The following is a 104,427-nucleotide window of genomic DNA, read 5'->3' on the forward strand; positions in this document are numbered from 1 at the left end:
CCCAATAGTCAGAGTCCAATAATCCAAAGGTCATCTATGCAAAATTAGGAATATGCATTTTTCTCCAAAGAGTATCTTTGGCTTTAATCTGATTCTCAAAAGGATCCTATGATCCGAGAAAGTTTAAGAACCATTGAAACAGTAATTTATTCCTGAGCTATTTGACTGCCATCAATCCATTTGTTATAAAACTGAAGGGAAAACACACATTTGAATCACTTCTTCTAAAGCTTTAGTAAGTGATCTGTTCAAATAAGCAATTACATAAAAGAATAAAACCAAATTTTCAACCTAAAATTCTGACAGGAGAGTCAACATGATGGTTAAGGCCTATTTCATATTCAAACTTCAATCTATGAAAGAGTAGAGAGAGAAGGGTCGCCTCTTTCAAATTAAATATTATAAAAACAATTAAAAAAAGGTCCTAAATGCAGCAACTCCTAAAATGCAGTCCTAAAATGCAGCAACTCCATCTCAAACAAGCATGACACACTTCTGATCAGATGAAGTATTTATAAAAGTAGCTTGTGTTTTAAGCATGTAACACTTTGGGTGCCGACAGAAGTTTCTCCTCTTTGGGTGAAACCTGCCTAAGGCTGTAGAGATGACCAACACTCTGCAGGTGTTAGTTCTGAATAACTACTGTGGGTTTTTCATGATCTTCCCTCCAGTAGGAGACCACAATTGAGTCTAAAGTCAGATCCACCGTGTCTATGGGTAGGCAGGGTTGATTCAAACTTAATCCTTGTTTGTATTCTTTTGGATTACTGCAAAAACATCTAGGGACCAGAGTGAATGTCTGGTGAGGCATAACTGCAGAGGTGAAAGATGTCAAACATTTTCAATTTGGCAGTTTCTTCAAGGTGTGTGAAAATTCACGTACAGAAGGTCTGGCAGTGTCTTCTGTAAGTTTTCGTGTTGCCGTATTTCTGAAGGAGCTCTTGGGCCTGCTGCTGCATTTCCTGGGCCAGACAGCCAGGAAAGTGGGACCTGATGAGAAGCAGGACGAGGCAGCACTCCAGCACATCTGGGAAGGGCCAGGCCTGAAAGACGATGACATGAGGATGAATAAGGAAGCATTTGCAGAAGAGCCACAAACACCTGCACAGAAGGCACCAGTCACTCAGGTTGATCTATAGACACTTCTTGGACACAGCTGAGCCAGCTCTCTCCTAAGGCAATGTCCTGTCTTTCTCTTCAACAGTTACTCCAAGGAGAAATGACACTCAAAACTGGGATGGCTACTGGGATGTCCTTCTCAATGGCACAATCTCTTTCTACAGCCCTATGCAAATCCACCCTTAAAAATGGTGCTTCTATTAATATTTGGGCCCACAGCCAAAAAGACCTGTCCATCTGTAAGCTATCTAATACATGGCACCAATTTAAATTTTACTTCTTACCTATTAAATCTGTTTGGTTTCTCTGAAGATTGAGGTATAAAATTACTTGTGTGATCGATAATTCTACTCTCACAAAACATTCTAGCTAACCAAGGTAATTGGATTCTAAATTCTTTGTTTGTTTGTTTGTTTTTTTTGAGACAGAGTCTCGCTCTGTCGCCCAGGCTGGAGTGCAGTGGCATGATCTTGGCTCACTGCAAGCTCCGCCTCCTGAGTTCACGCTATTCTCCTGCCTCAGCCTCCCGAGTAACTGTGACTACAGGCACCTGCCACCACACCCGGCTAATTTTTTGTATTTTTAGTAGAGATGGGGTTTCACCATGTTAGCCAGGATGGTCTCGATCTCCTGACCTCATGATCCGCCAGCCTCAGCCTCCCAAAGCGCTGGGATTACAGGCGTGAGCCACCACGCCCAGCCCGGATTCTAAATTCTTAAGCACATATGAATGGGTAGAGATTTTAGAAACTGAACAGACAGGTAGCTGACCTTTATAAGAATGTGGTATAGTCGAGTGATAACACAAAAAGTGATGCTTTACCAAATGAACTGCTTTAACTCTTACCTTAATGCTCTCAGGAAATTTCGCCATTCTCTGATTTGCCTCTGTAAGCCTTTTGGTTAACTCAGGCAGAGAAAGTGGCTCATTGTTTTCTTCTTTACTAGTGAAAAAAATAAAAGGTGTAAGTTGTATGTCTTGCCCTGGGTAACATTTTTCTCCCATTGTTATTTTACTGTGGTAAAATGTATATAACATAAAGCTTACCATCTTAGCCATTTAAAAATACATAGTTCAGTGATTTTAAATAAATTCATAATGTGGTGAAAAACATCCCCACCACCCATTTCCAAAAACTCTCGTCATTTTGTAAAACTGAAATCTTATACCCATTACACATTAACTTCTCATTCTGCTTCCCTTAGCCCCTGTCAACATTATTCTACTTTCTGTCTCTATGAATGTAACTATTTTGAGCAGTTCATATAAGTGGAGTCATATCGTATATGTCTTTTTGTGACTGGCTTATTTCACTCAGCATGATGTCCTCCCTTCGTAAGGCTGAATGACATTCCATTGTATGGATACGGCACATTTTGCTTATCCATTCATCTGTCAGTGGATACTTAGGTTGCTCCCGTGTTTTGGGTATTATGAATAATGCTGCTATGAACACAGGTGTGCACATATTTCAGACCCTGCTTTCAATTCTTTTGGGTGTATACCCAGATGTAGAAGTGCTGGATCCCATGGTCATTCTATTTTACATTTCTGGAGGAAGTGCTGCTTTCCACAGTGGCTGCATCATTTTACATTCCCACCAACAGGCACAAGGGTTCCAATGTCTCTGCATCCTCCCCAACACTTGTTCTGTTTCTCTGATACTAGCCTAATGGCTATGAAGTGCTGCTTCACTGTAGTTTTGATTTGCATTTCCCCAATGATGAGATGTTGAGCATCATTTCCTGTGCTTACTGGCTTTTTAGAGAAATGTCTATTCAAGTCCTTTGCCCATCCTTGAATTGGATTATCTTTTGTTATGCCTGGGTAGCTTTTACCTTTTATTTTTAAAATTTTTTAAAAATTTAAACTTTTGCCTATGACACAGCCCTCAGGAGGCCCTGAGAGCATATGCCCCTGCCTGGGTTACTTTTATCTCATTTTATAAATAAAATTCCTTTGTCACCTGGCTTCTTAAAATTTAATTTTTTTTTTTTTTTTTTGGTAGAGACAGGGTCTGTCAGCTAGGCTGGTATGAGTGGCACGATCGTATCTCACTACAGCCTTGAACTCCTGGGCTTAAGCGATCCTCCCACCTCAGCCTCCTGAGTAGCTGGGACTATAAGTGCATGCCACCACTACTGGCTAATTTAAAAAAATTAATTTTTCTAGAGACAGGGTCTCAATATGTTGCCCAGGCTGAACTTGAGCTCCTGGCCTCAAGTGATCCTCCTGCCTCAGCCTCCTAAGTAGCTACAGGGTACATGCCACTACACCTGGTTATTTTATTTGTATTTTTTGAGATGAAGTCTCCCTCTGTTGCCCAGGCTGGAGTGCACTGGTGCGATTTTGACTCACTGCAACCTCTGCTGCCCAGGTTCAAACGATTCTCTGGCCTCAGCCCCCCAAGTAGCTGGAATTACAGGCATGTGCCACCATATCCAGCTAATTTTTGTATTTTTAGTAGAGACGGGGTTTCACCATGTTGGCCAGGCTGGTCTCAAACTCCTGACCTCAAGTGATCTGCCCACCTCGGCCTCCCAAAGTGCTGGGATTACAAGCGTGATCCACTGTGCCCGGGCTTCTTTTTTTTTTTTTTTGTAGAGACAGGGTCTCGCTTTTTTGCCCAGGCTGGTGGTGAACTCCTGGGCCAAGTAGGCTTCAGCCTCCCAAAGTGCTGGGATTATAGGCACGAACCACTGTTCCTAGCCAGCAGGGTCATTTTTCATTCCGTCTTGTACTTGCCTCAGTACTTACCACTGGCTCTGAGAACTGCAGAGGGGCTGCTCTGCTTCTACTTCTGGTTCATTCTTATCAGGACCATTTGCTGTGGATTTACAGAGTTGACTCTTCTGGTGTTGTCGGATCATTTCTGCCAAGGTCTCTTGGACTTCAGCAACAGTTCTCTGTGAGTTTTGGAGACTGGCATGCTTTTCTGAAAAGAGCTCCTTAAAAGTACTCAGCACTCGCTCACCTTCTTCTGTGAGTCTCAAGTCTAGTTCTGAAGGCCTGTTTGGCTCTGGCTGAGAAGTTTCAGGGTCCGTTTCTTCAGTGCTGGCAGTGTCTAACTGCTGGCTTGGCTCAACAGAGAGTGTTCTGTGACCAGCCCTTACCCAGATACTGGAATTTGGGCAAGGTCTGGAGAGAGACCACCAGAATTCATACAGACGCCCATAAAGAAAAAAGGCCTCCAAACTTTTGAAAGCTTGTGTGGCAGGGGATTGATGGTCCCCCAACTTGTCTCTTAGGTGGTCACAGCCTAGGAAAAGAGGAAAAAGATAATGGGTCATGCATTTCTCTAGTTGCCAGAAATGTGGCTTCCTGCCCTTATGTTCTATTTCTTATCATCCAAGAAGCAGACCCCAGGAAAAAGGACAACAGTGTGATCCACGGGGCCACATGCCTTTCCACCAAGAGCCAACTGGAGGCTAAACATTTCCTGGCTTGAGACAATGTTCTCATTACTACATCCTAGGAGTCATTCAAAGCATGATAGACTATTCCATCTGTACTACTGAAGGCTCTGGGGCCACAACGACAGATCACACTGTCTCTCTGAAAAATCACAATGATTTAGTTCAGTGACTATGCAGCCCAAGGAATGTCTTTTTGCTGTTCTTACTAACATGTAACTACATTCCTATTTCTCTCTCCCTTAAACTGTGTGGAAAGTGGACAGGAGGCTGTAAGAGGGTAGGGCCAGGTAAAGGAAACAGTATAGTTGTTCTTAAAAGCTTCGGTAAGAGAATCCAAACTTTCTACTAAAATGACACAGCTGGCCAATCTCCATCTTTTAAGAATCTAGGTACTCCCAGTGCCACACCACTAATGGTGGTGATGTTGTCCATTAAAGGGTGTGCCTCAGGCAGCGGGGAGTCACTTACCGTCAGGGAGAAAGGCTGAGTACACTTCCTGCATGATGGTGAAGCTCCCTGAGTCATAGCTCCGGACCACCGCCCGAAGGAGCGCCTGCACAGCCTCGTCCCAGGAGGCCATCTGTTGGCTCAGCACTGCCAGGGTCAAGTCATGGCAAATGTGAAGCAGGAGCTGGAGAGAGAAGCCAGAGTCTGAGTTAAACATCCTCCCATGGTAGGCGCAGAGGATGCCACCAAACTGTTCCTGTGAACCGCATTTGGAAACAAGTACACACAATTCACACTTTGAAAGTTCCTCTTGTCTCTGTCACCCATTTTTGCTTTCCACATCAGAAACTCTCATGTCTAGTTGCACAGCAGCACACACACGTCCCGGTGTTAAAGTCTGTTCACACTGAGAAAACACCTTTACATTTGCATTTAATTAAAACAAAAAGTGGGCCAGGCGCGGTGGCTCGCGCCTGTAATCCCAGCACTTTGGGAGGCCAAGGCAGGCAGATCACAAGGTCAGGAGTTCAAGACCAGCCTGGCCAACATGGTGAAACCCCGCCTCTACTAAAAACACAAAAATTAGCCAGGCATGATGGCGCGTGCCTGTAGTCCCAGCTACTCGGGAGGCTGAGACAGGAGAATTGCTTGAACCCGGAAGGTGGAGGTTGCAGTGAGCTGAGATTGCGCCACTGCACTCCAGTCTGAGCCTGAGAGTGAGACTCCCTCTCAAAACAAACAAACAACAAAAACAAAAAGTGAGTTTCTGGAACTAAAAGCTGTAATTAAAAACAAAATAAAGGCTGGGTGCAGTTGCTCACACCTATAACCCCATCACTTTGGGAGGCTGAGGCGGGCGGATCACCTGAGGTGAAAGCCCGTCTCTAAAAAAAAAAAAAAAAAAAAAAAAATTAGCCGGGCTTGGTGGTGCACGCCTGTAATCCCAGCTACTCGGGAGGCTGAGGCGGAAGAATTGCTTGAACCGGAGAGGCGGAGGTTGCAGTAAGCCACTACACCCGAGCCTGGGTGACAGAGTGAGACGCTGTCTCAAAAAAAAAAAAAACAAAATCAAAACCCACCAAAAACAAAACAAAACAAAGCTTGGAGTACAACTAAGAAAAATGTGCTCAATTTTAAGTATGTAGTTTGAGAAACATATATAGTTATATCACTACCAGCAAAATCAAGACAGAACATTTTCATCAACTGAAGATATGCCCTCTGGCTCCTCTGCAGGCGATCTCCTGGCCCCACCCCACTGGCAACCACTGAACTGGTTGTCACTTTAATTTTTTCTTTTCTAGAATTCATATAAATGGAACCACAGAGTATATGGTCTTTTGTGTCTTTAAAGCTTTTGAGATTCACCGATATTCTTCTTCTTTTTTTTTTGAGACGGAGTCTTGCTCTGTCGCCCAGGCTGGAGTGCAGTGGCACGATCTCGGCTCACTGTAAGCTTGGCCTCCTGGGTTCACACCATTCTCTTGCCTCAGCCTCCAGAGTGGCTGGGACTACAGGTGCCTGCCACCATGCCCGGCTAACACCGATATTATTTGTGTGGCAGTAATTTGTTCCTTTTTACTTTCTTTTTTTGAGACAGGGTCTCATTCTCTTACCCAGGCTGGAGTGCAGTGGTGCCATCTTGGCTCACTGCAGCCTCCGTCTCCCAGATTTGAATGATTCTCCTGCCTTAGCCACCCTACTACCTGGGATTACAGGCTTGTGCTACCACACCCGGCTAATTTTTGTATTTTTACTAGAGACAGGTTTTCGCCATGTTGCCCAGGCTGGTCTCGAACTCCTGAGCTCAAGCGATCCACCCGTGTTGGCCTCCCAAAGTGCTGGGATTACAGGTGTGAGCCACCAAGACTGGCCCTTTTTATTGTTAAACAGTATAGTATTTCACTGCATAGACACAACACAGTTTGCATATCCATTCATCAGTTGATGGACATTTGGGTTGTTTCTAGTTTTTGGCTATTGTGCACTAAGCTGCTGTAAACATTTCTGTACAAGTCTTTGTGTGGCCATCTGATTTCATTGTTTTAGTGGAATATCTAGGTAGCAGAACTGCTGAGACATGGGGCATGTGCATGTTTAACTTTATAAGAAACTGCCTGGCCAGGCGTGATGGCTCACACTTGTAATCCCAGCACTTTGGGAGGCCGAGGCAGGTGGATCACCTGAGGTCAGAAGTTCAAGACCAGCCTGGCCAACATGGTGAAACCCTGTCTCTACTAAAAATCTAAAAAACAGGCCGGCTGCAGTGGCTCATGCCTATAATCCCAGCACTTTGGGAGGCCGAAGTGGGCAAATCACGAGGTCAGGAGTTCGAGACCAGCCTGGCCAACATGGTGAAACCCCCGTCTCTACTAAAAATACAAAAAATTAGCCGGGCATGGTGGCAGGTGCCTGTAATCCCGGCTACCCGGGAGGCTGAGGCAAGAGAATTGCTTGAACCTGGGAGGCGGAGGTTGCAGTGAGCCAAGATCATGCCACTGCACTCCAGCCCGGGTGACAGAGTGAGACTCCATCTAAAAAAAAAAAAAAGTAAAAATATTAGCTGGGCGTGGTGGCACATGCCTGTAATCCCAGCTACTTGGAAGGCTGAGGCAGGAGAATTGCTTGAACCTGGGAGGCGGAGGTTGCAGTGAGCAGATATCATGCCACTGTACTCCAGCCTGAGCAACAAGAGTGAAATTCCGCCTCAAAAAGAAAGAAAAGAAAAGGAAAAAAAAAAAAAGAAAAGAAAAAAGAAACTGTCCAACTGTTTTTCAAAGTATATACCATTTGAGAAGCCTTGTTCCTCATAAATATCATAATGTTCCCTCATTTTGAAATGAGGGAAAGAACTACGCCAGGCACAGTGGCTCATGCCTGTAATCCCAGTACTTTGGGAGGCTGAGGCGGGAGGATCACTTGAGGAATTCGAGACCAGCCTGGGTAACAGTGAGACCCAGTCTCCAGAAAGGAAAAAAAAAAAAAAAAAAAAAGAAGTAAGTATATTCACAAGGCAGACATAGCAGTTAAAATAAATCAACTGATCTCTTTTTATCAACATGGATAGATTTTACAAACAATGGCCTCTGAAATAAGCAAACTGCAAAACAATACATGTGGCACTGACACAGGAGGTGCCTGTGGCGAGCTAGGGAAGGAGTGAAGGGCTGAGGAAAGGAACAAGAAGGACTTCAACTTTGCCCTACTGTTTTTATTTTATAAAGTTCTCAAATCAAAATACAAAATGAAACCAGAAAACCCTATAAAGTAAAAATGACAAAATGTGAACATCTGTTAATTCTGGTTGATGGGTAATTACATTATTCTGCTTTTCTATATTTTCTAGACTTTTTATTTTACTTTTTTAGAAAAAGAAATAGTGGCTGGGCGTGGTGGCGCACGCCTGTAATCACAGCTCTTAGGAGTCTGAGGCGGGAGAATCACTTGAACCTGGGAGGTGGCGGCTGCAGTGAGCCAAGATCATGCCACTGCACTCCAGCTTCAAACAACTAAAAAAAACAAAACAAAAAAGGGAATACTGATCTAATACTAACTTTAAAGTTAAAGGGCTTTGATTAGTCTGAAGGGATCTTTTCAGGTGGCGTGGCCATGCCTTCGCCTTTTCTGAAACACAGTCCAGCATTCTGCTTGTTTCCCTGTTACAATAGACATGGATTAAGGAAGTCTTACCACTGAGTGATTAATGTCAAATGCTGGTACAGATGGCTTACCTGTTTGGCAGGTGTGTTATTTGTAGCAGATGGGTACTTGATGTTCTGCAGCTTCTGAAAGGCTTCCTGATACTGCTCAGGGGTGTCAAGGCTGAAGATGCTCTTCCACACTGCAGTCACCCTCTCCACGAAAGGCCCTTCGGTGCCCGTGTTCCAAGTGTGGTAAGAGGAGGAGCTTTTGCCCTCTGAAAGCTGCTTTTCCTCCAGATGCCTGGACAGTAGCTCCAGAAGGCAAAACACCAATCTCTGACCCTGGAACACGAGAACAAGGAAGAGGAACTGTTATACAGGGAAAGCACTGGATGATCTCGAGAGCTCTCCCGTGTCCTTCAAAGTATTTCCCTTTGTATCTGCAGCAACCAAAGCACGTTAGTGAGCTACCTGGCCCGTATGAGTCATGCATGAAAAGGGACAAAAGGGGCGATCTGACAGACACTTCCCAGGTCCCTTTTGGGGGAAATCTATCCTTAGAGCTCAAGAAACCATTTTTATAACACAGAATCCCAACTGTAGCACTACCCACAATGATTTAAGCCACACACAGACCAGCCACTTAAGCCTTGTAGCCTAGTTTGAGGAAAGATGGGCTGGGCTCATCAGGTTCTTTCTCCCTGACCAAACTTTGGACTCAGGAATAAAAGCATAATGGGCCACAGGTGCTGGAATAGACAAGCTTTGTAGATCCAAGAGCTGGGACAGGCATTAGAAGCCACGTCCAAATAGGTTTAATAGAGGAAGTTGGCTGGGAGAGAAGAAAACAGAAGCACAGAGAAGGCCTAGAAAATCTATTTTCACTAGATTTTTAGTTGCCATGAGATTCCTTGTGTACTCCTATAACAATCTCTTCTCAGTTAAGCTTGCAAGAGTCTCTGTTGCACAAAACCAAAATAGCCCTTATCAGAATATTTAGCATATGCTTATTAGGTTTTTTTGCTTTGTTAAGGATGCTGTTTAAGAGAAAAATAAAATGCTAAACAGTCATTCTGGAAACTTTTTTTGATTGTGGATAAATTAAAATCTCTCTAGACTTGGTCATTTTATAAATAATGCCCAGTGGCATTATCTTTTAGGGTGTCCTATTTTCGCCTCCATTTTTATTCTGCTGTTCCTAGAAAGCTACCTCCCCATGTACCACGTTCCTTGGGCTCTAAATATTCAGCTAAAAACCATCCGTAGGCCCTGTACTCTGTTAGAGAATGAAGAACTTAAAAAACCTCGTTAGTATCTCACAAAGTTATCTAAAGTGAATCAAATGTTTACATGTTTCAGAAACTAGGTAAGAGTGCCAATGCTTTAATCTGTTTTGATGTGTCAAAAAGGCAGTGTTATGTTACTGATTTTTAACCAGATGGGAACAAAAAATTTTAAGAAATAAAGAGATTTCCATTTTCCCACACTTTTTTTCTTCTGAAGAGTCTCACTCTGTCACGTAGGCTGCAGTGCAGTGACACAATCTTGGTTCATTGCAACCTCTGCCTCCTGGGTTCAAGCAATTCTCCTGCCTTAGCCTCTCAAGCAGCCAAATTACAGATGTGTGCCACCATGCCTGGCTAATTTTTTTATTTTTAGTAGAGACAAGATTTCGCCATGTTGGCCAGGCTGGTCTTGAACTCCTAATCTCAAGTGATCTGCTGCATCTGGCCCAGTTTTTTTCCATAGCTTACAGTTAAGAGGGGCATTTACAGGTAGAGTTCCATGATTTCTGTTAGAGGCCAACCATTCTCTCTTCAAGGAAGACAGTGCTGATAACATCAATGAAGAAACCCTAGATTGCCAACCCAAGGCCTGGGCTGACTAAGGTGTTTTTGTGTGTGTGTGTGTTTTTTTTTTTTTTTTTTTTTTTGAGACAGAGTCCCACTATGTTGCCCAGGCTGGATCTTGGCTCGCTGCAACCTCCGCCTTCCGGGTTCAAGTGATTCTCCTGCCTCAGCCTCCCAAGTAAGCTAGGATTACAGAAGCGTGCCACCACGCTCGGCTAATTTTTGTATTTTTAGTTGAAACGGGGTTTCACCATGTTGTCCAGACTTGTCTCAAACTCCTGACCTCAAGTGATCTGCCTGCCTCGGCCTCCCAAAGTGCTGGGATTACAGGCATGAGCCACTGTGCCCAGCTCACAGGTGTTTTGTACAAACAGATAAGCAATGGGAATTACTGTGAATGACCATATTCATCTCTTACTCTGAATATGGCAACTAACAAGTCATAGTACTTCAGTGGGATAGCATGGCCAGGGCTTGCTGGGCCTGCCAAATTGGCACAGCTTGTGCAACTGGGTTATTAACTTGGATTTGACTAGAAAAGGATTTGGGACACTTCCCTCTTGTATACTAGGAGATGAAATAACAGACTGACCTGTAGACTTTCATGCAGCTGCAGGGCTTCCTGGGCTCCTACCCAGTTGTTGGCCAGAAGCAGCTCCTGGGCACATCTGAGAGCCAGGGAAGCAGACAACTCATCCTCTCCTATGATGGCAGCCAACTCTGCAGCCGTGCTAAGTGATGCCGCATCCCCCTTTTTGGCCAAAACTTTGGCTGCATCATAAGCACAAGTGGCCCCTAAATAGCTATAATATGAATAAAAATGGGAAGAAAATGTTATAAACAGATTTTTATTCCCATTCCTAGAGGATGTAATCATTTCTTTCTATCTACTTTGCTGCATGTGCCTTCCTGTGGTCCCAGGTATGTCACTGCCCCGGTTGTTCCTGTGAAGGCTGAGGCCAGCACAACTCAGCAGAGTGTATGAGAAACAATATCATATAGGTTAAGGACATAAGGAAAATGAGAGGGAATGACTCCTCTGTTGGGTTCAATCCAGCATGGGTTGAGGTTCCTTTATTTGATGTTATAAGAGACCATTAGAAAAATGCATAATTTCTTAATCTGCTGCTGAGGTTTTTCTTGAATAGTTATAGTGATTTATATAAATAAATCAGGAAGTAGTTCCTGATGAGTCTTATGAAACTAAGTTGAATATACATATCTTTTAAATAATTCCTTGCTGCTTTGCCTCCACCTCTAAACTTATTACTTGTATTCTTGTCCTCCCCTTCCTGGCAGAAGCTCTTCTATGTTGGAAGCATCCCTCCACTCCTCAGGCTTACCATTTGGCTGCTACAGCATAGTGGCCATCTCTTTCTAGGACGGTTCCCCAGCTGAGGTACAAGTCCTTCAGGACTGGGTCCTCTGGGCGCAGCCGGGCCTTGGCAATCGCAATAGCTTCCCTAAAGGCAAGAACAGACCCTTTAGCCAATCTGAAAAGGCTCCTCTGTGTATGGTCCTAGGAGGGGCTGTAAGACAGGACAAACTGTCCCTTTTGTGTTGTCTTATTGTTCCAACTTCCTTTAAAAAACTGCACTTGCATTATATAGACAAATTAGAAACATATGCTGCATTCATTTCTTCACTTAGATCAGCAGTTCTTAAATTGTGGTCTGTGGATTCCTAGGGGGTCCTCAAGAAGCTTTCAGAGGGTTCATGAGGTTAAAACTATTTTCGTAACAATGCTAAGAGTCAGTTATGAGCTTTTTTATTAAAAAAAAAAAATGTGTTGACATTTGCACTGATTGTGCCAAAGCAGTGATTGGGAAACCTGGCATCAAGAAAGAAGGCGGTGGCTCTTACAGTGGAAAAAAAGGAAGAATGCCCTTAATGAAGCAGTAAAAATTACAAATTTTACTAAATCCGTCAAGTCCAAAACACTTTAATATTCTGTGTGACAAATGGGAAGAACATTTTGTGTTCTCTGCCGCATTCCAAAGTAGAATGGTTGTCTCTAGGTAACACCTGTATGAACAAATTACAAGCTAAACTGGCTGCTTTTTCATAGAACCTTCTTTCTTCTAAAAAAAAAATGACTAACATAAATAACAGTTATTCAGTGTTGGGTATCTGGCAGATGTTTTTCTCAAAAATGAACAAAGTAGGCCTACCACTTCATTAAAAACAACCAACAGTATTTGTTACTAATGATAAAATGCGAGTTTTCTAGCAAAAATTAGAATTTTAGAAAACTTGTACCTACCACTTGTGTGCCTGAGTTTCCCATAAGTTAGAATTTTCTGATGAGACTGATGGTGATAGTAAGGAATGTGGTATTTTTGGGTATTTTATAGTAAGATATGTTAACATTTGGAAGATCTGAACAACTCAGTAAACAAATATTTTTCAAATGACATACAACTGCTGAGTTGTAGCCAACATAAAGTTGTAGCTGGGAAAAAAGTGTTTTATTAGATTAAAGTGATCTAGAGAGAGCAATATTTTGAAAGTATTTTGGGACTTCTACTTCCAGTCATGATGGAATAACTGGGACCAGACTTACCTTTCTGCCATAAAACTAAAAAACTGGACAAAATGGCTGAAACAACTGTTTTTAGATACCGGGTAATAGGCAGCATAGGATGGTCAGCCCTAAGAGAACAGAAACAAATGATGGGAGCCCTATCTTGGCACTGGCTTTCTGCCCAAAGCCATTTTCCTAAGGAAAACCAGAGCAAAACCTCAGCAGTCTCTGAGTTGAGAAGAGGAAACAATGGAAATCTGAGGGGCAGGATACTAGGAAGGAGGAAGCTGTCCAGAGAAAGACATCCACAACTCTGCCTGGAGATCCCATTGAGTCTTTGGCTAAATTAAAAACCACGTATGTAAAGGAAACTCCTTAAGTCTAAACAAAGAATGACTAGGTAACTGTAAGCTGAACAATTCCCAGAGCTTACTCAGGACTTGGAGACATCTGAGTTTTGATTTGTTGAATGCATAAGGCATTCAAGAAAGATATCAAAATGCAGGAGGTCCAAACTAATTCTAGAATATGATAAACTTGCCCTAACGAAGTTTAAAAACAAGCCATGAAAAGATCAAGCTGATACACAACTTTACTACTTACCAAAACAAAGTTTAACACTCTCTAAAGGAAGATAACAAAACCAAAGCAGGGTAGAACAAAAAGAAAATCTTGGCCAAGCATGGTGGCTCATGCCTGTAATCCCAGCACTTTGGGAGGCTGAGGCAGGAGGATCACTTGAGCCCAGGAGTTGGAAATCAGCTTGGACAACACAGCAAGACTCCGTCTCTACAAAAAACTAAAAAATTAGTTGGATGTGGTGGCATGCACCTCCTGAGTAGTCCCAGTTACTCAGGGGGCTGAAGCAGGAGGACTGTTTCTTCTATTTATGTTACTTTAACAATAGAGAAGTTTAGGTTATTTTCACATTATGTCCAAGTATTATCCCAACTCTAGGACCACACAGACCTGTAAAAATGGTTTGACTTGAGCAGCTCCACAGCTTCATACACTTTGTGGATGGAAAGTAGGTGAGAAGCAGCCTTGACATACTGATCCTGAAAGCACAGCTGTTTGGCAAAAGCTTCCACAGCCCATAGCCACACATGGTAGCCAGCTGAAAAAATAAAAGATGGTGGTTAAAAAAACAGTTGAAGAAAAAGTAAAAACAATACCCAGTACATTTGGGTTGAAAAAGCCTTGTTTTCGTCAATGCATTCAGCAGAACATTTAGATACCAATTCAGCTACCATTACGGATCATCTGCTTCATCTACACATTCTGAAACATCAATTGTTTGATTATGTAACACAAACAAAACAGTACGAAGTTGAAAAGATACAGAAAGGAATGTGTGAGCACAGTTAAATTCCTATAATCAGAACTGATGAGCCAAAGGTAACATGACTACGTGCTTTTTTTTTTCCCTTTCCTTTTATTGTTTTTTGAGACAGGGTCTCACTCTGTGGCTCAGGCTGGAGCGCAGTAGCACAATAATGGTTCACTGCAGCCTTAACCTCCCCGGGCTCAGGTGATCCTCCCACCACAGCCTCCCGAGTAGAGGGGACTACAGGTACATGCCACCATGCCCAGATAATTTTTTAATTTTTTTGTAGACATAGGCTTTTGCCATGTTGCCTAGGCTGGTCTCAAACTCCTGGGATCAAGTGACCTGCCCACCTCGGCCTCCCGAAATGCTGGTATTACATGCATGAATCAGGAATCACCACACCCAGCCTTTTTTTTTTTTTAAAGACACAAGGTCTCATGATGTTGCCCAGACTAGAATACACTGGCTATTCACAGGCACAATTAACAGAGCGCTATAGGTCTGAACGCCTAGCCTTAAGCAATCCTCCTGCCTCAGCCTCCTGAGCAGCTGGGGACTACAGACTTGTGCCATTATATCTTTTAAAATTTACTAGACATGGCCAAATTGTCCTTCAAGAAGTTCTCACCAATTATGCTTTTGCCAATTAAAGTGTCAGTGACCTGCTTTTTTTCAAAGGGGTTGGGTTGGATTTATTAGTTTGTCTATTGCTGCAAACTTATTAGTTTGTCTATTGCTGTCTATTGCTTTGTATCTATTTGTAAGTGATTTCAAGCTTAAGACTGTGCTCAGAGCCATCTTTAGTGGACGTATCCTAGAGATGATAGAGCTTTTGTTGAAAAGAACAAACAAACAAAAACCATACCCGCTGGTGCCATAGCCACAAGGTTGTCTGTCAGCTCCCCTCTTTCTGCTGCAGTCTGGAGAACACCTTTGAGATCTCCTTTCCAAAGCATAAGCTGGTGAAATAACTCAGGGTGGCCATTTTCTAAGTGACCTTTTCCTGTTTGAAAGAGAGATAATGTTTGGAAGGTGTTTCAGAAACATCTGTTACTGACTTGTAGGAAAAGAAGGCAAGATAGACGAGAAAGTGAGCTCCTAAAATATGCAGTCATTCTCTGATGAGTGTCACCTACCAGAGTGATTACAATAAGATCTGAAGCCCACTTGGTCACTGTACACTCACACACCTTCACATGTACTCAGAGTGAATGCTGTATGTTTAGGATCCTATGATGATGCAAGGGTTGTATCAATATGTAAATCAGGGAGCTCAAAACCTAGTTAGCTGACACGTAAAACTAAACATTTTAATGTCACAGGATGACAGCCATCAAAGAGGTGCACACAAAATGTTGGGCAAGTATAAAGATGGATGAGATTATGTTGACTGGATTTGCCTCACCTTCAATATCAATCATTGTGTATAGGGTAGCCCTATCTGTGAAAAGCCCCAGATGAAATCTTTCTTCAACATCAGCAGACACATCTTCATTCAGCTCTGTTAATTTAAAAAGGCAAAAAAATCAGATGAAGTCATTACATCGATTACAGTTTTCTGTCCAATAACTTCTGAATATATGTTTGGAACACCCACTTCAGACACTGAGAGAATCAGAGCTCTAACAGAGACTCCTGCAGTTACAAAGGGAGCAAAACACGAAAACACTTAAAATGTTAAAAGTGAACCCAAAATCAGAACATATTTAAGTGCAGTGAAAAACAAGCAAAACAATATTAATAAGCAAAAGAAAGTCCTTAATATTCACTGGGACTTACCACAAGGGGATTCAATATTCATCCTTTGCTTCAAAAAAAAAGTCAACTGAGTAATTTTCCAGTAAGGAAAATAATGTGAAACTAGGTTAACTATGTAAGTTACAGGAAGTCATCACAAAGCTCCAAAAAGGCTATGTATATAACAAAAGCATAAAACATCTCCATCAAGACACAAGAAACTGATAATAGTTTGATTATGTAATACAGACAAAACAGTACAAAAATTCAAAAGAAAGAAACAAATGGAAGCCCAGGATAGTGACTACCCTTGTTAGGGTAGGGGGAGACAGTAACTGGGAGGGAGGATGGTCCTCCATTCCTGGGGAGGAGAAACAGAGGACTGGGAGGAAGATTTACTTTGAAAAAAAAATTTAAAAACATTTTTTTTTTTTTAAATAGAGAGAGGGTCTCACTATGTTGCCCAGGCTGGCCTTAAAGTGAGCTCAAGTGATCCTTCTGCTTCAGCCCCTTAAGCATCTGGGACAACAGGCACGCACCACTGTGCCTGGTGAGATTTACTTTCTTTTTATACTGTTTCAATTTTATTTTATTATGTGCATCCCTTTTCCACATGTAAACTTCAAATTAAAAAAATAAAGTTATTAAAATATCAAAATAGTGGACATTAAATGAAGACTTTGAAAAACAAAAATAAAACAACCCTTCAAAACAAAACTTCCAAAGCAAAAGCTTCCATCAAATTTTCTTTTTTAAGAAAATGCCATATTATGAGCATATTTCCAATAAGAAAAAAAGATTTTTTTCTCCATAGGATACTGTTCAACGGGGAAAAGAGTTGAAGGAGTTTATTCATGCTGAGATACTTAGGCCAACATACCAATTCTGGCACACAGATGGCTGGGAGGAACTAGATTTAGAATAAAAGCAGAGTGCTACATCTCAAAGCCATGGCAGTGCTGACAGTGGGTCACAATGGGGAGTTTGGCAGCAGGGTGTAGGGGTGTAGGGATGTGGAGGGAAGGGAGAGCCGGAGAACATAAAAATACAGAAAACAATTTAGACATTTCTTTGGGCATTCATTTAATAAATAAGTAAACATTCCTTATATACCAGTCCCGGAAGACTATGGATGGGCCAAGGAAGTACATTTTTGTACCTTTGGAGTGCTTTGCAGTTGCTAGTACCAAACAGTCCTGATGAAGCTCCTCTTTGGATCTGTGGTCCAGGCTTGTACTCAGGGGAAGCAAGGAACGAGCTTTTCTCTTCTTGATTAAGGTTTCTGAAATTTAATAAAGTACATACTATCTGAAGGAGAACTGATCAGAAACATAAAACGGAATGCCTATTGTGTGAATGTAACCTACCGGCAGGACGACATCACAGGCAGAGAAAGTTCCTCCTCCTAATAAAGAGGCTTTCAAAATAAATTTGCTGGGGGCATTGTTCACAATACACACAAAAATGCTCTTGCTAACATTTATGATGTAGTATCAACAACTGCAAAACATTTCATCAAGTGCTAAAAAAAATTCAAAAGCATGACCCAAAATGGAAGTGGAAGTCTGGGCACAATGGCTCACGCCTGTAATCCCAGCACTTTGGGAGGCTGAGGCGGGTGGATCACTGGAGGCCAGCAGCTCGAGACCAGCCTGGCCAACATGGTGAATCCCCGTCTCTACTAAAAATAACAAAAGTTAGCTGGGCGTGGTGGCGGGCGCCTGTAATCCCAGCTACTCGGGAGGCTGAGGCAGGAGGATCGCTTGAGCCCGGGAAGTGGAGTTTGTAGTGAGCCGAGAGTGTGCCACTGCACTCCAGCCTGGGTGACTGGAGTGAAAATCTGTCTCAAAACAAACAAAAAACCCATATTTGGAAAACCTACAAATATTCTGAACCTATAAAAACAAACAAGAAACCACACTGTTTTTTGACAGTTGCATGTAATATATGTAATATTTTAGGCTGCTTTAACAAAATACTGTATTTTAATTACTAGATACCAACCTGGCTTCTCTTTTGGTGGCTCCTTTTTCAGTAAAATGACTTTGTTATTAATGGTGACTTTTGACTTTTCAAAGCCTGAGGAAACTGGAGTGCAGATAACTGGTTCTCTAGAAACTACATCATGGGGGAAAAAGGAAAAAAAAAGTTAAGGATAAAAATAATACAGAATTTCAGTTCTTTGTAAACATTAAGAGCCATTCCAAGCTCAGCAATATAATCAATTCATCTATTACCAAAACTTTTGAGATAAAATGCACTGGAAAAGAAGTAGGAGTAGTTTCCCCTTTCCCACCTCCCAAACTAGCTGTTTTCAGGAATCTGTAAGTCTATTACTTTGGTTTTTTTTTTTTTTTTTTTTTTTTTTTTTTTTTTTTGAGACGAAGTCTCACTCTGTCGCCCAGGCTGGAAATTCAGTGGCGCAATCTTGGCTTACTGCAACCTCTGCCTCCTAGGTCCAAGCAATTCTCCTGCCTGAGCCTCGCCAGTAGCTGGCACAAGCCACCATGCCTGGCTAATTTTTGTATTTTTAGTAGAGACAGGGTTTCGCCATGTTGGCCAGGGTGATCTCAAACTCCTGACCTCAGGTGATCCACCTGCCTCAGCCTCCCAAACTGCTGGGATTACAGGCGTGAGCCACCGCTCCTGGCTTACTTTTTTTTTTTTTCTTTTGGTTAGAGATAAGATATAACTGTTGCCCAGGCTGGAGTGCAGTGGGTGCCATCACAGTCACTGAGGCCTTAACCTCCTGGGCTCAGGTGATCCTCCCCTCCTCAGCCTCCCAGAGTGGCTAGGACTATAGGCACAAGCCATTATCTTAGTAATTTTTATATTTTTTGCAAAGATGGGGGTTCCCTATGTTGCTTAGGCTAGTCTCAAGCTCCTGGGCTGAAGCAAGTCTCTTTCCTTGGCCTCCCATAGTGCTGGGATTACAGGCATGAACCACCATGCCCGCCTTACTTTGAACTTTGACTAAGGAAAAAGCTTCCAGCCCTCCACAACTTTATACCATAAGCCAAGGAGTTCCCATACTTTGCTCAGGTGACAAAGCACTTTTTACATTTCTAGGTCATAAAGTACTAATTGCATATTTAATTACACTAACAGGAGTAACTTTAATAATAGAGAATACTAGGTGTATGCAATATGGTGTCACAATCCTGAGCACAGGAACTTTTTAAAAACAACTTGTTGATCCATGTTTTGTATAGCCATTTTGTGAAAGAAAGGCTTTAAAAAAAAAAAAAGAAAAAGAAAGAGATGGGGGGTCTTGCTGTGTTGCCCAGGCTGGCCTCAAGCGGTTCTCCTGCCTCAGCCTCCTGAGGATCTGGGACTAGAGGTATGTGTCTCTGTACCCGACTAGAAAAGCATTCTGATGAGCCAAAATAATAAATCCATTAGGCCATTTGCTCTTTATTTACCCCAACTATGTGTCTAACAGCTATCCCTTGGGATGGAGAGCATCAGGAATGCCTTGTATCCTATATTCTAGCCATTTCAATAATGTCACATCAATGGATTCTGTTTTAGAATTAAGTATGAGTTACTCCTTCTACTTACACTGTTTGCTATTTAATCGTTTATTTTACCAGGGACCAGATATTTATCACTTGGTCTGACACACCATTCTCAACAGGTCCCGAGTAAATGTACAAAATAAAAAGAGTGCTAAAATTTTTACCTAACAGTTTTTTTGTTAGTGATAGAACACTGTTTTGTGAGACATCTGAGAGCCATCACTATAGCTTAACTCACTAGAAAAACCTAATAACCATTCACACATTTTTTTTCTGTGAGAAGACAGAAAGCTGCGTACAAACTCCACGTAAGAGGGGTGAGAGCTTGCAAGTTCCCACAGTGGTGGCAGCTTCTAGGTCAGACATTTGTAAGGGACAGTAGTTTCTTTCACCAAATGTGGCTACTGATGTCAAACTGTTAAAACTTTTCCCATGTAAGTTCCTATGTACACAACTGCCCCAGCTTCGCTTCGTCCCACGGTTTTACCTTGCCCAAGTTGAATAAGAAGTTTTCTCTGTAGAACTTTACTATTTCCACCGCAAACATCCACTAGAACCCCTTTAAAACTTCAAAGATGTTCATTTTAGAGACTTGAATAAAGCTTGAAAAAAAAACAAAAAAAACTAATGCTGTTTCCAAGAGTTGGAAAAATGGGAACAGCGAAGTTTCAAACTGAGTAAGGACCTAGCTTAGTCCCAGACACGACCACGAAATCCTAGTGATACACAGGATTCTGCCACATACCCGCTGGAGCAAGGCCGCAGGGTAATTCCGGCTCCCGTGCTTGCTCCTCCCCTTCTTGGTCTGACACACCATTCTCAACAGGTCCCGAGTTCTCCTTCATGCTCTCTTCTTCATTTCCATCAATCGATTCCAGCTTTACAGGAGTTCTCAAGGTGGGCTTTTTCTTCTTTTTGGGCTTTGCCTTAGGTTGAGAGAGCCGTTTTTTCTCCAATTCAATACTTTTTTTGCCTACAAGAATCACAATAAAGGACAGACTAAAGTATACATTCTTGGTTAAAAGCACTCTAGGTGGTAAACTCCAATATCTCATTCCTCTTTAATAGCATTTTTACCCATTCCCTTTCTTCTCAATGAACTTTTAGAATTATATTATCACAATATTAACCAAACCCTTTTGAAATTTCATTAAATCATAAACATGATGCCTAATAACACCCAAATATTTTAGTGTGTGTCTTATGAACAGGACATGCTCCAACATCACCATAGTACAACCATGGAAATCAGGAAATTAACATGATTCACTACTGCCACCTACTCCATACTCTCTATTTAAGTTCTGCCAATTTTACCCCCAGATGTCCTTTTTTTTTTTTTTTGGAGATGGTTTCGCTCTTCTTGCCCCAGCGGGAGTGCAATGGCGAGATCTCAGCTCACCGCAACTTCTGCCTCCCGGGTTCAAGCGATTCTCCTGCTTCAGCCTCCTGAGTAGCTGGGATTACAGGCACGCACCACCACGCCCAGCTAATTTTTGTATTTTCAGTAGAGACGGGGTTTCACCATGTTGGTCAGGCTGGTCTCAAACTCCTGACCTCAGGAGATCTGCCTGCCTCAGCCTCCCAAAGTGCTGGGATTACAGGCATGAGCCACCATGCCCAGCCTACCCAGATGTCTTTTATAGCAAAAGGAATCAATCCAGGATCACATGGTACATTTGGTTGCCATGCCTTTCTGGTTCCCTTCAGCCTGGAACAGTTAGTTGCATGGTTTTCCTTTGACTTTCATAATTTGAAACTTCTGAAGATTACAAGACAGTTATTTTGTCCAATTTCCCTCAATTTAGGTCTGCCAGATGTTTTTCATGACTAGATTTAGGGTATGCATCTTTAGCTGGAATGCACATTAGTGCTGCTGTGTTCATCCAGGGCAATCTATGAGGTAGCAGCTAATTTTTATTCATCCCATTTGGTTTACTTTGATCACCTGATTAAGGGTGTGTCTTGCAAGTTACTCCCTAAAAGGGTATTTCCCCTGTTTAACTACTAAGTATTTGCATCTACTAGTTTTAGTATTCACTGATGTTTCTTGATTAAAAATTGTTACTATGATGACTGCCAAATGGTAAGTTTGTTTTTTCTTTTTTTCTTTTTTTTGAGACAGGTTCTTGCTCTGTTGTCTGGGCTGGAGTGCAGTGGCAGAATCTCAGTTCACGGCAGCCTTACTTGACCTTCCAGGCTCAAGCAATCCTCCTGCCTCAGCCTCTTGAATAGCTGGGACTACAGGTGTGCGACACCATGCCTGGGTAATTTCCGTATTTTTTTTTTTTTTTTTTTTTGTAGAGATGGGGTTTTGTCATGTTGGCCAGGCTGGTATCAAACACCTGGGCTCAAGTGATCAGCTTGCCTCCCAAAGTACTGGGATTACAGGTGTGAGCTACTGTGCCTGGCCCACAGGGTGAACTTCTAATTCCAGGATTTCACTCTACATTCTACCACAAGGAAGAGCTTGGCATCTAGTTGGCATCCTACCACAAGGAAGAGCTTGTGCTTCTCCCCATTTATTTATTATATCGGTCTGGACTCATGAATTCTTCCATTACTGTTACATTTACATTTTTAAGGTTTCTACATTTACATTTTAAGGTTTTTATCCTTTGCTTACTTTAAAATCATCTTTACTGAGGGGTAATATAATAAAATACACCAATTTTTAAATACTTTGGTACAAAGTACCTACCACCACAATTACTTTTGTACTAATCTAATATTTCCATCAAGCCTCTCTGTAGTAAGATATACCCCCTGCTTGATCCCTAGGCAATCACTAATTTGCTCTCACTGTGGTTTAGTTTTGCCTGTTGAAAATTTCACATACACTGGGCGCAGTGGCTCATGCCTATAATCCCAGCACTTTGGGAGGCTGAGGCGGGCAGATCATCTGAGGTCAAGAGTTCAATACCAGCCTAGCCAACATGGTGAATCCCTGTCTACTAAAAACACAAACAATTAGCTGGGTGTGAGGCACGCACCTATAGTCACAGCTACTCAAAAGGCTGAGGCAGGAGAATTGTTTGAACCTGTGGGGCAGAGGTTGTAGTGAGCCAAGAGTGCACCACTGCATTCTGGCCTGGGTGACAGAGTAAGACTCCGTTTCAAGAAAAAAAAAAGAATTTCACATAAACAGAATTAGTATGTAGTCTTTTGTGCCTGGCTGCTTCTGCTTGGCATAATGTTTTTCTAGATTCATCCATTTTGTTCTTTATCAGTTGTTACCTTCTTTTTATTGTGGAATAGAAGCCTACTGTAGGGATATACCACAATTAATTCATTTATCTGATGATGGACATTTGGATTGTTACCAGTTTTTGGTGATCACAGATAAAGCTACTATAAGCATTCTTTTACAAGTCTTTATGTGGACACATCATTTCATTTCTTTGGGTGTAAATTTCTAGTTGTTTAATATGTTCTTTCATTTAAAATTAAAAAAAAAAACTTATTTCACAGAGACAGTGTCCCCCTATGTTGTCCAGGTTAGTCCTGAACTCCTGGGCTCAAGCCATCCTCCTGCCTCGGCATCCCAAAGTGTTGGGATTATAGGAGTGAGCCAGCATGCTTGGCCGATTTTTCCTATTTGCTTTTATTTTGCAATTCTTGGTAGAAATGGGATCTCGCTCTGTTGCCAGGCTGGTCTCAAACTCCTGGCCTCAAGTGATCCTCTAGCCTTGGCTTCCCAAGGTGCTGGGAATACAGACATGAGCCACTGTGCCCAGCAGTTGCTTAATATATTTTGTCTAGCTTTCTAGTTGCTTATGGCAAGTCTGATACCAATTAATCTTTCTTAGCCAGAAATGGAATTTTCCTCCTCTTTTTTTTTTTGTTTTGAGATGGAGTCTCGCTGTGTCACCCAGGCTGGAGTACAGTGGCGCAATCTCAGATCACTGCAAGCTCCGCCTCCCGGGTTCACGCCATTCTCCTGCCTCAGCCTCCCGAGTAGCTTGGGACTACAGGCACCCGCCAACACGCCCGGGTAATTTTTTGTATTTTTAGTAGAGACAGGGTTTCACCTGTTAGTCAGGATGGTCTCGATCTCCCGACCTTGTGATCCGCCCGTCTCGGCCTCCCAAAGTGCTGGGATTACAGGTGCGAGCCATCGCACCCGGCCTCCTCTTACTTATGTTTAACAGTTGTCCCAGATTTGGTCAGTGGGAACCTCTTCAAGCTGTTTCTTTTGTCCTTTTGACATGTCTCCTGAATTCTTTGAGTACTGCCTTCCTTTCTGGCATAAGAATGTTCCAGGTTCAGTTTGTTCTCTTCCTGTCCCAGACCAGAACCAGCCATTTCTCCAAGAAGCCATGGACATTTTTAGTGGAGAATGTCATCTAGAAACCAAGATCTGGGCTGGGCACGGTGGCTCATGCCTGTAATCCTAGCACTTTGGGAGGTTGGTAGGCAGATCACTTGAGGCCAGGAGTTTGAGACCAGCCTGGCCAACATGGCTAGACCCCGTCTCTACTAAAAACACAAAAAAATTAGCCAGGCATGGTAGTGCGCACCTGTAGTCCCAGCTACTAGGGAGGTCAAGGTGCGAGAATCGCTTTAACCCAGGAGGTGGAGGCTGCAGTGAGCCAAGATCACGCCACTACATTACAGTCTGGGCAACAGAGCGAGACTCTGTCTCAAAAAAGAAACCAAGATCTGAGTACTAGGTATGCTCTTTCCTATTGTGGGTGTTGTTGTTCTCAAGCCCTTGTGGCTGCTTTCTTGCTTAGGCTCAGACCCCTGCCCTACTGACACTAATGCCCTACACGAATGTCTTCCTTGCTCAATCCTGATCAACTCAATTATTAAGAAAGGGAGAAAAAGAATTAGATAAGCTCTAGGTTCTGACTGACCTTGAGGAGGCCGGGAATGATCTTGCATGGAAGTGAGCCACTTGTGCACACAAAAGTCATCTGCCCCTGAATAGATGCAGTCTGGATCCAAAGGAGACCATGCCACACAAAGCAGTCGACCTCGATGTCCTCGGAAATTGCACAGGGGCTCTTCCCGGAGAGCATCCCACACCTAAACCCAAAAGCACATGGCCGAATAGACATTTTCTGGTTATTCTATTGTTTGGGCAGTATGTTTTCTAATTAAAAACAAAAAACAAAAAACAAAAACAATCTGCGGCCTCTTATTTCCTCAGGTGATTTAGAGTTTTCTCTTAGAAGTTCAATTTCAGAAGAGTGCTATTTCCTGTGAGAGACTTCTGTGCTTGGAGATGCATAGACATTCCTACGGGGATGATTTTGAATGAGCTTCTACTGGTGTCCTATGGATTTCACTGTCTTGAACCAATACTGTATGTTAACTTTTGGGCTTGAGATTCTGGTATCACGAAGAAAATAGCCCACATCTAGCACAGAAATTAGACTTCTAATTTCTCATAGGTGAATCTTTTGTCTCCAACTCCTTGAGTAATTGGCCAATTTCCTTTCTATTTCTTGAATTATTCTGAACTCAGTTTCACAGAAGGCAGCCCTTTGTGGCTCCCAGCTTTGTGCAGACAGCTCAATTACAACTCAACACTGAGCGAGATACATCACAGATGTTAGGTCCCCAGCTCTAGTTCTGATATCCACAAGTCCTCCCTCATAGATCTGGCTTGGCATTTCATCTTTATTTATTTAGAACTTGGAGATTTCTGACTTACCAATTTATTATTAAAAATCGTTTTGTGATTTTTAGCCAACATTTCAGTGTCTGAACAGAAGAGAGTACTTTGCATATCATATTAGTCCACCATACTGATAGTGAGTCAGAATGAAATCTGTAAAAATGTTAGAGTTAGCTAGCTCCTATCAATACTTTCCCCTTCATCTAAGTAACAAAAAAAAAAAAAAAAACCCAGTCTTAGCCTAGGCCCTATGTGGAATGAAACTAAAATGCCTCCTAGAGCCCAGAAAATCTCCTTCAGTAGATGATGATAATGGGGGAGGGGAAACCTGTTCACAACTGGGGGGAAAGAAGAAAGAATTTGTTAGAGTACACAGTGAAGGACCCACAGGAACAAGGACACAATAGTACCTGGGCTGTACCATCATAGGAAGCAGATACCAGCCTTCCATCATGATGTGGGCTCCACGCCACACTGGTAATCTTGGCTGTATGCCCTGAGAGGGTCCGGTAGGGCTCTGTAATGGTCACTGGAGACTCAGGGCTGCTCTCTAAAAGGCAAAGGAAAGACATCACTGCTGCTACTAGTAATAATAAAAAACAAAACAAAGTACATCCAGGAAGGCATTCACATGACAAGAATCAAGATTTTGCCATATATTTTCTAGGTGATTTTTTTTTTTGAGATGGAGTTTCGCTCTTGTTGCTCAGGCTGGAGTGCAATGGTGCAATGCAATGGCGCAATCTCGGCTCACTGCAACCTCCGCCTCCCGGGTTCAAGCGATTCTCCTGCCTCAGCCTCCCGAGTCTAGGTGATTTTTAGCAGGCAACATTGTTAGTTATTAAGAGTGTGGACACATCCACAGTGCTTAGCATATAGATTACCACAAGAAGTGTTAGGTCTCATTATAACTTATAGGATATTCTAGCTAAAATGTATAATTTGAATATAGTCATGAGAAAATACCAGACAAATGCAAAATGAGAAAGCATCTACAAAACGAGTGCCCTATCTTCCTCAAAAATGTCACATAAGATTTTTAAAAGTCTGGCTTGGCCAGGCATGTCGGCTCACGCCTATAATCCCAGCACTTTGGGAGGCCAAAGTGGGCAAATTGCTTGAGTTCAGGAGTTCAAGACCAGCCTGTGGAAACCCTGACTCTACAAAAAAATACAAAAATTAACCGGGTGTGTTGGTGCACACCTATAGCCCAGCTACATAGGAGGCTGAGATGGGTGGACTGCTTGAGCCTGGGAGGCAGAGGTTGTAGTGAGCTGAGATCGTGCCACTGTACTACAGCCTGGGTGACAGAGTGAGACCCTGTCTCAAAAAAAAAAAGGAAAACACAAAAAACAAAAACCAACCTAGCTGGGCATGGTGGTATGCGCCTATAGTCCCAACTACTCAGGAGACTGAGGTGGGAGGACGGCTTGAGCCCAGGAATTGGAGACTGTCGTGAGCTATAACTGCACCACTACACTCCACGCTGAACAATACAGTGAGACCCAGTTTCTAAAAAATAAATAAATACACACATAATTTTTTTTTTTTTTTGAGATGGAGTTTCACTCGTCTCCCAGGCTGGAGTGCAATGGCACGATCTCGGCTCAATGCAACCTCTGCCTCCCAGGTTTAAACCATTCTCCTGCCTCAGCCTCCTGAGTAGCTGGGATTATAGGCATGCACCACCACGCCCAGCTAATTTTTGTATTTTTAGTAGAGACAGGGTTTCACCATGTTGGCCAGGCTGGTTTCGAACTCCTGACCTCAGGCGATCCGCCCACCTCGGCCTCCCAAAGTGCTGGGATTATAGGCGTGAGCCACCATGCCCGGCCTAAATAAATAATTTTTAAAAGACTGAGAAATTATTATAGATGAAAGGAGACTAAAGAGACATGACAACAAAATGCAAATAGGTGATCCTGCATTGGAATCTGCACTGGAGAAAAAAAAATCACTATTAAGAACATCATTGGATCAACTGACACAACTAGAATATGGGTGGCCAATTACACTATTTTACTTTTTTTTTTTTAAAGATACTAGGTCTTACCCTGTGGCCAAGGGTGGAGTACAGTGACAGTCATATAGCTAACTGTAGCCTCCAACTCCTGGGCTCAAGGGATCCTCCCACCTCAGCCTGTAAGTAACTGGGCCTATAGGTACCCATCATGTCCGACTAATCAAGTGATCTTCCTGCCATGGTCTCCTCAAGTGTTGGGATTATAGGCATGAGCCACCACACGTAGCCTAAACTATTTGTTTAAATTGACAAATAAGGAAAGATTAAACTATTATATATTAAGTTAAACTAACAAACTGATAATTGGTAGGAAAAACTACATACATATACGCACACAAAATAAAGCCAGTATGACAACACATTAAAAATTGTTGAATCTATTAATAGGAAAAAGTATATGCGATTTCTTTGTACAATTCTTATAACTTTCCTCTGTGTCTGAAATATTTCAAAATAAGAAGGTAAAAATTAAAATGGATTCTGGCAGTTTTCTTCCTTTCTCTATTATTTAGTAGATATGATATAAAGTGGATGATTAATTTAGAATCCCAATAATAATCATAAGGACCAGAATCAGCTTTCTAACTTATATTCATTAGTTATACACTGTCTACTATTTATTACTAGGAAAACACATCTACATTTTAATACTTTTTCCATATTGCTTTTAACTCAGGAGTCACTACTAGAACCAAAAATATTTTTTCTTGTTACACATAGGATTCTTAGAAAACTACTGAAGTAAATTCTAAAGAAATGAAAAATGTAAGTATTTTCACTATGGCTGAGAGCACATGTTTTATAGCACTCTGAAAACAATTTAGTGTCAGATTATAATTTCTTCATATTAGGAAAAAAAGTAATCCCACTTCACTCATATTTAAAACTGGCTCTTCGGACCACCTACTATGGTTTTCCAGGTGCCGAAGGGGCCTCAATGAAATTTAAGATTTCTTATGGAATAAATTATACCCATATGAAAGTTAACTCATTAAGCATGGAATAGTACTTGCTAGAACACATACAGACACTGCAATTAGACACTCTAAGGTTGAATCTAGGCCCTATCATGTATTAGCGATGCTACTTGCTCGAATAAGTTAGCTAACCTTTCTGGGCCTCAGTTTAATCATTGGGAAAATGAGGATAACGTTACCCATCACCCTCACAGGATTGTGAGAATCAGATGCAATCAAACACGGGAATGAGGTATGTGTCCTCTGTTTGTGTGTAACACTCAAAAACTGCTGGCGGAAGTATTAAATGGCATAATGTTTTTGAAGAGCCGCTTAGCAATAAGTATAAAAAAACTACATCTTTTTACCTACCAATTCCACTTCTAGAATTTTCTATACAAAAATTATTCATTCATGTTCACGAAGATCTATGTATAAGGCAGTTTATTGTAATACTACTTAAATTATAAAAAAATAAATAATTTGAATGTCATTTAATTGTGGAATGGATACATTATGGTAAGCCCATATAATGGAATGAACAGGTAACTGTTTTTTTTTTTTCAATTTTTATTTTTTGTATAGGTGGGGTCTCCCTACATTGCCCAGGCTGGTTTCAAACTCCTGGTCTCAAGCTATCCTTCCACTATGGCCTCCCAAAGTGCTAGGATTACAGGTATGAGCCACTTTGCCTGGCTGACAGATATTTGTTAATAACAGCAAGATAGATCCTTATGTACTGACATAAAAAGATGTCCATGATAAATATTGTAAATTTAGAGAAAAAAACTGCAAGCACTATATACTATATATAGCAATTTATTTTTAGCTAGGAACAGAAGATTATTCTTTCACACAAGTACACAGAAGTGCAAACCTATTAATATATACTAACATGTATACATATGTAGGCTATGACTTTATAAAATCTAGAGAAAATATATAGCAAGCCAATAACACTGGTTATTGAATGATGAAATTTTAGGGGAAAACTTCATTTTTTTTTTCTTTCTTTTTTGAGATAGGGTGTGCTCTGTAACCAAGGCTAGGGTGCAGTGGTGCAAATATAGCTCACTGCAGCCTCAAACTCCTAGAATCAGATGATCCTCCTAGCTCAGCCTCCCAAGTAGCTGGGACTAAAGGCATGCACCTCTAACCCGGCAAATTTGTTTTTTATTTTCAATTTTTTGTAGAGACGGAGCCTCACTGTTTAACAGGCTGGTCTCAAAATCCTGGCCACAAGTAATCTTCTCGTTGTGGCCTCCTAAAGTGCCAGGATTACAGGTGTGAGCAACTGTGCCTGGCCAACTTCATCTTCTGTTACCATTTTTGTCACGTTTGAAAGAATTTTAAAATAAGATGAATCTATTACTTTTGAAACAGAAAAAGTAGTAAGAATAATACTTATTTTATTATAATGTCAAAAATAAAGTAAAAAGTAACAAAGATTAGAATGGAAAGTAGCTGAACAAATGATATCATCCCCAGTATGAAAGAAACCAAAGTTACCTATGACAGTCTTCAGGTTGTGCACGTAAATGACTGCATTGTTGGAGCCAGAGGCCATCAGATAGCTCAGTTCTGGCTGGCTGCCATGCTCATGATGCCAGCTAATGGTATTCACAAGCTTGTGATGCTGTTGGATAGTACAGATCAGTTTCAGGTTGGGAATCTGAAATATTTCTATTGATCTGGAATAAGAAACACATCAAAACAAGAAAGATGGATGATCAAATTACAAGTTACAATGCAAATAGTAGCTCCCTCATTCCATCAGTCAAGGAAAGATGAGGTGGAAAAGGATAACCCTTTCTATCACTGCAAAGGTCATTCTCTCATAAAAAATCAAGTATAAAAAGTTATTCTCCAAAAAGTATATTTAGCTTTTAAAAATTCTAGCAATATCCTAACAATTCTTTTCTTAAAAAAATTAATTTTTAGAAATTTTAACTTTCCACACTACCTCAGTGTAACAATCTCCTAGCATTCTAACAATGCTTGATAAAATTGTGTTCATCACGCATTAATGACAAATGATGATAGGGAGAAGCTAAAATAATTAACAGATCAATGGCTGAATTAGGACTGTGTTACTATGATTAACACTGGCCAGGACACAGACCTAAAAAGCATTTCTGACTAGGCTTACTTTAAAAAAATGGAGATTTAGGCAGTTCAACATAGGAGGTGACCATTTTGAGGGACAAGACAGCCAAAATACAGTGTAGCCAAATACTCTCAATGGGCTGAAAATATCTAAATAATTCTGTAGTTCTCAAAGACACAAGGCACTACTGGATCAGTGGAGGATATCAAGAATAAATCAAAATACCAAATACAACTGGGCCGCCCCAGCTAACATTACAGATGGCATTAGTCAGCTTGTGATCAAATATATGTGCAACTGCAAATTTTTTATCTTAAAGAAGCAAATACATACCCATCTTCATTGCCAAGAGCCATGATTTTGCCATCTGCTTTCCAACTTATCTCTGTGTGTACAGGCAATTTGTACTAGAAAGCAAAACAAACCAATCTTGACTATATACATATCTCACAAATCAGCAATGACAGCATGAGAAAAAAAAATCCCTAGAGTTTAAAAAGGTTTTAATTATACAACAGCTATTCTTGTAAATAATCTACATAATTAGTAAAAGGATTACTAAGAACATGCATTCTAATTCTCATTTCCTAACTGGGCCAAAAAAACAAAACAAAAAAACCCCCAAGGCCAATAAGTACTAAATGTTTATAATGCTTAACCTTGTGAAATATATACTTAATTAAACTTATCTGTGCCCATCAGCTTGGACAACGTGGGGACCATGAGGCCTTAAAGAAAGCTATATACACTCTCCTTGTTTTCTATCCCTTCAAAGCTTCTTTCCCTGAATCATTTCCCTCCCATATCTATATGCTGGTATTCCCCAAGGCTGCCTGGGCCCTCTTCTGTTGTTAATTGTCTCTTTAACCCACCTCATACATGTCCACAGCTTCTTCAACTATCTTTATTGTGAAGGGATTCAAAATTTCTATTTCCAGCTCAGACTCCTAGTATGAACCTCTGATCCACACATTCAAGTGCCAATAAATTAGAAGAGTCTTAGGAACAGGAATTTTGTCTCTTATTCATTGCTGAATGTTAATGTTTAGATAAAATTAAAGATAATGAGGGAATATAATCAACAATATAATCCAATTTATAACTAAATGTTACTTTTATACTAGCCATAAAAGTAATGAGCAATAATATAAAAATGCTCATTTGGGCTGGGCATGGTGGCTCATGCCTATAATCAGTACTTTGGGAGGCCAAGTGGGGTGGATCACTTGAGGCCAGGAGTCCGAGATCACAGCCTGGCCAACATGGTGAAACCCTGTCTCTACTAAAGACACAAAAATTAGCCAGTCTTGGCACGTGCCTGTAATCCCAGCTACTCAGGTGGCTGAGACATGAGAATCACTTGAATCCGGGAGGTGGAGGCTGCAGTGAGCTGAGATCGCACCACCGCACTCCAGCCTGGGCGACAGAACAAGGCTCTGTCTCAAAAAATAAATAAATAAGTAAATAAATAAAAATACTCATTTGAAAGGGTAAGGAGGCCAAAGCAGGTGGATCACTTGAGCTCAGAAGTTCAAAACCAGCCTGGCCAACATGGTGAAACCCCATCTCTACTTAAAAAATACAAAAATTAGCTGGGCATGGTGGCCCATGCCTGCAGTCTCAGATACTTGGGAGGCTGAGGCAGGAGAATCTCATGAACCTAGGAGGCCGGAGGTTGCAGTAAGCCAAGATCACGCCACTGCATTCCAGCCTGAGTGACAGAGTGAGACTCTGTCACACACACACACACACAAAAGGGTAAGGAAATAGGGAAATCTCAACATTTAAGGTATGACTTTAAAAAGACAGTTCTGGCACATACTGATAGCATGATAACACAAATGTAATTAAATGTGGGAATCTGGGTAAAGGATATAAGCAAATTATGTGTATTATTTTTGTAGCTTTGTGTAAATCTAGAATCATTTTACTAGAAAATTAAAAACAAAATGACAGTTTTGTCTTGAGTAAAACACCATGCAGTTGCATTTGGACACTATTATTATTGTTATTTTTACCACAGCATCACTCTGGTGAAAGTGGTTGGCCTGAAAAGGATGCTTTATACATAACACCTGAAAGTTTATAATAAATCATTGTTGCAATTGAGACAGACCCTTTTTTCAATAGTTCTTTTTTGGCTTTTTTATTTTTTCGCCTCATACTCACTGTCTGAGAAGTGCCTCTTTGTTTTATTCGAGGATAAAGACTCCTAAGATATATGTTATAGCTCACAAATTCATGCACAGCCTTATAAGAACATTTAAGAAATCTGACTTAGTATGATGATGGTAATCTCCAATAACAGCATTTATTTTGCAAGATGGGAAACACAGAGGGATCTGTGATGTAAAAAGAAAATACTTCAGGACCACAGGAACTCACTTTGATTGAATTGGTGTCCCTGATGAGTTTGTTGATGTCAAAGGCTTCTCCACTAAGCTTCCAGGGGTTATGCTGTAAGACAATCCCTTCTCCTCCACAGCTGTATAAAGCAAGGGAAGGTCTGTCTCCTTCTCCTCCTGTATGAAATAAGAAAAGAAACTTATCTGTTTTGTACTTCACCAGCTTAACTATTTGTTGCTATAGTATGACCATATCATACTACATAGTTGTTTTAAAAGAACTATATATTTGAAACATTCTAATACATTGGAATAAAATCACTGTTCTTTCCATCTGAACACAGTTGTTGGGAGCAGAAGTAAAAAAAACTATACTACTGTAATTCTAGGTTAATTTATGTGATGTAACATATTTGCTTTAAACAGTCTTCTGGTATTCATAATAATAGGGGTCCAAAAGCTGGGATCAGAAAACAAACATATATGTTCTCAAAAGCTTCTGAGAATTTGCTTTTTCTTCCAGAAATGAGTACTCTTTGGGAATTACATAGCACAGTAGGACTTTCTATGTCTTATAACAAAGAGATGTCATCAAAGCAGTGATTTCCTTAGTATCACAGCAATCTTCTTGTTAATTTTTAAGAAGCAAACAGTAATTCTGGTGGGTTTCTATAAGAGCAAGTTTTACTTTTACCACTGGTAGACCACAAATCAAATACCCAGTAAACATTTGTTGCAAAAATGAACTACAAATTCCAATGCTACTTGAGTTCTGATAAATCTACTTATCCTCTCTATGTAATGCAATTCCTATAGAAATTTACAGATGTTTCATCATAGATGGTTAAGAAAAGTTTATCAGAGACTTTTGATGAATACACTCATTTAAAAAGCTAATAGAAAAGACTCATTACTTTAGGAATAAAAAAAGAAAGACAAGGCTGAGGGGCTAGAAGAGGGAAAGGAGCAGAATGCTGAATCAAAGGCAAGAGATCATTTCAGAAACTCTTAAGTTTGCTTTTCCTGTGGGTGAAAATAGATATTATTCCATTAATATACTGAAGTATCATTCTAATTCTGATAAAATTAAAAAGAGACAGCAAGTTTTAGTGAAGAATATTAGACTGGGTATCAGGACCCAGCATGATAACTATACATACAATGAAAAATTTCAGATCAAATAGAAGAAACAATGCTTTAGTGAGTTTGGGGAAGCTTATTATGGGTAAATGGTTTCTCCCAGGAACTGTGATTTATCATCTGCCACTACTGTCTTCATGAACCCCTGGGGACATAAGTAGCCCACATAAGCAGTCAGTGCACTAGACCATTTATGACTCTTTCCATCTTTAATATTTTAGGATTAAACTGAAGGAAGAATACTCTCATATTTGTTATGGAATTGTTCAGATACTTACCAAGTGACATGGGGGGTACTGGTGGCCCCCAGGCTAAAGTATATACAGTCTTCTTATGATATGTGCTAGAAATCTGTGGAGGCCTTTAGAAGAGCGGGGAGAGAGAACAAATGGAGATTTAAACAAAAAGGCATAATGAAAAACAGACCGTCTTTTTCTAAAAGGTCCCCATTATAAACATAAATACTAATAATTGGAGAAAAATAATTCAACAATATCTTGCTCCAAATAGTTGACTGTAAAGCAGTTATCATATAATATTTACATTTAAATTATATTTAAATATCAAATAATGACATTTACTACCAAAACGATTAAGTCCCAAACATATTTTACCCCCCAAAAAATGTTACTCTTACCCATCTAGCCAGAACATATCTTATCACCACCCAAATGTATTCACTTTATGGTCATGTAAAAGATGAGAAGTCATTTTAGACTTACTCTGTGCCATTAACATCACATTTCCTAAACTGAGACAAGATTTCAGGGTAGAGAGATTTTCAGTTTGTGATTGTCTTTTAAAGAAGGCGTACTCCTAAGAGCATTTTTGAAGGTTGTTGTGGTAATGATATGTGATGTGTCAGTAAAGAATGCTTAACTTTGTAGGAAAAAACCAGGCAGCATTGTTATTTCTTTTACCATAAATTATCATACATTCTTTGTATGATTTTAGAATTCCAGAGCCTATGAATAATTAGCAGCTGACTTACTTCCATTTATCTGACAAATTTATAGTGATCAATCTAGAGAATAAATCAAAATTTCTAAAAGAAATTTATATTTTATAAACAGGCTAATTTATACTTTAGCCTATTTATTTTCTTTTTTTCTTTTTTAGAGACGGAGTCTCGCTCTGTCACCCAGGCTGGAGTGCAGTGGTGCGATCTCCACTCACTGCAAGCTCCGCCTCCTGGATTCACACCATTCTCCTGCCTCAGCCTCTGGAGTAGCTGGGACAACAGGCACCTGCCACCAAGCCCGGCTAATTTTTTGTACTTTTAGTAGAGATGGGGTTTCACAGTGTTAGCTAGGATGGTCTCGATCTCCTGACCTCGTGATCTGCCCGCGTCGGCCTCCCAAAGGGCTGGGAGCCACTGTGCCCAGCCTACTTCAGCCTATATCTAAAAGAAATAGAATAAGCAGTTCTGGCAAAATGCCTAACAATACCCACCACTCCCTGGCTATTACATGGCTTTTGTACTGTTAGTCTGAATATTCAGCTTATAATAACCAGGATATAATAATTTAATAGAATTAGCAATTTCATGGTGATATAGAACTATTTAAGTTTTATTTGATTAAAAACAGTGTACTTTAAATAAATCTTTAAAATAGTTTTTTTTTTTTTTTGAGATGGAGTCTTGCTCTGTTGCCCAGGCTGGAGCACAGTGGCACAATCTCGGCTCATCGCAACCTCCGCCTCCTGGGTTCAAGCAATTCTCCTACCTCAGCCTCCCAAGTAGCTGAGAATACAGGCGCCCACTACCACGTCCAGCTAATTTTTTGTATTTTTAGTAGAGACGGGCTTTCACCGTGTTAGCCAGGATGGTCTCAATCTCCTGACCTCAGGATCCGCCCGCCTCAGCCTCCCAAAGTGCTGGGATTACAGGCGTGAGCCACCGTGCCAGGCCTTAAAATAGTGTTCTTTTTTGAGAGTTAAAAAAGGAGAATAGTCAACTGCATGTAGGTTCTACATGAATACTTCAAGAACTGCATATACAAAGGACAGCTCTGGCCGGGCACGGTGGCTCACATCTGTAATCCCAGCACTTTGGGAGGCCGAGGGTGGATCACCTGAGGTTGGGAGTTCAAGACCAGCCTGACCAACACGGAGAAACCCTGTCTGTCTCTACTAAAGATACAAAATTAGCCAGGTGTGGTGGCACATGCCTGTAATCCCAGCTACTCAGGAGGCTGAGGCAGGAGAATTGCTTGAACCCAGAAGGTGAAGGTTTTGGTGAGCTGAGATCGCACCACTGCACTCCAGTGTGGGCAACAAGAGCGAAACTCTGTCTCCAAAAAAAAAAAAAAAAAAAAAAGGACAACTCTGCAGTAACATAAATGATTTTCACTCAGAAATGAATGATCTAAGACAGAGGCCGGCCAACCTTTTCTGTAAATATTTCAGGCTTTGTGAGCCATGTGGTCCCTGCCACAACTACTCCACTCTGCTGTGGTAGTATGAAAGCAGCCAGACAGAATGTAAACAAAGGAGTGCAGCCATGTCCCAATAAAATTTCACTTACAGACACTGAAATCTGAATTTTATTTAATCTTCATATGTCATAAAACATTCTTTTGATTTTTCTCCAGCCACTTAAAAAGGTAAAACCATTCTTAATTCATGGACCATGGTTCACCAACGCCTGGTCTAGAACAGTGTTGTTCAATAAGGCAGCCATTAGTCACAGATGCCTCTTGTGCATTTAAAATGGGGCTAGTGTGACTGAGGAACTGAATTTCTATTTCATTTTAATTACTTTAAGTATAAATAGCCACATGTGGCTACCAAACTGAACAACACAGGTCTGGATTCTAATCAAGCCTCTAGAGCAGCGGTGTACAAAAATAAACAATGTAAGCCACAAAGATGAACTGTATATGTAACCTAAAGTTTTCTAGTAGCCATATTTAAAAAAAGCAAAAGAAAAAAGTAAAATTTTAATAATGTATTTTATTTAACTCAGCACACTGAAAGTATTATTTAAAAAGTAATCAAAATAAAATAATTATTGAGATTTTTAATTTTCTTTAAATATTAAGACTCGGAACTCTGGTGTGTATTTTACACTTACAGCACATCTCAGTTTGGACTTGGCACCTTTCAAGTGATCAGGAATCACCTGTGGTTAATGACTACTGTAGTGGAGAATGTAGTTCTAGACATAACTTCTAGTTCATACGAAACATAGGGAACAGGGAAATGAGTTAGAAGCTACCACAAGGAGATAACTGACAAGTCCAAAATGTGGAAGAGTCTACCAAACAACTGATTTGTAGTCTTCAAATTGAAAAGGCAACGTTATGAAAAGGAAAGTGAGGGATTATTCTAGAGCAGGGGTGTCCAATCTTTTGGTTCCCCGGGCCACAATGGAAGAAGAATCACCCATTTCTTACTTGTTGGAGTAGGTGTCATACAATCCCACTTTTCCATCATCAGTTCCAAAAGCTAAGCAACCTTCCTTGGTTGGGTGCCAGCACAGCTACAAAAAAAAGAGTTTCCAAGTGAGAATATAATAAGTGGGGCATATAGTTAAAGGAATCCTTACAGTACCCTTTAAGCATCCAAAGGGAAAACTTTCTTGCTCTGATTTCTTCATTATTTAAAGGAGAAAAAGGGTATTAAAAACAAAATCGGCCGGGCGCAGTGGCTCACGCCTGTAATCCCAGCACTTTGGGAGGCAGAGGCGGGCGGATCACGAGGTCAGGAGATCGAGACCATCCTGGCTAACACAGTGAAACCCCGTCTCTACTAAAAATACAAAAAATTAGCTGGGCGTGGTGGCGGGCGCCTGTAGTCCCAGCTACTCGGGAGGCTGAGGCAGGAGAATGGCATGAACCCGGGAGGCAGAGCTTGCAGTGAGCCGAGATTGTGCCACTGCACTCCAGCCTGAGCGACAGAGTGAGACCCTGTCTCAAAAAACAAAACAAAACAAAACAAAACAAAAAACAAAGTCAATGTCATCTGTAATCTTTCATTCAAAAAACCGACTGCAGATGTTGTATCTCTCTTTCCAGACATTTTTGTGAATAAACTTATACACAATTGAAAAAAAAAATGAGTTCAAATACGTAAATGATATGCATTATACACTGTCGAGTCGGAATAAGAGATTCTGGAAGAATTTAGAAAATACAGTTCTATTAATATTAAATAGTTTACAAAATTTGAAAAGATAGATCATAAACTGTCCACAGTGGTTCTCTGGATTATTCAAGTGGGGGACTGGAGTGGAGGGTAGGGTAGGAAAAAAATGTTTCCTTTCTCTATTTTTGTGTTGTTTGATTTTCTTTTTAAACCATAAAAATTTATTACCTTTAGATTCAATAGCCAAAAGAAAGGTATCATTTTAGAGAAAACCAAAAAAATTACACATACTGTTTTGTAACCTGCTTTCCACGTTTTATAATTGACATTTTTCATAAATCATTTATATACCTTTCCACATCAAGGAAGAAGGAATCTACATTATCATTTTCAATAATTTGATGCCATTCCAACATGTGGTTATCTTATAACTTAATGCATTTTCTATGAATATACAGTCAGGCTATTTCTAACTTCTTACTATTAGAAAAAATGCTGAGATGAACAGAGCCTTAATAAATTTAAACTCTGGAGGACAATGGGTTTGGTTACAGGATCCTTCTGCTTTCCTAGTTTCAAACTTCATTGAAAATACTTTAAAACTTTTGATTCTCAAGAGAGCGCATTTAAATGAACAGGCACAAAAGAATTATTTGGAAAAAAAAAAGTTCAAAACAAGCTCAAAAAAAGAATCCTTACCGCTGTAACCTTGGACTTCACACCTTGCCAAAAATTTTTCACATCATAGTTGTTCTTTATGGAGAGTGTATTCCATACACGGATCATGCCATCCCCAACACCTATGGCCAAAGAGCCTATGTCCACAGAAGAGAAAGCCAGGCTGTATGCAAACCCACCAAGGGAAGGCAGGGTCCAGCAGCACTCCAGGGTGGCTACATCCCAACATTTTACCTGCAAAGATTAACGGTAAGGGCCTAAACATAAAAAAGAACAGAGAAATAGGAAAAAAACCCTGATATGTCAAATGGGATAGGCTCAAAGACTGGGTAAGGATAATGTATGTCTTCCAGTAGGAACTGAAGAAAGCACTGCTAAGAAAAAAAAAAAAATAGTAATAAATTATGTTGCTTAAAGGGATCTTAAAATATATTTATTCCCAAAGATGTCAAGTGAATTCAGGGTTACACAATTAATAAACCAGAACCCACGCCTCCTGTCTCCAAGTTCGGCGGTCTTTCTGTCCTATTATAGCACTGGTAACCCCCTCATTTGGCAAACTCTAAGGAAGAAGATGGCCTCAGCACAGTGGAAAAATCAAAGAACTGCTCTCTCAAAAGGCAAAACACCTTATCATACCCAGGGAAGGAGGAGTGGTAAATTTTTAATCATCACTTGTTTAAGAGACAGGCTTGGGAGAAAATGAAGTCTACCAAATAAGCCTAGCTTAACTGCAAAACAGTAAGGTAACAGGCTTTCAAATAAAGTCAATTCTCTTTGAAAGATTTCTATTCTGCTACATAAACTACAAACCAGGATAAACCATAGCATGAGGACCTAACACAGGGGTGTCCAATCTTTTGGCTTTCTGGGGCCACATTGGAAGCAGAATTGTCTTGGGCCACACAAAAAATACACTAACACTAGGCCAGGCGCCGTGGCTCACGCCTGTAATCCCAGCACTTTGGGAGGCTGAGGCAGGCGGATCACGAGGTCAGGAGATCGAGGCCATCCTGGCCAACACAGTGAAACTCCATCTCTACTAAAAATACAAAAAAAAAATTAGCCGGGCGTAGGTGGTACACGCCTGTAGTCCTAGCTACTTGAGAGGCTGAGGCAGGAGAATGGCATAAAACCGGGGAGGTGGAGCTTGCAGTGAGCCAAGATCACACCACTGCACTCCAGCCTGGGAGACAGAGCAAGACTCTGTCTCAGAAAAAAAAAAACACTAACACTAACAACAGCTGATGAACTTAAAACCATCCTGAGCTGTGGGTTGGACAAGCTTGACCTAATACATCCTTCCCTGGGCAAAACTACCCTTCTTTATTATGTCTGCTTTAACAAAAAACTATTTTGGTGGGTCTTCACATTCTCCTTACATGTGAGCTATTGATATATTCAGTGCTGATCTGTAGCAGTAACTCTGAAATTGGAGTCAGGGGTGGAGTATTACGACTTGACAGGTGCTTTGAAAAAGCCCTCTCATCCCACCCAAGTTGTAAACTGCTGCTCTACAATGCTGAGTGAAAATAAGCATTCTTACATCTCTATCCATTGACGTAGAAAGTAATAGCTGTTTGTCATCCTCTGTTTGTAAAGGACATAAATTAAACACAATTCTTGAATGATTTTGCCCTTCTGATGAGGCACTGAAGAGGGTGTATTTCCGTCTCCAAGATTGAGTGAGATCCCATTGCAACAGTTCACCTCTGTGAAGGAAAAACATAAGCATTAGTTCTTTTACAAACAATCTGAAAACAAGTGACTGTTGAGACAGAGTCTGGGCTCATAGCTGCAAAATGATTTGTTGTCTTTTAAGGAGAGAAAAATTACATATGCTGAAAATATGCACAAAATATCTCTGAGAAGGCTGGGTACAGTAGTTCACATCTGTAATCTCAGCATTCTAGGAGGCCCAGGCAGGAGGATTGCTTGAAGCCCCGATCTCAAGACCAGCCTGGGCAACAAAGTGAGACTGTCCTACAAACAATTAAAAAATTAGTTGGGCATGGTGGTGCACACCTATGGTCCCAGTTACTTGGGAGGCTGAGGTGGGAGAATTGCTTGAGCCCAGGAGGTTGAGGCTGCAGTGAGCTGTGTTTGCACCACTGCACTCCAGCCTGGGTGACAGAGCAAGACCCTGTTTCAAAAAAAAAAAAAAAAAAAAATTTAATCACAGAAAGGGGAACCAAGTAGCTAGGGAAGACAGAAGGACAGTTTATTATATACTTATATACTTTCATTCTTCTTGAACCATGTGAGTATATTGGACTACCCTTTAAACAGATTTATCTCCAGCCACTAGAAGTAGGTAGTCAATGAACTTTGTTTACTGAACGGGCATAGCCATCCAACCTAAGAGAAAATATTATAACCATCTCCCCTTTCTACACTTGAAGTGACTGAAGCTCAGAAAAGTAAAGGGTCTTGCTCATGAATACAAGGCAGTAAGTGACAAAGTGATTCTGAAATTTAGTTCTGACTTCAGAGTCCATATTCCTAACTGCCGGACTATACTTATGTGATCTTTTTACAGCTCTGTTAGTAGATAGCACAGGCATTAGTCTCATAATTTTTCCATTTCAAATGGCCCATCATAATACAAGCCTTGGCCATTACTTTCTCCATCCTAGGAGGACTTGAGGCCAAATAGAAAAACAAAATTTATCTGAGAAAGCATGACCAAAAAAGACTTACCCAAAACAGCTAGATACTAGCTGTGTTGGCTGATTGCTGGGCCAATGGAGTGTCAACCAAAGGCGCTCTTTAACAGTTGGGTCTATACCCCCTCCTCTTCTCTTCAGAAAGGGCAATTTCAAAATCATCACCCCTGCAGATTAAAAAGAAGGCCAATGGGCACTCAAGACAGTGAAACTACATGCGTGAAGTCACCGGCGGTTCATAACACACAGTCTGTGCTGTAGAAGCTTGTTAGTTTGGCTACTTAGAATTCAGATCTCATTTTCCAATGGTTACAATTTTAATCATTATTATGGTTATAATTTTAATCACTATAAATACTGGTTAATACTAGTCTAGCTACATTTAGGTCAAACAAGCTTCCACAGGCTATCTTGACAACCTCAACGTATTAAGAGTATTTTTTTTTTTTTTGGCCAGGCACAGTGGCTCAAGCCTGTAATCCCAGCACTTTGAGAGGCCGAGGCGGGAGGATCACGAGGTCAGGAGATCGAGACCATCCTGGCTAACATGGTGAAACCCTGTCTCTACTAAAAATACAAAAAAATTAGCCGGGCGTGGTGGCAGGCACCTGTAGTCCCAGCTACTCGGGAGGCTGAGGCAGGAGAATGGCATGAACCCGGGAGGTGGAGCTTGCAGTGAGCTGAGATTGCACCACTGCACTCCAGCCTGGGCGACAGAGAGAGACTCTGCCTCAAAAGAAAAAGAGTATTTTTTCGTCTGGGAAAATGAGTTCCCAGGTAAAACTGAGAACCCAGCTAGTAACACAGCTGAGTTGTGTACCCAAAAGTATTGCAGTGACATAACTCCAAAGTGAAAAGGACAGAGGTTGGGATTACTATTTCTAGTCGGCAAGAAATCCAACAAAGAAAAATTTGGCAGTCAACATGCTGTGGCTGGGGAGTACCTCCACCCGACACGCTTCTAATCACCGCTTTTTAAGCTGTATTGTGCATCGGAACCACAGGTGGAACTTTAAAAAATACATACGCCAGGGCCTAACTCCTAGAGATTCTGACTCAGTAGATCTGAGGTGGGGTACAAGAACCTACATTTTTCCAAAGACTCTCCAGCTGATTCTGCTGCACAACCACAATTGAAGGCCATTTTACCAGACACCTCTAAGTCTAGAGGTTACCCTCCTGGAGGGATCCTCAGCCTTATGCTCCCACTTGGAGTTTTAGCTGCAGTATGCCCAAAAGTAGCCTGTAAACCTTAAAAAAGTTCTGTCTTCCCAAATTATACTATTAGTTACCTACCATTGACGAAGCCTGGACAACATTCCAAGTGCTGTGCTACTTGCTTTACATGCATTTGGGCAAATATGATAAAACTATCATGGTTTCAAATAAAGTAGAAAGTACATCCATGCTCATAGCATATTATTTAGAATAGTAAAACATGGAAGCAACCCAAATGTCCATCAGTGTGTGAGATATGAGTTCTAAATTTCTCTTCAAAGAATCAATATGTCAGTATGTTCAATTATTTGGCTTCTGTTTTTAAACTTAACTTCCTCGTAAAAGCAACCTTTTTCGATTACCTGCTCCATCCTGACTCATTCCGATTACCTGCTCCACCCTGACTCATTCTGATTTCTTGCTCTGCCATAACCATTTTTCCTGCCATAACCGTTTTTTCCTGTCAAACCACTTACCCTGGCACTCTCTTTAAATCAGCGAATCAGAATTAGTTTAGCCTGTGCGGTCTAACCCTAGCTGATAGGGGAACGACACAGCAGCAGGGGCCACATGCGTCAGGGATAAGAACCCCTCCCCTCCTTTGTCCAAGTGTGCGCTCACCATTGCTCCATCTGTAAGGGCGCACCCTTCTATAGAAGTACATTGCCTTGCTGAGAATTAAAAAGAAAGTTTTATATTGAGTGCTATTTTTTTTGCCACACCGAAATTTTATTTATAACAAGTGGATGAGTGGATAAGTAAAATGTGGGACATACATACAATGGAATATTATTCAGCCTTAGAAAGGAAGGATATGCTGACATACGGTACCAACATCAATGAACCTCGGGGATATATGCTAAGTGAAATAAGCCAATCACAAAAAGACATATCATATGTATAACCTCACTCAAAGGAAATACTCAGAGTAGTCAAAATCATAGAGCAGAAAGCAGAATGACGGTTGCCAGGGCCTGGTGGAGGGGGGAATGGAGAGTAGAATTCTGGAGATGGGTGGCTGTGACACTTGCACAACTTTAGAGTGTACTTCATACCACTTAAATGTACACTTAAAAGTGATAAAGATGGCAAATGTTATGTTTTCCACCACAGCTTAAAAAACTGCCAAAAAATAAAAAATAAAATGAAGAAAGAAGCCCGCTAGAAAGAGAAAAGCAAGATTTTTACTATAAAGGTTATATTCTATGATATACTATAAATATTCATTATGTCTAGCGTTTCTCTCAATTTTTAAACTTAAAGATAAAAGTTCTGTTCAAAGAGACATTTGGGAAAGCTAAATGATTGAGGGGCTCTATAATTTGGATAAAATGAGCTTTTACACATAATTCTATGCTGGGTGTATGTAATTTATTCTGCATTTGTGCATTAAAAGCTCTAACTCTTAAGATATTTTCCATTCTCCTGGCTTAGGCCATATCATGTTCTAATATTCCTGTTTTTATCACAAATATTCTGCTCTCCATGCCAAACAGTGACCCTTCTATAAAGCAAGAGATCCTTGTCTTCTCCTGGAATGCATGGGAAATACTAATCTCTAAGGCCAGATGTTGAGAGAATAGAGAGTCTAGGCCAGGCTCAAATGAGGAAGCAGAATTCTAGACCAAAAAGTGAAGAACTGCTCTCAAATAGATGACACACCCTCAGGACAATAAGACAGAACAGAAAACCCTCTACTTCTACCAGATCAACATAGGTTACATCACAAAAGAAAGATCAATCTTACCTCGGCCTCTAGAACAGCTCCAGATTCGAATGGTTTGATCTTTGCTTCCAGTGGCTAAGTAGCAACCTTTTGTTACTGGAGCTTGTGCTACAGCATTCCCGTTGGTAATTTCAGCTTCTTCTATGAGATAGGTGGCAATTTTGTTTTTAATTTGCATTAAACACGCACTAATATAAAAAAATTAGTTTGCAAGAGTTTCCAAAACTTAGCTATCTCTTTCATAGGTCTGAACTATAAAATTTGAAGTTTTAAGTATAATTAAAATGATGTAATTCGGCCTGGTGCAGTGGCTCACGCCTGTAATCCCAACATTTTGGGAGGCTGAGGCAGGTGGATCACCTGAGGTCGGGAGTTCAAGACCAGCCTGACCAACACGGAGAAACCTGTCTCTACTAAAAATACAAAATTAGCTGGGCGTGGTGGCGCATGCCTGTAATCCCAGCTACTCGGGAGGCTGAGGCAGGAGAATCGCTTGAACCCGGGAAGTGGAGGTTGCGGTGAGCCGAGATCGCGCTCCAGCCTAGGCAACAAAAGCAAAACTCCGTCTCCAAAAATAAATAATAAATAAAAAATGATATAATTGTACCCGTTCTGTTCTTCAGGTCTCAAGTGTACTTAACTTTCCCTTAAGCCATCTCTACCTGAAGTTTCCTCTTGGTTTATAGATAAACAATCTTCACCAGGCAGGGGACACCAGGCTATGGAGTGGATTTCATCATCATGGCCTCGAAGCCTATGAATAACTTCTCCTTTCTTACTGATGTCAATTATCACCACTATGCCATCCTTGTAGCTAAAAAACAAGAGTTAGAAATATTACTAAAAAAATGAAGACAGAACAGAGTCTCTAGTAAACATTTCGGCTTAGAGTTACCATTGGCGCATTCCTTAAAGTTAGGTGCATTTGGGGTGGCGGAGGAGAGAAGAGGACAAAAAATAATTTTGCTTTTTCCTTTTTTTAAAGTGCTCACCTTATGCCTCCTGGTTTTGTTAAAACCCTTCTCTCTATGATCAAACTCTTGGCACTAGGTAATACTATGTATGTTGCCTGGTACAGAACTCACAGTGGACCATGATTTTGTTCTAAGGGAATTTTCATAGTTTTTGCAAGGGTCCAGCAACTCTTCTTTTCTCCTTCTCTGTTGCCCAGGCTGGAGTGCAGTGGCACAATCACCACTTACTGCAGCCTTGACTTCCCAGGCTCAAGCAATGCTCCCACCTCAGCCTCCCAGAGTAGCTGGGACTAAAGGTACTTGCCATGCCCAGCTAATTTTTGTATTTTTTTGTAGAGATGAGGTTTCACCATGTTGCTCATGGCTGGTCTCGAACTCCTGGGCTCAAGCAATCTACCTGCGTTGGCCTCCTAAAGTGATGGGATTATAGGCGTGAGCCACCACACCCGGCCAACTCTTCTAACTAGAGATAATTTTGTCCTAGTGCACTGGAAAATAATCTCTTTCTTTATAAGTGATACTACTTTTTAAACTGTGAACTTAACAAAAGTTGCAGAATTCTACACTCTTGACCTGCATATTCCAAGGCTGTCATTTTATGAATGCAAAAGAAACTGAGAAATTCTAATAGCTTTTTAAAAATGAATTACTTCAGATACATAAAAAAAGTAATCTACTACCCTGCCTAAGAAAAATAATTACCAATAGAGCTGAAGTCCTCTGTACATTCCACTTCAATCAAACCTCTCTCCTTGCCAGATCTCTTCTCCTTTTCTTCCTTTACCCAGAGGTCAAACTCTATTTGTGAATTGTGTTATATCATTCCTAGCCTTTCTTTGTATATATTCCTAAATAAGATATAGATTTTGCATATTTTAAAACTGCACATAAATGCTGTCATCTATTTTCCTGCAGCTTGTTTTTTTCACTCATTCTGTTTGTAATTCATCCATGTTGATACACGTAACTCTAGTTCCTGGCCAGTCATTACACTATTGTATTAGTACCACACTGTGTGAATATTTCAAAGTTTATTCATTTTCCTTTTGAAGGGCTTCCACTTTTTTACAACAAAAAAATGCTATTAATGTTCATGTACACATCGAAGACAATTTCAGGTTTGATGACTAGTAATGGAACTGCCAGGATGTTAAGATATATGCATCTTTATTAGAAAGAACAAAACTGCATTATACAAAGTGGCTGCACCTATTCACACTTCCTACACATTACAGCATTCGACAGGGAAGAACACCAGCACAGCTTTGTTTATTTTTTTTTAAAAAAAGAAACACTAGAGTATGTCAACCTTTGAAGACCCGGACTTTGAAAACTGCCAAGTTATGCAACCTAATCGCCAACAGATCAAGCTATTTAGAAATCTGAATCAAGCTTTCTGGGAATAATACTATTCTGAAGATCCTCCCCTGACCCCTGCCTACCACCTTTCTGTTCATCCTCTCTATCAACCCTACTACAACACTGCTCCCACTTCAAGAGACTGCCGATCCAGTCCCCTTCCATTTTCACTATCACTCACCCACACCTGTCTTTCCATACTTCCCCCCACCCAATGCAGCACAGATTTCATGATCCATCACTATCACTGACTTTTTTTTTTTTTGAGATAGAGTCTTGCTCTGTTGCTCAGGCTGGAGTGCAGTGGTGCAATCTCATCTCACTGCAACCTCCACTGCCCAGGTTCAAGCGATTCTCCTGCCTCACCCTCCTGAGTAGCTGGGCTTACAGGTGTGCGCCACCACGTCTGGCTAATTTTTATTTGTTTGTTTGTTTTTTTGAGACAGAGTTTCGCTCTTGTTGCCCAGGCTGGGGTGCAATGGCTCAATCCTGGCTCACCACAACCTCTACCTCCTGGGTTCAAGTGATTCTCCTGCCTCAGCCTCCCTAGTAGCTGGGATTACAGGCATGCGCCACCATGCCTGGCTAATTTTGTGTTTTTAATAGAGACGGGGTTTCTCCATGTTGGTCAGGCTGGTCTTGAACTCCCGACCACAGGTGATTTGCCCACCTCAGCCTCTCAAAGTACTGGGATTACAGGCGTGCACCACTGCACCTGGCCTGATTTTTTATTTTTAGTAGAGATGGGGCTTCACCATGTTGGCCAGGCTGGTCTTGAACTCCTGACCTCAGGTGATCCACCCGCCTCGGCCTCCCAAAGTGTTGGGATTACAGGTGTGAGCCACTGCGCCCAGCCTTATCATCAACTTTTAAAAATACCCGTACGCCCCGTCTCCTTCTCCCTCAAGAGTACTTACTCCACAAAGCCCCAAACCTGGCTGAATCCAACCATCTCCTTTCTCAAACAGTTTGGGTTTACTTTAAATTTATGGCCACGATTCTTTGTTTGCCACTCAACAGTGAACACTGGGCCTATAATTTTCCTTAGTGCATTCATTTTCCTATTCTCTTTGACCATTTTCATACCTTCTTTGCATATCCAGTTTCAACCCCATGATGAACTTGACTCTACCACTCTGACTTATACCTCAATGAGAAAATCAGAAATCCCAGAATAGAACACCTTTTTCTTCCAAACACATCTACAAATCTACCTGCACCTATTTCTATATTCCCAGCTGTTCTTTCTTCTTGTCATCTGAATCCAATCCCCTCTTGACTTTTCAGCAATACCCCTGCATTTATCATAGTTTACTCCTGCAACAAGCTCTTCCTCTTTTCAAGCCTTACTTTCATCAGCATAAAAACAGATCCCTGGTATTTTCCATTTAATACTCCCTTGACCCCATCTATCCCCTCTGGCTTCATGTATATGCACATTTTTACAACAAACTTTGTGAAAGAGTTGTTGTCTCTTTGTGTATCTCTATTGCCTTAGCCCCCAGTCTTTCAAATCCACTCCAATCAGAATTTCTCCTTCAACATTCTAGGGAAATTGCTTAAGTCTTCAAATTAGAGAAAATAGACATCTTTCAGTGAGAAGTACATGAAATGGTGAAAGAAACGGGGATGTATATTCAGGCAGCTCATGTGAAACAACCTTGGTGATCAACAAGGAAACAGATCCCAATGCCATATCACTTTCCCAATCTAAAGGGAGCGCTCAGAACTAGAGAGACCCAGTAAAGTCATCTGACACCTGGGAGTTCACGTTATATCAACGGGCAGTAGAGAAAGCGAAAAAGGTGAAAGAGGACATTTCCTACATGTAAAGGTTGACTGGAGGAGTTACATCCAAAGAACGAAGAAAGTACAGTACCATGGAAACCAAGCAAACAAAAACGGAGTGGCAGAGACAGTAAAGACCTGGAGGAATAAATGATGCCAAGGGCTCAGGGGGAGTGGTTAACATCTGTAGATGGTTTCCTTTGAGGAATAAAAGGACAGAGAAGGTAAAGAAAATGCAAAACACGATCATAAACAAACAAAAATCATCAATACAGATGGCACAGTACTTACCCAATGGCTACTAAATCTTCATGATGAGGTGAACAAGTAAGACAGAAAATTGTCCTGGGTTCTATAAAGAGGTGCTGGCTGTCATTTCTGTTAAACCAGTAACAGAAAACTACTCCTTTTTCATCCCCAGATACTATTAAGTCCTTTACTCGAGGAGACCAATGTAATGTTGATATCGTATGCTTTAAAACAAAACAAAAATTTGTTATTGTCAATGCTGAAGTTCTACTTAATTTTTAACTTGTATCACAAACCAGCATAATGCTACATATACACATTAAAAGTAATTAATATGGTCGGGCGCGGTGGCTCACGCCTGTAATCCCAGCACTTTGGGAGGCCGAGGCGGGTGGATCACCAGGTCAGGAGATCGAGACCATCCTGGCTAACATGGTGAAACCCCATCTCTGCTAAAAACATAAAAAAATTAGCCGGGCGTGGTGGTGGGCTCCTGTAGTCCCAGCTACTGGAGAGGCTGAGGCAGGAGAATGGCGTCAACCCAGGAGGCGGAGCTTGCAGTGAGCCGAGATCCCGCCATTGCACTCCAGCCTGGGCGACAGAGCCAGACTCCGTCTCAAAAAAAAAAAAAAAGTAATTAATACTTATTAGTAGTACTTGTATAGCAACACGATATTAACAAAATGGTGGGAAGATTTAGACTACTGGGGATCAAATAATCATTAAAAATTTTTTAAATAGCTTAATGCAAAGTTCTTATTAAGTAGGTCTTTTCCTTTGTTCTCTCAAAAGGCAGGTACATCAAGTAACTATCTAGCTTAGAAATGAGTTTCATTCACGCATTTACAGTCTATATCAGGAGTCCATTTGTATCAATAACCAGAGGGTAATTGTTTTAGACCTTGTGGGCCATACCATACCTGTTGCAACTACTCAACTCTTGTAGCATGAAAGCAGTCATAGACAATACTTAAATGAATTAGTGTGGTTGTATTCTAATAAAACCTATTTGCAAAAACAGGCACAGAGCAGTTTGCCAACCTCTGGTTTGTATGTATCTCCTTTCAAAAAAAGTTGAGACATCTTACAATATAGTTTCTTATCTAATTAATGAACACAATTACAAGTTACTTCGCACAGATGAGCTAGCAAAACTAGCTTGCAACAGAAGAACCCTCAGCACAGATAGATAAAAACGGTTTGAGAAACCAGTAAGCCATGGTACCTGATGGAGTGCATGTTCTGTCACAACTGTTTTTGTCTCTACATCCCATATTTTCACAGTCCCATCGTCGGAGCTGGTGGCACAGAGGTTGTACTGACCAGGGTGATGAGAAAATGTGAAGCCAGAGACCCTTTCGGTGTGTCCCACCAACTCTCCTATGACTTTAAGCAAAACCAGACGCTAGGTTAATCGAAGTGCTATCCAAGGTTCCTGGCAGAATCATACTGTTGTTGGATGACAAGTGAGCAGATGCTTTGGAGTTACTTAACCCATGGTATAACTGAAACACCGACGGACTTACAATCAGAATTCCCAAGTGCTGATATTGGCTGTGCCACGTGACTTCGAACAAGTCTCTGAGCCTCAGCTTCTCAACTGTGAAATGAATGTTGATATACCTTGCTCTGCTTAGTTCACAGACTGGAAAGCAGCTCAAATAATGTGAAAGTGACTCTTATTTAGATGTGGCCAGAATAAATTACCTGGCATGTCATATCCTAAGGCACAGTCAAAGCCTAGTTTGGAGCCTGAAAGCATCTGGTTCAACCCATTCATCTTACAGTAAGGAATGCCACACGTTGCAGGATCTTGCTTAGGGCCTGCAGCTGTGGTCAGCCCCCAACCCCCAGGAAGGCTTCCGGGGGGTTGGCGCGCACCAGGCTGGGCGGGGGAGCCATATAAATGGCCGGGACCATACAAGGCTAACTTTTCAGTAAGCAAGCGGCCCCACGTGGAAGCTCCAGGAGGCGGGACCGCTCGGCCACAGCATGGTGTAGCTCATTAGGAGACCAGAAGCAACTCAGCTTATTGACTGTGGGCTGCCTCTCCTCCCAGCCTGGGCCTCAGTTTCCCTAGCTGTAGAAAACGGGGTGGAGACGTCCACTCGGCGCCCCTGGGGAGCGTACAAAGGGCAGTAAGTCTCGGGCCCCAGGGTGGTGAGTTACCTCGAAACGGGGGTGTCCCTGGACTCTCGCCTGCGCCCGGGCCCACGCGGACAAGGAAGACGGAGGTCCGCGCGGCGAAGCCAAAGAGGCCCCCGGGCACGGCATCGCTGCAGCGGGCGCAGTACCAGTTGGGAGAGGGCGGCAGAGTCCGCGGCTCCTGCCCCATAACTACAAGCCGTCAGAGCCAAGAGAAGCTGCCACAGCCTACCGCTCGTAGCCTCACGCCTTAGGTAGGGAGCGGGGCGGGGTGAACTCCGAGCCCCGCCTTCTCGGGCAGTCGCTACGGTGCGCGTCGAGGCCCAGCCAGCACCGCGCGTTGCGTTCCCGCTACCGCCGGGCTGGGAAGGGCGGGACCACGCGTGCTGCACTGGCCCTCAGTACCTAGCCCGCGGTAGGAGGTCCGCCCCACCCCTGGCTAGGGTCAGGTGCTGCCTGAGCACAGCCCCGAGGTTAAGCATTCTCACTTCCCACAGAAAGGCACAAAATTAGATGATTAGAGTAGTGGAACCACCGCCCCACGCTACCAGTTTATTATTTGGAGCTGTTCAACCACTATCCCGTCCAACGTTTTTTGAGCGCTATGTGCCAGGGCACTTTGCTAGTTGTGGAGGTGTTTTAAAGATATGCACAAGAGGCCGGGTGCGGTGGCTCACGCCTGTAATCCCAGCACTTTGGGAGGCCGAGGCGGGAGGATCACGAGGTCAGGAGTTAAAAGACCGGCCTGGTCAGCATAGTGAAACCTCGTCTCTACTAAAAATACAAAAATAAAATAAAATAATAAAATAAGCCGGGTGTGGTGGCAGGCGCCTGTAATCCCAGCTGCTCGGGAGGCTGAGGCAGGAGAATCGCTTGAACCCGGGAGGCGGAAGTTGCTGTGAGCGGAGATCACGCCACTGCACTCTAGCCTGGCCACACAGCGAGACTCCATCTCAAAAAAAAAAAAAAAAGTAAAATGCAACAATCCCTAGACAACCAATACTAGGGAGGCTGAGGCAGGAGAATCGCTTGAACCTGGGAGGCGGAAGTTGCAGTGAGCAGAGATCGCGCCACTGCACTCCAGCCTGGGCGACATTGCGAGACTCCATCTCAAATAAAAACAAAACAAAACAAAAAAAGATATGCACAACAGGCCACTTAACAAAAATATTGTTGTACCTGAGCGAGTTAGAGAAAACGCCACACTTTGAGACGAATTAAGAGTCCATTTGTTTAGCCGGCGGCCAAGAGATGGCTAACGCTCAAAGTTCTCTCGGCCGGAAGAAGAGGCTAGATTTTCTTTTGTACTTTGGTTTAGAAAGGGGAGGGGGGTCTAGTTAAAACAATTTTACAGAAATAAAGTAGGCAAAAAGTTAAAGGATAAATGGTTACAGGAAAGTAAACAGTTCCAGGTGCAGGGGCTTTAAGACTATTTATTACAAGGTGATAGACTGGGGGCTTTGGGTGCTATCAATCAGACGAATTCCTGGGAATTGCGGATATTGCTCGCCACAGTATCTTATCAGTTAATTGCATTCTTGGATGTGCTGGGAGTCAGCTTGCACAAGTTAAGTCCTTGAGGAAGGGGCTGCCAGTGAAAGAGCCAAGATGGAGTCTGTCTGGCTCTCTTAGTTAAGCAAGAGTCAATTCAAGTGGAAACAAGGCTAGGTGATCAGAGGAAAAAGGGAGAGTCTAAAAACAGGGTTAGTAAAAACAAGGTTGGGCATTACAATATGGAGCCCGGGAGACAGGCTGGTGTGAGCTGTGATTGAGCCACTGCACTCAAGCCTGGGCAATAGAGTGAGACCCTGTCTCAAAAAAATAAAACAAACAAAAATATGAAAGTACAAATCTGGAATTAAAAAGGGAAAGAACAGTTTCTGCAACTGGGTGGAAATTCTGGCTCTGGGTTCTGGGTACTCAAAGATGAAGGAGAAGCAAATGGAGTGACTCTTGATTTGCTTGATTGAGGGCCAGCTGTGTGAAGGAAGCTGTATGTGGTAAATGGTGTGGGAGAAAGTTTCCTTTCAACTCAAAAATGCTAAAATGCTCAGATTCTGCACTACTCGTGTGTTGCTTGTTTGCATTGGGTATCTGACATTCCGGCATAGGTAGCAAACCGCAATCTGAACTACCTGTTATTCTAATACAGAGGGGTCAAATACATATATTTGAAGGCGTCTAGGGGCACAAATTTGGAGGCACCTAGTCGTAGATTGATCACTGGTTTGCCAGTTGTTAGTTGAGAGACTTTAACCTATCCTAAATATGTTTCCTCATTTGAAGAAGGAAAATGATAATCCATGCCTTGTTGGATTGCTGTGAGGAATAAATGAGATTTAGTGAAATACCTGCCTGACATAAGGCAGTAAATGCCAGATGAATATAAACTCATTCTTGAAGGTCAACCAGATTAGTAGGGATTAGGACAGCATACATCATATTTGAACTATTTGCTCTTTAAAAGAGATTTTAGGCTAGGTTTCGTGGCTCATACCTCTAATCCTAGCACTTTGGGAGGCCGAGGAGGGCAGATTGCTTGAGCCCAGGAATTCGCTACTCCTTTCTAGTTTGTGAGTTGGGGCTTTAGTTTTTCTGAATCCAGGTGAATTTTCGGAAGCCCACGTGCTTTCGGCCTCTATTAATTAATTCATTCCCAAGCCAGGTTCGCCTGACCACACCTCGAGCGCCGGCCCAGTGCTCGCGATCTTCGTGACGGCACCTCGGGTGTAAGTACTGCTTGTGGGAGAGCCCCACAGGAAATCCAGAGTATTGCGCATGCGTGCTGTCCAGAAGCCGCTTGAACTCGGAGGCTTCCGTAGCGGGAGGGCGAAAGATGGCGGCGGCAGTACTGGGACAGTTGGGTAAGGATTTCTTAGTGGTTAGGCGACAGAAGGGAGTCGAGATGGGATCTGAGTTGACGGCTTGTGTTGATGTTGCAGGTGCGTTATGGATACATAACCTGAGGAGCCGGGGGAAGCTGGCCTTGGGGTGAGTCTCTCGCTTGGGAGTTTCGGAAGGGCCCAAGGCATCTGTAGTATTCTGCCAGTTGGTAACTGAGCGCCTCCGTGCCTAACTGTGTTTTAGGGTCTGGGGTTACTGAGGCGAATGAGACAGCCCCAGTCTCTGCTTTGTCACTCTGTTTTTTCTCCACCTTATTGCATAAACTGTACAGGGATCAGGATTACCCATAACCCAAGGGCGATTGTAAATGCGATTTCCGAACGTCTACTGTGATCTTTGTGGACAAGGTTGGACTATTCCATCTCCATATGGAAGCGTCCAACTTTTCAAGTTACCTCTCTGATTACTTGCTTACATGGGCAGGGACCGTGTTGTGGACAACTCTGCTTTACGTCGTACCTGACATTGTGTTTAGCGGTTTATATGCCTTAACTCACTCTCATAACATTCTACGAGTAGGTTCTGCTATACCCGTTCTTCAGACGAGGAAATTGAAGTCCCCAAAAGTAAAATAACTTGCCTAACGCCACTCAGTTGTAGGAAATTTTGAAGCTTTATACCAGAGCATTCTGTAGCCTTAGGACAAAAGCATTCATTAAAGGTTAGGGTAAGTAGTCGCTGTATTTCTCCCCAAAATAAAAAATCGGTATTTGAAAACTGATAATCTGATTGTAAATTTTCTGGTCTGTCCACTTGTTAGCATTGATTTTGGTTTAGTTCATAGGCTTTGCAGACAGATGAGTTGTATATGAATCCATTTTTTAACTGTGGTCTTGGAAAAGTTACTTATTCTTAATAAGCTTCAGTTATCACTTTTATGATATGAGCGTTATGTTAGTACCTATCTCTTAGGTTTTTAAAAATTTTTTAATTTTTATTTATTTATTTTTTTAGATGAAGTCTTGCTATGTTGCCCATGCTGGTCTCAAACTTAAGGGCTGAAACAATTCTCTTGCCTCAGCCTCCTGAGGTACTGGGATTACAGGCACATGCCATGTATGTAGCTCTAGTAGATTTTAAAAATGAAATTCAAACAAGATAATGCATATGAAGTATTTAGTATGTTTATGGCATGTGATAATCCCACTCTGAATTCTAGTTGCCGTTAATGTTTTTATTATTATAAATTGTTACTGAGTTCCCAATTATATTTAACCCTTTTCTAAGTTTTTGGGTCCGAGGGAGATAAAGAGGTGGGCTAAAGAAGAAAATAGGAAGTAGTAGCTCTTAGGATTTGTCTGTACTCTTCTTAGATAATCTTCTATCACTCTTCCCCCAACCATGCTGACTTACTTACTTTTTCTGAATATACTTTGCACTTACTTGCTTCTTGGCTTTTCCTACTATGCCCTCACATCTTGTCTATAACAGCAGTCCTACCCATTATTCAAACCTCTGTTCAGATGTTTTCCCTTCAGGAAGTTTTCACTGGTCTCTCTAAAGCAGAAAGAAATTAGTTTTTCCTTCCTTTTAGCATGTGTGCCTTCTACGATGACTTCATGTATATGTGTCTGTGCCCTTTACTAGCTTGTGTATCTTGGAGAAGTAGGGACATTTATTTATTGTTGTACCTCCAGCATAAGGTCTTACACAGGTAAATATTTTGATGTTGATTTGAATTGTCTTGCACCAACTTGTATTAAGAAGCTCTGAGCAAGAAACTTAAGCAGTTTGCCTTTAGTCTTTTCCTCTATGTCATGATACAAGAGTGTTTGATTTTGCTAGATAATCTCTAAGGCTATTTGCAATTCTGAAGTTATTACATAATTTTGTGAATCCTTATTTTGGATTTTCTAGTGGGGAAAATGACCATAAGAAAACTAAGTAGAAAGGTATAAATAATGTTCATGATAACCTTGTAAAATTTTAGCATATAATCTGATTCAGTGATTAGAAACTTTTTTTTCCTTTTTTTTTGGAGACACGGTCTCGCTCTGTGCCCAGGCTGAAGTGCAGTGCTGTGATCATAGCTCACCGCAGCCTCAAACTCCCGGGCTCCCACCTCAGCTTCCTAAGTAGCTAGAACTACAGGTGCATGCCACCACACCTGGCTAATTTTTAGGGTCTTGCTGTGTTGCTCAGGCTGGTCTCTAACTCCTGGGCTCAAGTGATCCTCCTGCCTTGGCCTGGAGGGATTACAGGCACGAGCCGCCAGGAAACTTAATTGCATATAGGCCCCAGACTAGAAATAAATAAACTAAGGGAAGTTGTCTATGTAAAATGAGAGAGTGGGAGGGCCTGTGGTGGTCAGTAGAGTGTATTCCTCATCTAAAAACATTGAATTAGGTTAAGAAAACTGCTGCTGACCAAAGAAAACATTTCTGCAGGATATATATATATATATATATATATATATATACACACACACATGCACATATATACATATATACACATATATGCACATATATACATATATACACACATATATACATATATACACATATATACATATATACACATATATACATATATACACATATATACACATATATATACACATATATACACACATATATACATATATAGATATTTAAAATTTTTTTTTTTTAAAGACAGCGTTTTGCTGTGTCACCCAGGCTGGAGTGCGGTATCATGATCATAGCTCACTGCAGCCTCGATTCAAGCCATCTTCCCACCTCAGCCTCCCAAGCAGCTGGGATCACAGGCGTGCACTACTACAGCTGACTTTTTTTTTTGAGTTTTAGTAGAGACGAAGTCCTGTTATATTGCCCGGCTGGTCTGAAACTCCTGGGCTTAAGTAATCTCCCACCTCAGTCTCCCAAAGTGCTGGGATTACTCTGTAGGCTATATTTGTTAGCTGACTGACAGTTTTCAGTTTTTGAATTCCAAGTCTCCTATTTTACTGATGCATACATTTGAGAAGTTTTGTGACTTACTGAAGGTTACACAGTTAAATGTCAAAGTGAGGATCTAAACAAAATATTTTCTGGGACTACAGGTGCAGGCTGCCATACCTGGCTAAGTTTTGTATTTTTAGTAGAGATGGGGTTTCACCATGTTGGCCAAGCTGGTCTCAAACTCCTAGGCTCAAACGATCCGCCCGCTTTGGCCTCCCAAAGTGCTGGGATTACAGGCGTGAGCCACCATGCCCAGCCAAAAAAATATTTTTTTTTAGGAGACAGAGTCTCACTATGTTGTACAGGCTGGTCTCGCACTCTTGGGCTCAAGTGATCTTCCCACCTCAGGCTCCCGAGTCTCTGGGATTACAGACGTGAGCCACCAAGCCTGTCTGTACCACCCTTTAGATGGGGGCATATCCTCTTAAGCTTTCCTCAGTTTCCAACCATGTGTAAAATTTTGGCATAGTTATTTACTCTCAGTCCTCTTACCTTACCTGTCTCTGTATTCTTTCATTGATTCTACAAATATGTATTTAGTGCCTGCTCTGAGCTGGGAACTATTCTAGCACTGAGGGTTTTGCAGGGAACAGGAACAGACAATAATCCCTTGCCATTATGGGGTGTACAATATAGTAAGGGGGGCAAATAAGCAAAATAAGTAAAATATAGAGTATATTAGATAGTGACATCTGCTTATGAGAAAATAAAGCAGAGATTGGGAATAAGAAGTATGTGTGTTTGAGAGACGAACTTGTAGTTTTAGATAGGGAAGGCCTCACTAAAAGATAATATATGAGTAAAGATTTGAAGGAAATGAGGAAGCATGCTGTGCTAACATCTGAACAAACAGCATTCTGTGCAGATAGAATAGTAAGTGCAACAGCTCCAAGGAACCATATCTGGTGTCAGGAACAATGACAGAAAGGAGAGGGATAGTGATAGGAGATGAGTTCAGAGAGGAAGGGGGAGTCATAAATCATATAGAGCCTTATTATTTTTTGTAAATACTTTGGCTTTTATTCTGAGCAAGATGGGAAACTGTTGTAAAGTTTTGAGCATGGAGTAATATGATCTGACTTATGTTTATGAGTGGTTCTTTCTGGCTGCTGTGTTGAGAATAGACTGGGGTGGGGATGGGGAGCAAGGATGGAAGCAGAGACCGTTGGCTATTTCAGGTATGAGATCATGGTGGCTTGGATTAGGGTGGCCGTGAAGGTAAGTGAATGGTTGGATTCTGGCAGTATGTTAACCACACCTGACAGATCTTGTTGATGCATTGGATGTGAGGTGTGAGAAAGAAGGGTGACACCAAAGTTTATGACCTGAGCAACTGGAAGGGTAGAGTTAACCATTTACTGAGCTAGGAAGACTTCCAGAGGAGCAGGTTTGGGGAGACTATTAGTAGCTCAGTTTTGGGTTTGTTAAATCTGAGCTGTTGTAAGCATCCAAGTAGAGATATGAGTAGGCAATTGGGTATATGAGTTTATAGAGTTCAGGGAATGGATGTACATTTGGGAGTCATCAATGCATGCTTAATGTTTAAAGCTGCAAAGCTGGTTGACTTCACCAAGGGAGTGAGTGTAGATAGAAAGAGTCCGAGGATTGATTCCTGCCTAAGGCAGCCAATATTACAGACCAGGGAGAGAGACAAGGAAACAACAAAGGTGACTGTGGAGGAGTGGCCAGAGAGGGGAGAAGAAAACCCCAAGTGTCCTGGAACCCGATTAAAGAAAGTGTCTCAAGGAAGAGTGAGTGACCAGAGATACTTAGGTCACTCTCAGATGAGGACTGATAATTAGAATTAGAATTTGTCTGTATTTTCTGTTTTAAGGTTGCTTCATTTTGTTTTAATTGAGTGTTATTCCAGCAATTGGCCAGGAGAGGGCACATAGGAACTCTTGATTTGATATTCTGTACTTCTAAATTAAGTACCCCATTTGGAATAATACTTTAATTTAATTTGATTATAGTAGTTTGGTCTTTGCTTGATAATTCAGTTTGTGTATTATTTGAGTCCTGAAAGTATTATAAGAATTCAGAAAGCTTTGACATTATTAATTCATAGTGTGTTTAATTTATGGAGCAACATATTTAATTCACCAAATATGTATTGAAGATTTGAAGAGCGCAAGGTACTGCGCTAGGCGGGTACAGCAGGTATGGGCCTGACTCAAGAAATCTTTCACATTGGTTTGTAGCAAAGGGGTTCATGTTTCTGTCATGCTGTTGGTGATGAGATTAGAGATAGAGTTAAGGTTAGGAGAGGCCTTATAGATGATGTAGTCTAATTCCTCTTTTCACAGACAAAGAAACCAAGGTCCAAAGAGGTGACAAACATAGTGTACCCTACTCGCTAATTACAACTACATAGAACCATAAACGTTTATGATTATAAACTTGAGAAGAAACTTTGAAATTGTGTATTTAAAGCTTACAGTTCACAGGACTTATTTGGGGGGTGGGGACAGGAGAGATTAACTGTTCAAAGGGCCTAACTTTGTTTTATATTTTATGCCCTTAAAAAAAGAAACACGGGTGTGGTGGCTCACACCTGTAATCCTAGCACTTTGGGAGGTTGAGATGGGTGGATCACCTGAGGTCAGGAGTTCAAGACCAGCCTGGCCAACATGGTGAAACCCCGTCTCTACCAAAAATACAAAAATTAGCCAGGTGTGGGGTGTGGTGGTGCGTCCCTGTAATCCCAGCTACTTGGGAGGCTGAGGCAGGAGAATCGTTTGAATCCAGGAGGCGGAGGTTGCAGTGAGCTGAGATCGCACCATTGCACTCCAGCCTGGGTGACAAGAGTGAAACTCTGTCTCAAAATAAAATAAACAAAACAGAGGCAAGGCCTTGCTATGTTGCCCAGGCTGGTCTTGAACTCCTGGCCTCAAACAGTCCTCCTATCGTGGCCTCCCAAAGTGCTGGTATTGCAGGCGTGAGCCACCATACTTGGCCAAAGGGCCTAATTTAAAAATAGCACTAGCCATCAGTGTTTATCATGGGCTAGACATTGTAGGATGCACTATATTAATTATTAATCCATCAACAGTATTAAGTAAGTATTATTTTCCTCATTCTACAAGTAATAATATCTAAAATTTATTGAGCCCTTTTAAGTGTCAGGTTAAGTATTTTACTTGCATTTGAGCTTCTTAAGAAGGCTATGAGGTGATTATTATTAGTCTATTTACTGATGGGAAAACTGAGACCCAGAAAGTTATATGACTTCCCCAAGGCCATTCACTTAATAAATTAGAGTTAGGATTTAGACCCGGGTCTGCTTGACTCTGTAGCCTCAGCTGTCACCACTCGGCTTATTTTAGCAAAATAGGCCTTCATACATCATGTATCCTAATTTTGTGCTTTTCAGTTAAGACATTGGAACCTAAATGTGGATGGCAAAGGTATTGATTTTGTTAGGTATTTTGATGGCACTAATCTTGATATTAGGATATGAGATTACTTAAGCATTAGAATATTACATAACTAATGAATAGTTATGTAATATGAACTTGGGGTAAAAATGATACACTAGAAGAATAGATTTGTTTGAGTCTTTGGTCTAAATGGCTTGAAGACTAAAAACAAAGGTTTTGTTTGCCAAGTAAATCATCCAAGTTGCATATTTGTATGAGAATATGCCAATATACAACCACTTTGAGTATATAAGTCTGAGTTAAATGTTTACGCAGTATCCACGTACCAGACATTGTTCTTGGTGCTAGAATACAAAGAAAGTCGGACTTGCCCTTTAAATGCTCAACATCTGTACACTTAGTACAATAACTCATTCTATTATAGCCGCTTATGATAGTACAGTGGTCTAAGTCATTGCTGTATGGCTGGCAAGAACAAAGTATTAAGACAACGCGAGAATCATGATCAGATAAGGGATTAGGTGATGTTTCACATTGAGGTGACATTTGAGCTAGAACTTAAAACAGGATAAGCATTTCATTCAGGAGATAATAAGACGAGAAAACAATTTGAATAAAGGCTTGTTCAGGGAACAATGAACATCTATGTGGCTAGGCTATAAGGGCAGATTAGGTCTAGATTATGAAAGGCCTTCTATGTCTCACTAAAGAGTCTGGACTTCGTATTGTGGGCAGTAGAGAAATACCAAAGTTTGCTGTGGTAACTTTTTATTTGGATATGCCCAGACATATACAAAAGTAGACAGTTTGATGAACCTCCATGTATCCGTCACCCAACTTCAACACTTACTACTTATGGCCAATCTTATTTATAACCTGTACTCTCCCTCATCATATTTTGAAACACTCCCCCCACTGTATCATTTTCATAAATATTTTACTATTATCTCATTAAAAAGCATTAAATATCCATTTGATATTTAAACTTCCAATGGCTTCATAACTGTCATACTTTTTAAATTATAATAGTTCACACATTGAAACTAATTGGTATTTCCGTTAAATCTCTTACTCTGTAGGTTTTTTATTCAACCCTCTCTTTTTTTTTTCTTGTAATTTATTTGTTGGAGACAATTGGTTGTTTTGTAGCGTTTTCTATACCTTGGATTTTACCGAGTGCATCCCCATGATATTACGTAACATGTTGTCTTTTCTCTGTGTTTCCTATTTTGAATCTAGGGGCTTGAGCCCCCAGTTTCATTTCGGGCAGGAAAGACTACTTTGTGGATGGTGGGTGGTGTGTTCTTCCATAAGGAGGCACATAACGCCTCCTTTATCTATTAGTTTATTAAGGATTACAAGCTGATGCTATTATAATTTGCTATTCCTTCATTACTAACTTTATACAAGTCAAATTTTTCCTCATCTACTACTTGGAAACTTAATGGTACAGTTTGTATAGGAAAGACAGGATAAGTCTTGTCTTTTTCTTCATTCTTTCTCTTCATTCACCAGTTTTCAAAATAACAAGTTGGCTCACTAGCATCTTCTAATGGTAACTAATTTGTATTTTTCCTGGTTTTATTATGAACTTATGGCTTTAAACATATTTGATGTGTTTCAACCCACTACAATTATTGTCCTCATTAATGCTTGGCTTGTCCCATCTTTGGCTTGTTGGGCATCCACAAGTTGGCTCCTGAGTGCCTTTGACATGACGTTGGTAATCTTTGATGGCTTCTTTGCTTTCTGATATGACAAGATGTTCTAGGCTCATTTTGTATGTTATCTGCTTGAGATCTGCAATCAGCCATTTCTCTCAGAAGTTTTGGTTCTCTTCAATAGGAAATGGTATTTCAAGACCGTAATCTGGGAAGTAGGGGCACTAATTGCTACTAGATTGTTCATTGCTTCTACACCTCTTCAGTGGAGAGATCTAGTACTTATTGGATTTTGGCTGAACCTTTTCTGCTTATTTCCATACCAAGAATCCCAGTAGTCAGTGACACTGAAAAAAAGAATGGCATTAGAATATTACATAACTATTCATTTGCTTATTTCAACAGACGTTTTTAAGCTGGAGGATGACTTGAGTAGCTCTGAATTATAGAAGGGTAGCTCATTTGGTACTCAAGCAGAGAAAGATGGATTGGAATTGGGCAAGTTGATGGAAGAGAAATCAATCTAGAGGCTATTTTTATATAGGATGGTGGCAATTAGAATGGGGAAGAGGTAAAGCATTTGAGAACGATTTCAGGGGAATCTTTATTTTATCTGTAAGATTTGGTGACTAGCTCTGGCAGGATGAAAATCATTGGGAAGTTGAAGATAAACTCTAGAACACCATTCAAGAGTGATTTTATTTAGTGATATAGGGGAGTAGCGGATGCTGGGGAAAATGGGAGAGGGAGAATGACTAGTTGTATATTATTAAAGCAGTTAAAGTGTGGGGGAAGAGGTCAAGGAATAGTGAATTTGGGATCTTCATCATCAAGCCTCAGCCTATTAGTTTAGCATTTAAAGACAACCACTCTAGCCTCAATGACCTTTCCAATACTTAACAAATTCTCTGACTCAGTCAGACCTCCCCTTATTTCTCAACTCTGTACCTCTGCATAGATGATATATGTCGTTGCCCCATTCCTCTGATAATTAGTGTATTAGTCCATTTCACACTGCTATAAAGATACTACCTGAGACTGGGTAACTCATAAACCAACGAGGTTTGATTGACTCACAGTTCTGCATGGCTGGGGATGCCTCAGGAGACTTAGAATCGTAGGGGAAGGTGAAGGGGAAGCAGGCAACTTTTTCACAAGGCAGCAGGAGAGAGAGACAGTGCAGGGAAACTGCCACTTTTAAACCATCAGATCTCATGTGAAGTCCCTCACTATCACGAGAACAGCATGGGGGAAACTGCCCAGCGATCTAATCACCTCCCACCAGGTCCCTCCCTCAACATGTATGGATTACAATTGAAGATGAGATTTGGGTGGGACACAGAGCCAAGTCATATCAATTAGGATGTTCAAGATTCACCTGAAGTCACCTGTGAAATCCTCTGCTGTTTCCCATATTTTAGTTATGTGGTTTTATATTATCTTCTAATTGTTTTGTGTTTTTGTCTTAGTTACTCAACAAAGTTGGGCAGTCTTACAGGTCAGATCAGAGAGCTCATTATGTCTTCTCTAAATCTTTCTTAGGAGTGAGTGACTTATAGAAGACAGTGTTATTGGCCAGTCAGGGCAAGAAATCTTGGGTTAATATCTATTAACGGTTTGACTTATGTGTGTTTACTTTCTCTCCTGTTAGCTTCTAATAAACTGTCTCTTTGTTGTGTTTAAAAGTAGTCTCTATTAATGAATACCTCTAGAATATTTCCAGCTGTGATCCTTAAATTGTTTTCATCAAAATGGAGCTGAAGTGGTTCAAAAGATATGTAAACTCTACAAAAAGGTCCCCTAAGTGTCTGTTGTTTTATAGGCTTCTTTCATTTCACAGTGTTTTACCTCAATCATATATCCACACAAGTGCTTCTCTTGACGTTTCTCGAAAATGGGAGAAGAAGAATAAAATTGTTTATCCTCCACAACTGCCTGGAGAACCTCGGAGACCAGCAGTAAGTTCGTGGGTAGAACTAATCTCTTAATTCTGGTAGTGCTCTTACTCTTAAGTGATTAGTAATGATTTATTATTCTGTGTTAAAAAAATTATACAACCATTCGCTCTAATTGACAGAGAAGATGTACTAGATTTATCTCTTCAATAGTTGAAAAAGATTGTTATTCTTTACTTATTTGTTTGTCTTTACTTAACCTCCTGGATAGGGACCTTAACTCTAAAACTAAGCTAATAGTTTAAACATACTGATTTTTAACTCTGAGAGGCTTGCTGATGAGCTCTTCATGATGGAGCATGTGGAGTTGGCAAGAATGACTTAAACAATTGGCCAGTGTTTAAATTATGTATATGATTTTCCAGTGTTATATATTTGAATATAGACACACTGTTTTTTGTTTGTTTGTTTTGCAATTTGAACCTAAAGTTTGAACTTAATCATTGGGTTCCTACTGGAGATTTATCTTATCGTTATCTGCACAGAATAAACAAATAACTTTTCAACTTTCATATTTTGTCATGACATCACAACTTGAAAGATTTGTCAGTCTAGGCTATTAAGTATTGACTCCATTTTGTTTATTTTATTTTATTATTATTATTATTTTTGAGACAGAGTCTTGCTCTGTCACCCAGCTGGAGTGCAATGGCACGATCTTGACTCACTGCAACCTTCGCCTCCTGGGTTCAAGGGATTCTTCTGCCTCAGCCTCCAGAGTAGCTGGGATTACAGGTGCCCGCCATGATGCCCAGCTAATTTTTGTATTTTTAGTAGAGATGGGGTTTCACCATGTTGGCCAGGCTGGTCTCCATTTTGTAATTAACCAAAATTGACTAAATGAAATGTTACACAATTGCACAAATATCATAAATAAAAATTTTTCTGTAACTAATGAACTTTTTTTGCTTCTTACCTGAGCTCTTTGAAATCACGTATTTTTTTTTTTTTTTTTGAGATGGAGTCTCCCTCTGTCGCCCAGGCTGGAGTGCAGTGGTGCGATCTTGGCTTACTGCAAACTCTGCCTCCCGGGTTCACGCCATTCTCCTGTCTCAGCCTCCCAAGTAGCTGGGACTACAGGCGCCTGCCACCATCCCAGCTAATTTTTTGTATTTTTAGTAGAGATGGGGTTTCATCGTGTTAGCCAGGATGGTCTCGATCTCCTGACCTCATGATCTGCCTGCCTCGGCCTCCCAAAGTGCTGGGATTACAGGCGTGAGCCACCGCGCCCGGCCTGAAATCAGGTATTAATTGGAAATAAATTATAACAGTATTTGTCAAGTCCAGAATCTATAACAGCACAATTTTGTTGTGTGTTTTGTTTAGTATCTTTAGATACTAAAAAAATGTACTTTAGGATATATCCCAAGTGGCAAAATTCAAATAGTTAGTAGTATGTCATCTGCTTAACTCTAGCAAATGATGAACACTATCAATCCAGTAATTTGTTGTGTGTTATATTTAATGAAACTATTTTGATTAACTTTTTTGTATCATTTATCCTTCTTATACAAGTACCTGTGGGAAGACATTTAATTTGATTTGATATAGGTACTTTGGAAAACCTTAATTTCTCTATTTTGCACAGATTTTGTTTCAGTAATCCTTTGGGGGACAAATTGTGACATCTGGGAAATATGAACATTTTCTGACTTTAAATAGTATTTAGTAATTTAATATTGGTACATCAGTTGTACCTGTTATGACTGCGAATACCGATACCCTTCATAAATACCTAACTTACCAGAAATAATTTATTCACTGGCCATATAGTTCATAATACTGCGCTGTAATATACAATGTCCCTTAGAATTTCCAATCTGCCAGCTGCAGCCATTATTAAAATTGGTTTTATCTCTAGCTGAAAAGAGGGCCAGATAATATCTACCATTCTACCTAATTCTGATCTTCTGCATTAGAATATATAGTCAATAAATAATAGTGGATGGGATAGTGAGCAAACCCCGTAGCAGTAAATAAAAATGAATGTTACCAATGTAGAGTTGTTCTAGGCTACTCCTCATATTTTTAAGACTAACTTCGTAGTTTAGCTAGCACCAATTTCCAAATAATATAGATTCTTATGTAGATTTTATCTTATATGGGGCTTCATATGAAGAAAATGAAGGCTGGGTGTGGTGGTTCATGCCTGTAATCCCAGCACTTTGGGAGGCTGAGGTGGGCAGATCACAAGGTCAGGAGTTCAAGCCCAGCTGGCCAATATGGTGAAATCACATTTCTACTAAAAATACAAAAATTAGCCGGGTGTGGTGGTGCACACCTGTAGTCCCAGCTACTGGGAGGCTGAGGCAGGAGAATCACTTGAACCTGGGAGGCGGAGGTTGCAGTGAGCTGAGATTGCACCACTGCACTACTTCAGCCTGGGTGACAGAGCGAGACTCCGTCTCAGGAAAAAAAAAAAAAAAAGAAAATGAGCCAGAGAGAAATTAAATGGCTTTCTTTATGATAGTCACACCTTGTTAATTTGGGCTTCAGTTTCCTTTTGCAGTATCTTTGAAAAAAGCTATGTTAAATAAATGAAAAGTGTAATGAGACTGTGTCAAAACTCTTTGAGCTACCATTTCTTATTTTTCCTCTTTTTCTTCACTCCCCCAACAACCGTTTCTATATGAGACATATTTTTAATTTATGGATTAGTCAGCATACTGATAATAATACATTAATGTGAATCTGAATCTCATAAAGCTCTAATAAGAACTGTTTTTTTTTTTTTTTTTTTTTTTTCGAGACAGGGTCTAGCTCTGTTGCCCAGGCTGGAGTGCAGTAGCATGATCTCGGCTCACTGCAGCCTCCACCTCCTGGACTCAAGCTATTCTTGTGCCTCAGCCTCCCAAGTAGCTGGGATTACAGGTGTGTGCCACCACGCCCGGCTAATTTTGTATTTTTAGTAGAGATGGGGTTTTTCTATGTGGTCCGGGCTGGTCTCCAACTCCTGGCATCAAGTGATCCACCCACCTTGGCCTCCCAAAGTGTTGGGATTACAGATGTGAGCCACCGCACCTGTCCTAAAACTTTTTTTTTTTTTTTTTGAGACAGGGTCTCACTCTCTTGCCCAGGCTAGAGCGCAGTTGTGCAGTCATGGCTCACTATAGCCTTGACCTGGGCTTAAGAGATCTTCCCACCTCAGCCTCCTGAGTAGCTGGGACCACAGGTATGTGCCACCACTCCCAGCTAATTTTTGTATTTTTAGTAGAGATGAGTTTTTGTCATGTTGCCCAGGCTGGTCTCAAATTCCGGGGCTCAAGCGATCTTCCTGCCTTGGCCTCCCAAAGTGCTGGGATTACAGGCATGAGCCACAGCGCCTGGCCAGAACTTTTATTAGGTAACACTTTTTCCTCATTTGAATTATTATATGCATTTAAAAATAAATTGATTTATTTAAAAGTTATTGATTTAGACATTTTATAATTTAGACATACATTTATTTCATTTGAATAACTATTTTACGTATCCTATCCTCACTTTATCTAATTTGCTGTATAGGCCAGTTAATGGCAGAGATATATAACTAGGTCTTCTGACCTCCACCTTTGTTACTTTATTTGCTTGATACTTACGTACTGAGACTTTGTCTCGTTTATCTTTAGAAAGTGCCCTTAGACATTTCACCTGCCCAAAGTAAATGCTGAGGTTTTTTTTCAGTTTTGGAAGAGGATGATTAACTTTTGCCTTTCTTGTAAACACTTCTTCCTTTTTGCCATCCTCTGGTCAGGATTACAATTGTTTATATGTGTAAAATTTGAGGGTAATCATACAAAATTAAGGTTTAAAATTATCCCACCACAAGAATGCACAAATTAAAGGGTCTCTTCTTTTTTATTTTTATTTTTATTTTTTTGAGACGGAGTCTCGCTCTGTCGCCCAGGCTGGAGTGCAGTGGCGCAATCTCAGCTCACTACAAGCTCCGCCTCCCGGGTTCACGGCATTCTCCCGCTTCAGCCTCCCGGGTAGCTGGGACCACAGGCGCCGGCCACCATGCCCGGCTAATTTTTTTTTTTTTGTATTTTTAGTAGAGACGGGGTTTCACCATTCACAGGATGGTCTCGATCTCCTGACCTTGTGATCCAGCCGCCTTGGCCTCCCAAAGTGCTGGGATTACAGGCTGAGCCACTGCTCCCGGCCAAGGGTCTCTTCTATATGAAAGATTTCATTGAGTGGATTAATTTTTGCAGATTATTATTATCAGTCATGATAGTTCTTTCCTCTCCCTGTCTCCCCAAGAAACTTTATTGCTGAAAATGTAATTAGGCTATTGCTGTAGTTTCAGGCTGTCTGCTTCTATTGCAACTGAAATCTGCCACATATTAAAAGATGGCCACTTGAGAAAACTGCTCTTTCTAAGGCATTTGAAAATTTCCAGCAGGAGTCAGAATGTTAGAAAGTTTTGAGACCTCCTTGCTATAGTTTTCCATAACACATGTTTTCCAATTTTTTTTTAAGTGGCAGTTTGGTATAGTAGTGGAAAGAAAGTGGGTTTTAGAGTCAATAGAGGGACTTTTGAAAGTAGATGTGCTAGACATTGTGTCAGGTGTATCATACTTCTCTGTTCTTTGAATTCCAACTTTGTCTCTTGCAAACCTCTGGTCTTAGACAAGTCACTTGATTTCTCTGATTTTCCGTTTATATGTAAAATGTTTCCTCTCTCAACTCATAGAGTTAGACTAAATGAAATAATGAATGAAAAGTGCTTTTTGAACTATACATTGTAATTGAACAGGACATACCTACAACTTTAAATAGAAGATAATAAAAGCTAACATTTACTGAGAAGTTACCATGTGCCAAGCACTATAAAATGGTTTCTTGAAATAGTTTATTTCCCTCTAATTATCGTTTTATTTATTTTACAGAAGAGGAAAATTAGAGAGAGGTTAAGTAGCTTGCTCAAGATTATGTAGCTAGTAAATGGCAGAGTTAGGATTCAAATCCAGGCAGGCAGTCTGATTCTAGAACCTATGCTGTTCACCAAACACCTAGAATATTGGCTTTTCACATGAAAACACTTGTTTTGTCCATTTTGCCATTTTTCTCCTCATTAATAATGAACGTTTTCTTCTTGTACTTTTTCTTTTGTTCTTTTAATCAGCTAAATGTTTTAAAGATACTTTCATTTAAATCTTTTAGGATTTCTTTGGATAGAAATGTTGCAAGTGTTGACACAAACCAGCCATTGTATAGTTTCTATTTCTCCCGTAGTAATCTTTTAACATAGTGAGACTTTGGAAAAATACAGCTTTGTGTAGGGGAAAATAATCTTTAAATTCTTAGTAATGTTTCTATTTCTTATGGCAGCATTTTCTTTAGGCCTAGAAAGTAAAAACTTAAATAACAGTATATGTTATTGTCATTTTGTGGTAAACCTGCTAACATTTTCTTTCTGTCCTTTGTTTTCCAATTTGTAAGGAAATCTACCACTGTCGAAGACAAATAAAATATAGCAAAGACAAGATGTGGTATTTGGCAAAATTGGTAAGCTGCAATGACTATTACCATATAATTAATAATTTAGGAAAGAAGCTATGAGTTCCCCTCCCCACCCCTCACCCCAGGATTTGAAAATAAAAAAGATTTGTGAGGAATATGATATAATTGGTAGGTAGTCAAAAAAATGATTGTTCAGAGATGTATGATTTTCCTTAATTTTCACCTTTTTCTGAGAAACTAAATCACATTGGATAGATAGATACTAAAAGGCATCAGGAGTTTGGCTATAACCAGAGAATCCAGGAAACCCACCTATTTATCTGTAAACTTGATTCAACCTGTTTTAAAACTGTTGCTTTTAAGTTTTTTTCCCTAGGAAATGAAATTTATAGATGAGGGGAGACTGAAGCAGCAAATATACATGTAATACGTTTATCCTATAGGAGAAGGAGATGCCTTGAATGCCTAGTGTAGTTGTTACCAACCTGTGGTCTCTCTGTCATGTTTGCTGTCTTTTAATGTTATTGAAACTATTACAATCTCAGTTTTATGGTTAAAATGTTTGTTTCATTTTGACTGAAAGAGAATAGTATCTCCTCTCAAACTTGTTTTCTTCTCTTTTATTTGGGTTCAATTCACTGTTTTTAGAAGTTACTCAAATTATGTAAGACTTTCATTGAAAAGGAAACATTGACTTTGTAAACTAATTTATTTTCTTTTGTCTCTCACCCTTTAATTCTAGATACGAGGAATGTCTATTGACCAGGCTTTGGCTCAGTTGGAATTCAATGACAAAAAAGGGGCCAAAATAATTAAAGAGGTAAACTTACAAGTTTGGGTGTGGTAGGGAATGGGGAACTGGGGAATGCAGCTGTCTTGCAATTATTAGTAAGCTTAGCCTAAATCATGAATTCCCTAAATTTTCTGTTGTAAATGCATACTTTATATAATACAGATTTAGGGTGCTCAGTTTATTAAATATGTGTATACTTTAGGAATGTTGTGTGCTTTAGGGTTTATTTCCTGAGGTGCTTTTATTTCCACCAAATATTTATCTGTTTTTTACTGCTTATGATGTGATGAATCTTATTTTTAATGATTTGGGGCTTGGTACGTATATGTGTGTATTTGTGTGTGTGTATGTGTGTTTGTGTATATATGTTATTTATTTCTTGGAGCAAGGCTGAACTTCAAGGTATATTTTTTTGAAGATTTTTTTTTTTCCTATAAAGGAGAGTTTTTATAACTAAGTAATTTTGTAACTAAATGGAAAGAGCCCTGGACTGGAACTCAAGAGACTTGGACTCTAGTCCTTTCTCTGATCTTTTTCTTGTGACCGTGGGCAAGACACTTAACCAGTCAGTTTCTACTTTTCTCACCTAAACTATGTGGAATTGGATTAGATGACCCCTAAAGATCCTTCCAACTCTAAATGTAGCTAATTCACTAGATACAAATGTGCTGACGGTAATTGTGGTGACTCTTTCTAGGAACATGAATATTCTTTTTTTATTACATATATTTTTCTTTTTTTTTTTTTTTTTTGAGACGGAGTCTAGCTCTGTTGCACAGGCTGGAGTGCAGTGGCGCCATCTTGGCTCACTGCAGTCTCCGCCTCCTGGGTTCAAGCGATTCTTCTGCCTCAGCCTCCCGAGTAGCTGGGACTACAGATGCGTGCCACCATACGCGGCTAATATTTTTGTATTTTTAGTAGAGATGGGATTTCACCATATTGGCCAGGCTGGTCTTGAACTCCTGACCTCAGGCGATCCGCCCACCTCAGCCTCCCAAAGTGCTGGGATTACAGGCATGAGCCACCGCGCCTGGCCTATTTTTCTTTTTTAATATTCTTTTTTCAAAAGGTTGTATTGATTATTGTCCGTTACCATCTGGGGCTATCAGCATTGTTTTCTATATATTCAGTTAATTCTCACCAAAAGTCAGTTCATACCTTTCAGTTTAGTAGTAATAGGTAAATAGTTGAGATTGATAGATTCAGACTTCTAAAGGGTTCCTTTGTAATGCTTTGATTTTGCTATATTCAATTCAGAATGCATTTACAAGTGTTTGTTGTGTACCCAGCCTTGTACTACATTCTTTATCTTTTAAGGCGTGAAAGATTTGGTTTCTGTTATTTCTGACAATTGTCTTTTTTTTTTTTTTTTTTTTTGAGTCGGAGCCTCGCCCTGTCGCCCAGGCTGGAGTACAGTGGCGCCATCTCCGCTCACTGTAACCTCCACCTCCTGGGTTCAAGCGATTCTACTACCTCAGCCTACTGAGTAGCTGGGACTACAGATGTGTGCCACCACGTCCAGCTAATATTTTTGTATTTTTAGTAGAGATGGGATTTCACCATGTTGGCCAGGATGGTCTCAATCTCTTGACCTCATGATCTGCCCACCTCGGCCTCCCAAAGTGCTGGGATTACAGGCGAGAGCCACTATGCCTGGCCCAATTGTCATATTTTTACAAAAATGTGTTCTGGAGGAAGTTAATTCAAAATATCTATGGAGAGTAAATTTGATAATTAACCTCTTCAAGGAAATTATTATATCAAGTGTGATTTTCTCTACTTGTCTGATGTTAATGGTTATTTGCATCCAAAGTTTAAGAATTTTTATTTTATTCTAGTTTTTAATTAGATTTTTGTTTTTTTAGAGGCAGGGTGTCACTCCATTGCCCAGGGCTGGAGTATAGTGGCATGATCACAGCTCACTGCAGCTTTAACTTCCTGAGCTCAAGGGATTTTCGTCCTTCAGCTTCCCAAATAGCTGGAACTGCAGGTGTGTGCCACCACGTCCAGCAAATTTTTTACTTTTGTAGAGATGGGCTGGTCTCGAACTCCTGGCCTCAAGGGATCCTCCTGCCTCAGCCTCCCAAAGTGCTGGGATTATAAGCATGAGCCACCATCCCAGCTAAGACTTTTCAGTAAGATTAAGCTATTGAGTTTCATGAACTTTGTGTTTGTTTTTTAAGATAGGGTCTCTGTTGCCCATGCTGGAGTGCAGTGGTACAATCTTGGCTCACTGCAGCCTCCACCTCCTGGGTTCAAGTGATCCTCCAGCCTCAGCCTTCCACATAGCTAGGATTAGAGGTATGTGTTACCACACCTGGCTGATTTTTGTGTTTTTAGTAGAGGCGGGGTTTTGACATGTTGACCAGGCTGGTCTCAAACTCCTGGCCTCATGTGATCTGCCCATCCCATCTTGGCCTCCTGAAGTACTGGGACCATGGACATGTGAGCCACTGCATCTGGCCTTGGGAACTTTTTGACAAGTTTCTGACTCAAAGACATAATGTTCCTTCCCAAGGGTACTGCTTACAAGCACCGCTATCTCCTTTATAGCTTACACATGTCATTTAAAACTAAGTAGGATGGGCTGTGTTCTATGCATTTACACTTCTTGGTCTAAGGCGGGAAAGCTCCCTTCTCCTTTGTATTCTTATCATTTGATATTCTCTTTTTAAAATTGACTATGGAAGCATGTGATTAGCAGTCATAGTACAGAGATAATGAGAGATGAGAAACTTAATTCCATTTTACTTCAGGGTTAGCCGTATAAATGCTTTTCTTTTTCTTATTTAAGGTTCTCTTAGAAGCACAAGATATGGCAGTGAGAGACCATAACGTGGAATTCAGGTCCAATTTATATATAGGTAAGATTTTTAATATTCTTAGCGTTAGAAAATGTCTTCAGTAGTAATGCCATGTTTTTTATCTAACAACAGTCTTTAATATCTAACTCCTCAGGACTTGGTTTGTCAGTGAAAATTGCAAGTAATGGCTTATTCTTCAGCTGTATGCATGCCAATTTTAATTTAGTGTAAATGACAACTGTACTGTTTTACCTGTTCTGTAGTGAGACTGAGATCATAAAGCCAATTGCTAATAATTATTAAATAATAGATACCAAGACTGGGGTACATAGAGTGGTACTTTAATTGTAATATTATAACAGATAGTATTAACACATTTTTAAAGTTGTTTGTCAACCAGAAGGAGGTAAATAATCACAGGTGCATTTAAAAAATTTTTATTTATAATGTGCCAAGCCAGGTGCCTAATCCATAAAGGTGCCCTGTAATTTAACCTTACAATTATCAAAATGGAAGGTCTGCTGAATTGTAAAAGCCAAGGGGCCTTGGAAGGCTCAGATGACCCAGATGTGTTTGTTCCACTTTGTTACTACATCCTGAAGCATTAGCTCTGCTTTTACATGCTTGTTCCACATCAAATTAAATTAATATAAGTTAAAATGCTTTGGGAAGCATGATGTGCTGTACAAATGTAAGGAATCTTTTTGCCGCAGACCGTCACACAGTTCTTTTCCGAAAAGGAGATTAATGTTTATTACAAAGCTCTCTTGCCTCCTCCCAACACCATGGGAAAGTGGAGCAGTGGTTGGAGTTATTATTATTTTTTCACTACAGCAATTACTCCTAACCTCAGCAGTTTTATATTCAAACAAAGATGTTGATGTTGAAGCAAAGTTTTCTCAATCTGCCATACCAACATATAAAGATTATTTTACTTAAAGCTATTTTAAATTCAAGATATGGGGAACAGCTACTCTCCAGATGGAGGAGAAAGGGCTGAATCAATACAGGGGGAATTAGTTGTATTTTATAATTTTTCAACAATTTAGAGTAAAAAAAAATTATCTAAATTCTACTTTTTCACATAGCCTCTGTGCTGGTTAGGTTAAAATCTCAGTTCAACTCACCTGGCATTGATGTTGGCCACCACACCTCCTGAAATTCAAATTAGTTGATTTTCAGTTGAAATGCTTTATTTTAAAGCTGAATCTTGTATAATTTTATTCTGATACATGCAAAGATGCAAAGGGAAATCAAAATGGCAACTCAAGATGCAGGGCCATGGTAGTTAATCATAAGCATTTTCTTCTGGGAGCATTATGAATAAATAATGTTGGAGAGGGCTTGGAATCATTGGAAGGGATGAGGAGCAAGACCATTTGCTTAAAACCTCATGGTGATTCTTCCTGCTCTGTGGCTCTGAATATCAAATCAAATTTAATTAATTTATGCAGTTTCACAGGGATGTGAGATTCGTAGCTGATAGACGTTCTAATGGACTTCAGATACAAATGAAATATGATTTGTCTTTAAGCCTTTTTCAATAACTGTCTTTAAATCCTTTTCAATAATTGTAGTAAAGAGAGATAGGATAAAGAGCTTAATCCTGTTGCTCCAAATGAAGGAGCAGGGTCCACTGTTGCCATTAAGCAAAAACGTGCTTAACCAATCCTACATAAAAGACCCTTTATTTTATCTTTTTTTATTTTTGGAGATGAGGACTTGCTCTGTCACTCAGGCTGAAGTGCAGTGGTGTGATCACAGCTCACTGCAGCTTTGAACTCCTGGTCTCAAGTCATCTTCCTGCCCCAGCCTCCTGAGTAGCTGGGACTAGAGGCACGTGCCAGCACACCTAGCTAATTTTAAAATTTTTTGTAGAGACAGAGGTCTCGCTTAGATGCCTATGCTGGTCTTGAACTCCTGGCTTCAAGCAGTCCTACTGCCTCAGCCTCCCAAAGTGTTAGGATTACGGGCATAAGCCACATTGTCTGACCCTTTAATCCAGAGTTCTTTTGCACATTTCTGCTGAAAAATCTCTGCCTTACCTGTACTGTCTTTTCATCTACTTCTGTGTTGATGACTTAAGTAAGGCTAATAAATTTGGATTTATATTATGATTTTTAAAATTTTTCATTCACTAAGTATTTTGATGCCTAATTCCATAATCAAAAGAGATGAGTTCCCTCAGGAAGAGTATGATGTGTCAGACATTTTATCCCTGTATTTGCCAAGCTTCTTCTTAAGAATCATCTTGAGGTTGTTATTTAAAATATAGATTCCCAGGCCTCGGCACAGACCCACTGGACTTGAAACCCCAGTGGAGAGGCCTAGGAAGCTGTTTATTTAATAAACAAGTTAATAATATTCAGTAGTTTAATAAACTATTGATTCTTAACCATAAAATATGGGAAACTGATTTATCTTACTGTGTTCTTGGAAAAGGCCTAGACATTTCATTCCATAGACTTCTGTTAGAGTTTTGAAAAACTAGTTACTTATTGGCTACTATTTTGGTTCAGCAGTGGTTCTTTCAGTACCCTGAAATAAGTATAGGCATTTTAAAGGAAGTGCTTTTTTGATAGCATATGTTCTCATTATATGGTAATTCTTTCAAATGCCTGTCATTGGTATAAGGCTAATACCTGGTGTTGCATGACCACAGATTTAGAAAGTTCATTTCCCTTTCAAACTTATAATGATGACTAATGATACTGTGAATAGGCCTTAACAAGTGGACATGGACTAATAAAATGTCTCTGCTTAGTGATTCATGGCATCTAAAGTGAATCACTTTAGGGAAAGTGATCAACTGACTTTGTACATCAATCTTATTGGCTGAGAGTGATGAAGGTGGGAGGGGAGGGCTTCTAATGTTACAATTTCAAGATTTGTATTTACCTAAATACTACTAATAGGAAATATTCGCTGTGTGTATATATATTTACTTACTTATTTATTTATTTTGAGACGGAGTCTCACTCTGCACCCAGGCTAGAGTGTAGTGGTGCGATCTCAGCTCACTGCAACCTCTGCCTCCGGGGTTGAAGCAATTCTTGTGCCTCAGCCTCCCGAGTAGCTGGGACTACAGGCATGCATCACCACACCCAGCTAATTTTTGTATTTTTAGTAGAGACGAGGTTTCACTATGTTGGCCAGGCTGGTCTCGAACTCCTGACCTCAGGTGATCCACCTGCCTCGGCCTCCCAAGATTTTGGGATTACAGGCGTGAGCCACTGTGCCTGCCCTGAAAATATTGGCAATATTTTAAATTCATTACACCTATTGGGTATTATCTATAGAAAAACACAGGTTGTCTTCATTTTTGAGATATCTTAATGTATTCTTTCATTCGAAAAGTATTTGAGTACTTTCTGTGTGCATACTATCCACATTAAATAGGTGATGTTATATCTTTTGTGTCATTTTAAAACATTTAACACTTGTAGTTCTTTGACAGTAGTATTTCTTTGGAAGAATGCATACATTGTTCTTCTGAAGTATAATAATACCGTGTATACCATTAGTATTATATGTACTTGAAAAACTTTGAAACTTATTTCAGAATTTGAGCAGATTTACCAGAGACCTCTGTATTGAAAACATGATATTAAGTAGCAGATGATGTATTTCAAAATTATTTCTGTTTCTATGGATCATGAACTTTTGGGGCAATACAAAAAGGGTATAAGTTTGGTTGAGGAGGTGACTTTTACAGATGAAACACAGATGCTTATAAAGACAGCATATGATTTGGGACCAAAAAGAGTAATACAGACAAATGGTATTGTTGGAGTAGAGAAGAAAAGGTCAATATGGGTTAGAATAGTCGTGGAGACTTTCTAGAAAAAATTGGCATGTGAAGATAGGCTTTTGGGAGTCTGGAGGAATGCTCTTCCAGGAGAAGAGCAGATTTTTAAAGTGGGGTGGCCATACATGCAGAGGCACATAGGTTGGAATAAGCAGTAATAGTGTAGTACAATGAGGAGAACAGTGTGAAAGAAGTAGAAGTTTGACCTCGAGTAGATAAAATGGGAAGGGTAGATTGGGCCTATATTCCAGAGAACTGAACATGGCAGGCTGTGTATTTGGTTCAAAGTATATCAAAGAGGTTTGGGTAAGAGATTTATGTTATTAAGATAGTGTTTTAAAAGAATTAACAATAAGCGGTAGTTTTGAAATTGTGCTCTGTGGGGTGTTTAGCAATGGGATCCTTGATATCTTGGTCACCACTATATCCTTGGAGCCCAGGACAGAGCCTGGTACCCAGGAGGAACTCAAAAATGTTTGTTGAGTGAATGAATGGCACAGTTTTGGGTCTTCCTTGACCCACGTTTCAATAGGAGCAGATCAGCATTACAGTGTTTTATATATCAGGCTTCTACATATTGTTTCATTTTACTTGAAATGATTCCATATACAAAAGCAGTTTGAAACCCCTAAATATGGACTTAGTGGAGGAGAGATTGGAGGAGAGGAACCAGGAAACAGTTTGGCAACTATGTTCTAAGTCCTGATTTCATTTACACCTCAGGGTGGCTGTGTTGGGTATTCCCATTACGGTGTATTAAAGAATCTTAGGATGTTTCAGAAAAATTAATGTTTTTGTTTTGACATAAAGAAATGATGGCATCATGGCTTTAAGATATGCAGATGGCTTTAAGATGAAATCATGACTGACAGTTAGCAGGCATTGAGCTTCTGCTTTTGTGCAGATCTCTGTAAGTTTGTGTTTTGGGGGAGATAGAAGGGAAATGGGAGCCGACGTAGACCCTGATGGGGTTGATCATTGTCATCTAGTGATCCATTGAGTATTTGGAAATTGGTGCTCAAGTTGGATAGAGAAATGATTTTGGATAGAAGCAGCTATCACATTTGTAAAATGCTTTTTAGAAGTTTTCTGGTCTCACTGTTCTTATTTGTAGCTTTCCTCTAGACAGGTTGATCCAGGGGATGCGCCGTGATGGGGTTTCCTTATAAAGTGATTTGTGTAATGCTGCTTTCTCTGGAAATTTGTAAACTTATTTTTTCAGTGCCCACTAAATGAAGGTAATAAAAGGGCAGTAGGTCTTTCCCTCTCTCACTTAGACCCTAGGCAGTTTTCACTTTCATTCTTGGCTTTCTCTTTGGCAAAGCTAGGAAGCTTCTGCTGAAACCCACTTCACTAGAGGATATCGTAGTTAGAGAGTTGTCAAGTGCATACTTTGGTTTAGTCCCTATATTTATAAAGTATGTCACAGTAAGTGTATAGAATGATGAGTGTTGAAATGGATAATTTGATATGTATTCTGTAGATTTTACCTTTTTAAAAGGCTTATTAACTAAACAAGTAGCTGACTAAATACATTCAGAAAATAGTAGAAGGTAGCTGGCTACTACTCTGACTTATTGTGGGTGAGCAGGTGAACAGTTCTTCTTATGTACTATTTTTTTTTTTTTTGAGATGGAGTCTTGCACTGTCACCCGGGCTGGTGTGCAGTGGTGGATCTTGGCTCGCTGCAACCTCTGCCTCTCGGGTTCAAGCGATTCTCTTGCCTCAGCCTCCCAAGTAGCTAGGATTACAGGTGCCCGCCACCACAACTGGCTAATTTTTTGTATTTTTAATGGAGACAGGGTTTCACTATGTTGGCCGAGGTTAAACTCCTGACCTTGTGGTGATCCGCCCACCTTGGCCTCCCAAAGTGCTGAGATTACAGGTGTGAGTCACTGCGCCCAGCCCTTACATACTATTTAAAAGATTTCTTTAAACTTTCAAGGTCAAATTTTGATATACAGAATGGGGGAGGGGAGCTGAGGGGGCCGTTGTGCCAGAGTTCCTAAAACTGGCTGTCAGTCAGAATTTCTGGGGAGAGTTGGGGTACGGGTGTTTGCCCAGGATTTAATTTCCAAGGCCCACCCCAGATATACTGAATTAGAATCCACAGAGGTGAGGTCTCAGCATCTGCATTTTAATTACATTCCCTAGGTTAGTCTGATGTAGCTTGTCAGAGAACCAGCATTTGGGAGCCATTGACTTCAGTGGCTTCTCATCACAATTAGAATAAAATAAAAAAACTCCTTGCCTGAGCCTACAGGACCCTGTGTAATCTTGCCCTAGCTTTATCTCTAATATCTTTTCCTTGTTTGTGCTCCTCTTCCCCTTGCTTACTATGCTTCAGCATGGTAGTCTTCTTTCTTTTCCTAAAACAAGCCGATTGCATTCCCACCATTGGGCCTTTGCACTTGCTGTTTCCTCTGCCTGGAATACCCTGTCCCTAGATATTCACATAGATGATTCATTCTGCTCTTAGATCAAATGTCTCTTTCTCAGGGATGCCTCTTGACACTCCCAGTCTGAGGTCCCCTACACCCCATCATTGTCTGTCATCTCATTCTGATTTATTCACAGCACTTGTCACTAGCTGAAATTATCATTTTATTTTACGTCTTTCTTCTCCAGAATGTAAACTGCTTGGAGGCAGGGGCCTTGCCAGTCTTGTGCACTCTTACTTCTCCAACACTAGAATAGTGCCTGGTCCTTAGTTAACATTCAGGAGATAGTTGTTTTGAGACAAGCCTGCTCTAGCCAACCAGTGAGCCCATGTAATCTCAGAATCCAGTCAAGGAAAGGACAGAAATTGCTCAGCTGATCAGGCTTGTGGATAACACTCATTTCCTGTAATTCTCTTTTTCTTCCCGTTTAGCTGAGTCCACCTCAGGACGAGGCCAGTGCCTGAAACGCATCCGCTACCATGGCAGAGGTCGCTTTGGGATCATGGAGAAGGTTTATTGCCATTATTTTGTGAAGTTGGTGGAAGGGCCCCCACCTCCACCTGAGCCACCAAAGACGGCAGTTGCCCATGCCAAAGAGTATATTCAGCAGCTTCGCAGCCGGACCATCGTTCACACTCTATGATGAGGAGATTCAGACTCCACAGTGTATATATTTTGCCATTTATTTTCTAAAAATAAACAAAAATTGAAGGCAAATGCTTTTTATGATTTCTCATTGAATTATTGAAACAGTGTATAACTGCTAGTTGTAAATGAATATTTATAAGGCTTTGCCCATTTCTTTTGAGCCTCTGGGCATATTTGTATGCATTTGCGACTTGGAAGGGGAAATCAGCTTTAAACATAGTAACAGACTATATTTCAAAAGGCTTTTGCAGTAACTTTGAAAGGGAATGTTAACTTTCCAACTAGTGTCCTGCAGGTGGCTGTTTTGATACTGGACTTGAACAGAGTGTTATGAGGTAAGAAAATTGCTTTTATTTCACTTAATTTTCTCTTGGGACCATGGGAAGTTAGAGTGGCTGCATGTTGTTTCATTACAGTATTTTAGGGTGTTCAGTGGTACTGTTTTTCCTTTCACTGTTGGCACAGGCCAGTGAGTCAAGAATTATATTTTCCTTTACTGTTTTAGCAGTAACTCGAAACTACAGGAGTTTATTAGATATATGAATCTAAAACTCCAAAAACATTTAACTTTGAAAATTTTCTTTTGGTTAAGCAAAGCCTATTTTTATTTCTTCTTCCAACAGTGCTTTATATTGTTTGGATATCTTGTTTAGGATTGATTTATTTTTCAGGGTAAATTCAATTACTGAGAGAGGAATTGAACCAATCTCAGCATTGCATTCTAAAATGAGGCAGTAGGTGGCACTCAACCTTTTATTAGCAGAAAATTGTTAGTTTCAAATTAGTGTTCAACACTGCTTCCCTCTCATTCATACACGTCTTCATTAAGAAGTACTCTTTGTCTACAGCCCTAGTCCAACTTTTGCATGCAAAAGAAGAATCCAGGATGCTTGCTTGTTAATGCAGACTTCTGGGCACCACCCCAATGATTCAATTCACTAGGTCTTATGGGGGGCTGGTTTCAGAAATCTATGTTTTAAACAAACACTTCCAGGTAATTCTGTTGTAGGGGACTACGCTTTGAGAATACGGCTTTAGGAGAATGAAAAATGTAGTTTTATTGCCATGTTTTAAGATGGCATTAATAATAGTTACTGTTTACTGGGAACTTGTTATTTGCAAGCTCTGTGCTAGTATTTTACATAATTCTTCACAACATCCTGCAAATGTAGCTTTTGTTTTGCCACTTTACAAAGGAAGAAACCGAAGCACACAGAATTCAAATAACTATCACAAGTCACACAGCATGTAAATATTGGGGCTGATTTAAAGGTTTCTAAAGTACCTGGTTCTGCATACCTAATGAGTATACAGCTGGGTTTTTGTGTCTCTCCAGTTAACCTAATGCATGGGTAAAAAGATATCAGGGGTCAGTGGAATAAACCAAGGTGTAGGACAGATTCATTCTGGGTGTAGGACAGATTCATTCTGGGTCCTAAGCTGTTGTAGCATGTAGTTATTTCCATGGAGTCATGGAAATAACACTGGAATATTAAAAGGTGACCTTCATTCTAGTCTGTGCATTCTCATTAGCCGGAAAGAAGACTGGATAGGTCTCTTCCCTTGCTGGCCTCCATTTCATTCATTTATGAAACAAGAGACTCAATGTTCTCTGTAGAAAACCTTTTTTAAAATCACTTGAAGAATTTGTTTAAAAATGCAAATTCCTGGGCTCTACTCTCAGACTAAGTGAATCAGAAGCTTTGGTGTGGGAGACCATGGAACCTGCAGTTTTAATAAATGCCCCAGTGATTTGCATGTTGGAGAATCACCACACCAGGTCACTGTGCTCTCATGTGGTGGGGATGCTCCACAATTGCTCTTGGAGTTGTGACTTCCTTGGGTGTGACTAAAGCCAGGTGGTGCCATGGATATCATAAATATAAATTATGTAAGTGAAGGCACTGCTTCAGTCAGGCTGTAAAAGCTATTTTGAAAGTGGTAAGGAAAAAGTAGGATTGTAATGAAGAAAATTTCCTTCCCAGGTTAAACCTTCATTTGGAACTGCTTCCAGTACGTTACAAAAAGTAATAATAGCTAACCTGTGTCACTGACTGTACCTGATACTATTTTAAGCACTTTATATACATTATCTCAATGAATCTTTCCCATTGTGACATCCGGCTAGTTTTCGTGGCTAAGAGTGTACTTTCTAACATCCATGAACATTGTGGTGCCCACTTGAAGTTTCACTTTGCATGTTCAGTGATATGGTTTCGCTCTGTGTTCCCACCCAAATCTTATCTCAAATTGTAATCCCCATATGTCCAGGGAGGGACTTGTAATCCCCACCTAGTGATGGAGGGAGGTGATTGATGATGGGTGTGGTGTACCCCATGCTGTTCTCGTGATAGTGAGTGGGTTCTCATGAGATCTGATGGTTTTATAAGTGTTTGAAAGTTCCCTCTTCACTCGCTGTCTTGCCTGCTGCCATGTAAAATGTGCCTACTTCACCCTCTGCCATGATTGTAAGTTTCCTGAGGCCTCCCCAGCCATGCGGAACTTTGACTCAATTAAATGTCTTTTCTTTATAAATTACCCAATCTTGGGTATTTCTTTATAGTGGTGTGAAAATGGACTAATACATTCAGAAGCCATTATCTGTTATTCTTTAATGGCAATCTCTGAATGCTTGTACTTTCCTTCTTTTCCAAAGAATTACTGTAGACCCAAATTTTCATCATTTGAGTGTAGCACATTCAGAAAGTATACCAATTGCAAGTATACAGCACAAATTATGATCAGCTGATGAACATGTACAAATAACCCCCATTAAGACAAGAAATAGAACATAAATAGCAACCCTGAAGCCCCTACCTGCACCCCCAGTCACTACCCCATCTCTCTTCTCAAAAAGTAATCATGATAGATTAAAAAAAAAAAAGGTCAGCTTTTGTTGTTTCAACTCTATGTAATTTATTGGGCAACTATTATATACATGGTACTGAAGATACAGGCAGTGAACACAGTAAATATGGCCCCTGCCTGAGGAGCTCACTGATGGGAAAGACAACTGTACATCAGTCATTGAAACTGTTTATTGTGGATTCAGAGGGACAGGGGGCTCTGAAAAATAGTTACTGCTTCTTTGGGAGTTTACTTAAAGAGATACAATCAGGAGAAAGGGTAAAAACAAATACATGGTTCAGTAAAGAGCTATGATATCAAATGTCAACTTAAGGGATTTTATTTTATTCTTACTATTTTAGAGACAGGGTCTTGATCTGTTGCCCAGGCTGGAGTGCAGTGACACGATCATGGCTCATTTTAGCCTCAGCCTCCCAGGCTCAGGTGATCCTCCCACCTCAGTCTCCCAAGTAGCTGGGAGAATAGGTGTGCACCACCACACATGGCTAATTTTTGTATTTTTTGTAGAGATGGGGTTTTGCCATGTTGCCCTGGCTGGTCTCAAACTCCTGGGCTCAAGTGATCCTCCCACCTCGGCCTCCCAAAGTGCTGGGATTATAGGTGTGAGCCACTGCACCCAGCCTATTACAAATACTTTGAATGAAAGCAAGGAAATATTGGTAGGTGAATTATACTTGTGCACTAAAATAAAATTTTTAAAAATATCCAATAGGGACTTGAATGATTATTTTCATATATGGCCCAAGGAGGCTCATACAAATTCTACTTTGGAAAGGAAGGAATGGCAATATTAATTTCAAAGTGCAATTTAAGGAAAAAGTTAAATGACCCTAAAAAGGTTGTTTACACATGCAGTCAATTTGAGAAAATGTACAAGTCTTCTGAAGAGCATTTGTAAATTGCATGTGTCCACAGTGGACCCCAATATAAGAAATACTGATTTAAATGGTTTATCTATTTGACTGTTTATCTAAATGGTCACAGTTCTTTACTCTTTTCATATATTGATGCTCTTTGCAATGTGACTTTGTATCTCCTCTTATTAAGAGGTGGAGTCTTTGAATCTGGGCTGGCTTTGTGACTTCTTTGGCCAACAGAAAGTAGCAGAAGTGACAGTTTTCCAGTTTTCAGTCTAGGCCTCAGAGGTCTTGTTTGCTTCCTCTTTTTTTCCTGGACCTTTGCTTCTGCCATGTCAACAAACCCAGGCTAACCTGCTGGAGGACTAGAGACCACATGGAAGAGAGCAATGAATCACCCACTGAGAGCCAGCCAGCCAACTCCTAAACATGTGAGTGAGCCCAGCCCACATCAACAGAGCTGCCTACCCCATGAAAAACTGACTATAGAAGCATGAATGAGCCCAGTCGAGATGAGAAAACCCACTATAAACTGACTTACAGAGTCATGAACAATAATAACTGCTTATTGTTTAAGCCATTGAGATTTGAGGTAGTTTGTTACACAGTAATAGGTGTGATAAATATTTCAAACTTTGTACCCTACAGAAAATACCTATTCTTTTTAAATGGCTGTAAAAATTTATGAAATTGATTCTAGGGTTATCATAAAGGAACCTTAATAGATTCTTTCAAATAGAAACTATATAAATAACTTTTTAAAATCATACTGCCTTAAAACTAGAAATTTGTTCCTTTTTAAAAAAAGTTTAAATATAATTCAAGCTACTTGATAATTGAACACTCCTAACTCTTGGTTCTTTGGGGGAAAAAGGATCATTAAAGTGGACGTGACCTATGAATTCAATCAAATACAAATGAAAAAATTCAATGTGGGAAAAGGGCATACAGAGAATATTAAGAATCCTATGTAGTTAAAAAAAAGAAAAAAAAAAGAATCCTTTGTAGGAATGTGCTGTATAGTAGCCAACCTGGAAGTACATTTCTCAGAATCCTCTTCTCTGTAGGGTTGTGGGTTAGAATTGGCTGAAAGATGAGTAAGATCTGGGAGTTGGAAGTGATGCTCTCACAATCATTTTGGCATCCTGACACCTATTGTAGTGGTAACTCAGTTGAAGACACCATGCTAAAGCAGCAAGCATCCCATTCCATCATCTTGTAAGACTAATGTAAGCAAAAATGAATTATTGAAAGAGTATTGGATCACTCAAAGAATTTCTAAGTGGCCCAAGAACTAGATTTTAAAGCTACATAGCCAGGAACAATGCAATCAGATGACATAGGAAGAAAACCATACCTCCTCACAACAGGACTGTTCTAGTGGAAAGACTAGGATTCCATCATAGCTGCTCCTAAAGGGCCAGATGCCTGTGTACTGTCTGGGTATAATAGAATCTGTAATCTCCTACTCTGTGACCACCTCCTCACATTGTTCTCTTCCATCTCTGAATCAGTGTGGGCATAAATGACTGGCATATATTATATGAATGAACCTTAGTTGTAAGTACAGAAATGTACTTTTTAGTTTTCTGGTTTCTAAAGCATGCCAATGTCCTCCAGTCAGAGACCACCACAAATACAACTCTAGTTGAACAAGTTGGGTTTATTACTTGTTGCAGCGAGGGAAAACACACCATGGGGAGCTATGGGGTGTCTCAATAAGAGGTGTTAGAACCTATTATAGGATTTGGGCATTGGTTGGGTGATTTGTGGAGGGGCTAAGAAAGCAGGTTTTTTTTCTAAATTGGATGCTGTTAGAAAGCAGGTGCAATTATATGATTATCTCAAGTTTTATCAAGGAGGGCAAACAAGAGTGAAAAAAAGGGGTAAGTGGTAAAGAGTTAACAGTTACTCATTTTGGCCACAAGAGAGGAATGTTTGGTATTTTGTGAGGGGCACAGTGAACTTATTTTTTTCTGAGCTTCAGCAAAATGATGGTGTGGACTCGCCTTATTTCATTGAATCATGATCCCAGAGTAACTTTGTCTGGCTTTGATATTCTGTGACATGGTTTATGTCCAACAGAGGGCAGCATGGCCTAGCTGTGAGTGCCTGGCCAGCTTCTGAATGTCAAGGGCTGCTCTTTTCTTTTCTTTCTCAAATGCAAGAGAAGGGAATTGTTGAATAAGCTGATTTATTGTTTTTGCCACAGGTATCACCATACTTAAAGTGAAGCTCTGGTGTTTTCTGCTAAGTTCAGGTACAAGACAAGTATGCCAACTATCCATGATCATTTAATATTTTCTGAAAGTTTAGCCAAAACAGTAAAACAAATGAAATAAGAGAAAAATCTCTGGAAAGGAGGAGGCAAATTATTATTTACATATAATTGCCTATCTAGCAATCTAATACAGTAAACAGAAAAAATATTTGAAGTAAGTAGAGTTCAATAAGGCAGTTGGTTACAAAATCAATATGCCATACACACACACACACACACACACACACACACACACACACACACACACACTTATTTAAGAGACAGGGGTCTCACTGTTTCTGTTGCCCAGGCTCAAGCTCTGGGGCTCAAACCCTTCACCTCAGCTTCCCAAGTAGCTAGGACTACAGGCACATGCCACTGTGCCCAGCTAAAGCTTATCTTTCAAAATCAACAACTCAAAAGAAAGGATAATTTTTAAAAAGTATTAAAAATAGAAACTAAAATATAAAATATCTAGGAACAAACTTACATAAGTAGGCAGGACCCATAGAAATAGAACTGTAAAACTTTATTGAGGGATTTGAAAGAAGACTGGAATAAATGATAGGGCATACCCATTCTTGAATGGCATAACTCAAGAATTCAACCACTTCAATTCTAATAAAAATGTCAAAAGCATTTTTTTAACTAGAGAATATAATTCTAAAGTCACCTGGGAAGCTTAATAAAGGGATGAAGAAATTTTGGAAGATTGAGGGGTGACTTACACTGCTAGAAAGAAAGGTTTATTATTAAAGCAGCATGATTCTTATGTAGCCTCCCAGACAGGCTCAAGTATATAGATTTGATATCGGATAAAGGTGGAATTGAAATATACTTACACTTCTGCTTAGGATATAGCTGCAAAGCTCATCACTCTCACCCTAACAATGAAAATGACAGGTAAATGACAAAATCATTACTTTTGTTGAGCCCATAAGAAAGAATAGCTTCTGAGGCAACCAAGTAAGCTAATTCAAAAGAGAGACAAGTTCCTCCAAGGAGAGATGAGCTATGCAAACTGTCTTAACTGTCAGAGCACAAAAAGAGGGGCCACCACTTTTTAAGTGGATTAGAAATCAGGGAAATTGTTACATGCTGTCAAAATCCATGTGTGGATTAGTGGGCATTTGTTTTATTGTTCATGACACTGTGCTGCCTTCTGTGTATATGACATATTTTAAAGTAGGGAAAAAGTAAATTTGGGGTCCAAATGTAATTTCCTGCATTTTTACACACAGGGGAATTTAGCCACAGAGAGGCTGGGTCCATTGGTGAAGATCAATTACTCCCATTTCCCAGTTCAATTTTCCATTCCCTATCCAATGCTCTGCCAGCTAAAGCAGCCACATGATTTAGCATAAGTTAATAGACTCTGAACTTTTAAAATCAAGGCCAGTTTAAAAGAACTTAAGTTGCGGATATGAGATGTTTAATAAAAAATGAACACATATGGGTGAAATTTATCTGACTTGGGATGGAGAAAGCTTTTTATAAAGCAAAGGCAGAAGCCATAAAGAAAAAGATGAACATCTTAGGAGTATTAAGAGATATATCTGAATGATAAGATTACAGGCATCCTTTAATTTTACCTTGTGTGTTTTTCTATATTTTTGATGTTTTCTAAGTGAAATATATATTACCTAGGTAATTAGAAAAAATAGTAAAATTAAAAATAAATATCACTTTGAGTACTGTGAGCAGAAGCAGGAATGGAAGAACGCAGCTAACTCAGGAGAAATACGTGTTTTTGGCAGCTATCATTACCTTGAGTTTTCACATAAAACCTTAAGTTTTATAGGTGGAGAGAAAAACCAGGGGAAAGCACCCGATTAAGTGGCATTAAGTGGATGCTGGTGAAAATGTGACCACATTAGAATGTTGAAATATGATGAAATTGTGGCACAGGCCATCCTTGGATGTGCAGGTTGTGACCTGAGCAGAACTGTCTTCTGACCCATCCCTGCTCATCACAGATATTAAGAGTCTGAAGAAAGCTTGGCACAGGCAGGGTGTAGAGAACACAATACGAAGTCTTGGTAAAGTCACAGAAGCAAGAGAAGCCCTTATACCCTCCACCCAGTGATTTCAAGTGGGAGAGAAAGAAAGAGAAGTCTCTTGGAGTTTATGCTTAAGCCTCACCTGACTTTATTACTTTGCTATGTGGCTAGTTTCTTTTCTTTCCCTTCTTTTCTCTCTCTCTCTCTCTCGTCTCGCTCTGTTACCCAGGCTGGAGCGCAGTGGCGTGATCTCGGCTCACTGCAACCTCCGTCTCCCGGGTTCAAGTGATTCTCCTGCCTCAGCCTCCCAAGTAGCTGGGACTACAGGAGCGCACCACCACACCCATCTAATTTTTGGCCAGGCTAGTCTCAAACTCCTGACCTCAGGTGATCCACCCGCCTCAGCCTCCCAAAGTGCTGGGATTACAGGCATGAGCCACTGCTCTCGGCCTAGTTATTTCTTTATATCGAAGTTCCCTGCTCTGATAAGATGGTGCAAAGTGAGAGTGTTAAATGTGGCTTTTCTCTTAATGACTTGTTTTCTCATAAGACAACAGTGTTGATTGTCTGTGTTAATGGAGAGGATTTGCAAGCCCACGACTAAGTGAAAAGTACAGACCTCTACATCCCTAAAACCTTAGCTTGATTTTTACTCCCCTCTCTGCCCTCTTTTCTAGTATTTTTCTGCACTGTTAAAACCCTCCAGTGGCTTTCTACACGTGTCAGGATAAAGTTTAACCTTCTTGTCTTACAAAGACCTGCTTTTCATTATAGCATCAATACTCATTACCACATACTTCAACCATACCAAATGACCTATGCATACCTATGGCCTCTTATTTCATGTCTCTGGGCATTTACAGTCTTGCTAATATTACCAAATGCCTACTATTGTGTCCGGAATTGGTTCCTTCCGGTGGGTTCTTGGTCTTGCTGACTTCAAGAATGAAGCCGTGGACCCTAGCGGTGAGTGTTACCGTTCTTAAAGATGGTGTGTCCGGAGTTTGTTCCTTCAGATGTTCAGATGTGTCCAGAGTTTCTTCCTTGGTCTTGCTGACTTCAGGAGTGATGCAGCAGACCTTTGCAGTGAGTGTTACAGCTCTTATAGGTGGCGCAACCGGAGTTGCTCGCTCCTCCTGGTGGGTTTGTGGTCTCGCTGACTTCAGGAGTGAAGCCACAAACCTTAGTGGTGAGTGTTACAGCTCATAAAGGTGGTGTGGACCCAAAGAGAGAGCAGCAGCAAGATTTATTATGAAGAGCAAAAGAACAAACCTTCCACACCGCGGAAGGGGACCCAAGTGGGTTGTCCCGGCTGGCTCCGGGTGGTCTGCTTTTATTCTCTTATTTGGCCCCGCCCACATCCTGCTGATTGGTCTATTTTACAGACCGCTGATTGGTCCATTTTACAGAGTGCTGATTGGTGCGTTTACAAACCTTTAGCTAAACACAGAGCACTGATTGGTGCGTTTTTACAGAGTGCTGACTGGTGCGTTTACAAACCTTTAGCTAGACACAGTGCTGATTGGTGCGTTTTTACAGAGTGCTGACTGGTGCGTTTACAAACCTTTAGCTAGACACAGAGCACTGATTGGTGCATTTTTACAGAGTGCTGATTGATGCATTTACAAACCTTTAGCTAGATACAGAGTGCTGATTGGTGTGTTTACAAACCTTTAGGTAGACAAAAAAGTTCTCCAAGTCCCCACTCGACCCAGGAAGTCCAGCTGGCTTCACCTCTCACTATGTGCCCAGCACTCTGCTAAACGTACGCTCTTCCTCCTCATAACAATTCTTTCTTGTTGGCTTGAATACTTGAATATTGTTTCCATTTAACAAAGGAGAAACCTAATGTTCAAAGAAATTAAATAATTTGTCTAAGGTCACACAGCTAGTAAGCAGCACAGCCAGAATTTAAACCCAGGTTTGACTCCAAAGTCTGAATTCTTTTTCAAAGATTATGGTAAACTACACATCACATAAAATATACCATGTCAGCCACTTTAAAGTGTGTAATTCTATGGCAGTAAGTACATTTACATTGTTTTTCAGCTGTCACCACCATCCATCTCCAGAACTTTTAAATCTTCCCCATCTGAAACTCTGTATCCATCGAACAATAACTCCTCATATCCCCTCCCAAGAACCCCTGGCCACCACCATTCTACTTCTGTCTCTGTGTATTTGACTACTGTAGGCACCTGTTATAAATGGAATTGTATAATATTTGTCCTTTTGTGACTGGCTTATTTCATTTGGCGTAATGTCTTCAAGATTCATCCATATAGTGGCATGTGTCAGAATTTCTTTTCTTTGAGGCAGAGTCTCCCTCTGTTACCCAGGCTGGAGTGCAGTGGCATGATCTCGGCTCACTGCAACCTCCGCCTCCCGGGTTCAAGCGATTCTCCTGCCTCAGCCTCGCGAGTAGCTGGGATTACAAGTGCCCAACACCATGCCCAGCTAATTTTTGTATTTTTAGTAGAGACGGGGTTTCACCATGTTGGCCAGGCAGGTTTTGAACTCCTGACCTCAAGTGATCCGCCTGCCTCAGCCTCCCAAAGTCCTGGGATTATAGGTGTGAGCTACTGCACCCAGCCCAGAATTCCTTTTTTAAAGCTGAATAATATTCCATTATATTTATATACCACATTATCAATTCATCTGTCAATGGACACCTGGGCTGCTTCTCCCTTTTGGCTGTTGTGCATATTGCTGCTATGAACATGGGTGTGCAAATACCTCTTTGAGTCACTGCTTTCACTTCTTTTTAGTATTTACTCAGCAGTGGAATTGCTGAGTCATGTGATAATTCTGTGTTTAATTTTTTTGAGGAAACTCCATACTGTTCTCATGGTGGCTGCACCATTTAATATTCCCACTAGCAATGCACTAAGGCTCCATTTCCTCCACAATCTCGACAATGCTTTGTATTTATTTATATTTTAATACTAGCCATCCTAAAGGGTGTGAAGTGGTATTTCACTGTGGCTTTGACTTGCGTTTCCCTAGTGATTAGTGATGTTGAGCATCTTTTCACATGAAAGCCTAAATTCCTAGGCCGGGCGTGGTCGCTCACGCCTGTAATCCTAGCACTTCAGGAGGCTGAGGGGGGTGGATCACGAGGTCAGGAGATTGAGACCATCCTGGCCAACATGGTGAAACCCCGTCTCTACTAAAATACAAAAAATTAGCTGGGGGTGGTGGCAGGCGCCTGTAGTCCCAGCTACTCAGAAGGCTGAGGCACGGGAATCGCTTGAGTTCGGGAGGTGGAGGTTGCAGTGAGCTGAGACTGCACCACTGCACTCGAGCCTGGTGACAGAGCAAGACTCTGTATCAAAAAAAAAAAAAAAAAAAAAGCCTAAATTCCTAACCTCTGCTTATTTGGAAATTAATGAAATTTAATTTTTACCAAAGTAATAAATGTACTTAGTGATATGGTTTGGCTCTGTGTCGCCACCCAAATCTCATCTGGAATTGTACTCCCTTAATTCCCACGTGTTGTGGGAGGGACCTAGTGGGGGATAATTGAATCATGGGGGTGGTTTCCCCCATACTGTTCTTGTGGTAGTGAATAAGTCTTACGAAATCTGATGGTCTTATCAGGGGTTTCCACCTTTGCATCTTCCTCATTTTTCTCTTGCCACTGCCATGTAAGAAGTGCCTTTCACCTCCTGCAATGATTCTGAGGCCTCCCCAGCCATGTAGAACTGTAAGACCAATTAAACCTCTTTTTTTTCCCCAGTCTTGGGTATGTCTTTGTCAGCTGTGTGAAAATGGACTAATACACGTAGTTAACAAAATCAGATACTACTAACATATTGATAGAGAAAAGTAGTAGCACCCATTTCCCACCCCACACTAGCACCTGGTGTCCCTAAGACTGAGGTCATGTGTCAGGTGCCATTCTTTATTATACTTCTGCAGCTTTTCTTATAATAATGGAAAACAGCTATTTCCTACAGCCATACCACTATCAAAGAGAAAAATAAAAAGTTGCCTGTTTCAAGGAAATTGAAAAAGTGCATTTAAATAAAAATGATTTCTTTTGAGGCTGGGTGCGGTGGCTCACGCCTGTAATCCAAGCACTTTGGGAGGCCAAGGCAGGTGGATCATGTGAGGTCAGGAGTTGGAGATCAGACTGGCCAACATGGCAAAACCCTGTCCTTACTAAAAATACAAAAATTAGCCGGGTGTGGCAGCGCACCCCTGTAGTCCCGGCTACTTGGGAGGCAGAGGCGGGAGAATTGTTTGAACCCGGGGGGGCGGAGGTTGCAGTGAGCCGAGACCGTGCCACTGCACTCTAGCCTGGGTGACAGAGAGAGACTCCATCTCAAAAAAAAAAAAAAAAGATTTCTTTTGAAACAATTTCAAACTCATATGCAAGTTGTAGGAACAGTATATAGAACTTTGGCACACCCTTCATCTAGAGATGCCATTAAAGTTTTGCTAATAGTCCCAGTAAACTCCTGATGGCAAAGGATCCTATCCAAAGTTTCATCAGCAATGCAACCAGTTGTCCTTTTCTGTAGTTTCTTCCAACCTGGCATTGTTCCTCAGCCTTTTCCTGGCTTTCATGGCCTAGACATGGGTGAAGATTATAGACCAGTCATTTTGTAGAATCTTCCTCTATTTGGTCTTGTCCTGTTTCCTCCTAGTTAGACCTAGGGTGTGCATTTTGGCAAGAATGTCACAGAGCTGTATTTTTTTCATTGCAACCCACTGGGTAGCACATGATGTGTATTTGGTTGCTGTTTTTTTCACTCGATTACTTATTAGGCTGGCATCTCCCAGGTGTCTCTACTGCAAAATTATTCTTTACTCTCTTTGTAATTAATAAGGATCTTGTGAGGAGAGACTTTGAGACTCTGTAGATATCTGCTTCCTCATCAACCTTTCACTGACTGGAGTTTTAGCATCCATTGATTTTTCTTGACTGAATTATTACTATGATGTTGCCAAATGTTGATTTTCTGTTATCATTCCTTCTTCATCTATTAGTTGTCTTTCTACTATGAAGAAAAGCTTTCTCCTCTCATGTATTTATTCATTTATTCTTATCAGTATGGATTCATGGGTGCTTTATTCAATGGATTGTAATCTGTTACTGTCATTATTTATTTTAATGCTCAGAATTTCCCATATTTGGCCAGTGGGCACCACTTCAAATTAGTTCCTGTGTCCTTTTTATGTTTCTCCATCATCGAGCACCACCTTACTTTATGACTTAAAAAGATGTTCCAGGCTCATCTTACTCATTCTCTGGAGTCAATGATTTGAAGAGAGCAGATTTATTTGTAGAAATAGGACTACGCCTAAATGTTTAAAATGCAAAAACAGAGTGTGTTATCCAGTCTGCTTCATGTTCATACGCTACCATCGAGTCACCCAGATTTGATATTTCACCCCTGCATTGCTGCCAGATTTGTTAGGTATCAACCCCAACAGAAGAGGTGTGCATTTTTATAGGCAATTAAATATTAGCTGTGAACTTTAGCATTCATGAGGGGGAACACAGAAAGGAATGAACACTGATCTATGTTGCAGAATTGTTTGTTTTCCTCCTCTCAGATACTCAAGAGGCTGCCAGCATAGGAGCTCTGTCTAGAGAGAAAACAGTTTTTACGTATTTCTCTTTAATGGTAATAGAAGCAAAACTACTGTTGTGAAAAGACATTGGGTTTAGACTACACCATATGGCCCTGAGAGGTGTTCATCACTATAGCCTCTAATGGCTGAACTCAAAATAGCCCATATTTCTGCATTGATGGAGAATTAGCTACTGACTGCCAGGAAACACCCATTGTAGCAGCTCTTCAGCCTTGTAATTTAAAATAATTACTAATTAAATGAAAATAAAAGAGTCCATAATAACAATAATACTCACTGTAGCATTGGTCATTACCGAAGTATTGTTTGTAGGAGTGTTACCTAGGGGAACATGGCTTGCAGAAGGGTGGAAGAACTGTGGAAGGAGCTGGGGTTTATTATTACTGCTAGGTAGGGAATCAGGACCGCTCCAGAGTACTTGGCAACCATAGTCCTAATTTGATATTCCATCTATATTGCCAATCTCATGTTGTTTCAAGGAATTTGTTCACTAATACAGAAGGCAGCATGCCATTAAAAACCAAGGAACAGGAACAGCTGTGTGGCACTCGCCAACAGATTTATATCATTGCAGGAAACAACTCAAGCAATTACCTTGTCTTTGACAAGCATCACTCTTATCCCCATCTCAGGAAAAGTGAGGCCCTTTTGCAAGAGGACCTTTGAGTGTATATGACCAACATTAAGTGGTTATGACAGGACATATGGAATACTGTACATGGAGCCAGTTTCAGATAACTGTCCAGAGGCCTGTCTGTGTATCTAAGAAAGTAAAAGGTGGAGGCTACCTGGTTAAAGGAAGACTTTCAGTTTTTATTGTTTGGGTGACCTAAAATAACATGCATTTCTTTACATATTCATTCACCCAACAAATGTTTGAGTGCTACTATGCACCAGATATTGTTCTAGGTGCTGGGAATATTAACATAGACATGGTTGCCGACCTCAGGAATCTTGACAGTCCACTGGCTAGGGAGGAATATACAAATATAGACATGTAAAAAGTACCATGAAGGAAAAGAAGAGAGTGCTTGGGGGGATAGCAGGGGGACCCTTTCAGCAATGTGGCATCTGTGATGGGCTCTTTGAGGAAGTACCATTTTTGCTGAGGCCTGAAGTCAAAGGAGAGATTAGCCAGGAAATCGAGTAGGGGAGAATGTTCCAGGCAAAGGCAGTGCCATGGGCAAAGGCCCCAAATGAAGATGAACCTAGTTCACTGGAGAAACTAAAGCAGAGTGTATGGAGAAGCACAGAAACACAGAGTGGGGGAGGATGCGGCACAAGGTACGAATAGGTCAACCGACTTCCGGGACAGGTGGTCTTGGAGAGGAGTCCAGATTTCAGTGTAAGTATAAAGGGAATCTTTGAAGCTGGGGAGTGGCAGTGCCTGGTTGATGTCTGTAAAAGCTCAGTCTGGTCTCTGGTAGACAATGGCCTGTGGGTAGTGGGGCCTGAGCTGATGCCAGCAACCAGGTAGGAGGTCATTTAAGAATTCAGGTTGGCCGGGCGCGGTGGCTCATGCCTGTAATCCCAGCACTTTGGGAGGCCAAGGTGGGTGGATGCGGGTGGATCACGAGGTCAGGCGTTCGAGACCAGCCCAGCCTGGTCAGCATAGTGAAACCCCGTCTCTACTAAAAATACAAAAAATTAGCTGGGTGTGGTGGCGGGCGCCTGTAATCCCAGCTACTTGGGAGGCTAGGCAGGAGAATCACTTGAACCTGGGAGGCGGAGATTGCGGTGAGCCGAGATCGCACCATTGCACTCCAGCCTGGGCAACAAGAGCGAAACTCCGTCTCAAAAAAAAAAAAAAAAAAAAAAAGAATTCAGGTAAGAAACGACCGTCTCTTGGACCAGGGAGATGGTAGGGAATGACAGGAAGTAGACTGACTGGAAATTCATTTAGGCAGCAGCACTGACTGGGGGTGGTCAGGAGTGTGGCGGTTCCAGGGCAGGTTCCCAGGTCTCTGGCTTGAGCACAGGGTGAATGGATGTGCAGTATGCTGAGGTGGGAAGCATCAGAGGATGACTAGATCTGGATATTAAAATACCCAGATTCATTTATTGTGGTAAAATGAACATAACACAAAATTTACCATTTTAGGCCAGATGCAGTGGCTTACATCTGTAATCCCAGCACTTTGGGAGGCTGAGGCAGGAGGATCACTTAAGCCAGGAGTTCAAGACCAGCCTGAGTAACATAGTGAGACCCCCATATCTACCAAAAAAAAAAAAAGGAAAGGAAAAAAAGAGCCTTGCCATTTTAACCATCTCTAAGTGTACAGTTCTACTGCATTTGTTGTGCATCCATCATTAACTGTCCATCTCCAGAACTTTACCATCTTTCCCAACTGAAACTCTGTACCCATTAAATAACTCCTTATTCCTCTTCTCTCCCTATCCCCTGGCAACCACATTCTACTTCCTGTTTCTATGAACTTGGATGTTTAAATGCTCCTTATAAGTGGAATCATACATTATTTGTCATTTTATGACTGGCTTATTTCACTTAGCATAATGTTCTCAAGGTTATTCCTGGTTGTAGTATATTACAGGATTTCTTTCCTTTTAAAGGCTGTGTAATGTTTCATTGCGTGTACATATCACAGTTTTCTTATTTATTCATCCATAAATGAACTTTCGATTGCTGCCACCACTTGGCTATTGTGAATAATGCTGCTATGAATACGGGTGTGTGAACATCTGTTCCATCCCCTGCTTCCACTTCTTTTGGGTATTTACCCAGAAGTAGGATTGCTGAATTATATGTAATTCTATGCTTAATTTTAAAATTTAATTTAAAAAATTGACAAATAGGCTGGGCATGGTGGCTTATGCCTGTAATCCCAGCACTTTGCGAGGCCACGGCGGGCAGATCACAAGGTCAAGAGATCCAGGCCATCCTGGCCAACATGGTGAAACCCCGTCTGTACTAAGAATACAAAAGTTAGCTGGGCGTGGTGGCACACGCCTGTAGTCCCAGCTACTCGGGAGGCTGAGGCATAAGAATCGCTTGAACCTCAGAGGCAGAGGTTGCAGTGAGTCGAGATTGTGCCACTGCACTCCAGCCTGGTGACAGAGCAAGACTGCATCTCAGAAAAAAAAAATTGACAGATAATAATTGTATATACTTATGCAGCACAATGTGATGTTTTCTTATATGTGTACCTTATGGGATGATTAAATCAAGCTAATTTACACATCCATCATCTCACATACTTATTTTTGTGTGTATGTGTGGTATAAACATTTAAAACCCACTCACTTAGCAATTTAAAAATATGCATTGCATTATTATTAACTGTAGTCACCATGGTGTGCAATAGATCTCAAAAACTTATTCTTCCTGTCAAGCTGAAACTTTGTACCCTTTGACCATCTATGCCTCTACATTTAATTTTTTGAGGAGTCACCACACCATTTTCCACAGTGTTGTACCATTTTATATTCCCACTAGCAGTGCATAAGTGTTCTATTTTCTCCACCTTCTTGCCAACACTTAGAATTTTGTTTTTCTTTAATCATCATCCTAACGCATGTAAAGTGGTACCTCATTGTGATAAAACATTAACATTTTTAGATATTAAATTTGAGATGCCTGATAGTCACAGTTGGATATTTCAGCCAGGATTTCAGAAGAAAAGTCTTCTAGTCAGTTTGAATTCCATCAATGAAGGTGTGCAGAGAACTCTTATGAATAACTCATCATGGCCAGCTCACGCCTGTAATCCCAACACTTTGGGAGGCTAAGGCTGACAGATCACTTGAGCCCAGGAGTTTGAGGATAGCCTGGGCAGCATGGCAAATCGTCATCTCTACAAAAAATATAAAAATTAGCCAGCCATGGTGGCATATGCCTGTAGTCCTAGCTACTCAAGAGGCTGAGGTGGGAGGATTGCTTGAGTCCAGGAGGTTGAGGCTGCAGTGAGCTGAGATGGCACCACTGCAGTCCAGCCTGGGTGACAGAGTGAGACCCTGTCTCTAAAATAAAATAAAAATAAATACCTAACTCATCATAGTGGACCTCCCATGTTTGTTCTTAAGACCTCCTACTCCTACCAGTGTGTCCACTATTTGAGGATGTGAACATTTGGGTATTTGAGTTCATTTCTGGTGAACAAATAGCATTTTGCACCAGGTTCTTGTTTTTCTAATCCATGTTGTTCTCACTCCTGTGGAAATTAATGAAGAATAATTAAATGTCAGATGCAAGTAAAAGTGGTGAAAAGCTTCAGAAAGTAAGAGTTTATTGTCTTTTTCTTGGTAGGTATAGCTAGCTGAATTCAAGTAGTTTTAATAATCTTTTAGAGTGAATGGAAAGCATTTTTGTTTGTTTTTCCTTTTTTTGTAACAAAGAAAATTCAGTTTTAAAGTGTTTTTCAATTTCTCTCTGAGCTTTCTTTCATTCTCTGATTTCTTTGCTTCTCAATGGGATAATATAAACCAATTTTCTGTTGTCTATTATTCATCAAAGCTGTCGATTTACGCTGAACAGAACGAAGAGAAGGATATTATTAAAATAAAACAATTTCCAATTGAGCTGCTAATAAATGCTGAAATGCATCTACATTTCTCCTATTGATTATCTCCTGCTGACAAAGGCAAACACAAGCTTGTATGGCAGGCTGCCCGTGGAAATGAAAGATTTAATTAGATGAAAACCGAATGAGCTGGAAGATCTACTGCACTCAGTCAACAAGCGATTGTTATTCATAATTGGCTGTTTAAAATGTCCCTGCTTATTGAGCCTTTTTCACTTAAAAAAATTCCCTACAGTGCATTAAGATGAATGAAATCGTTTGTAAATTTTCCCCTGTGCATTTTACAAGCTCAGGGTTGTGGACTAGAATGAGCCCTGTCAGGCCATAAATCAGGTGTAATACAACATCTTGAAATTGGGAACCTGCAAGCAAAAGCAGGGAGACAGTTTCCTCTCTATGTAGCCGTATGTCCAAGTGCTGAAGGTGGAAAAAGAGGTGCTAGTGGAAGAGAGGTAAGAAGAAGCCCAGAAACTTAGGGAGTGGGATTCTTTAGAACTCACTAGCTTTGCAGGTGCCTGCATTTAAAATTTAGTGTCTGATAAATGCACTGATATTTAGTGAGGGGAGTATATTACAAAGTCGGTATTCATTTCACCAGGAGGATTTCAGATACCTCTCAAGTTCCCTGCTCTTCAAGACACAGTGGGGAAAAGAAAGATGGATGGAATTGTTGCCTGTGGCAGCCACGTGCCATTTAGCCTATACAAATGTTCCTTCTTGGAATCCCAAGCAAGTCATGAACGTTTGAAGGCTTTGGTTTCCTCATTCACACGATGGGGATATCGACTGCACTGTTCTAATCCATTCGCTATGAGGATTAAATGAGATAATGTAGGTAAAGCTTTTAGCACAGTGACTGGGAACATATAAGCCCTAAATGACTGTCAGCTATTCACAATAATAATTCACCTTCCACATCTATAGGCTCTTGAGGAGAAGACAGTATTTCCTCTGTTTCTTAAATTTCCGATAGCATCTTGCCCAATGCCTTACACTTCTGCTCACCATAAAAATTTTTGAATGAAAGCGAATGTCAATCTCTCAATCTTGAGGTTCTTAGAGATTCACATAGGAGTTGGCAATTGTTCAACAAATACGTATTTAAAATCTGATTTTTAAATAAAATTTTAAGAGACAGGGTCTCACTTTATCACCCAGGCTGGAGTGCAGGGGCCTCATCTTGACTTCTCGGGCTCAAGGGATCCTCCGGTCTCAGTTTCTCAAGCAGCTGGGACTAAAAGTGCATGTCAACATGCACAGCTAATTTTAAAAAATTGTTTCATTTTGTCTTTCTTATTACAAAAGAAGTGACAGCTGCTTCTTGGCAGAGACAGTGAAAACAGTGGTCAAGAGGGCAGATGTGTGGGAGCCAGACTGCCTGAATAAGCATTTCTTTTCTCCCCACCAATGGAACGATTGGATTGTAGAGGAATAAATAAATTAATACACATACAACACTTGGAACAATGCCTAGAACATAGCATGTGCTCAATAAATACTAACTAGCATTGAACAAAATACAACAAAAAACAAGAGATCACTCATTCTCAGGATCTTGAGATAACTGCTAAGAAACAGTTATTGAGACCATACTATGTGAGTGACAGAGTGCTAGGCATTGTGGGACATATATATTAATAGCCCACTGATTGAACTCTTAGTGATATCAGGCACTGTGCTCAGTGCTTTGCACATATTGTCTTATTTAATTCACACAACAATCCTACGAGGTAGGCATATTATTATCCCCTATTTTTGAGATGAGAAAACAAGACCAGAGAGGCTTGGTAACTTCTCCAAGGTCATACAGGTGGTAAATGCTGGAGCTAAGATTCAAACACAGGTCTCTTTGATTCCAGAGTTAACCTTTATGCACATCCCTAGAAGCCTGATACTAAGTTAAGATGAGGCAGCCCAGATGAAAGAGACAAACATGACCTAAGTGAGGTGGGAGAGCCGGCAGAGGACAAAAAATCAGACAATTGTAATACATTTGCTCCATGCTATAACTGTGACTGTTATAATTAGGCCTCAGACACTTTCTTAACACAGTGATTTGGACATTTGAACAAAGCTGGCACGTGAGACGAAACCCTTCTGCCATTCCTAGCACAAGCTTTGTATTAAATACAGACTTAAGAAACTCAGAGGGATTCTTCTGAAAAGCCTTTATGGAGTTCCTAATGACCAGGTCTGATTCTTCATGTCATGTTACACTGCATTTATGTGGCATCAGAATCTTGAGGCTAGATTTTTTTTTTTTGAGACAGAGTTTTGCTCTTGTTGCCCACGCTGGAGTGCAGTGGCATGATCTCGTCTCACCACAACTTCTGTCTCCCAGGTTCAAGCGATTCTCCTGTCTCAGCTTCCTGAGTAGTTGGGATTACAGGCATGCACCAGCATGCCCAGCTAATTTTGTATTTTTAGTAGAGATAGGGTTTCTCCATGTTGGTCAGGCTGGTCTCGAACTCCCGACCCTAGGTGATCCGCCTGCCTTGGCCTCCCAAAGTGCTGGGATCACAGGCATGAGCCACCGTGCCCAGCCCGAGGCTAGATGTTTTTTAATATCTGGCCCCCTTTAGTCACCACTCCCATATAAAAACACTATTATGTTAGTTCTTGTTTCTCAAGTGTAATCTTGAATCAAGTGGAACAGATAAACAACGTCAATGAAAATATCTTTTGCAGACACTGGCAGGATTTATCCTTTTGGAAATGAGATAAAAGATGCATAAATGTTTAATTTTACTTTTGATGTTAATGTAACCATTGAGCACACTTGGTCCCCAAGCAAATTAATTGCTACAAAATGATAATAAATGGCACACAGTCTGTATTGAACTGTTGTCTGTTGGATTAGCCACCCCTCCGCATGGTCTCATGGAAGAAGCTGACCTCTGTACCCAAGTTTGATGAGCAGCTGTGCTGCATTAAGCACATTGGAAGGCTCCTTGGAAAACCGGGGGTCCTGATCCTCTAGGTTCAGGTTGGTTCTTGGCATGTTGTGGAGTGAAAGTTGTTTGTGCAGTGAAGGTTCCCTCTCCCTTGGGGAGGATGTGCAAGGCGTGACTCAGAATTCCCAGTGTAAGCCTGGCCAACATGGTGAAATGCCGCTCTACAAAAAATACAAAAATTAGCTGGGCGTGGTTGTGTGTGCCTGTAGTCCCAGCTACCTGGAGGCCGAGGTAGAAGGATCAATTGAGTCTTGGAGGTTGAGGCTGCAGTGAGCTGTGATCACACCACAGCACTCCAGCCTGGGTGACAGACCCAGACTCTGTCTCAAAAAAAAAAAAAAAAAAAAGTCCCAATGTTGAGGCTAGCTTCCCCAATCCCTAGCTGTGTGATATTTAAAAGTCAAAGCCTCTCTGAGCTTTACTTGGTTTATCTGCAAAACAAAGTTGTGGCTAATAAGTATATATATATATATTTTGTAATTTGTATTTTTAATTGTGGTAAAATACTTACAAGCTAAAATATATCATCTTCACCAGTTTTAAGTTCACAGTTCAGTAGGCTAACAATTGTATTTAAGTATAATTTTAACTGTACCAATATTACCCCCGCTAGCCTGGCAGAATCATGGTGAGGGTCAACTGAGAAGGATGTGAAAATGCTTTGTAAGATAAAATGTCCTTTGCAGATATCAGTTGCTATGGTGGGCATGACCCCATCCTCTTTCTGTTTCCCCCTCTGGGGCTTGGACTTCAGATCCCTTCAGTTCTAAGATTCTGTGGAAATGTTACTTCTTACCTGGTAGAGATTTCCATCTCAATAAGGAGTCAGGCTTTACACCAAAAGCCTGGAGTTTTCTCTAGGGAATCAGCATAATCATACACATAGCAGTTTGGTTACTTTTCTTGTCACCCTATGGAGGAAGCCATTGGTAAAGTCTTTCTGGCTTGTTGGTGATCCTGGTGTATCTCCATAGCCATATCTATTTATTTATTCAAAAATATTTATCCAGTCCCTTCTAATTGCTAGGTCCTGTTTGAGGTCCTGGGAGCACAGCCTTGAACAAAAGAGACAAACTCCCTGCCCTCATGGAGCCTACCTTTCCTTGGGGAAGGCAGGCAACAAAGTAGATATAAAATATCAAGTAGGAAGTTCAGCTTGCAACTGAAATCCTCTAGCCTCACTCTGGTGCTTTGAAACAAATGGAGCTTTCAGGAGCTGCTGATAAAGGATGGGGATGCCGGCTGGGAGGCTGAGGTGGGAGGATTGCTTGAGGCTAGAAGTTGGAGACCAGCCTGGACAACATAGTAAGACCCCTTCTTTACAAAAAATTAAAAAAATTAGCTTGGTGTGGTGGTGCACATTTGTAGTCCCAGCTACTCAGGAGGCTGAGGTGGGAGGATTATTTGGACCCAGGAGGTGGAGGCTGCAATCAGCTACGATTGTGCCATTGTACTCCAGCCTGGGCGACAGAGTGAGACCTTGTCTCAAAAAAAAAAAAAAAGATGTCGAATTCTTTTAAAACAGGGCTGTGAAATTTGGTAAAGAGGGGACAACCCTGTTAAAAAGAAGAGGAGATAAACATTTCTTGAGGCTTTCTCATGTACCAGGCACCCAAATTACCATAATTCATTTGTAATTTTGCATTCATTTGGATATTGGTCTAGCTGCTTTAATATAGAACAAAATAATAGAGGCTTTAATGAGGCAGAAGTTAATTTTTCTCTCAGATATACAAGTTTGGGCTAGTGGGTGGTTCTGTAGAGCAGAGCAGCAATATTTCCCAAGGTTATTCTAGAGCCTGGGCTCCTTGTATTCAGCTGCTGTACTGTGTATGTCCCACAGTGCTGCCGCAGTGGATAGGGTCAAAGATGATGCACACCACCCTGATAATTGTGTTGCAGCCAGCAGGAAGAGCAACGGGAAGTGAGGGCATGCCCCCTAGTCTTAAGGGTGTGGCCTCAGAGTTATAGACATTATTTTCTCTTATATTTCATTAGCCATAGGGTTGTCAGATTTGGCATATAAAAATGCAGTACACCCAGTTAAATTTGAATTTCAATAACTACGCTTTTTTGTCCAAATGGAGCATATTTATACTAAAAAATTATTGGGCCAGGCACGGTGGCTCCCAGCACTTTGGGAGGCCGAGGTGGGTGGATCACTTGAGGTCAGGAGATCGAGACTAGCCTGGCCGACATGGTGAAACCCCATCTCTACTAAAAATACAAAAAATTAGCTGGGCGTGGTGGTGGGCGCCTGTAGTCCTAGCTACTCCAGAGGCTGAGGCAGGAGAATGGCGTGAACCTGGGAGGCAGAGCTTGAAGTGAGCCGAGATCATGCCACTGCACTCCAGCCTGGGCGACAGAGCGAAACTCCATCTCAAAAAAAATAAATAAATAAAATAAAAGCGAAAATGTTGAATCTAGAAGCCTCCAATAAGTGCAATTCATTTCCCTTTCTTCTGCACAAACAAGGCAGCCGTGGTCAAGTGGCTGCCTCTTCCACTCTGCACCTGCAATATCATTTTGAGCAGCTCTGAAATTTTCCCCTACTTTCTCCAAGCATAAGGGAAAAAATTCATAGATAGGAATTTGATAAATCAGGTTCAATACTCATTGCCATGGCTACTACATAAAGTACCGGAATGAGTTTCAAAAAAAGAGATAATTTATTATAAAGGTGTATACATTTCAGAGCTCCGATGCTGAGGGTGAAGGCCAATGGGGGAGATAGTTCAATTACGCGCCTGTCCACTGAGGACCCTGTGCTCAGGTAAAAGTTGCTTTTTGGACTGCTGACCTCCAATCAAAATCAGTCACATTTTTGACTCTCTTGACTCTGTCAAGCCAAGAGGATAAACATTGAATCACTGAGGTTTCCTCATCATCTGCTCAGGAGAAGACATACTCCCTAGTTCATTGATTGAGTAGGTTTTGTTTAGAGTGGATGTGAGGTGGGTATAGGCGGAAAATTGGCCTGTCAAGGAGAGAATAGCCAAGAGGCAGCACAATAGCAAAGAGGGAAGTCAGGGTAGGCATCAAAAGGTGAATTATCTCCAGCCTGTGCTTTGGGAATTGGTCCCCTGTCTATAAAATGAGTAGCTATCACTTATGTGCCTATGAGAAATCTCCTAGAGGAGCCTCCATTTATATGTAATATCCAGAAGAGGTAAATCCGTAGAGACAGAAAGCAGCTTAGTGGTTTTGAGAAGCTGGGGAGAAGGGGCAATGGGGAGTGATGACCTGATGGGGCTTCCTTTAAGGGTGATGAAAACGTTTTGGAACTAGATAGAGGTGGTGGTTGCACAGCATTGTGAGTGTACTAAATGCCACTAAGTTGTACCATTTAAAATGGTGAAATTTATGTTATGTGAATTTTATCTCAAAAAGTAGAAACTAAAAATAAACAAAACCCTCTCTCAGATCCCTTTCAACCACATTGATGCTGTCAAGGCAGCCTCTGGAAAGATAAAGATAGTGGCTGGGCTCTGACCCCAGTGCAATGCCCATGGCTAAGTGTCATGGGGATGTGGGTAGTCCTCACTCCCTCTGACCTGTTCCTCTTCTTACCCCTCACAGAAGAACCCGCAGGGCTGCGTGCACCAATGCCAAGTGGTTAAGAGTATGGGTTTTCTGGGGATCTTACCCTAATTGTGAATCCTGACCAGGCCACTGTTGATGGTGTGAATCTGGATGTTACAGAACCTCTCTGAGCCTCAATTTCCTCACTTGTTAAATGAGGATGAGAATATCATGCTTTTGTTAGCATGAACTAAGCATGTAAAGCATTTAACACAATGCAGGGAGTATTACTACCATTCAATAAATGGTAGTGGCTATTATAAATAATAATTCTGTTATCTGTTGTATCTGCCTGAGCATACTATTGATTGCCAAGATCCAGAGGTAGCAAGAAG

General features: G+C 40.8%; 2 protein-coding genes across 4 annotated transcripts; one reads left to right on the plus strand and one right to left on the minus strand.

The window, feature by feature from the left end:
• Positions 1–215: 215 nt before the first annotated feature.
• GEMIN5 (gem nuclear organelle associated protein 5) lies at positions 216–50,990 on the minus strand. 2 transcript variants are annotated; one of them, XM_031011240.3, is made up of 28 exons: positions 50,697–50,990; positions 49,753–49,913; positions 48,570–48,751; positions 44,820–44,971; positions 44,179–44,298; positions 41,248–41,380; positions 40,094–40,259; positions 38,569–38,781; positions 37,179–37,264; positions 34,059–34,141; positions 32,681–32,817; positions 30,629–30,702; positions 29,698–29,879; positions 25,620–25,759; positions 24,443–24,614; positions 20,329–20,556; positions 18,070–18,183; positions 17,225–17,347; positions 15,734–15,829; positions 15,194–15,331; positions 13,968–14,115; positions 11,818–11,937; positions 11,067–11,277; positions 8,715–8,966; positions 5,005–5,167; positions 3,878–4,379; positions 1,967–2,063; positions 216–1,043 (listed from the first exon to the last, which is right to left on the minus strand). In XM_031011240.3, exons 1-28 carry the CDS (start codon positions 50,860–50,862, stop codon positions 876–878), a joined length of 4,527 nt encoding a protein of 1,508 aa, XP_030867100.3. In that variant the 5' UTR covers positions 50,863–50,990; the 3' UTR covers positions 216–875. The 2 variants fall into 2 exon arrangements, with proteins under 2 accessions (XP_030867100.3, XP_055243259.2); XM_055387284.2 differs by having other exon boundaries at positions 44,179–44,295; positions 50,697–50,947.
• A 2,347-nt stretch (positions 50,991–53,337) lies between these two features.
• MRPL22 (mitochondrial ribosomal protein L22) lies at positions 53,338–79,498 on the plus strand. Of its 2 annotated transcripts, XM_004042882.3 has the most exons (7): positions 53,338–53,536; positions 53,615–53,663; positions 63,376–63,493; positions 68,915–68,980; positions 69,678–69,755; positions 72,523–72,592; positions 79,213–79,498. In XM_004042882.3, exons 1-7 carry the CDS (start codon positions 53,509–53,511, stop codon positions 79,422–79,424), a joined length of 621 nt encoding a protein of 206 aa, XP_004042930.1. In that variant the 5' UTR covers positions 53,338–53,508; the 3' UTR covers positions 79,425–79,498. The 2 variants fall into 2 exon arrangements, with proteins under 2 accessions (XP_004042930.1, XP_004042932.1); XM_004042884.4 differs by lacking the exon at positions 63,376–63,493 and having other exon boundaries at positions 53,514–53,536.
• Positions 79,499–104,427: the final 24,929 nt, after the last annotated feature.

This window comes from Gorilla gorilla, chromosome 4 (assembly GCF_029281585.2).
Source record: "Gorilla gorilla gorilla isolate KB3781 chromosome 4, NHGRI_mGorGor1-v2.1_pri, whole genome shotgun sequence".
NCBI classification, from domain to species: Eukaryota; Metazoa; Chordata; class Mammalia; order Primates; family Hominidae; genus Gorilla; species Gorilla gorilla.

Excerpts from the sequence above, each read along its gene's own strand:
- GEMIN5 (XM_031011240.3), bottom strand. The coding sequence starts at position 50,862 with ATGGGGCAGGAGCCGCGGACTCTGCCGCCCTCTCCCAACTGGTACTGC. Across the intron at positions 32,818-34,058 it reads AGTACCCCCCATGTCACTTG|GAGGAGAAGGAGACAGACCT; the intron begins GTAAGTATCTGA and ends TATTTCATACAG. Across the intron at positions 24,615-25,619 it reads CCTATGATGGTACAGCCCAG|GTGTGGGATGCTCTCCGGGA; the intron begins GTACTATTGTGT and ends TTTTGGGTTTAG.
- MRPL22 (XM_004042882.3), top strand. The coding sequence starts at position 53,509 with ATGGCGGCGGCAGTACTGGGACAGTTGG. Across the intron at positions 53,664-63,375 it reads CGGGGGAAGCTGGCCTTGGG|TGTTTTACCTCAATCATATA; the intron begins GTGAGTCTCTCG and ends TTCATTTCACAG. Across the intron at positions 63,494-68,914 it reads GAGAACCTCGGAGACCAGCA|GAAATCTACCACTGTCGAAG; the intron begins GTAAGTTCGTGG and ends CCAATTTGTAAG.